General features: G+C 36.7%; 1 protein-coding gene and 1 pseudogene across 4 annotated transcripts; both read left to right on the top strand.

The window, feature by feature from the left end:
• Positions 1–45,150: 45,150 nt before the first annotated feature.
• On the top strand, positions 45,151–141,624 carry LOC103351928 (transmembrane protein 182). Of its 4 annotated transcripts, XM_070067072.2 has the most exons (8): positions 45,151–45,424; positions 53,594–53,714; positions 67,697–67,795; positions 72,595–72,732; positions 127,810–127,903; positions 128,541–128,606; positions 137,373–137,423; positions 137,701–141,624. In XM_070067072.2, the coding sequence occupies exons 1-8, from the start codon at positions 45,269–45,271 to the stop codon at positions 137,723–137,725; spliced, it is 750 nt and encodes a 249-aa protein (XP_069923173.1). In that variant the 5' UTR covers positions 45,151–45,268; the 3' UTR covers positions 137,726–141,624. The 4 variants fall into 4 exon arrangements, with proteins under 4 accessions (XP_069923173.1, XP_089180267.1, XP_089180266.1 ...); XM_089324141.1 differs by lacking the exons at positions 137,373–137,423; positions 137,701–141,624 and having other exon boundaries at positions 128,541–129,612; XM_089324140.1 differs by lacking the exons at positions 137,373–137,423; positions 137,701–141,624 and having other exon boundaries at positions 127,810–129,612.
• Positions 53,736–63,296, top strand: LOC138847683 (pyruvate dehydrogenase (acetyl-transferring) kinase isozyme 1, mitochondrial-like; annotated as a pseudogene).
• Positions 141,625–144,179: the final 2,555 nt, after the last annotated feature.

Genomic DNA, 144,179 nt, shown 5'->3' with positions numbered 1-144,179 from the left:
ATGCTTTTTAAGTCCAAGGTATGTACTTTACTTTCTTCTTTAAATTCATTGTTTTTCTGGTGTTCTTTATCACATATATATTCAAATGGTACCAGAAACTTAAGACACATTTAAGTATCCCCCCCACTTCCCTTGCTTACCAATCTCCATTTCTCTTACTAAGTAATCATTGTTTGTAACCGGGGCTACTGTATAGCGTATCCTTATATATTCTCTACATAATAGTGAGTGTGAACTTCTAAAAATGCCCAGCTATTAAAACTCTTCAATGGCTTCACTTTGTGTTTAGGATAAAGGCCAAAAGGCTTTTTTTAAAAAAAAACTTTTAAAATTTTTATTTAAATTTTTTATTTATATGTTGTGAACAAATGTAATGTATTTCATGCAAATAGATTTAAGAGCATAATGGCTCTTCCCACCTTACCCTCCCTCCTGCCCATGCTCCTACCCTCTCTCCTCTTTTTCTTTTAATTTTTGTGATGATGTAATTCCAATTTACTTTACTATCTTAACCCTCCACTAAATAAAGAATTCAACAAGTAGTGAGTAGAAAAGCCACTGTTCCTCAAGAGTATAGCAAAGAGCTGTAAAAAAATAATCAAATCTCAAAATTTCAAGCTTAGCATTGTTTGACCCCTAATAATCTTACTGTATATTCTATGTTCCTTCACTCTCTCATTTACTTGCTGAAGTCTAGCCACATTGACCCATTATATCTTTTTTTTTTGACAGGCAGAGTGGATAGTGAGAGAGAGAGACGGAGAGAAAGGTCTTCCTTTACTGTTGGTTCACCCTCCAATGGCTGCTTGGCTGGCGCGCTGTGGCCGGCGCACCGCGCTGATCGGATGGCAGGAGCCAGGTGCTTCTCCTGGTCTCCCATGGGGTGCACGGCCCAAGCACTTGGGCCATCCTCCACTGCACTCCCTGGCCACAGCAGAGAGCTGGCCTGGAAGAGGGGCAACCGGGACAGAATCTGGCGCCCCGACCGGGACTAGAACCCGGTGTGCCGGCGCCGCAAGGCGGAGGATTAGCCTAGTGAGCCGTGGTGCCGGCCATCTATATCTTATTTCAATCATTTCTTTCCATCCTGATATCAAATGAAATTATCTTCCTCAATGCAGCCTTTTCTTACTTCTTAGACTAAGTTAATTCCCTCTCTTATATGCTAAATTATCTTGTATTTCTCCTTACTGTATATATTAGTGTTATAATTAAATAATTATGTAAATATTTTATATGTGACTCTTAGAATTGTTTTTTAATTTTAATTTTCAAATTTGTATTAGACAGAGTAAGAGAGGAGAGACAAAAAGACAGAGAGATATATCTTGTACCCACTGGCTTACTCCCTAAATGGCTGCAATGGCCAGGGCTGGGCCAGGCTGAAGCCAGGAGCCAGGAACTCCATTTGGGTCTCTGACATGGGTGGCAGGGGCCCAAGTACTTGGGCCATCTGCTTCTCTTTCAGGTGCATTAGCAGGGAACTGGATTGGAAATAGAGCAAATGGGAATCAAGCTGACACTCATATGGGATGTCAGAGTTATAGGCTGTGGCTTAATCTGCTGCACCACAATGCTGGCCACTGACTTTTTTTTTTATAAGGTAATTGACTTTTTATTGACTTGAAAATTTCTTTTTTTAAGGTTTATTTATTTTACTTGAAAGTCAGAATTACACAAAGAGAGGAGAGGCAGAGAGAGAGAGAGACAGAGAGAGAGAGGTCTTCCATCTGCTGGTTCACTCCCCAATTCCTTGCAACAGCTAGAGCTGGACCAATCCGAAGCCAGGAGCCAGGAGCTTCTTCCAGGTCTCCTACATGGGTGCAGGGGCCCAAGGACCTGGGCCATCTTTTACTGCTTTCCCAGGCCATAGCAGAGCACTGCATCGGAAGTGGAGCAGCTGGGACTAGAACATGCACCCATATGGGATGCCGAAATGGCAGGCAGCGGCTTTACCTGCTACACCGCAACGCTGGCCCTGCCACTGACTCTTATAGTTGTAAGTAAAATGAAGGCAGACATTTTGTCTGTATCTGTCCAGTTCATCATCTGCATTATTTTATATAGTAGCTAACACATATTAGTTACCCTATGAATTAGTGAGTACAAAAGACAGCTAGTAGTTCAAGGACAAAGGCCATATCACAGGGAAGAAATCGGGAAGAAATCTGGAATGTATGAACCACACATAATTGCTCAACCTACTAACTATGATCTTGTTTTGTTGAGGTGAGAAGTAAATGATTTGCAATGTAAGTCATCTTGGCTGAAGAATTTCAAATATAAGACACTTTTCTACATCACCATACACATATCAGGTCCCAAATTCTTTCCTGCTTGTCCCTTTTATGTTCAGTTTCCATTTCAGTATTGCTTATAAACGTCATCACAGTATTCCAATTCACACACATTGTATCCGTCTTTATTGATTTTTTATTTCTGTCATAATAGACATAATCAATATTTACATACAAACCTGCAGAATGTGTTTTATTTATCACAAATATGCATACTTAAATAAGATTTCCATAATAGAGAAGAAGTAGGAAGAAAGTTTTCTCAGTTTCACCAAGTAAACACAACTACTTCTATTTTTAAATTTTTATCTATGTATTTATTTTATTTATTTGAAGGTCAGCTACACAATCTGGGTCTCCCGTGTGCACAGCAGGGACTTGAGTACTTGAGTCAACACCTGCAGCCTCCCAGGATGCATATTAACAGGGAGCTGGATTGGAAGCAAACCCCAGAACTTAAGCCAGAGACTTTGTCCTATGTTGCATCATAACCACTAAGCTGAACACCTGCCCCTAAAACAACTACTTTTAATAATTCTGTAGAGTTATTCTAAGTCATTTTTTCTTGCATAGAATTTTGTTTCAGCTGATTATAGTTATGTCAAAATAGGTAGTTTTATAATAAAATATGTAGGCAGACAACAATTTTAAGATACAGAAATGTTCTGAAACCTAAGCACTTCTATTTCCAAATAACTATTTAAATTCTAAGTTCTCACAGTATGATTCTAACCATAGCTTTATGCTTATGCCTTGATAACGTTACACACTGGCGATCCTCAATAATGATAAAGACAAACATGCATGTGCGTGCATGATGTCTATTTCTACTATAGTAACAGAATTTTTACTACCTTTAAGACACCAGATTTCTATTAGTGTGTGAACAGTCTCAGGCAACATTTCATTGGCTGAGAAATTATTACTGAACTAACATTTGTAGCCTTTTCTGAAAAGGAAGCACTAGCTGGATGTGGGAGAGGAAACAGGACATAATTGTCTAAACTAAGTGATCAGAAAGGAGAAGGGGAACTCTGTACTTAAGGAAGTGAGCATAAGGCACTAATTATTTTATCTCCTATTTTTAAATTCTTAAATTTTTCAAATTACATGAAAAGGTAGATTAAGGATATTGATATTTTGTTTTCATTCATCAGTTTTATAATAATAATAATGGACACACTTTATTCATTATTTTAATATTGACTTCTTTATACTTATTATTTTAGGTTCCTAAATTTCTCATATTTTAAGACTACTTATTTAAGACTACTTAATTATCTAAAATTCAGGCCAGCACTAAATTTCAGCCTTTTATGTTCCATGAAAACCACTTAACAGAAAGTCTCATGTCTAACTACATAATTATATGAATACATTTCTTTGCTATGTTATAACAACTGTTTTTTGTATTTTGTTACTCTAATTTTCTAATATAGATATTTTTCTGAAACATACTAGAAGTCTTTATCATTTCATTTTCATTACCTTCACTCTTTTATTTTTTTCTTTCTTTTTTTTTATTTAGTAAATATAAATTTCCAAAGTACAGTTAATGGATTACAATGGCTTCCCCCCCCCCATAATTTCCCTCCCACTCGCACCCCTCCCATCTCCCGCTCCCTTTCCCATTCCATTCACATCAAGATTCATTTTCAATTATCTTTATATACAGAAGATCGATTTAGTATATATTAGGTAAAGATTTCATCAGTTTGCACCCACAGAGAAACACAAAGTGTAAAATACTGTTTCAGTACTAGTTATAGCATTACTTCACATTGGACAACACACTAAGGACAGATCTCACAGGAGAGGTACGTACACAGTGACTCCTGTTGTTAACTTAACAATTTGACACTCTTGTTTATGGCGTCAGTTATCTCCCTAGGCTCTAGTCATGAATTGCCAAGGCTATGGAAGCCTTTTGAGTTCGACGACTTCGATCTTATTCCGACAGGGTCATAGCCAAGGTGGAAGTTCTCTCCTCCCTTCAGAGAAAGGTACCTCCTTCTTTGATGGCCCCATTCTTTCCACTGAGATCTCACTCGCAGAGATCTTTCATTTAGGTCTTCTTTTTTTTTTCCCCCCAGGGTGTCTTGGCTTTCCATGCCTAAAATACTCACATGGGCTCTTCAGCCATATCCAAATGCCTTAAGGGCTGATTCTGAGGCCAGAGTGCTATTTAGGACATCTGCCATTCCATGTGTCTGCTGTGTATCTCGCTTCCCATGTTGGATCATTCTCTCCCTTTTTGATTCTATCAGCTAGTATTAGCAGACACTAGACTTGTTTGTGTGATCCCTTAGACCTATCAGTGTGATCAATTGTGAACTGAAATTGATCACTTGGACTACTGAGATGGCATTGGTACATGCCACCTTGATGGGATTGTATTGGGATACCCTGGCATGATTCTAACTCCACCATTTGGGGGCAAGTCCGATTGAGCATGTCCCAAATTGTACATCTCCTCCCTCTCTTATTCCCACTCTTATATTTAACAGGGATTATTTTTCAGTTAAAATTTAAACACCTAAGAATAATTGTGTGTTAATTACAGAGTTCAACCTTTAATACTAGAACAAAACAAAACAAAAAAATACTAAAATGGATAAAGTATTACATTGTACATCAACAGTCAGGACAAGAGCTGATCAAGTCACTGTTTCTCATAGTGTCCATTTCACTCAATCCCATCAAGGTGGCATGTACCAATGCCATCTCACTAGTCCAAGTGATCAATTTCAGTTCACAATTGATCACACTGATAGGTCTAATGGTCAAAGGGATCACACAAACAAGACTAGTGTCTGCTAATGCTAACTGATAGAATCAAAAAGGGAGAGAATGATCCATCAAGGGAAGTGGGATACACAGCAGACACATAGAATGGCAGATGTCCTAAATAGCACTCTGGCCTCAGAATCAGCCCTTAAGGCATTCGGATATGGCTGAAGAGCCCATGAGAGTATTTTAGGCATGGAAAGCCAAGGCACCCTGGGGAAAAAAAAAAGAAGACCTAAATGAAAGATCTCTGTGAGTGAGATCTCAGTGGAAAGAATGGGGCCATCAAAGAAGGAGGTACCTTTCTCTGAAGGGAGGAGAGAACTTCCACCTTGGCTATGACCCTGTCGGAATAAGATCGAAGTCGTCGAACTCAAACGGCTTCCATAGCCTTGGCAATTCATGACTAGAGCCTAGGGAGATTACTGACGCCATAAACAAGAGTGTCAAATTGTTAAGTTAACAACAGGAGTCACCGTGTACTTACTTCTCATGGGGGATCTGTCCTTAGTGTTTTGTCCAATGTGAAGTAATGCTATAACTAGTACTGAAACAGTATTTTACACTTTGTGTTTCTCTGTGGGTGCAAACTGATGAAATCTTTACCTAATATATACTAAATCGATCTTCTGTATATAAAGATAATTGAAAATGAATCTTGATGTGAATGGAATGGGAAAGGGAGCGGGAGATGGGAGGGGTGCGAGTGGGAGGGAAATTATGGGGGGGGGAAGGCATTGTAATCCATTAACTGTAATTTGGAAATTTATATTTACTAAATAAAAAAAAAGCTGTAAAAAAGTAGCTGGTCAAGGTGAGAACAAGATACAGATTGTTGGCTCTTAGTAGAGCATGTATTATTATGTTGAATCTATATTCTACAGGGCATAGAACTACTATAGTTACATGTTACACTTGCTTTTGTGGATATTGTCAAATGCTACAAAGGATCTCTCTCTCTTTCTTTCTTTCACTTCTTTCTCTTTTCTTTTATTGTTTCCTCCCTCACTGCTTCCTTTCCACCTTCTTTCATTTCTTAATTTGACCATCCTCATTCCCTCCCTTTTTGTTCTTCCTGATAAAAACATTTTTTTAGGTAAATCATCAGATTTTTACTCTGAATTTAGTTATCACATGTGAAATTTATTCTTCACTGTTATACTGAGTTCTTTTATTGGATGTCAGAACTTCATGCTTACCTGTGTCAAACTTAGGTTTCAGTTAGTCTTGTGTAGGATGAGGACATTATTAGTTTCTGAATATCAAGTCAGAGTTATGGAGTCTCTCATAATCAATTTTTGAAAAGATTTATTTATTTGTTTGAAAGTCAGAACTACAGAGGGAGAGAGGAGAGGGGAGTAGGGAGGGGTGGAGGGAGAGAGAGAGAGAGAGAGAGAGAGGGAGCCAGCATCTCCCATCCACTGTTTCGCTCCCCAGATGGCTATAATGGTCAGGGCTGTGCCAGGCCAAAGCCAGGAGCCAGGATTCAGGAGCCAGGGGCTTCCTCCAAGTCTCTCATATGGGTGCAGGGGCACAAAGCACTTGGGCCGTCTTCCACTGCTTTTCCCAGGCCATTAGCAGGGAGCTGCATCACAGGTGGCCAGCTGGGACACAAACTTGCATCCATATCAGATTCTGAGACCACAGGCGGTGGTTTTTCCTGCTACTCCACACTGCTGGACCCTTCCCAATCTTCTAAAAACTAAAAATAATATAAAATTAAAAACTAAAGAGATGGGAATTTGGCCAAATTAATTATTGACACCTGCATTACCTGGACACCCAAGCTGGACAGGAAAATGCCAAGAAAAGAACATTACAAGACAATAGTACTGATGAACATATATGTAAAACACTCAAGAAATTACTAGCAAATAAATTCAGCAGCATATTCATTGCGTCATTTGAAGCACCTGCATTTTGGTGCAGTGGGTTAAGGTGCCGCCTGTGATGAGATGCTGGACTCCCATATGATCACCAGTTTGTGTCCCAGTTGGTTCACTTCCTACCCAGCTGGCTAGTAATGTGTCTGGGAAAACAGTGGAAGATGGTCCAAGTTCTTGGGCCCCTGCTACCCATGTGGGAGACATGGATGAAGCTCCTGGCTCCTGGCTTCAGATTGGTCCAGCTCTAACTGTTGCAAGGAATTGGGGAGTGAACCAGTAGATGGAAGACCTCTCTCTCTGCCTCTCCTCTCTCTGTGTAACTCTTTCAAGTAAAATAAATAAACCTTAAAAACCTGGTTATTTTTCTCTTGAATATAACCTTCCAAAAGTTGTGGTTGCTAAACAAAATAAGCTACAAAAAGTAAAATATTTAGAACTAAATATAACCAAGGGGGTAAATGATCCATATCCTGAAAATTATAAAACATTAATGAAATAAATTGTAGAAGATACAAATAAATGGAAAGATAGCCCATACTAACATAATATTGTTAAAAAGTCTACACTGCCCAAAGCAATCTTCAGATTCAATTCAATTTCTATAATATTAGGCATTTTTTCACAGAAATAAAAAATCCTGAAATTAATGTAGGTCTGTGCAAAAATCAGAAAGCTGGAGGTATTACAACCTCTGATTTAATATCTCCTACAGAGATATCAAACAGATAATATTCACATAAAAACAGACACACTGGCCAATGGAACTGAAAAACAATTTCACACATAAATCCATGCTTTATAGTCAATTAACTGATTTTTGACAGAGATGCCCACAACACTCCATGGGGAAGAAACATCTTCAAAAAAGGGTGTTATTAAAACTGAATATCCATTTGCAAAGGATTAAAATTATGCCCTCATCTCACAATGTATACAAATATACTCAAAATAATTTAAAGACTTAAATGTAAGGCCTGAAACTATAAAACTCCTGAGGAAAAAAAAGATATGGAATAAGATCCTTGATTTTGATCTTGGTGAGGATACTTTGTATATAATGCCAAAGTCATTGGCAACAAAACCAAAAAATTGACAAGTGGGAATATTTCAAACAAGAAAGCTTATGCAAAATGAAAGAAACTATCAACATAATGAAGAGACAACATACAGAATGTGAAAGAAATATGCGTAAGCCTTATATCTGATAATGGGCTAACAAAGTGTAAAACGTACTCAACTCATTTGTAAGAAAAGATAGAACCCAATTAAAAATGGGCAAATGGGATGGGTTTTTGGCACAGTGGTTAAGATCTGCCTTGGGAAACCTGTATCCTGTATCAGAGTGTCTGGCTGGAGTTCTGGATTCTCCACTTCAAATCTGACTTCATTAATTATACACCTTGGGAGGCAGCAGACAACGACTCAAGTAGTTGGGTCCCTGCCACCCACATGGGAAATCCAGATTGAGTTCCTGGTTCCTGAATGTGGCTTGGCCAAGTCCTGTTTGTTTTGGGCATTTATAAAGTCAATCAGAAATGTTTCTCTCTGTTTCTTTTTCTCAATCTCTCTCTCTCTTTGTCTCTCTCTCTCAATCTCTCTCTCTCTCTCTCTCTCTCTCTCTCTCCCTTCCACAAAAAGAGAAAATAATTGTTTATATACTCTAAAAAGGGGAAAGTACTTGAATAGACATTGTTCAAAAGAAGTTATAAAAATCCTAATGAATATGTGAAAAAATGCTTAACCTCATTAATGATCAGGACAAAGCAAATTCAAACCACAATAAGATGTCATCTCATACCTACTACAATGGCTATAATTAAAGAGGTTAAAATTAACAATGTTGATGAGAATGTGGATAAAAGGGAATCCTTGAACACTGTGGGTGGGAATATCAATTAGAAGAGCAATTGTGGAGTTTCCTCAAAAAATTTAAACTAGAACTATCATATAATCCAGCAATCCCACTACTGGGTATATATTCAAAGTAAATAAAATCAGTATGTTGATGAGATATCTTCAATTTCATGTTCATTGCAGCATTATTCAAATAGTCAAAATATGGGATAAATCTAAATGTCAGATAAGAAAATGTGATATATAATCTTGTCATCTGTGATAATATGGATGGAATTAGGGAACATTATGGTAAGTGAAATAAGCCAGGAACAGAAATGCAAGTATTCCATGAACTCATTCATATGTACAATGTAAAAAGGTGAAATTTATGAACACGGAGAGTAGAATGTTGGTTACCAGAAGCTGGTGGTTACAGATATTTGGGAGATGTTGGCTGAAGGACATGTAAATTTATTTAGACATAGGAAAATTTTAAGAGTTCTATTGTAGGTTATGATATCATTAATAGCAACACATTATATATTTGAAAATTACTGAGTAGATTTGATGTTTTCTCAAAAATATGATAACTATTTCAGGTAATGTATAGCAATTATGTTGATTCAGCCATTTTGCAACATATACATAAATGAAAAAATCATACACCATAAACATAAGGGAAATTCCAAAAGGTCTTGGAAAACAGATTAAAAGAAGTTTATTTGAATGCAAAAAATTGAAATTCATGCATAGTTTTTTGACTAAATCTGTTTTCTGTGAACTTTTTGAAGATCTCTCATATGCTTGGATTTCAAATTTTTTGCAATAAATTCACTTTAAAATTCCATGATCTTTTTGAATTCTCCTTGAATATCCTGGTTTTTTTTTTTTCAATTAAAACTTATACACTATTCATGGGCATGAAAATTAGTGTAACCACTGTGGACAATAGTATGGAATTTTCTTTAGAAATAGACTTGCCATTTGATCCAGCAATCCCACTATGGAATATATATATATATATATGCAAAAGACATGAATTCATTGTACCAAAAATACCTCATCTACCATGTTTACAGCAGCTGTTGACAATAGCCAAGATATGAAATCAACCATGGTGTCCATAATAAATACAGTGTGATATATGTTTTATATATCTACATATATATGTGCAGTGGAGTATAATTCAGCTATAAAAATAATTATATTCTAGTTTTGGAGCAAGACCATTGGAACTGGTAGTATTTATGTTGAATGAAATAAACTAGACACAGAAACACAAGCACTGCATGTTCACCCTTATATGTGAGAGCTAAAATTAAAAAAGAAACAGAGCAATGCCTGAGTATATCGGTTTTGCTGCAAATACAGTGTTTTGTCAAAGTTTGTTTTACATATTTGTCAAACAAATTGATAGGAATTATTTATTGCTATAGTTTTAATGATTTTGTAACTATAATGGCATTTAGTTTATATGGTAAAATTGAATATTTTTGCCTTTGCTTAAAGGATACAGCCCATATGTATTTTTCTGCTGGACTATGGTCTTTTTACTTCTTCTTTGCTGAACTCTTTATTTAGTGGAGTCAATAAGCCTTTGACTATAATATAATCAAAAATATGTTATCTCTAAAAGCAATACAATATTTCTTAAAAGAACAAAAAAAGGATAAAAATAAACATAACAAAAGTAATTATGAATAGATTGAAGAGCCTAGAAATGAACTCTTGCATATTTGACAAAATGATTTTTTAAAAGATTTGTTTGTTGGAAGGCAGAGTGAAAGAGAGAAAAAGTGAGAGATAAGGAGGGAAAGAGATCTTTCATCCACTGATTTGCTCCCCAAATTACTGCAAAGCCTGAGACAAGTCCAGACTGAAGCCAGGAGCCAGAAACACCCACATGAATGTCATGGGCCCAATTGCTTGGGGTATCTTTCAGTGCTTTCCCAGGCACAATAGCAGGAAGCTGGATTTGAAGCAATGTAGCCAGCACTATAACTGACACTCTGATATGGGATACTGCTGTCCCAAGCAGTGGCTTAATCTAATGTGCTGCAAGACAGGTCCCAGTGTGTCTACTATTAAACAAACAGAAAATGATGAATGTTGGTGAGGATGTGGAGAAATTGGAACCCTTGTGTACTGTTGGTGGGAATGTAAAATGTTGCAAACCACTATGAAAAACAGTTCTAGCTAAATGTATTAAAAATATAATTACCATTATTATCTAGCAATCTGAGTGTATCCAAAAGAATTGAAAACAGAATCTTGAAGAGATATTTACATATCCATGCTTGTTGCAATGTTGTCTGGCGACAACCAAAAGTAGAAGCAATGCAGTGTCGATCAACGTGTAAATGAATTAACAAATCACAACACACACAGACACACAATTGAATATTATTAACTCTTTAAAATGAAATTTTGATACATGCTACGATATGGATAGACCTTGGATATTATGCTAAGTCACAAAGAGACATATACTGTATGAAAAGTAGAATGGTGGTTTCCAAGGGCAGGGCTGGGGAGAAAATATGGAAATTGTTTAATTGCATAAAGTTTCAGTTTTACAAGATGAAAAAGTTCTGGAGATTAGTTGTACAATGATGTGGATATAGTTTAGTGACCTGTACATTAAAAATGATTAAAGAAGTAAATTTATTTTTGTGTATTATACCATAATTTTAAAAAAGAGTAGTTATGAATTAGTAAACAAAAGGTAGAAGGAGTGTACTAGAGATAGCAGATATTCATGTGACTTTGAGAAGTTTGGAGAATATTTCTGACATATAAATATTTTTCCAATTGTCCAATTGCTATAGTTGATTTTTTGGGAAAGCATTATCTAAGCAAAACTGCATCCAACACCTGGCACCCAGCTTCTAACAATGTTGGTAACTTGGGTAAATGGTTCTGAGAAATGTGTGATTTAGTAGATTGAGCATATATTAGTTGTTGAAGTAATCTAAGCACATGTTCATACAGTGGCCTGTGAAAGAAGTGCCTTCTAAACGGAATAAGTAGGTGCTGAGAATGTGCATACAATAAACCTCATGTGATATCACTGAGTAAAATAGTATTTCTGTGTCATATTATGAACATATAAATATGGTTGCATTAATCCAAAAGTGTATTTACAGATGAAACAGTGTATTTTATTAATCTATTTTAAATGAGTTTATGACACAATCTTTCTGCATTTTCTGAGACAAAAGAAGGGGACTTAAAATTCAGAATTTTTAACATTTTTTTCTGAGAAGAGTTAAACCCAATTAAATAAGAGCAACTCTTGACACACAGGAAGTTCTCAATTTCAAAAGCAGGACATAACTTCTCATTTTCTTATTTTTGATGACCTAATTATTGTGAATAAATATGATGGGGAAAAAGTAGAAAGACATAGAAATGTTAGTCCGATAATTTCGGTCATTACTGAGGATTAAAATGATGATGCTGTTGATATTTGACAGATTAAGAAAAGTAATTAGAATGCCAGAGCCAATAACCTATTGACATTTGTTTATGGAAATAGTCTGGAGAATGGCATTTTGAATTTATATTGAAATGGATTATACAGTGAGCTCCTCTTTCTTAATACTTTGTAGATGTGATGGTCCAGTCCATGAGATTTCTGGCATAAAGTCTTTAGTTGAACCCAAAGCATCTACATATATTTCTATCTATGAAGTAAGGGTACAGCACTTTTGTTTTAAAGTGGTTTATTTCATGTTAATATTTTAATGGTTGGGGCATCTGGCCTTTTATAGCCATAGATGATGGCAACCATCAGTTTGCCCCTAGAAACAAATATGTTCTAAGAAAGATCATTAATCCGCCTGTGGCGCCAGCACCCTGGATTCTAGTCCTGGTTGGGGTGCTGGGTTCTAGTTCCGGTTGCTCCTCTTCCAGTCTAGCTCTCTGCTGTGGCCCAGGAGGGCAGTGGAGGATGGCCCAAGTGCTTGGGCCCTTGCACCTGCATGGGAGACCAGGAGGAAGCACCTGGCTCCTGGCTTCGGATCGGCGCAGCGCCGGCCATGGTGGCCATTAGGGGAGTGAACTGAAGGAAGGAAGACCTTTCTCTGTCTCTCTCTCACTGTCTATAACTCTCTCTGTCTCTCACTGTCTAACTCTGCCTGTCAAAAAACAAAACAAAACAAAACAAAACAAAACAAAACAAAAAACAAAAAAGAAAGATCATTAAGTGTGAACCTGAATGAATCCTTCAGAAAAAGTACAGTAATGTGTGCATTGACATCTCTTGCTTGGTATTACGAGGATAACTAAATACAAGCAGCTTAGCCCAATTATTCTTCCCTAGATTGACTTGTTTTTCACTCCAGGTTTTGAGCTTCTTACATACTATACTTGTAAATTTGGGTCTACATGATTCAGAGACGTTTTAGAAAACACCAAACTTTTTGCAAAATTGTACTTGGAAGTCATAATCTTATGAATTGGAATTTAATTTTCTATTTTCTTGGCAATTCATAGATAGGAAATGAAAAGATGCCAGTGAAGCAAAAACTTGTTTTAATACATTATGAACAATATTAATAATTGTTAATAGTTTCTATTGAGTAAAATAAACCATTGTTTTCATTCTAGAAACATATCTATTCCTCATCACATGGTGATTCTGAAATAAAGACTATACGGTGCCAATCATTAACTGGTAAGTTGACAATATTCATGACTACACATATTGCTTCCTTTCGGTATTTTTACCATGACAACAATAACCACACATTTCTATCAATATTATGTGTGGCATGTTCAGGTGCACATTTCTACTTCCCTACCATCCCTTCAGTGATTGGGCATTTTGTTAAAAATATTTTTATAACCAAGAAGTTATTTGTTGAAAATCTTGCTACCAAGATTTTCTTTATAATTGAAAGCTTTTCTTTAACATATAAAAGTCTGTTTTTCATTTTAAAATATTTATTTATTTGAAAAGCAAAGTGACAGAGGAGAAGTGGGGTGTATGTGTGTGTGTGTGTGTGTGTATATATATATATATATATATATACATACATACATACACCATGCTGGCTCATGCCCTAAATGACCAAAGCATCAGGGACTAGGCCAGATGGAACCGGGAACCTGAAATTCCATCTAGGTCTCCCATATGGGTGTCAGGGGCCCAATTAATTGGGCTGTCATCCACTGCTTTCCTAGGTACATTAGCAGAGAGCTGGCTTGGAAGTGGAGCAGCCAGGACTTGAATTTGTGCTCGAATATGGGATGCCAGTGTCAAAAGTGATGGTTTAACCTACTGCACCAGAATGCTGGGCCATATAATTTAAGGTTTTAAGATGCATTATGTAAACATTAGGAGTCAATTTTCAATAATCTCTCTTGCCATCTGTGTAATTTATTTATACACATCACCATTATAACTATGTTGGAGGTAGTTGTTTTTGTTTATTATTGTGTGTTTTGGTAGCGTTACTAACACCTAGCAAAACTGACTCATGTTCATATTCATATAATGAAGTGGCTAATTGCATGGTGCTTTCCCCAAAAATGATTTTTCCAAAGCAACTAAATTCAATAGCTTACTATAGCTTTAATGATGATAATTGAACATTGGTTTTGCCAATAGTGATTTTAATCTGTGTTCTTTTATGCTTAACTTAATCTAAATTTTGTCCTAGTATGTGAGCCAATTCTAATTTGGCTGAGAAATATATGTGTGTTTAACTGATGTCTCCTTTTTGGGTTAGTGCAATCAATTGATTTAATGGAATTCATGATCAGTGGCTTAGTCTCATGCGGGTCTATTTTACTCTCTCTGTTAAAAAATATATCCACAACTGTGGCCACTGTCTTCTCATACTATAATGATTCTAACATAAAAGGTAAAATATGCAAAATTAGAAAATTTTCAATCCTACAACTATGAATATTGTTGTAAGCCACTGGTCACAAGGAGAATCATGTAAGAAATTATGAAAAAAAAAATTGCAAAGAGCACTATTGAGGATCGTCATTGGAGTGCCTGTGTGTAAAAGAAATGATGATATCTATATATTTTATGAACATAAGTGAAAGAAAACAAACTACTTTATCTACAGCATTAGTATACCCAAAGTAAATGTGCTGAAAGGAAATATAATTTTGGGGGCCAGTGTGGTTGCATAGAAGGTTAAGCCTCCACCAGCAATGCCAGCATCCAATTTGGGCACTGGTTTGAGTTCTGGCTACTCCACTTCTGATGCAGCTCCCTGATAATGTGTCTGGGAAAGCAACAGAAGATAACCCAAGTGTGTAGGCCCCTCCACCCCTATGGGAGACCCAGATGAAGCTCCTGGCTCCTGACTTTTTGCCTGGCCCAGCTGTAGCCATTGTGATCATTTCGGGTGTGAACCAGTGGATGGAAGACCTCTCTCAGTCTCTCCCTCTTTCTTGCTCTATAATTCTGCCTTTCAAATAAGTAAAATAAATCTTGAAAAAAAGAGAAGGACAATTTTGCCTGCATTATGAGCTATATTTTTATTACAGCCTGGACTTGTTGACTTTTCAAAGTGTGGTCAACATAGTTTACAAAATCTGATGGAACTAGAATAGTGGCTTAGGGACCAGTGTTGTGGTACAGCGGGTTAAACTGCTGCCTGTGATGCTGGTATCACATAGGAGCACTGGATCAAGTCCCAGCTGTTTCTGATATAGCTCCTTATGTGTCTGGGAATGTAGCAGAAGATGACCTAAATGCTTGGGCTCCTGTCACCCAGGTAGGAGTTCTGGGCTGCTGGCATTGGTCTGGCCCAGTCCTGGCCATGATGGCCATTTGGTGAGTGAACTAGCAGATGGAATCTCTTTCTCACTGTCTCTCCTGCTTTCTCTCTGTAATCCTGCCTTTCAAACCAATAACTAAATTTTTTAAAATAAAATAAATTAATGACTTAGGTGTCTTTTTGAACCTGGCCTTATTAATTGTAGGATTTGGTAATAAGCTTGACATTTCTTGCCCTCTGTGGCCTTGAAGATTGCCATTTACTTTATGTTTTGAGAGAAGTCTGAAACACAGAATGGATTTCTGTTCTCTCATACTGTGGTGGTTGTTGTACAATTAAATACCTTAGTTCCCTCTCCTGAACATATTTATACCTGTATACAGTATAACCTTGTGGGCCAAGGTTTTAACCCACTGCATCACAGAGCCAGCTCCTGCTTCTATCTTCTAAGAATTTTCTTTTACTATGTGGCTACTCAAACAGTGATAAATCTGTTAGAATTTAGAAGTATAAGACATATGGGTACATTTGAAAATAAATATTTTATAATAGTCACTGTTTTTCTTTTCAAAACCATACAATAAATAAGAGAGGACAAAAAGCAAATGATGATTAATTATCTTGTTCTCCTCACCCTCTATGTAAGGAGATTCAGGAAGTTTCACTTCTTTTTCAGCTGACTTTTGTTCACTCCCACTGCTTGGCACATTATATTAAGGGGATCCTCACATTATTATATTAAGATTAAAGAGGATCCCTACAATGCCAGAGATGCTGAGTAAGATCTTTTAATGTTTTTGTAAGAGCTCTTCCATTTCTAACATTTAAAGATAATTCTTGGCAGCTTTATGTATAGAATGACAAGATTTCCACTTTGACTTCTAAGCTGTAAGTAATTTACAGACCCTGGAGAAATAAGTGGAGATTTAACGGGTGTCAGATCAGGGATGTATTCCTTGTTTCCTTTATATCCTTAAAGAGGGGAGTAGTTATAACTCATTCAAGCAGTCAGGACCTCCTCTCGTTAACAGCTTACTATTGACATCACATTATGTTGTCTAAGAAACAATCAATGAGTATTTCTGGTATGGTAGATGATGGTTTTCTATTATGCAGCTCCATCAGCTGCCAGGAAATATCAACAAAGGAATTACAAATTCCTAAAGAATAATATATTTCACTTAAAGCACTGACATTCAAAAGCACAGATATACTGAAAACACTTTTTTTCTCATTTGTTAGTGTCTGGCTATTTAAATAACTTCTTTGAAAACTACTTGGAACTTCATTTCAGGTCAAATGTGCTTGTTCTCTTTCTAATTCAAATCATATTCTAAACATTTCCTCATTATCTTTCCCAGTACCATTCTAGAAAAGGGAAGAGGTGTAAGTGGCAGTTTAAGAAATGCACCTTTGAGAGAAAGAGAAAAAAATTTCTATTGTGATACAGGGTTGGTATGAACCAATCCTTGTGATTTGTTTCTTTGCATTTGTAGTTCGAATTTTTACCTAGATTTCTTTCCTTATTATTTATCTCCCTGACCCAATTCATGCTTATATGGAAAAAATGAAAATACAATAGATTTTTGAATAATCAAATATAATTCTATATCAAATATAACTTTTCATTTTTTTAAAGTTATCCTTTTACTGTGTATAATTCTGATAACCTTGACTATTCTTTGCGTTTCTCTACATTCCATCAGGTGATTCCTTAGCTCCTTCTGGGGTGAAATACAGTCGTTCCAAGTCTGAATGTTATATCCCTTCTCTGAAGGCTAGTGGTGTGGAATGGATGAATGAAGATGAAAGAGACAAAGATCAAATTTTATAAAAATCAAACTTGGAGACTTCTTGCTATCTCATGGAACTACCAATCATTGGATTAACTAATTATTTGTTCTATAAAAGTTTTCTCAGTCTGTTATGTACTGGGCATTCTCTTAGGTATTGTGTGTATAACAGTAATGCAATTGTAATAATCAGTGATGTTGGTTTGTAAGATGAGCTAAATGTGATAATTAGTAGGTTTAATTTTGCATATGGCTTTTATATTATTTTTATAAGTAAGAAACAAATTTAATTTTAATACCAAGTAGAATAATACCAAATATGGAGACATCTCACCTAGTAACCATAATAAAAATTTGTATTCTACTCACCATTTGTTGAGACTGTATTAAACTTTAAATCCATTTTTTAATCTTCAAAGTTAAAACATATGATTAAATAATGGAAACTCAAAAGAGAGAGTCAAAAGTTTGTAATATGATGCCCAGGAGAAAATGTTGACAGAAATGAGTGTATCTTAAAAAATTTTTCATGTGTGAGAACATTCCAGTAAGATATAGAAAAAATATTGAAGAAAATGTGATTTATGAACTCAGAGACATTTTAGAACTCCCAAAACAATCAGGGTAGTGAAAACTATTGACAATACAATCAGTACCTAATAGGAGATAGTCAAGTTAACTGTTCCTAGAGGAGGCTCGCTCAAAAAGCACTGAGTATAATTTTGGAATGTCACAGAGCAAATTTTCTCTCTGAAACTTGGTCATTTTATTCTTCTGTAAAATACTATCATAATTTTAATCATCTTTTTAAACATCAAATAGATTAAACATTAGTGTAATGATTATTAAAAAACAGTCATCAGAAATTTTATCTCTTGGCTGGCGCCGCGGCTCACTAGGCTAATCCTCCGCCTTGCGGCACCAGCACACCGGGTTCTAGTCCCGGTTGGGGCGCCGGATTCTGTCCCGGTTGCCCCTCTTCCAGGCTAGCTCTCTGCTGTGGCCAGGGAGTGCAGTGGAGGATGGCCCAAGTGCTTGGGCCCTGCACCCCATGGGAGACCAGGAAAAGCACCTGGCTCCTGCCTTCGGATCAGTGCGGTGCACCTGCCGCAGCGCACCGGCCGCGGCGGCCATTGGAGGGTGAACCAACGGCAAAAGGAAGACCTTTCTCTTTGTCTCTCTCTCACTGTCCACTCTGCCTGTCAAAAAATAAAAAATAAAAAAAGAAATTTTATCTCTTTTACTCCATTTCTTTATTCTGTTTTCATGAAGCACTTTATATTTTGCCAGGTCCATTTTGTCTATAGAAGGCAGAATACTGTCACTTTCTCTGTACTCATAGAAGCAAGATCAAGATATGCAACTTTAAAGGATGATTTGAGAAATTATATTTTAATTTTTCTGTAAATTGAAAATTATATACAGTGAAATATAAATTCATTACCTTTCATGTTATGGATAATAAAAAATCTTTCTTATTAGTATTAGGGAAGAAATGAAACTTCCATGTAAAATAATGTGCCAGCACACTTTAATTAACTTCATTTCATCTGTATCCCTGTCATTCTTCCCCCAGTGCTTTGTATTTACATTCTGATCCATAAGAAATTCCTGCATTCCATTTCATACAGTCCACATTTTGCCACTAAAGATGATGAAAGATTTGTAATGGGTTGTTACTTATTAACGTAAAATTTTCCTTGTATTTATATATAAGACTTCATTGTGTATAATGGAATAAAAACTCATAGACTAACCACATTACTTCGAACAGATACTCTGAGTTGTTTATCTTTAAATAAATATAAGTCCTGAATTAGAACTTATTAAAATCAATTTTTGTATAAGATAACACATCTTGCTGCTTTATGTGAAAAGTTGGAACCATCAAGTATGTACTTGTATTATTTGATTGCATATAATGCTACTATAATTCTCCAACATAAAACTTGTACTGATGCTCAAAGCTGCACGGTTATTTTTATTTCTTCTTTAGCTTATGTCTAAACCTCAGGTTTTTCAGTGAAAGAAAATTACCTTTATTATTCCAGGGTTTGAATGGCGTTATTGAGACAAGGAGTTTTAGTAAATTCTCACGGAAGTGCAAGGTAATAGAAATAATTCAAAAGCAGGTCGACTTATGAAGTCTAAGAATTTGGATATGACAGGCAGCATAAACTTTATGGCAGGTATTTTTTTCCTTTCTATATGCTTGGCTTCATAATACTGATCTTGAAGAATTATAATTTTTTTTATCTTTATGACATATCTATCTAGGTAAGTACTGTGTTTTCTAGATTGTGAGGAGTTTTCCCCCATTGTCATAAATTGTTTTCCATCTTATACAGTAGTAGTTCCACTTTAAAATATTCCTACATTTGAAAAGATATTTTGAAGAAAAAATATCTGTCTGATTGAGTACAAAGAAGTTAATGAACAGTCCAGTGAAAATAACATCTGGAGTCGTATAATTAACAATGGCATTCACAGGGAAATCATGGAAAATAATTGCAAAATCTAAGAACTTAATGTTATCATGCAGTGCACCTTAAACATAGTAAGCCATTTTGCTTGGCAAGAATATTTTTTGAGTTGTCATGGATGACTTTTATATATTACGAAGATATATGGTAAATGTTTTCTGTTCTGAAAAGATTTAAGGCAAAACAGAAGGATGTGCATCTAAGAAGAAAACATTTAAAATGATAATTTTAAATTTATCTTTGGAGAAAATAAGTCTAAGGCTTTAAAGAAAGCACTATTGAGCACATAATACATGCAAAAGTTATGCTTATTTCTGGAAGGAGTTATTTGAATTATTCATAAACCACCATGTAGCTCACAGTCCATTGGGAGATATAGGTATATGGAAATGACTTTGATATAATATAAAATATAAGTGCCAAAAAAGTGATGTGGACAAAATTTCAGGGATTTGTGAAATTATTTGTGTGTCTTTGGAAGAAAAATCTTGGTAGAAATTATGATTTCTAGTTTTACTTTAAGGAAATGGATATAAAGTAGCAGATATTAGATCATTTAATATTTTGGAAGGAGGGTGGGGGTAAACAAAGCTTATAGTTGGCGTTATGTTGTAATACCCAAATAAGCAGCTGCCAGTTCATGGTATCTGACACACTCTTTTCATATGAGTAGGTAATAATGACTTAAAAATAAATTATTGCATATTACGTTTTCTTAGGTTGAAGACACCAGCTTCCTGTTTCCTCATATTTATTAGATAAGCAGAGGAACAAGAGAAACAATACTTGACTGGATATCAAGAGAACTCAGTTGTAGTTAAAGCTTGACACTGTTTGTTCTCTGGCATTGGCTGAGTCACTTTATATTCCTCAGGCACAATTTTTGCCTGTTTATCTCTTAAGGATTTGAGTAGAAAATCAGATACTAAATGAACATATTTTACAAAGACTAAAAATGCATTTCTTTAATGTTAAACTTATGTTGTATTGTAAAGCTTATAAAAACCTTTCTAGCACTTAAATACTAAATTTTATCTTACTGAAATAAACACCATGGATCTGCTCAAATTACTTGATATACTCATGATTTTTTGAATATGGGCCAAAAAATGAGTCTTAATAAAGACTTATAATCTTTTCTTACATTCGTCTTTGGTATTATTTTTCCGTTTTAAAATATTTTCAATATGTTGGTAAATGAATCAAGTTTCTCTGCTCATTTTTATTTTTATATGTTGTATTGTTTCTTGTAAAAATGTCGCCTATACACACACACATACACAGCACACACACAGATTTATTGGGTAAATGACTCGGAATATCTCAAAGGCACTAGTGGACATAGTTTTCTAATGGTTATTTTTCTCTTGAATATAACCTTCCAAAAGTTGTGGTTGCTAAACAAAATAAGCAAACAAGATTTTTTAGAGAGTACTTCAGTGAAGCTAACAACTTCATGAAGTATTTTCTAGATGCTTTATGACACTAATACAATTCCAAATAACATTTCTGACTTTTATTTCCTCATTTTTTTTTCTAAAGCCCATTTTTGGTGGTCTTAGAATTCTATGGCTAAGTAAAAAATAGTTAAATACTTGGGCTTCAGTGTGGATAATGAATTTTTTGCAGAGTTTTAGTTCTTTAAAAATATTTAAAACATAGTTTCATGCTGTCATTGTTGACTGCATGGTTCCATGGAAATATGTTTTAATAGATTTATTATGGTAAGCATTTCTAAAAGATTACCCTAAAGTGACTTTTTCTCTTCTTTTCTTTCACTGATTCTTTCCCTATTTTTCTTCTCTTTTTTCTCTTTTTCTTATTTGTCTTTTTTTTCTCTCTTGACTTCTTTTTTTTTTCCTTTGCCTATTTAAACATCCTTCTATCAAAAGAAATCCAATCCTAGGAGTTTCAGTAGCAAATTGTAAATGCCTCAAAACTCATGGCAAGATTCTGAAATAGTTCCCACTACATGGACTTCAAAAGTTATTGCTTATGATAAGAGATACTGTAAAATGACAGGGAGACATTTTGCCCAGTATAATTTGATACTAGAATATTAATGTAGAGATGTACTAGGTAAATTGTTCTGAATGGAATGGTCATTGTTGCTACAAGTATGAATGTTTTCTGAAGAAACAAAACAGAAAGGGAATATTGAAAAGTCCTGGAAAAGAACCACTATACAAAAAAAAAAAAAAAAAAAAAAAAAACACTAATCCAGTGAAACCAGAGAAAGGTACAGGAATAGCAATCCATTTAAACCATACATTTCTTAGTTTGCACACGTGATACAACATAAAAGAGTTCCTGATCTCATGTAGCTCTGACTGTATTGATGGCATATTAAATAGGGCAATTGAGTTTATTTCACTGGCAAAATATAATTCTGCAAAAGTAGGAACTGGAGAAATATTTTTTCTAAATTCAACGTTTTAAATCTTCAAATGTGATAGTTCCCAGAGAAATAAAGCACATTCTACATTAACATGGCTGGTACAGCATTTTACTACACTGCCAAATCTTCAAAGAAGCTTATAAACAAATGTTCATTTTGTTGTATCGATTTTTTTGGCTTCCCAAACACCAATGTCTTTTTCTAAGCAGAGATTTGCAGCAAAGAAGAGCTATGTAAACAATTCTACCACTTGATTAGAAAAAGTAGTTTTGCCATAGTGATACAGGAGAGAAAGGAGAGAGGAGAGAGGAGAGAGGAGAGAAGGAGAGGAGAGGAGAGGAGAGAAGGATAGAAGGAGAGAGAGGAGAGAGAGAAGAACTTGTAAAAGCTTGAGTTATTTTACAAAGAGAATTGAGGGACAAAGGAATAAATCGCCTATTGTTGAAAACCATTCTTCAGGATTGGAATTATGGCATAGCATAAAGCGGTTGCTTATGACTCTGGCAACCCATATGGATACAGGTTTGAGTCCTAACTGCTCCACTTCTAATACAGCTCCCTGCTAATGCACCCGGGAAAGTGGAAGATGGCCCAAGTGCTTGGGCCCTGTATGCACATGGGAGACCCAGAAGAAACTGCTGACTCCTGGCTTCAGCCTGGCCCAGCCCTGGTCAATAAGGCCATTTGGGGAGAGAAATGGCAGAGGGAGGATTTCTCCCTCCCTTTCTCTCTCTCTCTCTTGCAAATAATTAAAATAAATCTAAAGAAATCCTTCATGTAAATTTTGCAAGTTCAGTCCAACTAATCATTTTGCTCCAGTGATCCCATTCTAATGCTGATGTAATCAAAAACATAGGGAGACACAGCTATTAGAAACTGCAATAGGCCAATGCCATGGCTCACTTGGCTAATCCTCCGCCTGCGGTGCCGGCACCCCAGGTTCTAGTCCCGGTTGCTCCTCTTCCAGTCCAGCTCTCTGCTGTGGCCCAGGAGGGCAGTGGAGGATGGCCCAACTGCTTGGGCCCTGCACCTGCATGGGAGACCAGGAGGAAGCACCTGGCTCCTGGCTTTGGATGGGCGCAGCGCCGGCTGTAGTGGCCATTAGGGGAGTGAACCAAAGAAAGGAAGACCTTTCACTCTGTTTTTCTCTCTCTCATTGTCTAACTCTGCCTCTCAAAAAAAAAAAAAAAAAAAGAAAAGAAACTGCAATAAAGATGAGTGCTAACAAAAAAAAATGTGAAAAACTAGATGAGAGAAAAACCTGAGCAGGAAAAATCTGGCCAAAGAATTTGAAATAAGAAATGTTATGCTGGAGAATTGGATTTAAATTTTTTCCTTTTAGTTCCAGGAAATAAACAGTTTTGAATGATTTTTCTGCTTTTTTTTATCTTCAGTGAGCTCATTGGGGGACTTATTTATTTATTTATTTTACAAAACCAACAACTCCTGGGATCCAAGGCTACATGAATCCCAGTAGGGGGATCCCAAGTCCTCCTGTAATTCTGGAAAATGAACAGCTGAGAAATAGTGTGAAATTTTCAACAGCTGTTGTAACATATTCCACATTTAAATTGCAGTAGATTCCCCAAGTTTGTATGTTACCATAGGAAAATATGCAGCACTTTGGAAAGGGTACTAGGTTAGGGGAATATTTAATGAATTGTTATTACTCTGCATGGAATGTTTTTCTAATGACTCATTTCAGTAAGAAGTTAACCACTGACAAGTTGGTTGAGAAATTCATCATGCTGTAATTGAATGGTCTATGTGCCTGTTTAAGAAAATAATCTCCAAAAATTTGTATAGAATTATCTTTAGATATAGATTGAATACTATGTTGCATTTTCTGCTTAACATAGACTGGGTTGCACATTGCTGTATTAATCAGAAGGTTGTCTGTTGGAGATTCATTCAACTCTCAACAATGACTCAATATCCTTTCCCTTTATAAAAATTAAAGTGCCTTGATGAGTTCACACTTTTAGTGGAATAGAAAGAAATTTTAACACAATTTAAAAAAGATACATGGTAAATGCAATTTTGAGAGCATAGAAGAGAGTATTCAGGTGTTCTTGGAGAACAATAGGAACAAAAAAATTGTGGTGGCACAGAACACAATGTAGCTAAGCAAAATTTCTAGGGAATACATGTAAACCATCTCTGAGCTTAAGTTTGAGGGGGAAAGAAAATGACCGTATATTTTTAATTTCTCTTAATTTATTAATTGACTTTTTGGTTGATCAGGAATATGAGTCAAGCCAAAATTAGGAGCCAGGCACTTCCTCCAGTTCTCACATGTGGTAGCAGAGGCCAAAGCATTTGGGCCATCTTCCGCTGCTCTTCTCAGGCCATTAGCAGGGAGTTGGATTGGAGGTGGAGCAGCTGGGATACCAATTGGTGCCCATACAGGATGACAGCATTGCTGGCTGCAGCTTTACCCATTACGCCATCACACTGGCCCCTGGGTGCTTTTTTCTTTTTTGTATTCCAATCATTCATTCTGTCTTTTTATTGGAGAATTTAATCCATGTTCAGTCAAGATAATTATTGATAGATAAGCACCACAAACTATTAATTATTTTGTGGTTTATTTATAATTTTATAATTTGTGTCTTTCTCTGTTTCTCTCTTCCTTTTTGGTTTGATGATTTCTTATTTTACTTATTTTAAAAATTTTATTTAAGATATACAAATTTCATGTATTTCATACACAGATTAAGGAACATAACAATACTTCTCATCTAACCCTCCTTCCCACCCATGCTACTACCCTTCTTCCTCCTCCCTCTCCTATTCCCACTCTTAATTTTTACAAAGATTTCCCATTTTAGTAGTTTTTGAATTTATTATATTTTTGTTTCATGTGTCTCCTATGCATTTTTGATTTTTGTTTACCATGAGATCTACATAGAACAGCATACCCCTATAATATAGTTTATTTCAAGCTAACAAGTTGATTTTCACTGCATGCAACTAACTGCTCCACATTTTTAGTCCCTTCAGTTTTTAGTATCTGAACATACATCATTTTGTAATATGTGTCCCTTGACAATTTATTTTAGATATAATTTTTTTCATAATTTTACCCTTTGTACTAGGGGTAAAATTATGCACAGCTATTATAGGCCAAAGCTTTAAGTTATTAATTAGAAACATTTTATTTCAATGTAAAGAATTCTCTGTAGCAATTTTTGTGGACCATCCTTAGTGGTGATGAGTTCATTTAGCTTCTGTTTTGGAAAGCTTATTCATAATTTGTTTACTAAAATAATATTTCTCTGTAAACTATTCTTGGTTGGTAGCGTTTTTCTTTCAGCTCTTTGAATATATTACCTTATGCTTTCCTTGCCTATAGGTCTTATGCTTAGAAATCCACTGATAATCACTTCAGGATGCCTTTTATGTGATGTATTTCTTATCTCTTGCTGCTTTCAGAATTTTTGTCTCCATTTTATAGAGTTTATTATGTGCAACGGAGAACTTCTCTTTGAATTGAGTTTCATCAGAGACCTTTGCACTTCCTATATGTTGGCCTTTCTTCTTTGATTATGGAAATTCTTATCGTTCTTATAAGAAATTCTTATCTTTCTTTTTTATTTTTTTAACTTTTATTTAATAAATATAAATTTCCAAAGTACAGCTTTTGAATTACAGCGGCTTTTCCCCCCATAACAACCCTCCCACCTGCAACCATCCCATCTCCCGCTCCCTCTCCCATCCCATTCTTCATCACGATTCATTTTCAATTATCTTTATATACAGAAGATCAACTTAGTATATACTAAGTAAAGATTTCAACAGATTGCATCCACAATGACACACAAAGTATAGAGTACTGTTTGGGTAGTAGTTTTACTGTTAATTCACATAGTACAACACATTAAGGACAGAGGTCCTACATGGGGAGCAGGTGCACAGTGACTCCTGTTGTTGATTTAACAATTGACACTCTTATTTATGAGGAACAATATCTTGTTGAAGTGAAATGGACACTATGAGAAACAATGTCTTTTTAAACTTTTATTTAATAAATATAAATTTCCAAAGTACAGTTTATGGATTACAATGGCTCCTCCCCCATAACTTCCCTCCCACCCGCAACCCTCACATCTCCCGCTCCCTCTCCCATTCCGTTCACATCAAGATTCATTGTCCTTACTGTCGAGGATCAAGCATTTCTTTAAATATCTTTCTTGCCACTTTTTCCTTTCCTTCTGAAATTTCTATTATGAATAGATTAGGAGTGTTTATCATGTCCCATTATCCTCATAAGCTTCTTTCCTTCTTTTGATTTTTGCTCCTCTGATCAGATAATTTCAAATGTTCTTTGTGCTTCCTTATTCGACTTGTTTGAATCAGTCATTGAAGTTTTTTCAGCATTTGTCAGTTTAGTTATTGTAATCTTCATTTCTAGGATATCTGTTTTTCTTGATTCTTTGCATTTTCTCACCAAAATTGTTTTATAATATATTGCTTTACAAATTTAATTTCAATTGTTTTCCTTATAACAAATATCCTTTTATACAAGCATTATTCTGAATTCTTTTTGTATCATTTAATATATCTCTTTTTATTTAGGGTTCACCATTGGAGTTTTATTAGTTTCTATTGGAGATGCCATTTCTTTTGTCTCTGTAATATTTTTGTCCTTTTGTTGCTGTTTATGCATTTTCAGATACAGCCACATTTTTCTGGCTTATTTAGGTGGTCTGTATCAGGGACGGAATTTTACTACTTAGTATAGTGCTTTTATTTTACTTTTTTTTTTTGTTTTTACTTTTCAGGCACTGTTACTGCATGGAAATGTTACTGTTTTTCGCGTGCTGATTTTTTTTCCCTGTAACTTTACAAAATTTGCTTATTAGTTCGAACAGTTTTTTCATTGAATCTTAATGTTGTCTATAAATAAGATCTCATTATGCACAAATAGATGCAATTTTAGATTTTTCACATTGTATTTATTTTCCTTTTGTAATATCTGTGTTTGGAATCTATGGTACTGGTGCTAGCCTGTGATACTGGCATCCCATATGGGTGTTGGTTTGAAACCTAGCTGCTCTACTTCAGATTCAGCTCCCTGCTAATGCACCTGGGAAAGAAGCAAAAGATGGCCTCAGTACTTGGTTCCCCTGGACCCGCGTGGGGGGTGAGAATGGGTCTATTTAGTGTTTTCCTGATCTTTGATAAAAAAAAAAATCTACATTTGTTCACCATGTTACATGATGTTATCAATAGGTTTGTCATATATCCTATGGCCTTTAATTTTGTTAAGACCTAATTTTTTCATTATTTATTGAAGGAATGTTAAATTCACATAATTTTTCTACATATATTTAAAACATATTAGGATTTTGTGCTTCATTTTGTTAATATGGTTTATCTAAGTTATTGATTTGCATACATTGAACCATCCATGAATCCTAGGAATAAACCTCAGTAGACCATGGTTTATTAACCTTTCACTTAAAAATTATTTAATGAAAGGCAGAGTAACAGAGTGAGACAGAAACAGAAGAGGAGGAGGAGAGAGCGAGAGCGAGCTCTTCCATCCACTAGGTCACTTCAGAAATGGCCAAAATGGCTGGGGATCGGCCACACAGAAGCCAGGATCCTGGATCTCCACCTGGGTTTCCCACGTGGGTGGCACTGGCCAAAGAACTTGGGCCAACTTCCATTGCCTTCCAGGGTGCCTCAAACTGGCACTCGGATATGGGAAGCCAGTGTTGCCAGTGACAACCCTGAATGATCTTTTAAACATACTGTTGAATTCAGTTTGCTGGTATTTTCTTGAGGATTCAGCAACTTAAGTATGCTATTTTACTGCCTTCTGTCCTGAAAGAGTTCTGCTGAGACATGGTTTATAATCTTATGGCAGGTCCTTTGTACATGATGAATATGTTCCCTGTTTCTGCTTCCAAGATTCTCTTCTGGTCATGAATTATCTTAAACTTTATATATTTATTTATGCTCATTATTTATTTGAAAAGCAGAACCAAGTGGAAGCAGGACTTGCACCCAGACACTTATATGGTATGCAGGTGCCCCAAGCAGCATCTTAACTGCTGTGTCAAAAGCCATCTCCAGCTTTTAACTTGAAAATTTTACCATAATGTTTCCATTGAGTTTATCCTATCTCTAACTTAGTTTCTTGTATGTATGTAACGATGTCTTTCCAAACATTGGGGAAGAAATCAGCTACCCTTTATTACAATAAGCTATTCACACTTTTCTTTCTTTTCCTTGTGTATTTAAATATGCATAAAATTTACCTTAGGTGTCCTATAATTTCCTAACACTTCGTTCACTTTTCTTTATTCTTATTGCCCTTCAACTTAAATAATCTCCAATGTCTTGTCTTCAAATTTACTAATTATATTTGTTGCTTAATTGATTCTCCTGTTCTGGATCTCCCACGTAGTTGGTAGGAACTTGAGCCATCACCTGCTGCTTTCCGGGTCATGCATTAGCAGGAAGCTGCATTGGAAGCAGAGCCAGGATTCTATGTCAGGAAATCCAATGCAGGAGGCAGGCATTCCAAGTGCTGACTTAGCCACTTTGTCAAAAGCCCATCCCTGTTAAACTCTTCCGGTGAAAATTTTTACTCAGTCATTGTACATTTAACTTTCTTATTTTCTGCTTGGTTTTTTAAAAAATAACTCATTTCACCTTACTTACATTTTATGTTGCTCTTACATAATTTTTCTGATTTCCTTCAGTTATCTGTGTTTCCCTTTAGTACATTGAGCATATTTGAAACGGCTATTTTTTTTATTTGACAGGTAGAGTTAGACAGTGAGAGAGAGAGAGAAAGAGACAGAGAGAAAGGTTTTCCTTCTGTTGGTTTACCCCCCAAATGGCCGCTATGGCCAGTGCGCTGCACTGATCCGAAGCCAGGAGCCAGGTGCTTCCTCCTGGTCTCCCATGCGGGTGCAGGGCCCAAGCACCTGGGGCATCCTCCACTGCCCTCCCAGGTACAGCAGAGAGCTGGACTGGAAGAGGAACCACCAGGACTAGAAACCAGCTCCCATATGGGATGCCACAGCGCCGGCCGAAACTGTTATTTTAAAGTAGGTCTTGTTTAACCTTTTTTTAAAAAAATGCCTTATTTATTTGAAAGCGGGGGGGGGGGGAGAGAAAGAGAAAGAGAAAGAAAGAGAGAGAATCTTCCACTCACTGGTTCATTCCCCATGTGGATGCAGTGGCCAGTGCTAGGCCAAGCTCAAGCCAGGAGTTTTATCCGAGTCTCCCATATGGGTGGCAGGAGTACTTGGGCCGTCTTCCACTGCTTTCCCCAGATCATTATAAGGGAGCTGAATCAGAAGTGAAGCAATTGGATCCGAATCGGCCCCCATATGATTTGCTGGCGTTTTAGGCAATGACTTACCTGCTACACCACAATGCTAGCTCCTATGTTTCACCTTCTTATGAAACACATGCACTTGCTTCTGTTTTTTTTTTTTAATTTTAATTAATTTTTTACAGATTAAATAGAATTCAGAGATACAAGTCTAAGAATATAATGATATCCCCTTATTCCTTCTTGCCCTTCCTCTCTCCCTCCCTCCCACCTTCCCTATTTCTCTGTTTTTTAGTTTTTGATAATGTGCTTTAAATGGAGGAATCTGGAAAACATCATGCTGAGTGAATTAAGCCCATCCCAAAGGGACAAATATCATATGTTCTCCCTGATCAGTGACAACTAACTGAGCAGCAAAAAGGAAACCTGTTAAAGTGAAATGAACACTATGAGAAACGGTGACTTGATCAGCTCTTGTCTCGACTGTTGATGTACAATTATCCCTTTTAGTATTTTTTTTTGTTCTACTTAATACTATTGTTTGAACTCTTCAATTAACACACAATTATTCTTAGGTGTTTAAATTTAACTGAAAAGTGATCCCCGTTAAATATAAGAGTGAGAATAAGAGAGGGAGGAGATGTACAATTTGGGACATGCTCAATCGGACTTGCCCCAAATGGTACAGTTAGAAATGTGCCAGGGGATTCCAATTCAATCCCATCAAGGTGGCATGTAGCAATGCCATCTCACTAGTCCAAGTGATCAGTTTAAGTTCACAACTGATCATAATGATAGGACTAAGAGTCAAAGGGATCACATAAACAAGACTAGTGTCTGCTAATACTAACTGATAGAATTCAAAAGGAGAGAACGATCCAACATGGGAAGCGGGATACACAGCAGACTCATGGAATGGCAGATGTCCTAAACAGCACTCTGGCCTCAGAATCAGCCCTTAAGGCATTCAAATCCAGCTAAAAAGCCAATGAGAGTATTTCAGGCATGGAAAGCGAAAACACTCTGGCAAAACAAACAAACAAACAAACAAAACAAACAAACAAAAAACCCTAAATGAAAGATCTCTGCAAGTGAGATCCCAGTGTAAAGAATGGGCCATCAAAGAAGGAGGTACATTTCTCTGAAGGGAGGAGAGAACTTCCACTTTGACTATGACCTTGTCTAAATAAGATCAAAATTGGCAAACTCAAAAGGCTTCCATAGCCTTGGCAACTCATGACAAGAGCCTAGGGTGATTACTGATGCCATAAACAAGAGTGTCAATTTGTTAAGTCAACAACAGGAGTCACTGTGCACTTATTGCCCATGTAGGATCTCTGTCCTTAATGTGTTGTACTATGTGAATTAACGGTATAACTAGTACTCAAACAGTACTTTACACTTAGTGTTTGTGTGTGGGTGCAAACTGTTGAAATCTTTACTTAGTATATAAGAAATTTATCTGTATATAAAGATAATTGAAAATGAATCTTGATGTGAATGGAATGGGAGAGGGAGTGGGAGATGGGAGGGTTATGGGTGGGAGGGAAGTTATGGGAGGGGGGAAACCACTGTAATCCAATAGCGGTATTTTGGAAATTTATATTTATTAAATAAAAGTTAAAAAATTTACATTACAGTATAAAGGCTTAATATTTCAGTGAATAAGAAGTTTAACAGTAGAAAGGCAAAAAGACCCTAGTTTATTGGGAATATAGGCAATGGTTATAAACAACAATTGAATAGGAAAATGACCATTGCACTCAGACACAGTAAATTTTACAATAATCACAGATCATTAAAACTCTAGTGGTACATACATCATTCTTAACCATTGATTTGAAGAAGGTATGAAACAAAGTTTTACAAAGCAATATTTGTAGCAATACTGATACACGGACATTTATTTTTTCTTTCTTCTTCTTTTATTTGCTTTTTAAAATATTAGGTCCCACATATAAGGGAGAACATGCGGTATTTATCTTTCTGTGTCTGGCTTATTTCAGTCAGCATGATGTCCTCCAGTTGTGTCTATTTTGCTGCAAATGGTAGAATTTCATTCCTTTTTATAGTTGAATATTATTCCATTGTGTATATATGCCATAGTTTCTTTAGCCATTCATCTAATGATGGACACCTTGGTTGTATTTACTTCTTTATACACTTTGTGATATTTATTGAAAACTGGAAATTTGAAGAAAAATCTATCTCATTAACTTTGTGTACTGGCTCTCTACCTGAAAAAGACTTTTTTTTCGGGCTAATGTGAAGCCTTAATATTTTCTATAGCTCTCCTTCAGAATGTACCTTCAGTTGGCTTGTGTGCATTTTTTCCTCAATTACTTCAAACACAGGGATGATTTTAAATTTCTCGATTTCCCTGATAGTCTTGCTTGTGCTGCTTCTCAAGGCATTGAATGTTCTGCGGTATTTCTGTGTCCCCAGTCTCTGCCTTAAGGCCCTCACCGGCCTAGAGTCCCCTGCAGTTCTCACATGCCACACTTTCTTCCATTGCTTGCAGTGACTTCCAGCTTCGTGTCCAGTTCCATCAGTGCTCCAAAGCAGGTGAGATGGAATTCAGCCCCTTAAAGCATTCCCCTAAAATGGCAAAGTTCGCCAACGAGTTCTGCTTTTCCTGTCCACCTGAAAAGGAACTAGAAATTGAATGGATTTTTCCTGATCTCACAAAGCTATAAAGGAAAGGGTAAGCAAAACTGCCATGGAATATCCTGCCGTGTTGTGTATGAGTTTTTCTTTGGGTGTTCACTTGGTTGCTGTAGAGCATTCAGAGAGTTATAGAGTTTCCATTAAAGTACTTTGAAAAGCTGTGTTTATTTGGTGCCTTCAAGGGGAGCGTGGGCCTGTAACTTCCTAGAGAACTATCTTCCTAACAAAACTCACCGCTATCTCCTTTTTTAAACACCGGAATTTACAGATATAAATGTCTTTTTTAGAACTGCCTTCAGTAACTCCCCTAAGTTTTGGTATGTTGTGTTTTTGTTTTTCTTCAATGATTTTCTAGTACCTCCTGTTTTATTCTGTTTTGATCGTTGATTATTTTTAAAGACCGTGTTGAGTATAGGAGCCAAGATGGTGGCTGAGTAAGAGACTCCAGTGACCATGTCCCCACAAAGATATCAATCTGAACACACCAAGTCACCTTTACAAGAGCTTTGGGAGCCAGGTGAAAGTTTACTGTGCCTTTTAGTATAGTAATAAGAAAAGTTTCATTAAAGAAAGCAGGATGGAATGGGTTGTCTATGTCAGCCCTTCCTTAGCCCCAAGGAGCCTGACTTGGAAAAAAATGCTTCCCACTTGAAAGACACATAGGGAATGGAATCTCAGTGCCAGGATGATTATGAACAAAATCAGAGTTGGACTGAGCTTCACGAACCCTACCACCAGACCAGTATTTGCAGACTAAATACTTGTAACCGCATTACCAGGCAGCGTCTGCTTCTCTCCCACCCCCAGCCAATGATAAAAGTTTGAACAAAATATGAGCCCTGCAAAGAAGCCAGGAGAGGGAGCTTAAGAGCTTGCCTTAGAGCTAAGATCTTGGCCCATAATGTTGAGACTAAGTACCTGATAATGCCCAAAGACCTCTACCCTACCACTGGCAGAACATGCATCCAGACTAACATGGAGCGAGGAAGAGACCTAAATTACAGTGGGATGAATTTGGTGTGTGGTACCACTGGCCTCAGGATGTCCTGAAAGACACCTCCAGGACATTGTGAAACCCAGTGACTGTGAGACCCACATATTCCCTGGTCTAGTGTCAGTCTGGAAAGCTATGGTACTGCCCTTGTCACCATCAACCAACCTTAAGCAGATATCAAGGAGTCACAAGACCCTAACTGGAAACTCAGTGCTGGGCTGGTAAAGTCCAACACTGGACAGTCCTAATAGTTTCCTCACATAGCCATGCATATATGGATGGAGTCTCATGACTTGCCTCAGTATCAGGGGAGACCTGAAACCTGGTAGCGTATACTTCTTTTGGCATGTATCAATACCAGCCTCATGTAGGCCTGGTGTACACCCCCAAGATTGCATAGGGCCTGGTGACTGTGAGACCCAGGTGTGAATCACAATGCTCCTGTTGGCATAGCTGAGGAACTGGTACTATAAGCATCCTCTGCATCTTCTACAACCTTTGGCAAGCAGGAAGAAAACAAAGGACTGTTTTCAGAATCAGTGCCAGACTTGTAAATCCCCCAGATTAGAAGACCCTAATTGTCCAAGACAGTGCCTACAGAAAGAGGTTCTGGATCTGCTGCAGTGCCAAAAAGAATTCTTCGGTCTCAGTTGATCAGTCTTATACCCCAACCGACATCACAAGTTGCTGATAGGTGTGGCAACAAGCAGTGAGCTCACCTCAGCAGCAGAGTCTGCATGTTTTGCTCGGATGCACAGGCTGCAAGTAGTTTAGGTGTTCTGTGGGCTCTGGGTATGATTTAGCACCTTAACATCAGTAGACCCAGAACAGGGAGCCAAAGACTACTACAGACAGACCCAGGAAGAGACTTGTAGGGATAGTTTGCCATTTAATAGGCACTTACCTAATTCATTATGAACAAGAGAGGAACTGCAGATTTAGAAGGAATTTGAGTTTGGGAAGTATTGTAGAAATGAATCAATAAATACTTGCCAGCATTAGACTTTGCCAAGCCAAGAAAAAAGCTGTTTAAAGGAAACTCAATGAACTTCAAGAGAACACAGAGAAACAATTGAATATTCTAATAGAGATATTTGATAGATAAAGTAATTAAACAGAATCAGGCAGGAACCCTCAACTGCCAAGTGCACTAGGTGAAATTAAAATCATTATATAAGGCATCAAGAGCAGAGCAGATCAAACAGAAGAAAGAATTAGTAAATTCAAAGACATATCATTTGAAAATGCACCATTTGAGGAAGAAAAAATAAAAAATGAAGAAAAGTTATGGGAAATTTTGGACAGCATGAAAGAAAGCAAGTCTCCAAGTTATTGGGCTCCAAGAAGTGTCTGAGAACTCCAAAGGGGTAGAAAGAATATAGAACAATGGGGCCTGTGCTGTGATACAGCGGGTTAAAGCCCCGGTCTGCAGCACTGGCATCCCATATGGGCACTGGTTCGAGTCCTGGCTGTTCCACTTCTGATCCAGCTGTGCTAATGTCCTGAGAAAGCAGTGGAAGATGGCCCAAGCGCTTGAGTCCCTGCATCCACATGGGTGACTCTGAAGAAGTCAAAAACTGTTCAAAACTGTTTATAGTATTCAAAGCTGTTTATAGTCAGTTAAATCAGTATCAAAATTCCAATGACTTTTTAGAGAATTAGAAGAAAACAGTACTGGAATTTGTATGGAACCACAAATGACCCTGAATAGCACAGGTGATCTTGAGTAAAATAAACAAAGCAGAAGACTTTATATTACCTAACTTAAAAATATCTGCAGTACTTGAATGAGCATAGTTTTGGCATAATAACAGTTCAGTTGATCAACAGAACAGAATGAAGACCAATAAATAATCCCATATGTCTACAGACATGCATCTTCTGATCTTTGACAAAAGTGCTAAAGCATGCACTGCGAAGAGCATACTCTTCAACCAATGGTGATGGGAAAATTGGATATCCATGTTCAGAAGAATGAAACAAGACCCCTATTTCTCACCATGCACAAAATTCAACTCAAAATGAATGGGTTAAATACCTAAATATAAGAACTAAACCTTTCAAACTACTGCAAGAAAATATAGGGAAAATATTTTGGGACATAGGAATAGAAAATTTTTCTGCAGCAGACCCCAAATGTACAAGAAACAAAAGCAAGTGGAGACAAATGGGATTTCATTAAACCAAAGTGCTTCTGTGCAGCATAGGAGGCAATCAACAGAAAGAAGTGACAGCCTACAGAGTGGGAGAAAATATTTGCAAACTGTACATTTGACTAGGAATTAATACCCAGAACATATAAGGAATGCATGAACTACCAGTGTCCCCCAAAAAGGAATGCAAGAACTCCCACCTACACACACACACACACACACACACACACACAAGATAAGCCAAGACTCAAACTGCCACTCTGATATAGAATGCTGGTGTCAGAGGCAGTGACTGAACCCACTCTACCACAGCATCAAGCCTTCTACCCCTCCTCCTCCTGGCTACTCATCTTCTGATCTAGGTTCCTGCTCATGTGTCTGGGAAGCAGCAGATGATGGCTCAAGTGCTTGAGTTCTGTCATCCTTATGGGAGACCCAGATGCACTTCCTGGCTCCTGGTTTCAGCCTGGTCCAAATTTGGCCATTGTGGCCAGTTGAAGAGTGAAGCAGAGAGTGGAAGATCTCTCTTTCTCTCTTCTCTTTCTCTTTTGCTTCCCCTGCCTTTCACATCAATAAACAAATAAGTAAATAAAGCTTTAAAAATGATCAAGTAAAACATTTCTCGAAGACACACAAATTACCAATAGGTACATGAAAAAAAAGGTTCAACAGCACTAATCACCAGGGAAATGAATTCAAAAACTATAATGAGCTTGCACCCCACTCCAGATAGATTGGTTATTATCAAAAAGACAAAATAAGGGCCAGCACTGTGGTGCAGCTGGTTAAAGACTTGGTCTGCAGCGCCATCATCCCATGTGGGCACCAGTTCGAATCCTGGCTGCTCCACTTCCTATCCAGCTCTCTGCTATGGCCTGGGAGAGCAGCAGAAGATGGCCCAAGTCCTTGGGCCCCTGCACCCACATGGGAGACTCAGAAGAAGCTCCTGGCTCCTGGCTTCGGATCAGCTCAGCTCTGGCCATTGCGGCTACTTGGGGAGTCAAACAGCATATGGAAGATCTCTCTTTGTCTCTACCACTCTCTGTAACTGTCTTTCAAATAGATAAAATAAAACTTAAAAAAAAGACAAAATATAACAAGTGTTTGCAAGGATGTGGAGAAAAGGGAATCTTTGCATTTTCTAGGTGAAATGTAAATTAGTATGGTGTTGCAGAACACAGTACGAAGTTCCCTTAAAACACTACCATATGATCCAGCAATCCCACTACTGGGTATATATCCTAGAGAAATTAAACCCATCTGCCATAAAGACATGAACTCCCATGCTTATTGTTATTCTATTTACAATAGTCATGTGATAGAAAAAGCTGAAGAGTTTACCCATTAATGAATTGATAAAGAAATTGTGATACGTATACACAGTGCAATACTACTCAGCTGTAAAAAAGGATGAAACCTTTTCATTTGCAACAACATGGATGGAACTTGTGGTCATCATGTTAACTGAAATAAACCTGGCACAGAAAGATAAGTGTCATGTGATGTCACTTATATGTGGAGTCTAAGAAAAAAAAGTGATGTCATAGAATTTAAAGATGGGGAAAGGTTAACAAGTACTAGGTTATAAATAGGAGTGAGAAAGAAGTTCTACAGTTTTATTACATAGTAGGGTGATATAGATCATGTTAATGTAGTATATATCTCTGTATGGAAAATAAATTGAAAGGTAGGATTTTAGATGTTTTGAAATAAAGAAATGTGAAATGTTTAAAAAATATATATATATTTGATGTTATGCAACATATATGTATCACCCCTTAAATAATTTTATATATTTATTAATTTAAAAATAAAACCATAAAATTTACAAAGGTAAATAAGCATTATGTTGTTTTGTGGGTGGGTGTTCTGTTCACTGATTAAGACACCAGTTAGGATGTCACATCCCATATTGAAGTACTTCAGGTCAAGTCCTGGATCTGCTGCTGATCCCAGTTTTGACTAATGTGCATCCTGGGAGGCAACAGTGCTACCCACGTAGAAGATCTGAAGTGAGTTCTGGCTCCCAGTCATTTGAGGAGTGAATAAGATGTTGGAAGTGCTCACTTGCTCTCTCTCTCTCAAAATAAATAAACAGACAAATAAATAAATAAATTTTTAAAAACATTGTATTGTTTAATTTCTGCATTTGCAAATTTCCCAGTTTCATTTCTGTTGAATATTTCCCACCATTTAGCTTGGCAAAGATACTTTGTATGATTTAGAGTATTTCAGGCATGGAAAGCCAAGACACTCTGGCAAAAAAAACCAAAAACCAAAAAACAAAAAACAAAAACCTAAATGAAAGATCTCTGTGAGTGAGATCCCAGTGGAAAGAACAGGTCTTCAAAGAAGGAGGTACCTTTCTCTGAAGGGAGGAGAGAACCTCCACTTTGACTATGACCTTGTCTAAACAAGATAAGAGTCGGAGAACTCAAAAGGCTTCCATAGCCTTGGAAACTCATGACTGGTGCATAGGGTGATTACTGATGCCATAAACAGGAGTGTCAATTTGTAAAGTCAACAACAGGAATCACTGTGCACTTACTCCTCATGTAGGATCTCTGTCCTTAATGTGCTGTGCATTGAGATTTAATGCTATCACGAGTACTCAAACAATATATTTCACTTTGTGTTTCTATGGGGGTGCAAACTGTTGAAATCTTTACTTAATGTATACTAAACTGATCTTCTGTAAAAAAAAAAAAAGAAGAAGAAGAAATTATCAATTCCCAACTTGACTCTCACTGGGATTAAACATGACAATAGGTCTGATCTGATTTCATCATCATTTAAAAAATCATCTATTATTTTTCACTTTATGTTTCTGTGTGGGAGCAAACTGTTGAAATCTTTACTTAATGTATGCTAAACTGATCTTCTGTATATAAAGAGAATCGAAAATGAATCTTGATGTGAATGGAAGGGGAGAGGGAGTGGGAAAGGGGAGGGTTGCGGGTGGGAGGGACGGTATGGGGGGGAAGCCATTGTAATCCATAAGCCGTACTTTGGAAATTTATATTCATTAAATAAAAGTTAAATAATGTATTGAGATATGTTTTACCTCCTACCATATGGTCAATATTAGAGAGCATTCTATGTATGTTTCAGATGAATGTGTATTTTGCTGTTGTTGGCTCACCTTTCATGAATTTTATGCTTGTGTCAAAAGATAAACAGTTGTAAATCATTTCATATGGTGCTTTAGCTGTGAGTACTTATTGAATAAATAATAATTGGCTATCATTATTGGGTATTCTTTACGATTTAAAATAAGACACTGCCTCTCATCACCAGGAGTGTATAATTAATTCAGCTTAAATGTGAGCCTGAATTTCTGTACTTTGGTATCATGTAGTCAAATCATATGCTAGTGTTTATCAGAAGCTTATTTAGAAAGATAATGCTTTATTTGGAACATTTTCAATGCCTGAATCTTAAAAAATTGTGAAGAATATAAAAAGCTCAAAATAAATTGGTGGCTGGGGAGATTTCTTTGTTTATATTTATAATGTTAAGGAAATGGGTCTGTTCATGCCAAAACATCACACTCAGCTGAAATGATTTATGATGCTTCAAAAGGACACAATGTCTATAAAAAATTGCTGTTCTGTAGCTGTGTATACGATTTGTTTGCTGTATTAAAATATTAATATTATCCTTTGAAGGTAAAAAATCATTATTATGTCTACAGTTACAGATTCTTGACTGTTGTTAATATAGTCTATGTGTGTGGAACACAGTGTGATTGTATGTGGAGCATGAGATTGTCAGTTTTATCTTGAGCTCATCGCATTAGTGCAGCTCATCCATAAACTCGCTTAGTTGGAAAGAAAGAACTGTTCTGAGCCTTGGCTTCATTGCTTTTCTAATTCATGTTTCCTGCTGGAGATTACTGTAGATAAACTTACTGGACTTAACCTGATTACTATTTTTGCTTTTAAATAATTTAATACATTTAAATCATGACACTTCTTATGATAAAAAGCAATATTATTCTTAAGTAATATAAATATAACGTGTCAACTAATACCTACCATTTTCCAAAATACTTTATCTTAATTTAATTTTGATAATTTTGTCTTAAGCTTGATTCCATAGCCCAGATCCCTTTGTCCATTTGGTTATAACCAGAAAATGAACTTTTATCACCTCTATAGCCATTTTTATTGCATTTTGGGAATCAGATTTCTAGCTGGCTAAAGAATTGACCTAGCAGCTTTTGGTAAATGATTTATGATTGCTGATAAGTTGCTTTTGAAGAGAAAACTAACTCAAGAAAAGGATTTTATTTTTAAAATACGCTTCTTGTCTCTACCTGCACTAATAAATAACATATCTATTTTCCATGAAGATAATGGAGAACGGAATTAGGTTTGTCTGTATATTAACCTTCTCTCTTTACATACAACACGGTTTGTCTGTATATTTTACAGTGGAGAAATAGGAAAATTAACAGCTCACAAGGAGTTGTATTATTAAAATATTACTCAACCTCATATGATCAAAAAAGATTTTTAATAAGAAGTGATAAACGGTTATTTGTAACATCATAAGATAAACTATAAGATAACATTTGGGAAAATATGAAATTTTAGTACTTAATGTTTTAGCAGAGGGCACTGTCAAAGACAGTAAGACAATGGGTCAGAAAGAAAATTTTGAGAGTACAGGTGTAATTCCATTTCTGATATAACATACTGGAAATCAGTTTCTGCATATGTAGACAAAGAAGTACAGCTGGTACTATGTAGTTGGAATTTTAGTATTTTATTCCCACATGTATCAGTGTGTTGGATAAATCTCCAACTGTTCAAAATCTGTATGACATATTGTAAAAACCAAGTATAGACTAAAATTATAAATATTGCATATAAAATATAAAAAACACTCTTAATCTTTTCTTTCTAAATATAGAAAAATATTTTAAATTCAAAACTTAAAGCAGTTTACAAAATGAATAGTTATGAATCAATTTAAGTAGCAATTACTTTTATCAAGGGTGAATTAAATATCAGAATTCAACTTTTTTTTTTTGACAGGCAGAGTTAGACAGTGAGAGAGAGAGAGACAAAGAGAAAGGTCTTCCTTTTTCTGTTGGTTCACCCCCCAAGTGGCCACTACAGCCGGCACATTGCGGCTGGCGCGCTGAACCCATCGAAGCCAGGAGCCAGGTGCCTCCTCCTGGTCTCCATGTGGGTGTAGGGCCCAAGGACCTGGGCCATCCTCCACTGCACTCCCGGGCCATAGCAGAGAGCTGGCCTGGAAGAGGAGCAACTGGGACAGAATCTGGCGCCCCAACCAGGACTAGAACCTGCGGTGCTGGCACTGCAGGTGGAGGATTACCCTAGTGAGCTGCGGCGCCGGCCTCTCCTTTTTAATTCTATCAATTATTATTAGCGGACACTGGTCTTATTTATGCGACCCCTTTGACACTTAATCCTGTCTTTATGATCAATTATGAACTTAAATTGATCACTTTAACTAGTAAGATGGCATTGGTACATGCCAACTTAATGGGTTTAGAGTCCCATGGCACGTTTCTAGCTCTACTGTTTAGGGGTAAGTCTGAATGGGTGTGTGCTGAACTATAACATCACCTCCCTCTCTTATTGCCATTCTTATTTTTTTTTTGACAGGTGGAGTTAATGAGAGAGAGAGAGAGACAGAGAGAGACAGACAGAGAGAAAGGTCTTCCTTCTGTTGGTTTACCCCACAAATGGCTGCTACGGCTGGTGTGCTGCAGTGATCTGAAGCCAGGAGCCAGGTGCTTCCTCTTGGTCTCCCATGCAGGTGCAGGGCCCAAGCACTTGGGCCATCCTCCACTGCCTTCCCAGGCCACAGCAGAGAGCTGTACTGGAAGAGGAACAACCAGGACAGAATCTGGTTCCCCAATTGGGACTAGAACCCGGGGTGCTGGCACCGCAGGCGGAGGTTTAGCCAATTGAGCTGTGACGCCGGCTGCCACTCTTATTTTTAACAGGGATCAATTTTCAGTTAAATTTAAACACCTAAGAATAATCGTGTGTTAATTAAAGAGTTCAACCAATGGTATTAAGGTAGAAAAAGAAAATACTAAAAAAAATAAAATAGAAAGCTATTCCTCAACAGTCAAGACAAGGGCTTATCAGGTCATTGTTTCTCATTGTGTCAGTTTCACTTCTACACATTTCCTTTTAGGTGCTCAGTTAGTTGTCACCGATCAGGGAGAACATATGTTATTTGTCCCTTTGGGACTGGCTTATTTCACCCAGCCTATTGTTTTCTGATGTTTTCCAGATTTCTCCATTTTGTTGCAAATGACTGGATTTCATTTTTTTTACTGCTGTATAGTATTCTATAGAGGACATATCCCATAATTTCTTTATGCAGTCTTCTGTTGATGGGCAGTTAGGTTGATTCCATGTCTTAGCTATTGTGAATTGAGCTGCAATAAACACTGAGGTTCAGATAGGTCTCTTATTTGCCAATTTAATTTCCCTTGGGTAAATTCCTAGGAGTGGGATGGCTGGGTTGTATAGTAAGGCTATATTCAGGTTTCTGGGGGAATCTCCAAACTGTATTCCAATCTTCATGTTATTGTAAAGGAAACAAGTCATTCAAATTTTTGAAACAGAATTCAGTTCATAAATATCCAGGTTGATAGTCCTATTATTTCTCACTTAGAAAACAGTGTCCATAACTGTCCATAAAATGATAATTTTTTATTTTTATTTTTTATTTAATAAATATAAATTTCCAAAGTACAGTTTGTGGGTTACAATGGCTTCCCCCCATAATTTCCCTCCCACTCGCACCCCTCCCATCTCCTGCTCCCTCTCCTATTGCATTCACATCAAGATTCATTTTCAAATATCTTTATATACAGAAGATCGATTTTGTATATATTAGGTAAAGATTTCATCAGTTTGCACCCACACAGAAATACAAAGTGTAAAATACTGTTTCAGTACTAGTTATAGCATTACTTCACATTGGACAACACATTAAGGACAGATCCCGCATGAGAAGTAAGTACACAGTGACTCCTGTTGTTGACTTAACAAATTGACACTCTTGTTTATGGCGTCAGTAATCTCCCTAGGCTCTAGTCATGAGTTGCCAAGTCTATGGAAGCCTTTTGAGATCGGCGACTTCGATCTTATTCCGACAGGGTCATAGTCAAAGTGGAAGTTCTCTCCTCCCTTCAGAGAAAGGTACCTCCTTCTTTGATGGCCCGTTCTTTCCACTGGGATCTCACTTGCAGAGATCTTTCATTTAGGTCTTTTTTTTTTTGCCAGAGTGTCTTGGCTTTCCATGCCTAAAATACTCTCATGGGCTCTTCAGCCATATTCGAATGCCTTAAGGGCTGATTCTGAGGCCGGAGTGCTATTTAGGACATCTGCCATTCTGTGAGTCTGCTGTGTATCCTGCTTCCCATGATGGATCATTCTCTCCCTTTAATACCTATATCTCCAATGATGTCAAAATGTTAACAAAGTTTAATATGATTCTTCAGTAAAAGTATACCACATATACTGATTAAACAGAAATAGTTAAAATGAGTTTATTATATAGTTGATTGGTAACACTACATTTTATATGTAGCTAATGAATAACAATACAGCAGCTAATTTTAAGACATCATTCACTTGCTATATATTGGTATGCAATTAACTAAGGTTTTGTCCTGTGTTTCTTTAAGGACTGAATGCATCTTCTCATGAAATGTTACTTATTTTGAAGACAATTGAAAGAGGTGATGGGTGGTACAATTGATTTTGATAAGAGGAAGCTATCACTCTGGTAGCAGTGTAAATTGAAAACAGAATGTTGAATCCATATTAACAGGTGCTTCTTTTTGAAATACTTAGTGGTCAGATAAATGTTATTGTTTTAACTTTAACAGTGACAACACTTTTTAGCTTCTAAAGCTTGAGAGACATCAGTTATCACTATATAATTCTTCACAAGCTTCCAGTTACCTATGCCTTGTTTTCTTATTTTAGTTATCAGCTCCTTGTCACTGATACAACTTCTTTTTATAAAAACCAATGGGTAACTTTCCTGTGACAGAACATGCTCACCTACAGAAAAGTCTAGTTCATGGTTGATTTATGGGCCTCTTTGCTGCTATATACATTAGCTTTATCCTGGGATACTTAAACTTAGAGCTTGAAGATACCCTTGGGAATAAAGATGATTGTAATCTTCTTTCAAGGAAAATGTTCATAGGATTCTTTTACTTTAATGCTTCCACTGATAACCTCCTTGAAAAACAAGGAGGGGAAATAAATCTCATACAAACTTGTTCTCCTGGCCTGGTACCAGCAGGCGCTTTGCCAAATGGAGGATATTTGGATTGTGTTCTTTGTGTGGCTTTTCCAGCTGCATTTCACTCAGTTAAAGAATAATGCATTCAGTCAGCCAGTCTGAAGGATTTGGGGAGGTGTCTGTACCCTTTATATGATACAAGGGATCCAGGCTTGGTAGAAAGCCCTCCAGGGCAGTCAAACAAAGTCTATCTTCCTGAGACAGGCACTTCAAGTCCCTCCACCTGTCATCCCTGTCTCTACCATCTGTCCAAACCCTTCATGGTCCTTGTTTCTACTGTAACATTCTTTGAACCATATATCACATTTCTCTCTCTCTCTCTCTCTCTCTCTCTCTCCTACTCTCTTACTCTATGTAAAATAGCCCCTATTAATATAAAGGATTATGTCTTATATAACATTATATTCTTCATAAAACATCGCATAATACTTAGTAACCAGTATGCAACAAACCTTACATTCTCTCAGCTAATAAATTTTTATGCTTGATTGTATAATCTATATTATTTTATTTGACCCAAATATGTACTTTTTTTCCTATTCAATAATAGTTTCCACAAGGACAGACTTCATATCCTATGCTTTTTTTTTTGTATCCAGAGGACTTACACAGAAATGTTTACAAAGAAGGTGCTCAAAAAAAGATGCATTGTTTCATATGATGTGCCAGGCATTATGTTTTGTGTTTTACCTTAACAACAAACTTAAAAGTTAGATATTGCTGTCATCACCACTTTAACGGTGTAAAAACTGAAATTTAGAGACTTGTTCAAAGTCATAAGCTAGTAAATAGAGTAAATGAGATTTAAATCCAAGCTGTAAAGATCACTCATTTAACATAACAATATACCACCACTCAGTTTTCCACTCTCATTTAAACAAGTCACCTCTGATCCAACAAACTGTCTATGAAGTCTCTTTTTCTAAATGTATTAAGCTGATTAAACAAATAATTTTTTGGTGTACATGTATTTTTGGATAATTTCCTAGGATAATTCTTGCACCAACCCTTAGTTTGATCATGACGTCTAAGACGCAAGAAATGGTAACCAGTCTCATTTAGGAATTGTGAAAAATTACAGTTTTACATCCTTTGTAAAAAAGAGTTCTTACAGCTTCTCTGCCAAGTCTTAAAGACTAGTCTGTAAGAGCTGTGCTTAACATTTTGTTAAACATTAACATTTTGTTTTGTGGAAGGTTTTACTGAATGAGATTTAATGTAAGTTATTGAATAATAATCACAATAATTTGTAATCCTGACTCCAAGTAGCCACTTACTCCCATTATAGATATCATTACAAAAGATACTATTATATTTTTCTCTTTTCTATTTTCTAGAGTTAGTTTGTGAAATTGAGGAGAGGGAAAGGAAGAGGGAAACTTTGGAGCATGTTTGTGGTGTATAGCCCAGTGGCTAAACTGAACCAGGTCATTTGCTTTTAATAGCTCTTCTCCCACAGTCCAGTGAAACCTAGACCAGTCACAAAAAGATGTTAATCCTAGTCTTAAAATAGTGCCTTCTCTTGGGACCCACAGACCGTGCTGTAGCAATTGGTCATTTAAGTGCTTCTTTTGCATGCAATTTTAGCAAAAAAAAAATAAAATCTGCCAGTTCTATCATGAAGACTGGAATTGCTGCTCTCACAGCAGGAATGATTGGTGCTATTGGCATTATTCTGTTTCTTGTAGCATTTGGAACAGAATATTGGTTACTTGCAACGGAGACCTGTGAAAGTTTTGATACTAACAATGGAACTTTGGACACTGAAGATGAGGTAAACAGAAATCTAATGCAGTTTTTAGAAAATATGGGATTTCAACAATTTCCCATAAAATAAATCTGCATTTTAGAAAATTGACATTCTGGAGTGTAAGATGATTTTTTTTTGGTTTTAATTTTAGTAAGTTTTATTTTTAAATTTAGTGACTATTTTTCAGAGTTGATTTGTAGCTTGGACATGTAGAACACAGGATAAATGTCTTAGGAAAGACTAGTATAAGAAGTGGGACTTGAACCTTATAAAGCTTGAATAAATATTGTTGCAGGTTTATTTGCCAGGCATGTTAGTTTCACATATTAAAACCTGGTAATCTGGATTATTATCCTGCAAAATGTTTTCCTTGATGTGATTTTGTTTTTAGTTATTTTAACATTTAAAGCTAAGGCTTGAAATATACGTGTAAATCTGTATCTATATCCATATCAATATCAATATCTATACCAACAAAAAAGGCTAATGTAGAGATGTAAGGCAAAATATTTTATCTATTAATGAACTTAAGCATTACATTTCTTTAGATGGCCTCTTATGAAGAAGCATTATATCTCTTTCAGAATGGCTCAAAGTTACTTTTGATTTTCTTTTGTTACAACTTTATTTCAGTAAGAATAGAAGTTTTATGGGAAAGTTCACTTCTGAACCAATGACTTTTCTCAAACTTCGATGTCAGGGAAGTGAAATATAAACATATTACAAAACTACACTCATCACTTAGTATTGACTAATCTTTGTAACATCTTCATGCAGAAAAAACAAGATTTACTCTTTGAAGCAATTCTCCACTACAGCAGAAAAGCTATTGCTTCCCTGAAGACAAAATCGATTTTTGAGAGTTAGATGGCGATGACAGCTCATGCTAAAATTCTCTGGACTATTCTGTGTGAGGAGTGTGGAAGTGCTGATTTAGGTTCTCAGAAAATTCAGAGGTTGGCTAAAGTTTTCTCTCCGCCATCATTTTTTGTTTCGTATGCCATTTTCCATTTCATGAAGGCTTCCATTGCTTCAGTTCTTAACTAATGTATGCTCTTTATATCCCACCCATTATTATTTTAAAAACTTCTACTGGTTAAAACTTTCATAAACGTGTAGATGATGGTTTAGTCTTAAGGTGGTACCACTCTCAGCAGTGTTTGCCTTCTAATGATCAAAGGGATACATTTCTCCTTTTGGGTATTTATTTATTTGGAAGTCAGAGCTATGCAGAGAGGGGAAGATACAGGGATAGAGAGAGATGTTTCATTTGCTGGTTCAGTCATCAGCTGACCACAACGGCCACTCCTGGGCCAAGCCAAAGCCAGAAGCCAGGAGCTTCATCTGGGTCTCTCATGTGGGTGCAGGTGCCCAAACACTTAGACCATCTTCCACTGCTTTTCTTGGGCCATTAGCGGAGAGATGGATTGGAACTGAAGAAGCCAGGCCCTGAACCAGAGCCTATATGCTGGTGTTGCAGGTGGCAGCATTACCTGCTATGCCACCACGCTGGCTCCAAAGGGATACATTTCTAGTGGCAGATTTTCTAATTGGGTACCATCCTGGCATCTATGATATTAATTACTTAGGCTGCTACCTATACAGTTTACATATATTATTACATATATATGACTTCTATGAATAGTACTGTGGGCAATAAATAGAATCCTAGAATGTTACAACTGAAAGTGATTACAGAAATCATATAGTCCAAGCTTTAATAAGCACCATTCACTTCACTCCCCATCCAGTGCCCTTTACATTACACAGTTGATACTAATACTTACAAATATGGTTGGCTTTTAGTGAAAATTTACTGAATTAATTTTACAGATCAGATAATTAATTGACATTTGAGAAAGTGGGGCTCTTAAAGTTCTCAAAACTTATGGATGGGACAGTACCTAAAACAGGATTTTCCCCTCTTTCAATCCAGTATTCTTTCCACTATTTTCTGATGATTTCATTTGTTTATGATATATATACCATATTTGCCACCCGTATGTAAGAAGCAAAGATCATATCCAGAGCTAATATCCTATGAATAGTAAATGATTATTAACAAATAAATTTATTAACAATTCTATTTTCCCTGTAATAATTCATTTGAGTAAAGGCAATTTTCAATCATTAAAAGTATTTGTAGGGGCCAGCGATGTGGCGTGGTGGGTAAAGCTGCCTCCTATAGTGCCGGCATCCTATATGGGTGCTGGTACGAGTCCCGGCTGCTCCACTTCTGATCCAGCTTTCTGCTATGGCCTGGGAAAGCAGTGGAAGATGGCCCAAGTCCTGAGGCCCATGCACCCACATAGGAAACCTGGAAGAAGCTACTGGCTCTGGCTTCTGATCGGTATAACTTCAGCCATTGCGGCCATCTGGCGAGTGAACAAGCGGATGGAAGACCTTTCTCTCTCTTTCTGCCTCTGCCTCTCTGTAACTTGTTTTTCAAATAAATAAATTAAATCTTTAAAAAAGCATATTTACTGTAAGAGAAAAATAAGCATATCTGTGGATTTCATAGACATAATTTGTAGAAATCAGATTCATGGAATATTTTTCAACAAATATTGATGTCAAGTTACCAAGAAGACACTAAATTATTGCTTAAGTTAGCAAATATCTAAATAACAATCTAAAATATAATTGATGATAATGGTAATTATTACTCTGGACCCTTTCTGTACTGTTTCTTTATTAAGAATACTATTAAGAATGATCCTTAGTAGAAATAAGAGATTAGTGAAAATGATGAATAAGAAAAACTTGATTAGAGTTTAGTGTAATTACTTCTGTTTTCTAGTATGGAATTACGTAGAATGAGAAGTTAGTGCTAGACTCACATGGAGAGAACAGAAAACAATATGAAGCCATGATGTTATACATCGCAACTTTTACTTGTGCCCAGAATAGATCATAGTTGTTTCATGCAAGAATAATTGAAGGGGCCAGCTCTGTGGCCAGCTCTGTGGCATAGCAGGTAAAGCTATTGCCTGAGGTATCAGCATCCCATAATGGTGCCAGTTCAAGTCCTTGCTGCTTCTCTTCTGATCCAGCTCTCTGCTGTGGCCTGGGAAAACAGTGGAAGACGGCCCAAGTCCTTGGGCCCCTGCACCCATGTGGGAGACCCGGAAAAACTTCTGGCTCCTGGCTCCTGGCTCCTGGCTCTTGGCTTCAGATAGGCTCAGCTCTGGCCATTGTGGTTATTTGGGGAGTGAACCAGTGGGTTGAAGACTTTTCTCTCTTTCTTTCCCTCTCTCTTTCTGTAACTCTACCTCTCAAATAAAAAAAAATATTAAAAAAAAAGAATAATTGAAGTGCAGAAATACAAAAAAAAAGTTGATCCAAAACTAATTCCTTATCTTGTGTTGGTTAGCTGTTGTCACCCATATTCTCTCATATTACACAGTTAATCACAGATGCTAGCAAATGGAACAATTGACAAGTTTCATGTGTAACTGCTTTCATGTGTGGTCATTGTTGAGCTCAAGAGTTCTCAATCTCCCACGTTCTGTATAATTACTTACAGAAGTTGTTTTTTTTTTTTTAATCATTTCTTGGCATTCACTACTAGGAGAGTTTAGTTAATAAAACTGGGTCTAGTATCCAACATTTCTACCATTCTTATATTTTTTAAAACTATTTTATTTATTTGAGAGGTAGAGTTACAGACAGAGAGGGAAAGACAGAGAGAAAGGTCTTTCATCCGCTGGTTCACTCTCCAAATAGTTGCAACGGCTGAAGCTGGGCCAATTCAAAACCGGGAACAAGGAGTTTCTTCTGGGTCTCCCACGTGGGTACAGAGGCCCAAGGGCTTTCCCAGGCCATAGCAGAGAGCTGGATCAGAAGTGGAGCAGCCAGGATACAAACTGGCGCCCTTATGGAATGCTGGCACTGCAGTCAGAGGCTTAGCCTACTATGCCACAGCACCACTCCCTACAGTTCTTAACGTATACATGGTCTTTACTATGTCACAAAAGTACATATATGGAAACTGAAGATGGGAGAATATACCCATTACATAGTCAGGAGATCAAAAGAAGTATTAAAAACTATCTCTACATTGACCAAATACATAAATCATAAACACATTAGTTTGGCTTCCACTACTATGAATAAGACAGAGCTATGCTGCAGTTTCCAGCATTTTAATCAAATAATTAGCATTTCATTTTGAAAGCAGAGAGATGCAGAGATACAGAGATTGCCCCACCCCCTGGTTCCCTCCACAAATAATTGCAACAACTGGGGCTGATGAACAATGAAATTGGGAGCTAGAAACTCAATCCAGATCTCCAGTGTGGGTGACAGGGACCCAGCTACTTGAGCCATTACCTGTTGCCTCTCAGGGAGTGCATTAGCTGAAATTGGAATCATGAGTGGAGCCGGGTCTTGCACACAGGCACTCTGATATAGGATAACCATTATGATAAATGCATTCCCCAGCATTATTTTAATACATAAAGTTCCTTAATAGCTATGCCAGCTTTTGTGACAATTTACAATATACAAGAGAAGCTACTTAGGAAGAAGGAAGGTTTATTTTGGCTTATGGTTTTGGAGGCTAACAGTACAAAATCACAGAGTCTCTTTGGTCTGAAGTATGATGAGGGTGGTGGATGGTGGACTGGTACGGGAACTGGGAATCATATGGTGAACCAGAAAGCAGAGAGAGAGAGAGAGAGAGAGAGAGAGAGAGAGAAAGTGAGAGAGCCAGCAAGGGAGTGAGAGAAGCTATGCCCACTAAGCACTTATAAGCAACCAACCTTTTGGTGAGAACCTAATTTCTGAGGGTTTCTCTCAATGAACTGAAGACCTCCCACTGAGCGCACATCTTAAATAACATATTAGATCAAGTTTCTAACTTTCATCAATTAACTATTAAATGTAATCCATTAATCATTAATTTGAGACTTTGAGAATTAACCAATACATGGAAATTTTTAGGACATCCAAACTATTATTGAAACTATAATACTACACACTGCAAATTAAAAGAATACACAGTATTCATAAATCATATTTAGATGATATAAGGGTAGAATCTATTGAATCCCCACAAAAATTTGGAAGCACCAATTAACATTAGAAAATATGCTATTAATTCAATTGAGCTTTCTAAGAACTTCTAGTAGATAATGCATTTTAAAAGTATAGTTTAGGGGCTGGTGCCGTGGCTCACTTGGTCAATCCTACGCCTGTGGCACCAGCATCCCATATGGATGCCAGGTTCTAGTCCTGGTTGCTCTTCTTCCAGTCCAGCTCTCTGCTGTGGCTGGGGAAGGCAGTGGAGGATGGCCCAAGTGCTTGGGCCCTGTACCCGCATGGGAGACCAAGAGGAAGCACCTGGCTCCTGGCTTCGGATTGGTGCAGCGCCGGCTGTAGCAGCCATTTGGGGTTGAACCAGTGGAAGGAAGACCTTTCTCTCTATCTCTCTCTGTCTAACTCTATCTGTCAAATAAAAATATTTCTTAAAAAAAGTATAGTTTAAATAACTATGTACTTGAAAATAATAAAAATGATCTTAAAATATGCCCTTTATGAAATCAGCCAAGATGTCCATCAACTTATGCATAAAGAAAATGTGGTATACATATGTAATAGAATATTATTCAGCCATGAATAATATTTAATCCCATCAAGGTGGCATGTACCAATGCCATCTCACCAGTCCAAGTGATCAATTTCAGTTCACAATTGATCATAATGAAAGGACTAAGAGTCAAAGGAAGCACATAAACAAGTCTAGTACCTGCTAATACTAACTGATAGAATAAATAAAAGGGAGAGTGATCCAACATGGGAAGTGAGATACTCAGCAGACTCATAGAATGGTGGATGTCCTAAACAGCACTCTGGCCTCAGAATCAGCCCTAAAGGCATTCCGATCTGGCTGAAAAGCCCATAAGAGTATTTCAGGCATGGAAAGCCAAGACACTCTGGCAAAAAAAAAAAAAAAAAAAAAAAAAAAAAAAAAAAAAACAAAACTAAATGAAAGATCTCTGTGAGTGAGATCCCAGTGGAAAGAACAGGCCTTCAAAGAAGGAGGTACCTTTCTCTGAAGGGAGGAGAGAAGCTCCACTTTGACTATGACCTTGTCTAAACAAGATAAGAGTCGGAGAACTCAAGGGGCTTCCATAGCCTTGGAAACTCATGACTGGTGCATAGGGTGATTACTGATGCCATAAACAGGAGTGTCAATTTGTAAAGTCAACAACAGGAGTCACTGTGCACTTACTCCTCATGTAGGATCTCTGTCCTTAATGTGCTGTACATTGAGACTTAATGCTATAATGAGTACTCAAACAGTATATTTCGCTTTGTGTTTCTATGGGGGTGCAAACTGTTGAAATCTTTACTTAATGGATGCTAAACTGATCTTCTGTATATAAAGAGAATTGAAAATGAATCCTCATGTGAATGGAAGGGGAGAGAGAGTGGGAAAGGGGAGGGATGCGGGTGGGAGAGACAATATGGGGGGGAAGCCATTGTAATCCATAAGCCGTACTTTGGAAATTTACATTCATTAAATAAAAGTTAAAAAAAAAGAAAAATGATATCCTGTTATTTGCAACAAAATGAATGCAACTTGAGGATATTATCAGAACTGATATAAGCCAGACATGGAGAGACAAATATCCATGTTCTCCCTCACATATGTAATCTAAAATATTGATATGAATTTATAATAGTGGTTATTAGATGTTGAGATGAGTGAGGGTGTAGGTTAAGGGAGTTTGTATGATGGGTACCAAATAATAGAAGGAATAATTTCCTAGTGTTACACAGCCAGTAGGTGTTTATAATAACTTCAGATTTCTTAGAAAATAGAGGGAGCTCCATAATCCAATCATAATGTAATGACAAGGAGAGATAAAAACATTAATTATCCACATTTGATCAGTACACATTGCATTCATATATTGAAATGTCATATTGCATCCCATAAATGTGAACAATTATCATTAATCAAAAATGTGAGTCTTAAAAAGTATAAAAATATTTGTAAAAATAAAAAAAAATCAGAGACTAAAATATATATCTTGGAGATTAGGCTTTCTGTTAGTCAATCTCATCTTATATAAGTTATTTGGAATAAACAAGCCTTGACTTTTCAAATCTGATTGTCTCAGTCACAGCAATTTGAAATATTTAAGGCAGTGGAGATGTCTTGGTTGGAATTTTTTTCTGTATAGATATTTGGTCAGGTCAAGCTTAGTCTAAATAAGCAGTAGAAATGATCCCACTTCTGGTCTCAATTGACTGACTGAATGGCAAAAGGCCTTGCTGTAATTTTTAACTCAAATTATGGTGCAGCGGTAGGTGCAGCAGCAGATTATTCTCAAAGGGGGGTATTATATAACACCTAAGAAGAACAAAAATTTATGTTGTATTTATATATACCTTCGGAGGGCACTTTGTTAAATGATATTATCCTTTATAAAGCACCAATACTTCAGTTATATTGCACAAAGTCATTGGGCTCTTTCTTGAGTCCTTCTGCAACTAGGAGTATTTGAAACTTATGTTTTCCATTTAAATTGATGATTAGGTAGCCAGTCATTTAAATATATATATGAGGATACTTCAAAAAGTTTGTGTGAACAATCGAATTATAAGGTAAGTTTTTTGTGGTACAATCATTTTAAAATATTTGCGTATTTTTTCATTATACCTATTTTCAATGAACTTTTAAGATATATATTGAGCCTACTGCACTTATTATTTACTTTAAATTCACTATTTAAAACTTTTTATTATGAAAATTCAAACATACAATAATAGAAGGAATATTATAATGATTCCCTACATATACACCATCAAACATTAAAACATATCAACATATTCTACTCTATTTTGGAGCAATATTGTTTTGCCACTTCAAATATAATCCACCAAACAGCAGAAATGGAATCACTTGAGAGCTTGTTAGAAATGAAGGATTTTGGTCTCCATCTGTGTATAACAAACCAGAATGTATGGTTCAGCAAGGCCTCTGGTTGTGTACATTAAAATTTAAGGAGTACTTATTTGAGGACTATTTATTACAAAATAAATGCCAGGCAGTGTATCCTATAAATGCATTTCCCACTCTGCAGATAAATAGTATCTCCTCAGTATGTTGTAGAATTCCATGCAAAACATGATTTCACTTGTGGAGCCAGAATTTCAAAAAACGAATATTTTATTTCATAGTATGATGAAGATTTGAGAAACTATGAGGAAATATCCGTTATATACCATCATGAAGGCTTCTTCTGGCGGTGTTGGTTTTTTGGAGACGATCCACCAACTTCAGTTTGGAGCTACTGGTTTAGTGAGTATGAGATGTTATTACATGATTGTTTTGAACGTATGTCCTCAGGTTAAGAAATATCTCTTACACAGGAATGGAAGCAAATCTATTATCAGCAATGTACACAGGATATTAATATCCCAAGAGTTGAGGGCAACACTTTCTCTTTTCATTTTCTGTTTTGCCTAGAAGTCATCTTACTATTTTAAATCCAGCCAAGTAAGATCATATTTGCCTGACAATCAGACTCAAAATCATCCATATTTTCTTCCAAATATATTTTCTTCCAAAATAATTTAGTTGCATTAGGAAGTACTCATGCTTTTCACTGTAAGTGCAAGTTGCTAAAGTAGAATTAAAGTCAAGAAAGCAACATCACACAACTTCAAAACTTCACATTTTTAGAGTTTTCATTTAATTTATTCTTAAGTATTTTAAGAATCACACACTTTTTAAGAACAGAAAATAGAAAACAAAAGCAACAACAGACTGACTTAGAAAGTGTCCAGCTAGTGGATCTAGACTTTAATTCAAAACATTTGTTGCAATTGAGTTACATATAAGCTATGTTTAAACAATTAAAGAGATGTATGACGTTGAGAATATTGATGATAGGGATGCTGTGTGGAACTCATTTGACTGGCTTGGCCCCAGGATTGTGTGCCACCTATCCTAGCTCCAGGTGCAGCCTCACCTCAGACTGTCTCTCTGGCCAGGTGTCTGAACATAGTATTCCAGGTTACATGGAATTCTGTGCACATTCCTCTTTCTGGATTTCATACAAGTTAATCCTCAGGAAATGACCTCATTCATGGTTCTGTGGCAAGACTTAGCTATTAAATGATCGGCAATTAAGTATAATGAAGAGTATAAGTTTTCTGATTTCAGATAATCTTCTCAAGATGCCATTAATTCAATTGGCACAAAGTTCTCATATCCAGAGTTGTCAGGAGCTTCTTAATTTCAAGGATAAAAATGTTAAAAGATGTTAAAGCTATTTATGACTTTAAGGATCCAATGATGGAGTCACCGTGTAATCAATGAAACAAAGTCCTTTCAACATGTAACTGAATGCAAGGAGAGCTTCAGAATGGAAACTGTCACCAGATAGAATGTCCAGAATCTTTTTTATCATTTCTATGTAAATTTCATTTTAGTTATAATGTTACTCATTCACTTAGAATACTACCTCTAAGAATATGTTCTTTTTTTTTCCCTTCTTTTTTTTTTAACTTTTATTTAATGAATATACGTTTCCAAAGTACGAATAGTGGATTACTATGGCTTCCCCCCCATACCGTCCCTCCCACCCACAACCCTCCCCTTTCCCACTCCCTCTCCCCTTCCATTCACATCAAGATTCATTTTCGATTATCTTAATATACAGAAGATCAGCTTAGTATACATTAAGTAAGGATTTCAACAGTTTGCTCCCACACAGAAACATAAAGTGAAAAATAATAGATGATTTTTTTTAATGATGATGAAATCAGATCAGACCTATTGTCATGTTTAATCCCAGTGAGAGTCAAGTTGGGAGTTGATAGTTTCTTTTCTTTTCTTTTCTTTTCTTTTTTTTTTTTTACAGAGGATCAGTTTAGTATGCATTAAGTAAAGATTTCAACAGTTTGCACCCCCATAGAAACACAAAGTGAAATATATTATTTGAGTACTCGTTATAGCATTAAATCTCAATGCATAGCACATTAAGGACAGAGATCCTACATGAGGAGTAAGTGCACAGTGACTCCTGTTGTTGACTTTACCAATTGACACTCCTGTCTATGGCATCAGTAATCTCCCTATGCTCCAGTCATGAGTTTCCAAGGCTATGGAAGCCCCTTGAGTTCTCCGACTCTTATCTTGTTTAGACAAGGTCATAGTCAAAGTGGAGGTTCTCTCCTCCCTTCAGAGAAAGGTACCTCCTTCTTTGAAGGCCTGTTCTTTCCACTGGGATCTCACTCACAGAGATCTTTTTCCAGAGTGTCTTGGCTTTCCATGCCTGAAATACTCTCATGGGCTTTTCAGCCAGATCGTAATGCCTTTAGGGCTGATTCTGAGGCCAGAGTGCTATTTAGGGCATCTGCCATTCTATGAGTCTGCTGAGTATCTCACTTCCCATGTTGGATCACTCTCCCCTTTATTTATTCTATCGGTTAGTGTTAGCAGGTACTAGACTTGCTTATGTGCTCCCTTTGACTCTTAGTCCTTTCATTATGATCAATTGCGAACTGAAATTGATCACTTGGACTGGTGAGATGGCATTGGTACATGCCACCTTGATGGGATTAAATTGGAGTCTTCTGGTATGTTTCTAACTCTACCATTTGGGGCAAGTCAGCTTGAGCATGTCCCAAATTATATATCTCTTCCCTCTCTTATTCCTACTCTTATGTTTAACAGGGATCACATTTCAGTTAAATTTCAACACTTAAGAATAACTGTGTATTAATTACAGAATTAAACCAGTCATATTAAGTAGAACAGACAAAAAAACTACTAAGAGGGATAATGTATTAAGTTGTTCATTAACATTCAGGGCTATGCTGATCAAGTCACCGTTTCCCATAGTGTCCCTTTCACTTCAACAGGTTTCCTTTTTGGTGTTCAGTCAGTTGTCACCGATCAGGGAGAACATATGGTATTTGTCCCTTTGGGACTGGCTTATTTCACTCAGCATGATGTGTTCCAGATTCCTCCATTTTGTTGCAAATGACTGGATTTCGTTGTTTCTTACTGCGGTATAGTATTCTAAAGAGTACATATCCCATAATTTCTTTATCCAGTCTACCGTTGATGGGCATTTATGTTCTTTATTGGGCAGAAAAGGAAAAGAAATTTAATTTCTTTGAAAATATAGTGCAAGCATAAATTTGAACTATAAGGTAGTAGAACTTATTTATGAGAGGTCTGGAAATGCTAGGTGTTTGTGTGATTTATATTGATTTATATTATAGCTTTCTTGAATTAGAGTTTGAAAAGCTAAATGCAAAATTATCAGAACAGCAACATAAATGAATTATGTACCCTCCCATATCTATTACTTGGTTTTTGAACTTTCCAAGTAGGCAATGAGAAAAACTATGGATTGACATGTTGACAATGGTGTTTATACCCTCCTACTTTGCTTTGGATATTAGTGGGATTATCCCCCAAGAATATGTGTAAAAGGCTTGGTATTCAGGGTGACATTTTTGGAATGTGATGGAATCTTTAAAAATTTGGGCCTAGAAGTGAGTCTTTTTTTCAGAGATTTATTTAATTGTTTGAGAGGCAGAGTTACAGACAGAGAGAAGCAAATACAGAGTGAGGTCTTCCATCCTCTGGTTCACTCTCCAAATGGTTGCTACTGCTGGAGCTGGGCCTATCCAAAGCCAGGAGCCAGGAACTTCTGGGTCTCAATCATGGGTGCAGAGACAAAAGCACCTGAACCATATTCCACTGCTTTTCCAGGCCATTAGTAGGGAGCTGGATCAGAAGTGCAGCAGCTGGGAATTGAACTCATGCCCATATGGGATGTCTGTGCCACAGGTGAAGGTTTAACCTACTATGCCACAGTGCCAGTCCCATAGAGGGAGGGTCTTTATGTCATTGGTGATGTATCTTTGAAAAATTGTTGTTGTATTATTTCATCAATTCTTTTGAGAGGGTTGTTAAAACAGCTTGAGTTGGGCTGTGCTGCTTTCTCTGCTTCCTGGCTTACCACGTGATCTTTTATTGCATGTACCCCAAAATTGTTTTTTCCTGCCTTCACCAAATACCAAACCAATAGGGTTGTTTGATTTTATTGTTGACTGCACAAACTGTGACCTAAACACATCTCTTACTTTTTTTTAAAAAAATTACTTGCCTGTGTATAAAAAAGCTATTGATTTTTGTGTGGTAATGTTATATCCTGCCACTTTAGCAAATTCTTTTTCTAGATTCTTGAGTTATTTTCAGCTTCATTCCATTGTGGTCAGAAAAGATGCCTGGTGTTGACTTTTTTGTATTTGCTAAGACTTGCTTTATGGCCTAGAATATGATCCGCCCTAGAGAAACTTCCATGCACTGATAAGAATGTGAAGTCTGCAAATGTGGATGAAAAGTTCTGGAGATATAAGTTAGGTCCATTTGTTCCATAGTGTCAATTAGCCCTCTTGTTTCTTTGTTGATTTTCCATCTAGTTGACCTGTCTATTAATGAAAATGAGGTGTAGAACTCCCCTGTTACTATTGTATTAGAGTTTATCACCCTTTCCATCCATTAACATTCCTGTTAAATACCCAGGTGCCCTGTAATTGGATGCATATACGTTTATTATTATAGCCACATCTTCCTGTTGAATTGATCCCTTAGTCATTAGATAGTGCTCTTTTTTGTCTCTTTTAACAGTGTTTGTGTTAAAGTCTATTTTGTCTAAAATTAGGATGGCTATACATGCTCTCTTTTGCTTTCCATTAACATGGAATATCTTTTTCCATCCTTTTATTCCAGTCTGTGTGTATCTTTGTTGGTGAGGTGTGTTTCTTGTAAGCATCAAATAGATGGTTTTGTTTTTCAGTCCATTCAGCCAGTCTGTATCTTTTAACTGGAGAGTTGAGACCATTTACATTCAAGGCGATTATTGATAAGTAACAACTTGGATCTACCATTTTCCAATAAATATTCCTATTGCTTAATTTAGATTTCTTTTGTACTTTTACTGCACGATTTTTTTGCCTTCAAGTTCTTTCATAGTGATGACAACGTTTCTGTTTTTCTGTGTGTAGCACATCCTTAAACATCTTTTGTAAGGCTGGAAGAGTGGTGACAAATTCTTCCAATTTCTCTTTGTTATTCAAAGTTTGTATTTCACCTTAATTCATAAATGGGAGCTTTGAAGTGTACAGTATTCTAGGTTAAGTTTTTTCTCTTCAAACTTGAACTATGTCACTCCATTCTTTTCTATCCTTTAGAGTTTCTAGTAAGTAGTCTGCTGTGAGTCTAATTGGAGATCCTATGAAAGTAATTTAGCATTTCTCTCATGCATATTGTAGAATCCTTATGGTTTACTGTTGAAAGTTAGACTAGAATATGTCATGGTGAAGCTCTTTTCTGGTCATGTCTATTAGGAGTCTAATACTTGTGCTTGTCGTCCCTTTCTTTCTCCAAATTAGGGAAGTTTTCTGTAATTATTTCACTAAATAGGCTATCTAATCAGTTCTCTCTTTCCACACCTTCAGTAACTCCTAAGACCCATATGTTTGGTCATTTGATAGTATACCATAAATAAGTAAATGTTTTTAAGTTTTCTAATGCTTTCTTTTTTGTCTGTAAAATTTCCAAAGGTTTGTCTTCTTGCTCAGGTATACTTTCTTTTGCCTCACCATGTCTGTTTTTAAGGATATCCACATATTCCACATTTTATTTGATTTATTCAAGTCTTCATTTCTTTTTTTTTTTTGGACAGGCATGCCTGAGTTAGACAGTGAGAGAGAGAGAGAGAGAGAGAGAGAGAGAGAGAGAGACAAAGGTCCTCCTTCCATTGGTTCACCCCCCGAATGGCCGCTACGGCCAGCACACTACAGCCAGCATGCTGTGCCAATGCAAAGCCAGCAGCCAGGTGCTTCCTCCTGGTCTCCCATGCAGGCGCAGGGCCCAAGCATTTGGGCCATCCTCCACTGCCTTCCTGGGCCACAGCAGAGAGCTGGAATGGAAGAGGAGCAACCGGGACAGAATCCAGCGCCCCAACCGGGACTAGAACCCAGGATGTCAGCGCTGCAGGCAGAGGATTAGCCAAGTGAGCCATGGTGCAGGCCTCAAGTCTTCATTTCTAATATTTCAGTTTTATTTCTCTTTAAAATCTCAGTTTTATAGGAAAATTTTTCATTCATGTCATGTATAAATTTCTTTAATTCATAGATTTATTTCTCACTGCTTCTGAGTAATCCTATGACTGACATTTTGAATTCCATTTCCGACATTTCTTCAATCGCTTCATCTTCTCATTCTCATATTGAAGTGTTATTATGAGCTTTTGTGTGTGTGTGTGTGTGTGTGGAGGACGTCATGTTGTCTTCCATAATCTTGTTCCTTGAATTTCTGTGTTTGTTTTTAGGCATTTTTGGAGATATTTGTGTGTTTTTTGCTCTGATGGCATTTATCTTTAAACTATGCCTTTTAGTTGGTGGAATATCTGCTCTTTCGGTGAATACTGAAAGTTTGTGCTGGGTGTGTCTAAGGAGCTCTGGTCAGTGCTCCAGGGTTGGGTGAGTATCCAGGGTGACATCCAAGTTGTGCATGGTAGATCTTCTCTTATTAATAGAAGGGGGGAATGGTCACTTCTGTTGGTGCAATCTCACCCTCACCTCCTCCCTTCCAAGGTGATCAATGCCAAGGTGTTAACCCTCAGTGGGTGCAACACTCATCTGTGCTTCTGCATGAAATGCACAAATGATCTGTGCAGGCCTCAGCATGAGCATGGATCCCATTATAATGACCTAACCCAGGTAATCAGCGAGCTAGGAGCCTGTGGAGCCACTCACAGTGTTTGCCCAGAGAGCCAGTCACACCCTGTGTCCTGTCATGCAGTTACAGAATTTTTTCAGTCCCAGCAACTAGGGCTCCCAGAGTCATGGAGTACAGAGGATCCACTCCATCCCACTAGCCTGTCTCATCCACAGAGAGGTTGAGGTGTTCCCACAGTCAGATGCCTGTGGGTGCTCTACCTAGGCGATTTGAGCCCTGAAGCAACAGATCCTGTGATATTTTGAGAGGCTGGGGGCACCTCACAATCATATGTGAGTGCCCAACCCCCCTGTCAATCCTTCCAGCCAAACTCAAAGTCAGTGGGGAACACAGATTTTCCCCTCTGGTAAAATCTCTGGATCACATGTGTGTACAGTACCCACTGGCTGCAGCCCTACTCATTTCACAATCATGCTGGGCCCATACAAGAATCTCTGCAGCTGGTACTAATGTCAGAATGGCTCCTTCTCCCCACCCTTTTCTGGGTTAATGCAACTGGAACTTTTGTATTTGCCTCTGCTGACAAGATGGCAACTGTCATCGCCAGTTGCTCGATGCACATACAACACCTGCAGCAGCTGCTACCTACTTATTTCCCACCCTCTCTCATCTAGTTGTGGGGTGGTGGGGATATATAGATGTGCCCTTTCATTTTCCTCTGGGTGAGAGAACACCCTGTTTTTCCCAGGGCTCTGGGCCATACTCAAATTCAATATAGTCTGCTAAGCTCACTCTCCTGCTATTTCAACAATGGTATGGGCTGCTGCAATCTGATATCACCTTGCTCTCCAAGGCTGGAATTCTCTCTGGCTCCGGGCTGCTGGGGTCATTCGTTATGTCTGTGCCCATTGCTGCTCATCGGGACCCTCCACACAGATCCATGGCATCTCTGCGTCTTCTACAGAATCTCCACTGCAGTTTTCCCTCTGACTTTCCCCTGAGAATGCACTTCCACATTTTTTTCTCACTATTTTCACCTAGCCTGGAGCAGACCATCCTATCATTAATGTGCCACCTGAGAAGGAGATTCTATGATCAATCCCATTGACAATACCTAGAAAGAAAAAAATTAAATACCTTGGAATACATTTAATCAAGGATGACAAAGATCTCTATGATGAAAATTACAAAACATTAAAGAAACAAATAGAAGAAGACACAAAAAAAGAAAAATATTTCACATTCATGGATTTGAAGAATCAATATCATCAAAATGTCCATACTACCAAAAGCAATTCATAGACTCACTGTGATCCCAATTAAATACCAACAACATTCTTAGATCTGGAAAAGTCAATGCTAAAATTTATATGGAAACATAAGAGACCCTGAATAGCTCAAGCAATCTTATACAACAGAAACAAAGCCAGAGGCATCACGATACTAGATTTTAAGATATACTAGAGGGCAATTATAATCAAAACAGACTGCTACTGGCAGAGAAACATACATGTAGACATTTGAGCAAAGAAACATTCAGCAAAGTGAAGAGACACTGGCATAATGGGAGAAAATATTAGCAAACTATGCAACTGGAAAATGTTTAATATCCAGAATCTATAAAGAGCTCAAGAAATTCAACAACAACAAAACAAATAACCCAGTTTAGAAATAGGCAAAGGACTTGAACAGACATTTTTCAAAAGAGGAAATTCAAATGGCCAACAGATCATGTAATAATGCTCAGAATCATAAGCCATCAGGGTAATGAAAATAAAAACCTCAATGAGGTTTCACCTCACCCCAGTTAGAATGGCTCTCATACAGAAATCAACAAACAATAAATGCTGGCAAGGATGTGGAGGAAAAAGGTACCCTAATCCACTCTTTGTGGGAATGTAAACTGGTGCAGCCACTGTATAAGACAGTATGGAAGTATTAGAAAGCTAAAAATAAGCATACTATATGACCCAGAAATCATACTCCTGAGAGTTTACCCTAGTGAAAAGAATTCAGCATATGAAGAGTGATCTGAACCCCCATGTTTATTGCAGCTCAAAACACAATAGCTAAGGTATGGAATCAACCCAGATATCCATCAAATGAAGACTGGATAAAGAAATTATTATATGTATGCACTATAGAATACTGCACAGTGGTAAAAAATGAAATCCTGTCATTTGCAACAAAATAGGTGTAAATGGAAACAATTCCACTTAGTGAAGTAAGCCAATTCCCAAAAAACACATACCATATATTCTCCCTGGTTTGTGGTAACTAATAGAATACCTAACAGGTAATCCGTGGAGTGAAATTGACACCTTGAGATGCGATGATTTTTAACAGTGCTTGTCTTGACTTGAAGAAGAGTGTTTTTTTTTTTTAATTTTCACATTATTTGTTGAACACTTTACTTAGTGTGTGGTTAATTTTGTGAGTATAAAGTTAGCTGAAAATAGATTTTTGTATAGAATGGAACAGGGAATAGGAGAGGGGAGAGGAAGAAGTTTGGGAGTATGGGTGGGAGTGAGAGTGGTATGGAAAGTATCACTATGTTCCTGGATCTCTATATATGAAATATGTGAAATTTGTATAACTTAAATAAAATGTAAAAAAGTAAACAAAGCAACAAAAATTAAAAGAAAGTTGGTTGCCTTACACATTTCATTTTAGTAATGAAAAGCTAACTGTTACACCTTCTAGTCAAACTCCTATTACACTGGCTAACAAACCATTATACTCAGATTATACAAAGATTTATAGTGAAGATGAGTGACCAAGGAAGTGGTGTCCCTTAGAGAAAAAAGGAAAGGCTCTTCAACTACAGATATTCAACTGCACCCTATACTGGTATTCAGACTTCCCAAGCAGTGCCCTGGCTGGTGTTGATTATGAATTGCCCATATCATATCTTTATGCACAGTACTTCCAAGGAGATGTAAATCTATTTTTCTTACAGGGCTATGGGACGGATTCTGTTATGTACATTAAAGTTTTGTCAACAGAATCAATAGAAAGACTTTTAGTGTATAACAAAGCTGCCTGGAAAAATATAACACCAACCATGGGGATGATGACTGTTGTGTCCCAAACAGAGAACCAGAAGACATGACACTTGGGAAATCCAAATGTGGGTTTTGTATTAAATTTGAAATAGGTGGTGTTCAGAAGTAAATTATATAAAATAATCCTTGGCCCATGAACCCATGTGTGAGACCCAAAAGAAGCTCCTGGCTCCTGGCTTCCGCCTGGCCAAGCTGACTGTGGTGGCCATTTGGAGTGTGAATCAGCAAATGGAAGCACTCTCTCTCTCTCTCTCTCTCTCTCTCTCTCTCTCTCTCTTACTCTCTCTCCCTCCCTCCCTCTATCCCTCCCAGATGCTTCAGCCCCTGCCGCCAATGCAAGAGACCAAGATGGGATTCCTGGCTCTTGGCTCCAGCCTGGCTTAGGTTGGTTGTTACAGCCATGTGGGGAGTGAACAACTTGATGGAAGATATCCTCTTCCCTTCCCTCCCCTTCCCTCCCCTTTCCTCCCCTCCCCTCCCTTCCCTTCTCTTCCCTCCTCTCCCCTTCCCTCCCTTCCCTCCTCTCCCCTTCCCTCCGTTCCCTTTCTTTCCCTTCCATCTCTTTTCCTTTTTTGTTATTTTATCTTTTAAATTAAATAAATCTTGGGGCCGGCACCGTGGCTCACTTGGTTAATCCTCCGCCTGTGGCACCAGCATCCCATATGGGCGCCGGGTTCTAGTCCCGGTTGCTCCTCTTCCAGTCCTGCTCTCTGCTGTGGCTCGGGAAGGCAGTGGAGGGTGGCCCAAGTGCTTGGGCTCCTGCACCCACATGGGAGACCAGAAGGAGGCACCTGGCTCCTGGCTTCGGATAGGCGCAGCACCAGCAGTAGTGGCCATTTGGGGAGTGAACCAACAGAAGGAAGACCTTTCTCTCTGTCTCTCTCACTGTCTAACTCTGCCTGTCAAATAAAAAAAGTAAATTAAATAAAACTTTTAAAAACTCAGTTTAAAAAGAGTATTGACCCAATTAAAATTTATAAACTATCTGAGCAGACATTTCTCTAAGCAAGATGTACGAATGCTCCAAAAAGGGTATGATAAATTCCTAAACACTGGAGCTCACATTGTTGCAGTGAGCTAAGCTGCCACCTGCAACACCTAATTAGGGAAATGAAAATTGAAATCACAATACGATGCTACTTCACACCAACTCAGATGAATATAAACAAAAAGACAGAAACAATTGCTGAGAAGGATGTGGAGAAACTGGAACCTCATACAATACTGGTGACAATGTAAAGTCACATTGGGAAAGTGATAATTCCTCAATAAGTTAAACATACAGTTATTGCTTCTCACAGCAATTCTACTACTAAGTTCATATCTAGGAGAAATGAAAACACAAGGCACACAAAAATTTGCACATTAACATATGGAGCTGCATTATTCATAATTAGCAAAAAGTAGAACAATACAGTGGCTGCTCCACTTTGAATCCAGCTCCCTGCAAATGGCCTGGGAAAGCAGTGGAAGATGGCCCAAGTGCTTGGGCACCTGCACCCACGTGGGAGACTTGGAAGAAACTTCTGGCTCCTGGTTTCAGATCAGCGCAGCTCCAGCCATTCTGGCCATTTGGGGAGTGAACCATGGAATGGAAGACCTTTCTCTCTGCCTCTCTCTCTCTCTCTCTCTCTCTCTCTCTCTCTGTAACTCTGCCTCTCAAACAAATAAATAAAAAAGAATAGCAAACCTCTAGTATTTTGGGGTACAATTTTTCTGTTTACCATTATTTCATATCCAGATCTTAATTCATGATTATTTATAATCTTGTCATTTTTAAACTAACAGTTCAACTTTCCTTCATATTTATATGTGGATCTTTGATTTTCATTCAATGTCAGCCATTTGAATGCTGTTTTTCACCAACACACACTTATTAAAGCTTATAAACCTGTTTGTACATAAAACTAATTGTTCCCCACTGATTTTTCTCTTGGATATTTGTTTGCCACAATTGACTATAGTTCATCAATGTTTGTGAGCTTTATAGATTTGACACATAAATGAGATTCACAGCCTTGACATGTCAGGCCTATGTATTAAAACTGGTGTGGTGCTGAAGTAGACATGTGAAGGGATAAATACTGAAGTTTCTTGTCATTAATAACCCACATTTTTAGAGCATAGGCAAATCTTTCTTTTCTTTGACATTAATCAGAAGACACATTTTGTAGCAAATTAATTTGATATTCATGCTGCAGTAACAATCAGTTCAATTGGTATTCTTTAGTAATTTAAGCGGAGACAAATGTCCACTTATTATGAAGTATTACTGCTGGCTAGAAAACACTTTAAAATAAGTGGTCACTCTATTAATGCATCTAATATTCTCAGTATATCATTAATCATGACAAGATACTGATATTAATAATAGTATGATGGCACTTCCATTGTAATGACATGTTTTTTCATAGACTATAGAATCAGAGAACATTACTATTAGAGGAAACCTTAGAGATTACTGAGTCCAACTCCCTATCTGCTTGATGAATGAATTTCTTCTATAATGTGTTGACAAGTAACCATCAAGACTATTTTTAAGCAACTCCATTGAAGGAGGCTTAGCATCTTTCACCCTACTGTAATATCTGACAGTTATAATTGTTACATGTTTCTTCATTTTGTTGAACGAAAATCAGCATTTTGGAAATTTCTGACTTTGAGCTGTCATTCTGTTCTCTGGATCCACAGAGGACAAGTTGGTCACTTCTGTCTATGTTAGCTCCTCAAATGTCTAATGAACATCGTTATTCATTCCTTCTCACTCTCACCCCTGCCATGAGCATCTATGCTTAAGTATTCTAATTTCATCCCACTTTTTTTCTGACAAGATGATTCCTATCCTGTCACCAGTTTAGTCACTATATTTCAAGTGAGTTACTATATTTCAAGCATGTACTCTAGTTTCTTCATGGCCCTCTTGAAATGTGACAGCCAGCAGTGCAACATTACACCAGACATTACGCCAGATGTAAATCATCACTTGTCTTTTTTTGTGTACCCTACCTCTATTCATACAGCCCAAAATGCATGACTTTTTTTGTTAAATCTAATAAACAATTACTTTTATTTAATATATAGCCAATCTCATAAAATATGCATTTTATTTCTTTGCATTATTTTCTGCTTATCACATTACTTTTCAAATGACTTTTTAAATTTAAGTGTGATGCTTTAAAATTATCCATGCTAAATTTCACTATGACAAGTTCAACTCATTCTTGAAATCTTTTAGAATCCTGATTCTGTCATCCAATATATTGACCACCATAGCTTCAGCCAAGCAATTAGCTTATTTCCATGCAACTTAGTCTGTATCATACTGTGTAACATAATTTGTAGGCTAGTATCTCACACTACTGTTAATTTGGCTTGTTTCTTAGTTTAGAATAAATTTAGAATAGTACTTCTAGGGCGGGTGCTGTGGTGCAGTGGGTTAAAGCCCTGGCCTGAAGCCCCAGCATCCCATATGGGCGTTGGTTGGAGACCTGGCCACTCCACTTCTGATCCAGCTCTCTGCTATGGCCTGGGAAAGCAGTAGAAGACGGGCCAAGTCCTTGGGACCCTGAACCCATTTGGGAGACCTGGAAGAAGCTCCTGGCTCCTGGCTTCGGATCGGTGCAGCTCCGGCCATTTCAGCCATCTGGGGAGTGAACCATCAGATAGAAGACCTCTCCTCTTTCTCTCTCTGTCTCTCCTTCTCTCTGTGTAACTCTGACTTTCAAATAAAATAAGTAAATCTTTAAAAAAAAGAATAGTACTTCTGTGCTATATTGGCAAACATGTAGCTACTGTTTGTCTCTTGGTGCAGTTTTTTAGAAAGTAGAAATCTCTTACTTTTCTTTAATTATTGAAATGTCACTTTTTTCCCCTAAATTTATCTGTTACTTTTCCATATTGCTGCCTCTGCTCATGTCTTACTCTGATGAATTTCCTTTTTCCCTCTTTCACTTGATAAACCCATACTCATCTTTCTAGATCAAAGTCAAATTCCATAACTTTTATGAAACATTTTTAGACCCTTTGATTGGAATTCATCTCTCGCTCTTCTTTGACATCTAGGGTAATATTCTGCATTCATTTTATGTATCTTGGAACAGACTACTGTTAACTGTAGCTTATTGGACGTGTGTGTCTATTTCCACCATTGGATTATAATTTCTTTAAAACTGGAGACTAAATATTCTCTGTAGCACCTACCTTAGTTCTTTTTAGAACATGATAGATACTGATTAGATGTGCATTAAATATCTAAGAAGACGAGGTTTTAAGGAGACATTCAATCAGAGTAATGACACTTGCATTCTGTTTTCTACTTTTTTGCATGCGACTTAAGGCAAGTCATTTCCTTTGTCTGTATACTACCAGTACTATCTGCAAGATGAGAAATTTGTATCCCATTATATATTAAGTAGCCGATTATAATGTTTTGTTGACTTTACAGATGTGTAAATGGTCATTGTTTGATATCAAAGATCTTAGAAGTAAGTTAAACCTTTTCTTTTGCAGTGAACCAGCCTCATCCCAAGCGCTGCATTCCTGGGTATCTCTTTCCTATGCCGATTGCTGTTGGGCCTTTTCCACATCCTTCCTTTGATGCAACTACAGGTGAGATAGAAAACATATCCTCGGAATTATTGGTGTATATAACCAAGATATGTGCTTAACAAAAGCTTCCATGTTACTGATTTGCTCCTATTTTGTGATAGCTTTTGGTTTAACTTGTTTATCTCTGCTTGTGTTCCCTAGCCACAAAATAGATTTCATCTGGCCACTTTGTCAGTGAGTGACATTGGATGCAGGCAAAGGGAAAAAAGAAAGGAATCAATAATCACATCTGCTAGGTACTGAGCTAGGTAAAATTATGAAAGTTGCTATTCACATGAACATCTGTATTAAAGGTTATTGGAATTACTTTTTAGATGAAGAAACCAATGCTCAGAGAGATTGAAAGTAGTAGTATCCAAATTCAAATCAAGAATTATTTTTTATCCTAAAACCTTCAAAAAGATTTATTTTATTTATTTGGAAGGAAGAGTTACAAAGAGAGCAAGGGGGAAACAGACAGAGACATAGAGATCTTCCAACTGCTTGTTTACTTCCCAAATGATCACAATGGCCAGGGCCTGGGCAGGCCAAAGCCAGGAGTCAGGAGTTTCATCCAGGTATCCCACATTGGTGCAGGGGCCCAAGCACTTGGGCCAATCTCCATGGCTTTCCCAGGCTCATTAACAGGGAACTGGATCGGAATTGGAGCAGCTGGGCCTCAAACCAGAGCTGATATGAGATGCCAGCTTTGCAGGCTGTGGCTCAACTGGTATTCTCATTTATTATATCCATCAATTGGAGATAGAGATGTGCAAATAAATTCAAACACTTCTGTACAGTATTCAGAAATGTATTCCACTTACATTTCTTAGCTTTGGAGGCTAAAGTGTCATAATCTTCTTATCTGGACTGTTCTACATTGTTGTTTTTAAACTACTAATTTGGAAATATTTGAACATACACATAAATAAAGAGATTAATAGCATTATCAATTCATATACAACCAGTACCCAGATTTTGAAAAAAATTGCCAGCAAATTGCCATCTTGTTACATTTATTCCTCTGTACTGTTTTGGGAGGAGTCTTTAAAAATATATTCATTTTCATTTTATTTGAAAGGCAGACAGACAAGGAGAGACAGAGGGAGAGAGGTCCCCAATTGCCCACAACAGCCAAGGCTGGACCAGGCTGAAGGCAGGAATCTTTGTTCCAATATGGGTCTTCCACATGGATGACAAGGACCTGAGTACTTGGGCAACCATCTGCTGTCTCCAAGAGTGTGCACCAGATTGGTGACAGAGACCCAAGTACTTGACCCATCATCTTCTGTCTCCCAGGTTATGCATTGGCATGTAACTGGATTGGATGTAGAGTGGCTGAGACTTAAACCAGGCACTCCAATATAGGATGTGTGCATTCCAATCTGTGATTTAACTGCTGGGCCAAATACCCACTTGAGGGGATGGGGTATTTTAAATAAAAATCAACATGCACAGATCATGTTGTCCACAATATCTGTAATCCCATTCACTTGCAAACAAAACAAGCTAAAGAGCAGTCAGGGAGTAGGTAAGATATCTGTTCCAGCATAATAATCTTACAAGGTACATACACATCCGTTATCCCATTTTATCATCACAATAGACATCAGTGATATACCATATTAGTATGGACATTTTGGAGTATCTGTTTATGTATTGCTTTGACATAGGGCATTATTGCATGGTTTTAAATACAAACAACACAGTAACCTAAAATTTTCCTGTGTGATGTTTAAAACATACATCTTTACTCTTTGAATATCACCCCACTCCTTTGTCTTGCTCCATCACTGTGTTCTGATTCTATAGTCCTATCCAAGAATTGTGAAATAATGCTGGGGTGAGGCTATAGAAGTGTTATTCCACACATTGCTTTACAACAAAAAGTAATTTAACATTTTGATATGAGCACTTTTATGACTGCAAACAGAAATGTCTATATTCAAAGTAAGAATGCAACCCCCACTTAAGGATGATGATAGTAGTTAATCAGCTAACACTTATTAGATACTTAATGTGGACCAGGCTTTGTGTTTAAATGACACATTTATAAATGCATTTAATCCTCATGCTGAAAAAAAAAAAGACCAGAAAAACTGCCAAAATTGTGGTGTAGAATGAACACAACTGACTTTTACATTTTGCCAGAGGGTTAAAAATGAAGTCCAGAGGTATGAAGAGATTTTTTTCAGGGCCAGGGTGTAGCATAGAGTCAGCATGAGCATGGAGGTCTACTGATCCCCAGCAAAGTACTATACCATTTCCTTAACAGTATAAGTTAAAGAAAAAAAGGAGCAATTCAATTTTATTGTGCTTTTATTGAACCTTTATTGTTACAAGCCCCAAAGGAAATGCCATAAAATAGTGTGACTGAAATAATTTCAATGTGATTGAAATACTAATGATAATAATAACACTGATCAGCTTTCATTTATTAAGTGCTGTGTGTTTTTACCTAAAACTTATTCTATCATCACCATTATTCTGAATTTTTATTGTCCCCATTTTACTTCAGGGAGAAGCAAGGCTCATAAAAGCTAAGTAACTTACCAAAGACAATCTCTACTTCTGGAGAAAATTGCACTTTCAAATGCACACCATAAAATCCACAAAAGGCATCCTGGCCACCAATGAAACAAACATGTCAATAATTTCTTGCAACTTACATTCTCATATGTAAGAATTTTTCCGTGTTCGCTGTTCTTCAATGTTCCCTTATTGGAATTGATATTTGAATTAATTGAATGCTTGCTTCATATTAATTACTGAATTTCAATTTTCTTTCATTCTGGGAATATTAAAGAGGTGAATAAACAAACAAGTTGACTTTTTCATTAGGCTTTAACACTGCATTCTCATGAAAAATTGGTAAAAGAAATACCAATTTCCTAGTGAAAGCATTTCAAAGATGGTTACCTCAATCCCCATTCCCTCTCTCCTCCCCTTTCTGTTGTTGATGATATTACTGTCACAGAGACAGTTGCACACTTTAAAAGAAAGAGGATTTTATGACTCACAGTTTAAGAAATTGCTGAGTGTAGTTTTTAATATGGACATTGATTCATAATATCAGGTACTTCAAAGTACTACTTCCAAAACGAAGGGAGACTGGACTGTGTAATTTCCTTGGAAGAGTCAATGTTTCTGAATAGGTGCAAGGTAGAGTCATTCTGTCATTCTTACATGCCAGTCCTACTCTCTGTTCTGCCCCGACAGTAGTGCTTCCGGGTTAGACGCTTCTGTTTTCAAACGAATTTCCAATCTTCCAGTTACTAGCATTTGTAAGAAAAAGAGAATATTTGAAACAGATTTCAATTCTAGGGGGAAAATGAGTAATGATTTTGGAGAATATATTTTTAAATTATAGCTGAAATATAAATAAAACATTGAGCAACTTTCTGGAGAATTTAGGATTCACGTTTTACTTTTTTTTCTTAATGAAAGATATAGACCTTTCAAAGAAAAATTTGAGTGGATTCATTTTACAGTTCAGATAATTGCTTTTAATGTTCCACCTCACTTTGTACCATGCAACCTTTTTTTCTCTCAGTTGGACCATAAGGACCAGCTTAGCAAGGGTAAGAAAAATACAAAGTTAAGCTCTGTAGTCCTTTGCTTTGGGGTTTCAGTAAAGTAAGAGAGAGAACTCATTTTGTACTTTCAGAATGCATTTAGTTACGTAGAATACATCTGAGAGAAATGCAGTGTGCTCTCATATTTCTCCTGCAGAGAAGTTTTGCCATTTAGAAAGTCTAGAGAAAGGAAAATTGCAATTGCATGTCAGTCAATGGGTGGATTGTTAGGAAAGACAGCACAGGTTTAAAGTAAACAGACACGTAGGCTTCTGGCAGCTGCTGGAAAGCTTTTTTTTTTAAGTTTATTTATTTATTTATGAGAGAGAAAGAGAGAGAAGGAGGAGGAGGGAGAGAGAGAGAGAGAGAGAGAGAGAGAAGCCAAAGTCAGGAGCCAGGGATTCCATCATGGGTGACAATGAACCAAGGATTTGTACCATCTTCTTCTGCCTTCTTAAGCACTTTAGCAGTAAGTTGGATTGGAGGTGGAGTAGATAGGACTTGAACTGGTACTTTTATATGGCATGACAGCATCACAGGTAGTGGCTGTTCCTACTGTACCACAACACCAGAGCTGAGAGCTGTAAGTTTTGTGTAGAAAGGAAGGGAGGTAAAAGGCATTGCTGAAGATCAGAAGTCAGTATTTTTGCTTATTATCGCTCAATTGGGAGTCTTGGTTTATGGTTTTTTCACATTTGGGAAAGAAAACTCATGAATCATATAGAATAGGCACAGAGAACTTAAAGCCAGAAAGCCTGCAAAATTCCTTCTCTTATTCTTCCCGGACTGAAACTGAGTGGCTGTATATGATCCAATGTAACAAATCTCTCTTGAGGTCTACTCAGAGCCAAGGATTTATAGAAATTAGTAATTTTTTTTTTTTTGCCATCAAGGGGCTCTCAGTTTATTCAAGGGTAAAGAAAAAAACAGATAATTACAGTCTAGTATAATAGATTTTTTATAAATGCAAGTTAAGGATGCTATGGTAGCACACTGGAGTAGCATCTAACACATTCTTTCAGTAAGAGAAGATTTCTAGTACCAGAGTTCATTTGAGTTAGATATTGAAAGATACAAGGGACAGAAGCGAGTAAGTAGGGAATGATGATTCACTTATCAAATAGCTTTAAAGCTGGAAATCCAAATAAAGTTAATGCCCATCATTAATGATAGATTAGCTTCTGTATTTGTTCCCAATGTTACAGACAACACTCTAATATACATATTTTTATTCTCATTATCTAGTGTACAGAGGCTTCTGGACAATCTTTATTATATTAGGTGTTGGTTCTGGTCTGGCTGGGGGATTTCTGCTGGTGTGTGGTGTGCCGTTTGCCAATGCTGGATGTTATAAAGTTGGAGGTGGCTTTCTGATGATATCAGGTAAGTTGTCAATTCATCTTTTGGGATAAATTAGTAACTAGAAAGCATTGTTTATTTCAACAGAAGTTGTACTGGTGAATTCAGTTGTGACTTTAATATGAACTTTAAAATTAAAGCTGTGTTCTTATACTACTTATGTGAATTTTTACTTTTAGTTGGGTTGTAGGAAAAGAATATTTAACAATTTATGTAAAATCTTAGTCGATAATTTTTCCTTCTAAACAATTAGCTCTTTAGCGGAAGTTTGACACAGCCATTAAGACAAACACACCACTTGGGATGCCTGCATCCCATATGAGACCTGAGATTCAGTTTTGGCTCTGCTTTCTGGTAACATGAACCTTGGGAGGCAATAGCTGATGGTTCAAGTAACTGGGTTCCTGCCATCCACCTGAGAGGTCTGGATTGAGTTTCTGGCTCCTGACTTCAGCCTGGCCCTCCACTGGATGTTGCATCCATTTGTGGAGTGAACCAGCAAATGGGAGCTCTTTTGTTCTCCCTGTCTGTTACTCTTTCTTTTTCAGTGCCTTTCACTTAAATAAAGAATGCATTAATACAAATTCAGAAATCATAATAAATCTGAGGAAGAGGAAATGAAAGGATGATTGAGAACACAGAAGTGGTAGTATGTTGCAGTAGGGACTACTTTAGACATTGTAGTTCAGGAAAGCATTTATTACAGGGTGACATTTACATTTTGACCTGAATGTTTAGCAACAGCCAGGCAGGAACAAAATGTGTGTATGTGAATGTAGGAGTGTGTGTGCGTGTGTGTGTGTATGTGTTTGAGGGAGGAATCACAACACAGTAATTGGTATGTGAAGATAACTCAGATATGCAGTATGGCCAGAGCATAGGTATATGCGAGAAGATTAGAATAAAATAAGTTTCACAAAATCAACAAAAACTAGGTGAAGAGGGCTATTTAAAGCACTATGTTCAGGATTTTGTACTTATTTCTAGTGCACTGGAAAACCAAGGAGGAGGTACATAACTTGATTTACATTGTAAATCAAACCTGTTGCTGTGAAATGATAGAGAAAGAAAAAGCGGGCTAATTTTAGTGTGGTCTACAGGAAAGCCTATGGTGGCTTTGACTGGATAGTTGCAATGGAGAAGTAAATACTTTAAAGATATATTCAAATTATATGTCAACATTCTGTTCATTCATAAATACTCATATAGTAGAACCAACAGGATTTGTGAAATCTGAAAAAGGTGAGGGTTGGGGCCATAGTAGGCTAAACCTCTGCCTGCGGTGCCAGCATCCCATCTGAGTGCAGGTTTGTGTCCTGGCTGCTCCACTTCTGATCCAGCTCCCTGCTGTGGCCTGGAAAAGTAATGGAAGATCGCCCAAGTCCTTGGGCCCTTGCGCTCATGTTGGGGACCCAGAGGAGGCTCCTGGATCTTGTCTTCAGATAGGCCCAGCTCTGGCCGTTGCAGCAGTTTGGGGAGTGAACCAGCAGATGAAAGACCTTTCTCTCTGCCTCTTCCTCTCTCTGTAAATCTACATTTCAAAAAAAATAAATAAAATCTTTATAAAAAGAAACAAAAGGTGAGAGTTGAGGGATTATTATGAACTCTATACTTTTTTGCATTTTGTTAATTACTTTATTTTACATAATTTCTAGTAGAAAATGTACATGTTAAAGCTCTTGCTGCATTTTGACCATGGCCTTGTCTAAATATGATCAGAGTCAGTGAACTCAGGGGGCTTCCATAGCCTTGGCAGCTCATGACAAGAGCCTAGGGTGATTACTGAGGCCATAAACAAGAGTGTCAATTTGTTAAGTCAACAACAGGAGTCACTGTGCACTTACTCCTCATGTAGGATCTTTGTCCTTAGTGTGCTGTACATTGAGATTTAATGCTATAACTAGTACTCAAACAGTATTTTTCACTTTATGTTTCTGTGTGGGAGCAAACTGTTGAAATCTTTACTTAATGTATGCTAAACTGATCTTCTGTATATAAAGAGAACCGAAAATGAATCTTGATGTGAATGGAAGGGGGGAGGGAGCAGGAAAGGGGAGGGTTGTGGGTGGGAGGGACGTTGTGGGGGGGGAAGCCAATGTAATCCATAAGCTGTACTTTGGAAATTTATATTCATTAAATAAAAGTTAAAATAAAAGCTCTTGCTGCATATTGCTGAATTGTCTCATCAAATATATGATGTCACATCAAAAGTTCATGGAAAATGGAATTAAAAGATGCATTTATTTGGGTACAAAAACTTCAAAATTCATCACATGAAGAGTTTTCAAAAAGTCATGGTGAATATTAAGAATTCCAAACATTTTTTGCATCTAAATAATTTATATTTTAACTTCACTTCTTTAAAAATACTCTCATGTGTCGCTCCCCATCTTCGTGGAGGAACGACACAGGACCCTGCGCTGTTCTTTCGTCTGCTCGGCCCTCCCCGGGTTTGCTGCTGGTTCTTCCAGGGTTGGCTACTGTCCCTTCCACCTCCGTGGAAGGGCGGTTCCCCCTGCCACATTCCCCACTTCCGCAGGGAAGCGGCACACCGCCGGCCGGCTCTCTCGGGGGCTGCACAGGTGTTCCTTCAGATGTTCCCCTTAGATGTTCCTGGTGCATGCCGTCTCTCTCCTCCTTTATAGTCCTCCTCCGCCAATCCCAACTCTGCTACCCACACGCCAAGTACACTGCTCTCCTCCAATCAGGAGCAGGTCCCACAGTTTATTGGCTGAACTGGAGGCAGCTGTGTAGAAGCTGTTTCCCTTCTCAGCGCCATATTGTGGGAAAGCAGATGCATAGAATAAGTCTTAATTCCAGTAACTTAGTCTAGTCCGAGTTGCTCCCAGTTGCTCCCCACATCATGTGTATCAATTCATTTTCCTACAAGATGTGTAAGATATTTTCTAAAATTCTGGCTTTTAAAACATTATTTTATGGCTTTCTTAAATTACCTAAATAATAGTAGTTTGTATGTGTATATGTGAATAATAGTAATAATAGTAATTTGTATATATATATATGTGAATCCCTCTTTTCTTTGCATTAACAAAATATTATTTATTTCAGAGTAAATTTTACCTCCTTTCATGGAGTTTTCTCTCCATATTAAGATTTTAAGTTCCTTTAGGGTAGAGCCTAGTGTTATGTGTATATATTTGCTAAAGCATGTAATACAATGCTGAGTTTAAATGATGCTTATTAATTGCTTAATTATTGTTTTACTGACATTTCACTTCTCAGAATTTACATCATGGTTATATTATTATATATCTTAGATACAATATTATACATTATATATCTAATACAATATCTAATAATTATAATTATATATCACATATATTACATAATTAATGATATTGATTAATGAATGTTATTAATTAATTAATGATATATAATTACATAATTAATATTATTATACTATATTATATCTATAATGTATTGTGCATATATTATAATATATTATATTATATTACATTATATTATATTATAACATAATGTTGGTCCTAAGAAGAGATGAAAAAATTATTTAGTGCCTGTCCTTAGAGGCATGGACACAGAGAATATCTCTGTTTAACAACTATATTTTTTAGAATGTGGCATATATTATAAATGATATAAAGTATAAAACAAATGATGAGTATAAATGGAAATTCCATCAGATATTAGTGAAGAGAGTGATCAGTATGATTCAGCATGGGCAGGAAAGGTGGAGGTTAGCCACGGATAGATTCAGAGATACGGCAAAGTAAGATAGTATTATAGACAGGGAGATTAACAGAGCCTTATTGGGAATGTAGAAACATTATGGAAAAAAAATACTTGATTGATTCTTTTTAGCAACTGTCATAACCCAAGAGAATAATGTAGAAATTTAAATAATGGAAAATAGGATAGCTTTGGGGTAGAAAGACAAACATAATTGAAGATGAAAGGTAAGAAGGATGTTAGTTTGCACTACGGACCCCTAGAAATATCTGTGTGTGAAATTGAGGAATTTGAGAGATGCGGGGGAAGACAGACTTTGACAAAAAATTCCCTTTCCACATTTGACAAAATAATGAGAATGACAACTAACATATGTGCCAGGAACTTTTCTATGTGTTTTACAATTATGTTTCACATATAAACTTAACAACATAAAGGTACCTTCATTTTGTAGATAAAGAAACTGAGACACAGAGAGAACATATAACATGTCAAAGGTCAGACAGAAGTTATATGATAGAGCTAATTTTCACAACCAAACAGTCTGTACAAAATGAAGTTTTGAAGTATATTTATGTTGTGGAGTGGTTAAATCTAACTAGGTAACGTGTGTATTACTACAGTTATTATTTTTGTGGCAAGAAAACTTCCTTTCCATTCACTTAACATTTTAAAGGAATATATATTATTATGTTGTATAAAATAATAAGTATAATTTTATCTGTAAATTAAAAATAAAACTCAGAAAAATCATTAAAATAATCCAAATCAATCTGATTCCAAAGTCTGCATCACAAGCCCCACCCCTTAGTCCTCCTATGATGCTGAGGGGTGAAGGTACATGAAAGACTACTAATGGAAGCAAAGGAGAGATTTAAAAGGAGCAAACAAATAAAAGGAGTATAAATTTGTAGAAAATACTTATTACAAGCCAGTTTGTGGCAGTTATATGTGTGTGTATGTGTTCAATATGCGGCCTATTATGATCATCTTAGAGGAAAGCAAATACTTACTGCCTTTAAAAATCTTCATGTTAGTACATATTAGTAAGGAATCAAAAAGGCACTTGATAGAGTAAATGTAAGTGAAGGCCAGAGGGGAAATTTCAGAGTTAAAAGTTGGATATGCAGGCAGGCATTTTGTGTGATTAATACCTTGCTTGTGATGCCTGCATACCTCAGAGAGCCTAGGTTTAAGTTGTGGCTCTGCTTCTGATTCTGGCTTCCTTTTAATGTGCACCCTGGGAGGCAGCAGATGATGGCTCAAGTACTTTGGTTCGTGCCAGATACCTGGGCAATCCAGCCTGAGTTCCAGGATCCTGGCCCAGTCTCACCTATTATGGGCATTTGAACCAGCAGATTGATGACATCTGTCTCTGTCTTTCTGCCTTTCAAAAATAAAAAAAATCTCTTGCCTTAAAGATTTTGAATATGGAGCCATCAGATGTAATGTCAATACTCTAATTTGTATCTGTGCATTTAGGTGACTAAATTGGAGTGTTGACAGTCACTGGAATTAATGGTGACTTTGAGATGACAGTGACTAAAGAGAAACTTGAATAAAAAAAACCTGACTTCTTTTTCTCCTACAAATAAACTAAGTGGATTCTGCTGTATTTATTTATATGACACCTACTTTGATCCCACCAAAATACCTATTTTTATGCCTAGGTTAGCAGTTTTGCTTTGCTAAGAAACCATAATTTAAAAAAAATGTAATTTTCTGCATTTCCATTGCTGTTGTCCTCCATCCTGTGCCATGCCAGTACATTTATGGCTTACTCTAAGCAAAATACTAGTTCAAAATCATGGGGAAAGTACAGATACATAATAGGTGTCTTATGGAAGGCAAGTCTGAGATTTCAACTCTGTCACATTAACTTGCAATGATTTCGTTTTCTTTTGCTGCCATGATTTGGCTTTAACTTCACCCACTGAAAGTCTGCAGGACTCTTTTTAAGGTCTAGGCAGTACAACAACTAATGACTCCATACAAGAAGTCTTCTTTCTTTAAGGAATACTAGTATATTCCCTTCCTTCCTTCCTTCCTTCCTTCCTTCCTTCCTTCCTTCCTTCCTTCCTTCCTTCCTTCCTTCCTCCCTCCCTCCCTCTCTCCCTCCCCTTCTCTCTTCCTTTTCTTTCCTTCTTTCTTTTCTTTCCTTCTTTCTTTCTTTCCTCCTTTCTTTCTTTCTTTCTCTTTCTCTCTTTCTCTTTCTCTTTCTCTTTCTCTTTCTCTTTCTCTTTCTCTTTCTCTCTCTCTCTCTCTTTCTGTCTCTCTTTCTCTCTGTCTCTCTCTCTTTCTTAACAGATAGAATTACAGGCAGTGAGAGAGAGAGACAGAGAGAAAGGTCTTCCTTCCATTGATTCACTTCCCAAATGGTCGCAACAGACGGAGCTGCGCAGATCTGAAGCCAGGAGCCAGGTGCTTCTTCCTGGTCTCCCACATGGGTGCAAGGTCCCAACCACTTGGGTCATCCTCCACTGCTTTCCCAGGCCACAGCAGAGAGCTGGACTGGAAGAGGAGCAACTGGGACTAGAACTGGAATCCATATGGGATGCTGGCACTGTAGGCGGAGGATTAACCTAGTGAGCCATGGCGCTGGCCCCACTACTATATTTTCAAGCACTTAAGAGTTGCAATGAAAAGAAGATAGTCTACCATGTCATTTCTGTTCCAATACTTTGAAGAAGCATCTGATAGTGATTTAAAAATTTTCTTTGGCATTTTGTATAAAACACTACGGTATTGTTGAGACTGAGATTTCTATTTCTCTATTATTATATTTTGCACATGTTATGCACTTAGAATCAACATGCAGGGTTAATAGTGTTTTCCAATAGAAATATTTTTGATTATTTTTATTCCTGTGATATCACTTTCAAAAATGCTAAAACTATAAGTTCTGAAGGTAAACTCAGAGCCAAAATCCAAATATGCTGTCAATTTACAAGGGGAATAGGGCTGGATTAATATTACATTATTCTTATAAATCGGAATTATGGTGGGCAATATTTCCAAAAAATCAGATACTTTCACTCAAATGGTCAAAACTATAGCTGAGATTAATAACTGGAGGAGTCATATATGGAAACATGATGAAAATCAGTGTTATACTTTCATACTCTTAATATCTATAATAGGCAACAAGTTTCAAGGGAGAATGTGTATCTAGTAGTCCATCATCTGTATTATTATCATTGGCAAATTTTGTGAAATGAATTTATTTCCAAGGAGAGTTTCAATTCTGTTCTTATACAATTATGCTCTTCTACTCTCTTCCAAAGGTAAGGTACTATATTAGTCAAGGCTATGTTGAATTTATACTAAAACCTCATTAATTTAAACTATTTTGGGAGATATGAAGGTCTGAATGGCGGAATGTTTTTTTTTTAAAGTCGTTTTGTACACAATACATTAATGGGGAGAGAGCATTGCCAAGGAGTGAAGTTGCTTTAATGAATAAGCATGTAATTGGAATGCCAACTATTTGTCAGAAAATATGAGCTTAAAAAACTTTGTTATCTTGAGAAGGTTATAGATGTCTTATTATCTCCTGAGGTATACTTAATAAAGCCTATTTTCATATATACAACAAAAGAAAACAACAGTCCTTATATTGATCTTTTCCTTGCCTAAACAATGTTCCTGATCCTTTCTTTGGAAGTCACTTCTTACACTTTGCTTTTCATTTTGTATCTGATATGAGCAATAGTACCTTGCATTCTGAGGCTGCTTTCAATTAGATTGCTAACGTCAGACCCTTTTGTGTTATGCTCACAATCTCCAGGTAGCCACTGATGTGGTTAATTCTTTTTCCTGCAGTTACCACCCAGGCAGAGCCTCTATAAACAAATTATGTACCTGTGTTACTCAAACATGTGATTGTTTTAATTACAAACTCTAAATTTATGAAGTCTAAAAACTACTTGCAAATAAAACATGGTCATATATCTGGGGAGAAGCTCCCTGGATTAAAAAAATGTGCAAAGTGCTTGCCTTCATCAGTTTACTAATATTTACCTAAGAGAGATTCATTTTTTAGCATATGATATTGTAACATACTAAAGGTAACAACCTACTAGGAAAATAATATTTTAAAAATCATTTACATATATCATATATATTCCATAATACATATACTCATATAATTAAAAAACTTGTAGATCATATTTTGATAAGGATACCATTTATGCATTTATGCATGAGTAGTACTTATCATCTGATTGTTGACCCCTTGAAATGTAATAGAGAAAATGCAGCATATTCCTCATGCCATGTAATGCTTTCTTCTCTTCGACTAGATTTCTAGATGTTAGCATCCTCCAGTATTCATCCTTAAACCTATCCTCTAGGTACACTCACTCTCTTTATGATCTCATCCTGTCTCATTGATTTAAAATAATCGTTATGCTGAGGATTCTCAAATAAATTTATCTAGATAGGACCATCCCCCTGAACTCCACTCAGATATCCAAATGCCTATTTGGCTTTTCTACATAGTAACCTATTTAAATGTAGCCAAATCACATCAATCCTGTGCTTAAAATGCTGAAATGTATTCCAATTTGACCTAGAGGAAAATCTATTTTCCTTAGCATGAGCTAAGGACCCTCATATCACTCCTCCTATACTATCTTAACTTTATTTTAAATGATTTATTCATTTATTTGAAGTCAGAGTTACAGACACTGAAGGAGAGAGAGAGAGAGAGAGAGAGAGAGAGGGAATCTTCCATTCACTGGTTCACTCCTCAGATGGCCACAACTACTGGGGCTGAGCCAGGCTGAAAACGGGTCCAGGAGCTTCACTCAGGATTCCCACATGGATGTTGGGACCCAAGCACTTGGGCAATCTTCTCCTGCTTTTCCCAGGCCATTAGCAGGGAGCTAGATCGGAAGTGGAACACCTGGGGCTTGAACCGGTGGCCATGTAGGTGCCTGGCATTGTAGGCAAAGACTTGACCAGCTACATCACAACAGGAGTCTCTTAACCTTACTTTTGATCACTACTCCTAGATCACTCAGTTTTAACCTTATTGGTCTCCTTGCTATTCCTTGAATGCAGTAAGCATGCTTCTATTAAGGGCTTTGTGCTGGCTGTACATGGCCTGAATAGTTGCCCCAATACTCTTGGTGGCTAAATATTTCACTTTCTTTTTTTTTTTAATCTAATGGAGCTTCCTCTTCTGATCTACTTATTTAAAATCACGATGTCCCCCTTCTCATCACCACCTAGTACTCACAATATTTTATATTCTTCTCTACTTTTTTTGACATAGCATTTTCACCTTCTGGTATATCACGGACAGATTTTATTTATTATTTATTTTGTGTCTCATGTTGCTAGAATATAGGCCACATGAAGGCAAGAATAGCAGTTTATTGTGTTCATTGATATAGCTCAAAGACCCAGGTAAGACATATAATATGTTCTCAATAAGCATGCTGGATGAATAATAGTTTTGACAAAATTAACTGATCATTGGGCCTTAAAGATATATTTTTCCCCAAAATCATACTAATGAACAGAAGTACAAAAATATGATTATTTACAAAATAATTCACTTTTCAAGGCATTAAACAGCAATTGTGGTTATCATTTGTAAAATATTTTTTATTTTATTTGAATGACAGAGTTACAGAGAGGGAGAGAGAGAGAGAGAGCAGGAGAGATAGAGATGTAGATGATGTAGAGATGTAGATGGGAATCGAACACCAGATCATATGGGATGCCAGTGCTGCAAGTGGCAGCTTAACCAGCTTTGTCACAGAGCAGACCCCATGGGTATCTATTTTTTTTTTAAGAGGAAGGGAGGTAAATTGGAGTGCATGAAGAGAGGATTAGTGAAATGGCAAATTTGCCACAAAACTATGTGACTGGAATATCAAATCTATATATACTGTAATAAAGGGGAAGAGAAACCTAGGTAAAATATTAAATGCCTTGCCAAGGTCATAGTCTTCATTTTAAAGCCCTCTTATGAACTATTTAATGGATTCCATGCATTTGTTGAGTAGTTTCTCTGAAAGTGTGTTATGAGAAACTGCAGTTCCAAAATGCAGCAATATATATTCTGGAGTAAAAGGATACCAGGACCTTTGAGGCTGTGGCCTTACCTCTGATAATCCCTTCACAAATCAGATTGTACAGTTTGTATATAAAACCTACTTCTTGAGGAAATTTTTGGCTTAATTTTTTAATATTTTATAGTAATATAAATTATTTTATATATGTAATATAGAGCATTAAAATGATCAAAAAGTAGAAGCACTTGGAAATGGATACCATTTTCAATTAAGTTTTGGAAAATCAACATTAAAGTTAAATGAATATTCTTATCAATTGGATTTTAAGGCTTTCATATACAGATGATTTTGAATCACCAGAGTTGGGAGTAAATACTTACCATATTCTGAATACATCTGTCTGCAAAAATTTCTTTTCTTTTTTATACCCAGAGTATCTTATGTATTTACTGCTCTGTAGAGTACATTTTAGATGTAGAAGTTACATATGAAGTTGTGAGGAGGCTGATTTCACACAAATTAAGTAAAAATGTTTTATTAAGGCTCTTCAGTCATCAACTTTTCTTTTTTGAGATACTAAACTCCCTCGCAATGGATTATTCAAACAAATTAAATGATCACTAGTTAGATACACTGTAGAGGGAGTGCTCCTATATTGAAAAGGTGACTGGGTACTCAGAGGTACTTTTCAGCTGTGAATTTCTATTGTTATATAATTTATAAGACTTGATGAGATTGCCACTAAGATCTTTATTGCTATATCTAAGAAGAACAGCAGGCATCTTATTAACTGTAGTAAGAATTAAATTTAGTCATTTTGGTTGACTGCTCCAGGGTGGATACATTTAGTCTTTTTATGAGAGTATTTTAGGCATGGAAAACCAAGAAACCCTGGGAAAAAATAAATAAATAATAAAAAAACCCTAAATGAAAGATCACTGCAAGTGAGATCCCAGTGGAAAGAACAGGCCATCAAAGTAGGAGGTACCTTTCTCTGAAGGGAGGAGAGAACTTCCACTTTGACTACGACCTTGTCTAAATATGATCAGAGTCGGTGAACTCAAAAGGCTTCCATAGCCTTGGCAACTCATGACAAGAGCTTAGCGTGATTACTGACGCCATAAACAAGACTGTCAATTGTTAAGTCAACAACAGAAGTCACTGTGCACTTTCTCCTCATGTAGGATCTCTGTCCTTAATGTGTTGTTCAATGTGAATTAATGCTATAACTAATACTCACACAATGTTTTACACTTTGTTTTTCTGTGTGGGTGAAATCTTTACTTAATATATACTAAGTTGATCTTCTGTATATAAAGATAATTGAAAATGAATCTTGATGTGAGTGGAATGGGAGAGGGAGTGAGAGATGGGAGTGTTGCGGGTGGGAGGGAAGTTATGGGGGGGAAAAAGCCACTGTAATCCAAAAGCTGTACTTTGGAAATTTATATTTATTAAATAAAAGTTAAAGTAAAAAATTTCTTTTTATATTTGAAAGGCAGAGAGAGAGAGGGAGGGAAGAAGTGAGAGAGAGAGAGAGAGTAAGAGCAAGACCAAGGAAGAGAGAGAGAGAGAGTGGATTGATTGATTCTATTCACCGGTTCACTTCCCAACAGTCCCAACCCAGGAGCCGAGAATTCCACTGGAGTCTCATGTGAATGACAGGGATGCTCAAGTGCCTTGGCCATCCTCTGCTGCTTTCCTGGTGCATGAGCAGGGAGCTGGATTGGAAGCAGAATAGGCAGGATGCAAACCAGTGCTCTGATACGAGATGCTGGCGTTGCGGATGGCAGCTTAACCTGTGTCAGATGGCAGCCCCCTAATTTCTTATAATAATAAAAAAATAAACGGACCTAAGGAAGAAAAGTGGATAGTTCTCTTTTTAAAATATAAGGTGGACATATTTCTTATCAAGCAATATTAATTTTCTCATTAAAGTATACATTAAGGGAACAGTAGAATAAATAATTTCTCTGGAAGTACTGAATCTCTAACTTGAGGTAGATACCACTAGCATAAATGTCTGAATTCTGATCTTTTTTCTTTAAAATGAATCTAAATTTTCATTGTAATCTATATTAAATGAAAAATTCTTCAAATGAAGGACATTTGTGATATTTAAGGCACAGTATTGGAAATCTCTCAAGTAGTGCTGCAAACATTTGGTTTCTTTTTTGAACAGGCATTGTTTTGCCCATTGCATAATGCACAACACTTTTGCTTTCAGCAAGCTTAATGTCTTACCTGTTATGGATACTAAAGAAAAGTTTTGTGTTATGGTCAGGAATTTAAAATGGATCAGCTTTGAAAAACATTCAGATTCTCAGAATATGTACCAATCTATTGAATCAATATTTCAGCAGAATATGATCTGGAGATCTCAATGTTAAAAAAGCTTCCCAGGTAATTTTCATGTATGTACAGGTTTTAGAAGCACTATATTATGTAACTATAAACTTCCTTTCAATTCTATCATACTATAATATTACAAAGCTTTTCAGTATCAAGATTTGAAACAGATAACTAATCCGAATTCCTAATCCCTCCGGATTCTGATTAATTGAAGTTTAAATATAATAAAGGTTTTCCTGAAATCATTTTATAATTTTAAAGGCTTTTAAACTTTAATAACAGATTGCAAGTATGACAGAAGCAATCTGAAAATGACATTTAAAGGCAAATTGAATTTTCTTCTATCAGCCGATATAGATCTCATGTGTATGACTACAGGACATTGTTTACCATCACTTGTCACCAGATATGAAATAAAAATATGATTCAGGAAATTGTTTAATATAGCTGACTTAAAACTCTAATCAATTTGATTTTTTAAAACTATTTACTCACTTTCTATCGTACCTATCACAAATGTTACTTGTTAATAACATTTCAAAGTATACAAGAACTTTCTAAACCCCTTATTTATGGCTTTGCTTGTGTTCTTTAAAATGTTTAGAATTCTAGAATAGATTATTTTCTCAGTGGACATCTCTATAGACATTAGGGTATTAAAGAGAACCAGAAATGAACAGTATTAAAATCAGTAAAAACAGATTTATTGTACAAACTATTGCAAAAGGTTGAAAAGATACCTCAGCACAGGAATAAGCTCAATTCTTAATTTAAAAAAGGGGAAAGTGGGGATTTATAGCCACGAAACAGGCTCAGGTGGGGAGACAGCGCTGTGGTTTAAGGTAAAGCCGCTGCCTGCAGTGCTGGCATCCCATATGGGTGCCGGTTCTAGTCCCGGCTGCTCCTCTTCCAATTCAGCTCTCTGCTATGGCCTGGGAAAGCAGTAGAAGACGGCCCAAGTCCTTGGGCCCCTGCACCCAGGTGAGAGACCTGGAGGAAGCTCCTGGACCCTGGATTAGGATCAGCACATCTACTGCTGTTGTAGCCAACTGGGGAGTGAACCAGCAGATGGAAGACCTCTCTCTCTCTGCCTCTCTGCCTCTCCTTCTCTCTCTATGTAACTCTGACTTTTAAATAAATATTTTAAAAAAAGAAACAGACTGGGGGCAGAAGAAGGAATTTTACTAAGAGGAAACATCACTGATGGTGGGGGTGGAGTGAGGACAGGACTGGGATGGTAGAGAATTCTGGATAAACCAGACCTAATGGGATTCTTCTTGAAGGCAGGAAAGAATGATCAAATGTTAAAGGGTGGAGGTAAGGCAGTAAAGAAATTCACCAGCTACTGAGCATGATCAAATATCAAGGGTTAGGAGTCTCTCTAAATTGACTTAGCAAAATGCTTGATAAAATTGGATAACACGGACTTAATGGGATGGACACCAGGGTCAAGTTCTAGAGGGTTTAGAAAAATCTCATTGAAATTTATTTATTCAAGGGGATTGTCTTTGTTAAAGGAAAACAGTGTTGTGGGTAGAATTGACTTTTTGAGGTCTGGGTATACAATTTTGAATGTGACTACAAAATGGCTGCAAAATTGGTCATTTTTCTTTTGAATTGCTCATCATCTATAAAAATTGCATTTGCGTGTGTGGATATTTCTTGGCCTAATACCAAATACCAGCGAATCACAATTATCGTTTTGACTTTTTATCTTTAGGCTAAAAAATACTTAAGATATTAAGCAAGATTTGATATTTTTCACTTTTTTCTCTGCAAACCAATTAATTTCATTCAGTTTAGGAGATCCTGCTGGGGATCTATAGGCTGCTCTGAGTGTCTCATAGCTGCCTTGGTGCAATGACTTGAAAGTAGGTTCAGGGTGATTCAGATATAACCTGACATTAGCAGGAGGGCAAAGCTGCACATCCATGCTGTGTTTGTGTTCCAAATCTTACCATTAGATATTTTAAAATTCTTTCTTTTTTTTTTCTTTTTTAGACATTTATTCATTTATTTGAAAGGCAGAGTTACAGAGAGGCAGAGGCAGAAAGAGAGTGAGGTCTTCCATCCCCTGGTTCAATCGCCAGGTGGCTGCAAAGGCTAGAGCTGCGCCGATCCAAAGCCAGGAGCCAGGAGCTTCTTCCAGGTCTCCCATGCAGGTGCAGGGGCACAAGGACTTGGGCCATCTTCTGCTGCTTTCCCAGGCTATAACAGAGAGCTGGACTGGAAGTGGAGCAGCCAGGACTCGAACCGGCGCCCATATGGGATGCTAGCACTGCAGGCGGCGGCTTTAGCAGCTACTCCACAGCACTGGCCCCCATTACAATTATTTCGTGACATCCAAATCAAACTCTTGTGGACAAAGATCATACCCCAGAACAGTACATAGAAAGTGCTCAATAAAACCTTGATTGTTTCAATTCCTGAGATTGACAGAAATGTAAATTAAGGACCATTTTGGACTTACTGTATTTTCCCCACCATTATGCTTCCTGCATTTCTTTCAACACATCAATTAAGCAGGTTTTTTTTTTTATTTGCTAATACTGTTTCCCGTTGCTAGTGTAGCCATTTATTTTGTACATTTTCTTGTTTCTTGAGTCTCATCTTTCCAGGGCACTTCCCAGGAACTGTTCTTCCACAAATTTCCTATTTCTCTCCTTTTATATATTTTTCTAAAATAGTTCTTCTTGCCAACTTGAATATACATTTTTTTAAAGTTTTTAAGTTTTGACTAAACTGTAGCCAATTAAGTACAGGACTCATTTTCTGTATCATCTCTGTATGTGACACAATTCTGAGCATAACATAGGCCTTCAGGAAGGATGCTGTATTTTAAAAATGTAACAAAGTTTATAAAATAACTTTTAGTTCACAGAAAAGTTGGGAAGAAAGTAGAGAAGCCCTTTATGCTCTTTATTTTTTCATGTGTACAGCCTCCCCCACTATTAACTTCTGCTGCCACAGTGGTACATTTGTTAAAATTAATTAACTTGTATGGAAACACCATATTACCCAAAGTTTATAGTTTACATTAGGGTTCACTATTGGTGTTGTATATTATCTGGGATTTGACAAGTATAGAAAAGTGTATATCCATCATTTTGGAATTACACACAAAATAATTTCTCTGACCTAAAAGTCCTCTGTGCTTGATATATTCATTCTTTACTCCCTGGAAATCACTGATCTTTTTACTCTATTATTTCTCTTTTCTAGAATATCACACAGTTGAAATCATACTGAATGGAGCTTTGTCATATTGTCTCTTTTCATATAGTTATATTCATTTTAGATACTTCTGTGATAATTGTGACATATTGGCTCATTTCTTGTTAACACTGAATAATGAGCTATTATCAAGATGTATCAGAGATGTCGATTCACCTATTGATTGACACCTTGATGGCCTAAACATTTTGACAATTGTGATTAAAGATGCTATAAATTTCTGTGTACAAGTTTTATGTGGACATGAGTTACAATTCATTTTAAAAATAATATGGAGTATGATTGATGAAATATGGTAAGATTATGGTTAATTTTGTAAGAAACTGCCAAACAAACAAAGTGGCTATATATATTTAGTGATCATACATGGTAGCTCCTGCTGGTGCACATCCTCACCTGCATTTAATGCTGTCAGTGTTTTGGATTTTGGTTATTCCAATATATGTAGTAATATCCAATTGTTGTTTTAATTTGCAATTCTCTAACAGTGTTTCATTGAACAGCTTTTCATATGCTTACTGATATTCTATACATCTTCTTTGGTGAGTTGCCTTTTCATAACTTTTGTCCAACTTTTAATTTGTTTGTTAATTTTCTTGTTGATATTTAAGAAGTTTCTGTATATTTTGGAGAAGAATTATTCATCAGACATATTTTTGCAAATATTGAATTTCAGTCTATGTCTTGTCTTTTCAATATCTTTACATTGTTTTACACAGAAAAGATACTTTTACTTATAATTAAGTACAAACTCTCAAATGTTTCTTTCATGGATAAAGTCTTTGATGTTGATTTTAAAAAGAAGTGATCACCAGGCTGGCGCCGCGGCTCATTTGGCTAATCCTCCACCTGCAGCACCGGCACCCTGGGTTCTAGTCCCGGTTGGGGTGCCGGTTCTAGTCCCGGTTGCTCCTCTTCCAGTCCAGCTCTCTGCTGTGGCCCGGGAAGGCAGTGGAGGATGGCCCAAGTGCTTGGGCCCTGCACCCGCATGGGAGACCAGGAGGAAGCACCTGGCTCCTGGCTTGGGATCGGCGCAACGCACCGGCCATAGCAACTATTTGGGGGGGTGAACCAATGGAAGTAAGACCTTTCTCTGTCTCTATCTCTCTCACTGTCTAACTCCGCCTGTCCAAAAAAAAAAAAAAAAAAAGAAGTGATCACCATATTCATGGTCATCTGTATTTTCTTCTGTGATACACAAAAAAGTTTTATAGATTTGCATTTTACATTTAAATTTGCATTTTACAATTTCAGTTAATTTTTGGGATGGTGTAAGCGTGGCATACATATGTGCAGTTTTTTCATGTGTATGTTCAGTTATTCCTGGACTATTCGTTGAAATATTGTCTTCATTCCATCATATTTTTTGTTCTTTATTCAAAGATCAGTTGACAGTAGTTATATGGAGCTACTTCTGGATGCTGTATTCTGTTCCATCAAAATATTTATTTCTAGCCGGCGCCGTGGCTCAATAGGCTAATCCTCCACCTTGCGGCGCCGGCACACCGGGTTCTAGTCCCGGTTGGGGCGCCGGATTCTGTCCCGGTTGCCCCTCTTCCAGGCCAGCTCTCTGCTATGGCCAGGGAGTGCAGTGGAGGATGGCCCAGGTGCTTGGGCCCTGCACCCCATGGGAGACCAGGAAAAGCACCTGGCTCCTGGCTCCTGCCAGGATCAGCGCGGTGCGCCGGCTGCAGCGGCGGCCATTGGAGGGTGAACCAACGGCAAAGGAAGACCTTTCTCTCTGTCTCTCTCTCACTGTCCACTCTGCCTGTCAAAAAAAAAAAAAAAAAAAAATTTATTTCTGCAAATACAGTTTATTATTACCTGATTATTTTTTCATTTTTCTCATTTTAAATTTACGTAAAAATATTATATATATATATATGTATATATATATGTGTGTGTGTGTGTGTGTATATATATATATATATATATACACACAGATTTAGGGCCATAGTGATACTTCCCAACAAACCTTCCCTGCCACCTATGCTCACAACCTTCCTCTTCCTTTCTTTCTTATTTTTTCTTTAGATTTTTACAAAGACATACTTTCAGTTTATTTATTAATCATAAGCTTAAACCCCCTTTGCCCACATCCTCATCAACATTTACCTTTTTTTTTTATTTCTGTATGATAACTACTCTAACAGGGGTGAGATGAAACCTCATTGTGGATTTTGTTTGCATTTCCCTGATGGCTAGTGATCCTGAACATTTTTTCATGTGTCTGTTGGTCATTTTTTCATATGTCTGTTGGCCATTTGCATTTCACATTTACAAATGTCTGCTCATTTCTTAAATGGATTGTTTGTTTTGTTGTTGCTGAGTTCTTGAACCTATAGATTCTGGGTATTAATCCTTTATCAGTTGTACAGTTTGCAAATATTTTCTCCTATCCTGTCGATTGCCTCTTTGTTGAGTGTTTCTTTGCAGTGCAGAAGTTTGTGGTTTTTTTTTTTTAGCTTGATATAATCCCATTTGTCTATTTTTGCTTTCATTGCTTAAGTTTCTGTGTTCTTTTTCAAGAAGCTTTTGCCTATGCCAATGTCTTGCAATTTCTCCAATGTTCTCCTCTGGAAATTTGATGGCATAAGCCATAGATTTAGATCTATTTTTGAGTTGATTTTTGTATAAGGTGTAAGGTGTGGGTATTGTTTCATACTTGTGCTGATGGAAATCCAGTTTTCCCAGCACCATTTATTGAAGTGATTGTCCTTTCTTCAGGGATTGATTTTTAGCTCCTTTGTCAAATACCAGTTGATTATAAATGTATGGAATTTCTTCAAGGTTTTTATTCTGTTCCATTGCTCTACACATAGATTTTTGTGCCAGTAACAGGGTCTTTTGATTATAACTGCCCTGTAGCATGTTTCAAAATCTGGTTTTGTGAAGCCTCTGGCTTTATTTTTGTTAAGATTGCTTTTGCTACTTGGGATCTCTTGTGTTTCCATATGAATTTCAGCATCTTTTTTTCTACATCTGTGAAGAATGTCATTGGTATTTTAATTGTGGTAACATTGGATTTATAAATTGCTTTCTGTAGGATAGACATTTTGATGATATTAATTCTTACAATACATGAACATGGAAGAGTTTTCCATTTGTTGTGTCTTCTATTTGTTTCTTTAATGTTCTATAATTTACATTGTTGCAATCTTTCACATCCTTGGTTACATTTATTCCAAGGTATTTAGTTATTTTTTATGCTATTTTGAATGGGACTGATCTTGCAAGTTCTTTCTCAGCCATGGCATTGTCTGTATATACAAAGGGTATTGATTTTTTGTTTTGATTTTATTTCCTACAATTTCACCAAGCTCTCTTGTGAGTTCCAGTAATCTCTTAATAGAATCTTTTGGTTTCCCTATATATAGAAACATATCATCTGCAAACAGGGATAATTTGACTCCCTCCTATTCAATTTGTACGTCTTTGGTTTCTTTTTCTTTCCTAATGACTCTGGGTAAAACTTCCAGAATGATACTGAATAGCAATGCTGAAAGTGGATATTCTTTTCTGGTTCTAGATCTTAATGGGAATGCTTCCAAATTTTCTCCATTCAATATGATACTGACCGTGAGCTTGTCATAAATTGCCTTGATTGTGTTGAAGAATGTTCTTTCTATAGCCAATTTGCTTAAGTTTTTTTTAAATCATGAAAGTGTGTATTTTACCAAATGTTTTTCTGCATCTATTGAGATAAGCATGTAGTTTTTATTCTTTACTTTGTTAATGTGATGTATCACATTTATTGATTTGTGTATGTTGAACCATCATTGCATGCTATGGATAAATCCCACATGATCTGGTGAATGATCTTTGTGATATATTGTTGGATTTAATTAGGTAGTATTTTGTTGACGATTTTTGCATCAATGTTCATAAGGGAAATTAGTCTATAGTTCTCTTTCTTTGTTACTTCTGTTTATAGTTTTAGAATTAAGGTGATGCTGGTCTCATAGAAGGTGTCTGGAAGGATTCTCTTTCTAGTGTTTTAAACAGTTTGAGAAAAATTGGAGTTAGTTCTACATTAAAAATCTGGTAGAATTCAGCAGTGAAGTCATCTGGTCTGGGGATTTTATTTGTTGGGAAGGTCTTTATTATTGATTCAATCTCCATCTTTGTTATTGTTCTATTTAGTTTTTTTATGTCTTCATGACTCAGTTTTGGCATATTGTCTATGTCCAAGAATCTATCAATTTCTTCTAGATTCTCCAATTTGTTGGCATATAGCTGTTTGAAGTGATTTGTGATGATTATTTTTATTTCTGTGTTGTCTGTTAAAACATCTCCTTTTTCATCTTTGATTTTTTTAGATTTGGGTCTTCTCCCTTTTTTGATTAGTTTGGACAATGGTGTATCAATTTTGTTTATTTAAAAATATTTCACTGATTTCTTATATTTTGGGGGTCAATTTTGTTTATTTCTCCTATAATTTCTTCTTTCCTCCTATTAATTTAAGGTTTGATTTGTTCTTGTTGTTCTAGGTCTTTAAGATGCATTGTTAGATCATTTATTTGATACCTTTCCAGTTTCCTGATATAGGCATAAAAGCTATGAATTTCCCTGTTAACACTGCTTTTGTTGTATCCTGTACATTTTGATATGTTGTATTGCTATCTTCATTCGTTTGCAGAAATTTTTTGATTTCTCTTTTGATTTCTTCTCTTCTGATTTCAGGAGCATGCTGTTCAGTCGCCATGTGCTTGTATATATTCTACCCTCCCTCCCACCCACATCCCCATCCTTCCTCCTCGTCCCTTTCCTATTCCCATTCTTATTTTTTTACAAAAATCTGCTTTAAGTTAACTTCATACTCAAAAGATTAACCTTATACTAAGTAAAGAATTCAACAATTACTGTGAGAAAAATAAAGCACTGTTCCTCAACAGTTGAGACAAGCGCTGTTCAATATATTTTGTAACCCTTTTTCTCAGGCATTGTCCTAGAGTATATAGTATAATTTACAACTAATCTAAGCCTACTTTCAAATAGCATAATATTTTGTGAGTAGTGAAAAAATATATATATCAAAATCTTCCTTCTGCTTCTCTCCTATGCCTTATTACTGTCACTTATATTGCATTTCACGTATATATAAGTATTTGGATATAATGAGATACATTATTGTTATTGTGAACAAACTTTGATCTCTCAGATTAATGAATAAGTAAAAGAAAAGCTTTGTTTATATCTTCAGTTATTCATTCTGTAATGATCTTCATTTACTTATGCTGACCTTAGCTTCAACCCATATTATTTATCTTCTCTCTGTATAACTCCTTTTAACATTTCTGGCAATGCATGACGTTGGGAATCAAATGACCTCAATCTTTATCTGAAAAACACTTTTTTCTACTAAATATTTTGTATTGGTACAGGGACACATAACATGCAATCCAGCACCTTAACAGACCTTTGAGTGTATAAGACACTACAAGTATTGTTAACAATGGGCAAAATGTTATACAGCATATCTTTGTAAGTTATCAATCATATATAACTGAAAATTATGTCCATTGAACATAGCTAGCTCTGGCTAGAACATCCAGAACTATGTTGAATAGCAGTGGTGTGAGTGGGCATCCCTGTCTGGTACCAGATCTCAGTGGAAATGCTTCCAACTTTTCCCCATTCAATAGGATGCTGGCCGTGGGTTTTTCATAAATTGCTTTGATTGTATTGAGGAATGTTCCTTCCATACCCAGTTTGCTTAGAGTTTTCATGGTGAAAGGGTGTTGTATTTTATCAAATGCTTTCTCGGCGTCTATTGAGATAATCATATGGTTTTTCTTCTGCAGTCTGTTAATGTGGTGTATCACATTGATAGTCTTGCTCACATTAAACCATCCCTGCATACCAGGGATAAATCCCACTTGGTCTGCGTGGATGATCTTTCTGATGTGTTGTTGCATTCTATTGACCAGAATTTTATTGAGGATTTTTGCATCTATGTTCATCAGGGATATTGGTCTGTAATTCTCTTTCAACTCTGCATCTTTTTCCGGCTTAGGAATTAAGGTGATGCTGGCTTCATAGAAAGAATTTGGGAGGACTCCCTCTTTTTCGATTGTTCTGAATAGTTTGAGAAGAATTGGAGTCAGTTCTTCTTTAAATGTCTGGTAGAATTCAGCAGTGAATCCATCTGGGCCTGGGCTTTTCTTTGTTGGGAGGGCTTTTATTACTGTTTCAATTTGTGTCTCAGTTATGGGTCTGTTTAGGTTTTCGATGTCTTCCTGGTTCAATTTAGGTAGGTTGCATGAGTCCAGGAATCTACCCATTTCTGATAGGTTTCCCTGTTTGCTGGCATACAGGTCCTTGTAGTAATTTCTGATGATTCTTTTTATTTCTGTGGTGTCTGTTGTTACATTTCCTTTTTCATCTCTGATTTTATTGATTTGGGTCTTTTCTTTTTTTAGTTAGTTGGGCCAATGGGGTGTCAATTTTGTTTATTTTTTCAAAAAACCATTTCTTCGTTTGGCTGATTTTTTGTAATGTTTTTTTTTTTTTTGGATTCAATCCTGTTGATTTCTTCTCTGATTTTAATTATTTCTCTTCTCCTACTAGATTTGGGTCTGGTTTGCTGCAGGTTTTCTAGATCCATGAGATGCATTGAAAGCTCATCTATTTGGTGCCTTTCCAATTTCTTGATGTAGGCACCTATTGATATAAACTTTCCTCTTAACACTGCTTTTGCTGTATCCCATAAGTTTTGGTATGTTGTGCTGTTATCCTCATTTACTTCCAGAAAATTTTTGATTTCTCTTTTAATTTCTTCTATGACCCATTGTTCATTCAGGAGCATGTTGTTCAATCTCCATGTGTTTGCATATGCTCTAGGGATTCCTGAGTTGCTAATTTCCAACTTCATTCCTTTATGGTCTGAGAAGCTGCATGGTATGATTCTAATTCTTTTGAATTTGCTGAGACTTGCTTTATGGCCTAGTATGTGGTCAATCCTAGAGAAGGTTCCATGTACTGCTGAGAAGAATGTAAAATCTTTAGCTGTAGGATTGAAAGTTCTGTATATATCTGTTAGACCCATTTGGGGTATAGTGTCGTTTAAATCTACTGTATCCTTGTTGATCTTCTGTCCTATTGATCTGTCTATTTCTGAGAGTGGAGTATTGAAGTCCCCCAGTACTATTGTATTGGGGTCTAAGTCTCCCTTTAAGTCCGTTAACAAATCTTTTAGATAAACTGGTGCCCTGTAGTTAGGTGCATATACATTGATAATTGTTATATCTTCTTGTTGTATTAATCCCTTAATCATTATATAGTGCCCCTCTTTGTCTCTCTTAACAGTTTTTGTGGTAAAGTTTATGTTGTCCGATATTAAGATGGCTATGCCCGCTCTTTTTTCATTTCTGTTGGCATGGTATATCTTTTTCCAGCCTTTCACTTTCAGTCTGTATGCATCTTTGCTAGAAAGATGTATTTCTTGTAAGCAGCAAATAGATGGGTTTTGTTCCTTAACCCAGTCAGCCAATCTGTGTCTTTTAACTGGACAGTTCAGGCCATTAACATTCAATGTGACTACTGGTAAGTAGTAACTTTGCCCTGCCATTTACCAAAGATATTTTCTGATATATGTTTTGAACTTACTGTGATCTTTTGCTGTGAGGTTTCCTTCATTTACCTTCTTTCATATTGATGACTGTGTTTCTGTGTTTCTGTGTGCAACACATCTTTAAGCATCTTTTGCAGGGCTGGACAAGTGGCGACAAATTCCTTCAATTTCTGTTTGATGTGAAAGGTCTTTATTTCACCTTCATTCCCGAATGAGAGCTTTGCAGGGTATAATATTCTGGGCTGGCAGTTTTTCTCTCTTAGTACCTGGGCTATATCTCACCATTCCCTCCTAGTTTGTAGTGTTTCTGATGAGAAGTCAGCTGTGAGTCTGATTGGAGATCCTCTGAGAGTAATCTGACATTTCTCTCTTGCACATTTTAGGATCTTTTCTTTATGTTTCTCTGTGGAGAGTTTAATTACAACGTGACGTGGTGAGGATCTCTTTTGGTCATGTTTATTAGTGATTCTATGAGCTTTCTGTACTAGGATGTCTCTGTCCTTCTCCAAACCTGGGAAATTTTCTGCTAGAATCTCACTAAAAAGGCCTTCTAATCCTTTCTCCCTCTCCATGCCTTCAGGAACTCCTAGAACCCGAATGTTGTTTTTTTAAATAATATCCTGAAGATTCACAACAATATTTTTTAGATTTCTAATTTTCTCTTCTTTTCTTTGGTTTGATTGTATCCTTTCCTGTTCTCTGTCTTCTAATTCTGATATTCTCTCTTCTGCTTCACTCATTCTGTTTTTAAGGCTCTCTAATGTGTTTGTCATTTGATCAATTGAATTCTTCATTTTATTATGATTTCTCATCACTATCACAGTTTCATGTTCTACTAGTTGTTTCATTTCATTTTGATTCCTCCTTAATATTTCATTTTCACGAGAGAGATTTTCTATCTTCTCCATTAAGGATTTCTGTAGTTCAAGAATTTGTTTTTGAGAACTTCTTAATGTTCTTATCAATTTTTTGAGATCTGCTTCTTGCATTTCTTCTATCTCATCATCTTCATAATCTTGAATTGGGGTGTCTATTTCATTTGGGGGCGTCATAGTGTCTTCCTTGTTCTTGTTACCTTGGTTTTTGCGTTTGTTGTTTGTCATATTGGAGATATTCTTTGGTTTCTTCTCGTTATACTGTGACTCTAGATTAAGTGGACTGTCTGCTTTTGATGGATCCTTAGAGGCTGTGATGGGTGTGGCCAGAGAGCTCTGTTTGGTTTTTCAGGGTTAAGGGTGTGCCAAAGGTGACTCATCCAGATTGTTCTCCCGCTTGCTCGCTCTCTCTCTCTCTCTCCCTCTCTCTCTCTTTTTTTCTGACTCAGTTGGGAAGTAATTCCACACAGCTGAGTGGAATTGAGGGTAGCTGATGTATGAAATCTGGCCCCTGTGGGTATTTGTCTGTTTACCCCTGGGACCACACAAAGATACTAGCAGCCCTCAGTGTGGTCTCAAATTTCTCAACAGTCTCTCACCAGTTTGCCCAAGTTACCGAGTTTGTGTACTTGGTGAGTTCTCTCACCCTCCCCTCAGATTTTCACAGTCTCAGTTCGTTAGCTCCTCACTTTCACTAACTAAGTCTTAACCTCCTGTTATTTCTCCCCACCAGAGTCAGGTTTTTCTGCTTGGCTAATGGCCGGCGCCTCTTTACATACGTAAAATGGCGCCTGCTCTTTGTCTTGCTCGGCTTTGTAAGGTGAGTGGAGAGAGAGGCTAATGTCCGTGCCGGTTCCCCTTATTTGTTCATTTTTTCTCTCCTCCAGTCCACCTGGTGAACTTTCCCCAGTGGGGCTTTCGTTCCCTCTAGGCTCTTTCTGCCTTTCCCCGCCAATGTCTTGGGTTACCGAGGTTTTTATCTCACCTCCCCTTCCAGCACTGGCACACAGACTCTGCGGCGCGGCTTCTGTGTGCAATAAGTTTTCAGCAGAAAACTTCTTTTCTTTGGAGAAAGAAAGGGATGTTCAAGTATAGGAAGCACTTAGAACTCTGTATAGACAAGATCGGGAAAGATCTTCAACACGACACATTGTAGTCAACTTCAACGGTAAGTCATAAAGGAAATATTCTAAAATGTGCATGAGAGAAATGCCAGAATGCCTTTCAAGGAACCCTAATTAGGCCAACAGCTGGTTTCTCATCAGAAACGCTTGAGGCCTGGAGAGAATAAAGAGACTTAGCCCAAGTATTGAAAGAAAGAAATTCGACTCAGAATACTGTATCCAGCAAAGCTCTCATTTAAAAATGAATGTGAAATAAAGTCCTCCCAAAACAAATAGGAATTGACAGAATTTGTCACCATTTGTCCAGCCTTAAAAATGACTATTAACGATGTGGTACACACACATACAAAAAAAACCAATGATAGTCATTATGAAAAAATATGAAGCTAGAAAATAAAAAAAAATAAATATTAGTGAGGATGTGAAGAAAAAAAAGCACCCTAACACACTGTTGGTGGGACTGTAAACTATTAAGAACTATTATTGAAGATAATATGGAGATATGACTTAAGGCATATATCCAAAGGAAATTCAATTATCTTAGAGATACTAGCAATCCCAGTTTTGTTGCAGCCCTATTCAGATTTGTCAAGAAACAAAATTAACCTAGGTATCCATCAATGGTTGAATGGACTAGGAAAATATGGTATATATGCATACCACTCCACAATATATGTATATGTTGTGTTGTACATATTAAATCCATACAATGTTACTTGTCTAATTAAAAGTCAAATGTGCCATCTTTCTCTCTCCAGTAATCCATTCAAATGTGTTCCTTGAACTCACTTATGTTCTGTGTTTGTCACTATAGTTCTCTCCGTTTTGCTTTGGTCTGATTTTTGTTTTCTTGGACTTGACCATTCAGAATCTGATAACTGAGACTATACTTGCTCAAATGTGTACTTTTCTGGGCAGTATCTTTTATAGTTCTACATAGATGGTCCTAGCACATTGAATCATTTGTCTGCAAAGACTTGTTATAATAAGTCCCCTTCTGATAGTCATTTTTCAATTTTCTAGTTTCTAGAAATGACATTTCTCCCATTTTCCATATTCACTTACAGGAAACCTGCATATTCTGTGTGCAGGTACTGTACTCCAGTTCGCAGTTAATTTCCTGTCTCCTCTACTGCATCACTTGGCAAATTCTAAGATTCACTAATATTTGATTTTTCTTGGCCGGTTTACAAGTGTGTCAGATACTACCAAATGTTATCCATGAGTCTAGCAGTGAATGCCTGGGCTTATTCACTTATTTCATAGCTTAAAAACACCCTCCTGTGGTAGGCATTCAAACTGGAACAGAGTTAATAGAGGTGAAAATTCATAAGTACCCCTCATAGCTCTAAATTTAACCCTAAGAAAAATTTTATGGTTAATCCACTTGCAGGAGTATTTCTTTGTTTTCTAGCAGATGCTCTTACACATGTTACAGTAATCTACAGATTTTAAGCTAATGAGGTGGGGAAAACATAAGGAATCTTGATTTTGAGTTACTTGTGGGGAGATAAAGAAGTGGTATCTATTTGAAGAATATCCAGTCTGTCTACCAACACTAACCCATGTATTTTGCAGTTTCTTCTGGTTTTAATATGCATGAATGCAACTTACACATGTGAAGACATAGTTTTCCATGATAAGAATTGTAGATAATTTTAGGAAGATATAAAGTTGGAATTGTAGGGCAGCTGGCTTTATGGCACAGTGCGTTAAGCCACTGTTTGAGACATAAACATCCCATAACAGAGTGCCAGTTTTGAGTCTTAGCTGCTCTACTTTGAATGCAGAGGTGTGGTCATTTGCTTGGGAAGGCAGTGGAAGATGGCCCAAGTGCTTTGTCCCCTGCCACCCATATGGGAGACCAGGGTAGAATTCCTAGCTCCCGACTTCAGCCTAATCTAGCCCTACTGGCCCTTGTGGTCATTGGGGAGTGAACCAAGTGGATAGAAGATCTGTGTGTATCTTTGTCTCTGTCTCTGTCTCTCCCTCTCTCTATGTCTGCCTTTCAAAGAAAGAAAGAAATACATCTTTAAAATAAAATAAATTAAAAAATAATAAAATGTTGTCAAAGTATAAGGGTCCTGCAGATCATTTAGAGTTTTATATTTTATTTTATGAAACAAGGGAGATTGAACGATTTTATGTCTGTTAGTTATATTATTACAGTAACTTTTTACAGTTACTTTTAAAAGCATTCTACTATTTTGAAAGAATTTGTTGGTGGATATCAGTCATTGAAGTTGAAATATCAATTTGGGGGATTTATACAGTCATTTAGGCTCCAGATGATGTTGGTCTATATTGAGTAAATAGAAGTAATAAAGAAACGACATGGATGAGGGGGATGGAGAGAGATGGAGAGGGGGAAGGGGAAGGAGACGGAGATAGAGAGGGAGAGGGAGGGAGTTAAAAGTATTGACTCTGGAGCTAGACTCCCTATATTTGAATCCTGGATTCTACATTTGATAGCTTTGCAATATTAAAATAATTATGCATTTTCTTTGTGTCTAGTTTTCTGCATCTGCAAAATAGAATAATAAAGTGATTTATATCTAATAGGATGTTTATGAGGATAAAAGTATTTAATACATACAAATACCATAGAAAACTGATGATATATAGCAAAAGTTCAACAAAGCAGTTTGCATGTGGAGGATACATGAGGGCAAGTTAAAGATAACTCCTAAATTTCTACTGTTAAGTGGTTGTGTAGATGATATGGTTGGTCACTAACTTGAGAAAAGAAGTATAGTTATGAAATAGCCAGATATGGATGCCTATGATGGAGTTATAAATAAGAAACTGAACTTCAGGAGAAATTTCAGAGACACAGTTTTGGAAATTATTGGGCTGTTGGTGATACCTAAAACTCATGGAAATGGATGAGACCCTTAAGAGATGTTAGATTTGATATCTGACAAGAACATGAATTTAATCCACTTTAAAAATTTAATTCCTCTCTTTGTTCTTTTTCCTTAAATCCTCATTGCTTATTTAGGAACTATTGTGGTTCCATATACATTTTAGGACTTTTTTTTCTGGTTTTATGAAAATTCCATTTGCACTTTGATGAATATTGTATTGAATCTGCAAGTTGCTTTAAGTAGTTTGGACATTTCAACAATTTTATTTATTCTAAGCTATGAAGATGCAAAGACTTTTTGTCTTTCTCAACTTCTTTCATCAATGTGTTATACTTCTCACTGTAAAGCACTTTCTAATCATTGGTTAAACAGATTTCGGTGTACTTTTTGGAAATTTTGTGAGTGGGACTACTTTATTATTTCATTTTCAATGAGTTCTTTATTGGCATATAAATGTCCCATTGATTTTTAATGATAACTTTTAAATGTTTATTTTATTTGAAATGTACACTGACAGAGTGAGAAAGAAAGAGAGATTGATTGACTGATTGATTTTCTATCCCTTGTTCATTCCCCAAATGCCCATAATAGCTGGGGCCATGATGAAGGCTGGAGGTAGGAACTCCATCTGGGTCTCCCAAATGGGTGGCAGAAACTCAAGTACTTGGTCCATAATATGGTGTATCCCAGGCTCATTAGCAGAAGGCTGGATAAGAAGCACCAAGAGGGACTGGCGCTGTGACGCAGTGGGTTAAAGCCCCAGCCTGCAGCACTGGCATCCCATATGGGCACCAGTTCAAGTCCTGGCTGCTCCACGTCCAATCCAGCTCTCTGCTATGGCCTGGGAGAGCAGTAGAAGATGGCCCAAGTGCTTGGGCCCCTGCACTCACTTGGAGACCTGGAAGATGCTCCTGGCTTTGGATCAGCTTAGCTCTGGCCGTTGCAGTCATTTGGGGAGTGAACCAGTGGATGGAAGACGTCTCTCTTTCTGGCTCTACCTCTCTCTGTAACTATGCCTTTCAAATAAAACAAACAAATAAATAAATAATAAAAAAAGAAGTGCCAACACTGCAGGAGAAATACTATTGCTGGGAGTAGGTTGGGCACACACATAGTCCTCTGTGCTACCAGAGGGCAGACTGGGCCAAGGTCTTAGGATTCCTGGCTGAGAGTCCTGGTTGACATGGGTCCCAGTGAAGGCAAGTGATGCCTCAGGAAGTGAGATTAGGTGATAGAGTAGAGAATATGGGCCACAATTCTGAAGAAGTGCTGCTGCTTCTAGGATCCAACAGACAGAATATTCCAAATGTTCTGTATGGCCTGTCTCTCACAGTGCAGAGAACTTCATGGGCTAGAGTGTTAAGGTCACTGTTGCTTTGTTTTGTCTAGTTGGATTTGTGATGCTGCAGTCTTTTTTTTATAAGATGTATTTATTGGGGCCGGCGCCATAGCTCACTTGGTTAATCCTCCGCCTGAGGCGCCTGTATCCCATATGGACGCCGGGTTCTAGTCCCAGTTGCTCCTCTTCTAGTCCTGCTCTCTGCTGTGGCCCAGGAGGGCAATGGAGGATGGCCCAAGTGCTTGGGCTCTTGCACCCACATGGGAGACCAGGAGGAAGCAACTGGCTTCTGGCTTTGGATTGGCGTAGCTCCGGCCATAGTGGCCATTCGGGGGGGTGAACCAAAGGAAGGAAGACTTCTCTCTCTCTCTCTCTCTCTCTCTCTCTCTCTCACTGTCTAACTCTATCTGTCAAATAAAAATGTATTTATTTATTTGAAAGGCAATATTACAGAGAGAGTGGGGAGAGAGAGAGAGAGAGAAAGAAAGAGAGAGAGAATCTTCCATCAGCTGGTTCACTCCAAAAATGGCTGCAACAACTGGGTGCTGGGGCCAGGCTGAAGCCAGGATCTTGGAATGCCATCCAGGTCTCCCATGTGGGTGGCAAGGTCCCAAGCACTTGGGCCATCTCCACCTCCTTCCTAGGCACATTAGCAGCAAGGTGGATTGGAAGTTGAAAAGATGGGACATGAACTGACACCCATATGGAATGCCAGAATTGCGGGAGGTGGCTTAACCAATTGGACTACAATGCTGTTCCCTGCAATCTTTTTTTTGCTAGTAAGTTGTGGAGTGTGTTTTGGACTCCAGGGGTGTGAAAGTGAAGGGACTTTTGTCTCCTAGAGCAGTATGGATTACAAAAATGACATATTTCTCATAGTGGCACCACACTATCACAGTCTACTGTGGGAGTTAGAGGGAAATACAATGCCAGTTCCTTCTGAATTGAACCATCTATGAGTTCTCCAGTTAGCTCTCCTTACTAGGCTCCTAGACCATGCAGTCTTCCTGTATCTGGGATTGCTCACATAAGACTTTCTTGCAGAAGAACTCCCCTGAAGTTCTCCTGTTTTCTTTCTCTCCTGCCACAGGAATTCACCCCGATTGTGGGGCAAGGGATTTTGTTGCTGTGATTTTGTTCTTTCTATGCTGTCATTGTAGTTTTCTGTACCTACTGTATTCATATTATTCTCTTATCGAGACCCGGTGTTCTTCCTCAGGCATTCACCTTGAAATATAGCTATTTTTCTCTTTGGTTCTTCCCTACACTGGGCACTTTTATTTGGTCACTTGGGAAAAACCAAGGCAATCATTCTTTAAAATCTTCTTGAAGCATTACTTGATTCCTGCTGCTGCATGACTCGTCTCTGGTCTCATGAAATGTCATATTGGTGTTGTAATAGTTGCCTATTATGTAACAAATTCCTACAGGTTTAGTTTCTTAAATGACACACATTTATTATCTCACAATTGCCTAGTCTGGTAGTAGCTGGAGCTTATGCTCAGGTTATCACAGTTTGTAATCTAGATGCCCATTTTCTTTCTTGTTATTGTTCAGGGACCAGTCTGTTCTTCAGTTGTACCTGGTTCCTTGTTATGTGATTTTCCTACATATGTGGCTCAAAACATGACTTTTTCCTCCTTCAAGTCCCTTTAAAGGCTCCTGTGGCTAGGTTAGAGCCATGGGGGCTAATTACCCTTTTGATTAATCAAATCAAATGACTGGACACCTTAATTTATCTGAAAAATCCCTTCACTTTTTCTATATAAAGTACTCTAGAAATACATTTAAGGTTGTTGTTAGTTTTGTGTTACATAACAAAATGCGGTAAACTTAACTGCTTACACCAACGCACATTAATTGTGTTTTCATGGATCAAGAATCTGAGCAAGGCTTAACAGGATTCTCTGATCAGGGTCTCACAAAGATTTAGTCAAGATGTCGGCCATCTGTGTTCCTTGTGGAGCTCAAGGGAAGGTGATTATACAAAGTATGCTATGCTATGAGGTGGGGATCTTAGGGATCAATTTAAAATTATGTTTATTACACATTGGAGTAGTTGTTTGATAGTTCTTTTCCAGAGGTTGCAAAAGATTGATAAACACCATTCTATGTCTCATAACAAGCACTTCCCTTCCTTCTCACCCCTGTTCACCAGAAATAGGTATTCTCAGCATCATTTAGGCCCTCCCATTGACAGCATCAACCCTTTGGAAAATCAAAATAGCTCTCAACAACAACAAAAAATGATTCTGTAAAAGGAGACTGCTGTCTATTAATGAATTAGTGTCCATTCTTCTCATTTTTGTTAAACTAATTAGTGATTTCATTGACAAGCCTGGATTTCATTTGATTCTCTCCCATTGAAATTTAGTCAGTATCTACTTCCAGTATATTTTTAACAAAGAATAATGGAAAGAATGGAATTTTTCTTTAAAATAGTGCCTAAACATTAAAGAAATACATATTATGGCATTGGTTCCAGAGTTTCAAAATTATTTAAAATGGTATATTTGTCCTATGCCCCTAAGAATCACTACTACATTGAGATATATTTAGGTAGCTATTGTATGTTAATGAAATATAAATTGATTGTAAGAAGAATACTTAATGAGGTTCACTTGCTATCCAATTAATTTAATTTTAAATTACATGAGCAATAAAGGATTAATTACATTCTTATCAATATATTGTATTTTGTAAAGAATGTGTGGCTATTAATTTATGAATATAGCAATTTACTTATAGCAGATTAATTGGCATTTTAAGGATAAAACTGTATATTAAATGTAAATTACTTACTTGTGACCCTTAATTTAAAGTAACAGCCCATACTATAATGAACATATGTGTTTTAGGGAAGATAAAAATTAACACATTGGTTGCTGGCTCTCATATGCATTTTTTTGATAATGAAATAAATAATAAAACAGTAGCATTCTTGTTAGAGACTTCCATTGGGAAAGTAAAACTAATATAAAACAATCACCAAGAAAGTTTCTTGAAGCTGGATACAGTTTTAATGATCTGTAAAAATATTTGTATGCTTAATGCAATCAGATGATTTTTGTAGGAATTCAATTTATTAAACATCAGAATCATTATATATATCTTATCTATTCTCAGTGCTATTTTCATGACAATAAAACAATTCTATATAGTGTGTACTTTAACACTCCAAAATATATAGGATTGTCATTGTATTCATGATTGTGTTTTGATGGGTTTGAATATTGCAGAAACACTAACACTTGCCATTATAAGCAAATTATTTGTATCTTAATGTATTATTATAATGTTATGTGTATTTCAATTATATTAATTTACTAAATAAAACATTTATTATAAGGCAGATGCAATTCCATTTTAAGCTCTGAAATAATGACAGATGACAAAGTTGGGAAATAAACCTACTAAGTACACAAAATGCCATAGCCACATGATTCAACTTCTATGCATAACAGACATAATTTTATGTACATTCTATGCTTGGAAGTATGCTGCTTAATAATATGTGTTTTGGTGCCTGATAATCAAGTTCAAATTCTAGCTGTGTTTCTTTCTGGTCATGATAATTGGGTGAATTAATCCATTTTACTTTCATACAAAGAGAAGATCATAGCTGTAGTTACATTTTTTTAACTTTTATTTAATAAATTTTGAAAGTACAACTTTCGGATTATATCAGCTTTCCCCCCATAACCTCCCTCTCACCCGCAACCATCCCATCTCCTACTCCCTCTCCCATCCCATTCTTCATCAAGATTCTTAAGGTGGCATGTACCAATGCCATCTTACTAGTCAAAGTGATCAGTTTAAGTTCATAATTGATCATAATGATAGGATTAAGTGTCAAAGGGATCACATAAACAAGACTAGTGTCTGCTAATAATAACTGATAGAATTAAAAAGCAGTAGCTACTTTTAAATATGGTAAAAGAACTTAGAAATTATTTGATGTATAAAAAACACCCAGTAAGTCAGGCATTTTTACTTTTTCTGTGTATTATATGGTTGTCATGAACACTACTTCATTTTTCTGCTTCCACAGAATATGAAAACATGGCGTGAAAAATTTTGTAGATGAGAAAAGTTAGTTTTTGAGGAATAATGTGAATTATGACTTCTCTGGTCATCCAACTAGCTTCATCTCTAGTTTAAATTACTACAATATTCTTCTTACTGGTTTTCCATCTTTTGAACTGGCCCCTCCACCACATAAGCAAATTGTATCATCACTATGCTCTAAATTTACAAAGACTCATCATCTAATTTGGAGAGAAAGCTTAAGTTCTATGTGGTCAGAGCCAGAGTTGTGTCAAAGCAGGTTAAGCCACTGGCATCCTATATGGGCATCAGTTTGAGACCAGGTTGCTCCACTTCTGATCCAGCTCCCTGCTATGTGCCTGGGAAAGATGACCTAAGTGCTTGGGCATCGGCACCCATGTAGGAGACCAGGAAGAAGCTCTTGGCTTTGGCCTGGCCCAGTCTTGCAGCCCCTGACCATTTTGGCCATTTGAGGAGTGAACAGCAAATGGAAGATCTCTCTCTCTCTCTCTCTCTCTCTCTCTTTCTCTCTTTCTTTCCCTCCCTCCCTCCCTCCCTCCTTTACTCCCTCCCCACTCTTTGTGACTCTGGTTTTCAAATAAAAATTTTAAAAAATAAAATATTTTTAAAAATTCTAAGTTAAATAAAAGTTAAAAAAATTCTAAGTTGTCTATTTATTCCTCTATTATCTCCTTGTTCTCATCTTATTCTCTTTGACTTCAGAGTATCCACATTTTTCTACCTTGCCATTCCTTGAACTTGCCAGATATATTCCTTCCTTATGATTTTTTCTCTGTGGTTTATATTTGGATGTTGTGGGGAGCAACTGGGAGCAACTCAGACTAGACTAAGTTACTGGAATTAAGACTTATTCTATGCATCTGCTCTCCCACAATATGGCGCTGAGAAGGGAGTAACAACTTCTATGCAGCTGCCTCTCGCCAATTTGATTGACTGAGCTGCAGGAGCTGATCTTGCTCCTGATTGGAGGAGAGCAGCGTACTCGGCGTGTGGGCAGCAGAGTTGGGATTGGTGGAAGTGGACTATAAAGGAGGAGACAAAATGCACCAGGAACATCTAAGGGGAACATCTTTCTGAAGGAACACCTGTGCAGCCCCCGAGAGAGCCGCTGGTGGTGTGCCGCTCCCCCGCGGAAGTGGGGAATGTGGCAGGGGGAACCGCCCTTCCACGGAGGTGGAAGGGACGGTAGCCAACCCGGGAAGAACCAGCAGCAAACCCGGGGAGGGCCGAGCAGACGAAAGAACAGCGCAGGGTCCTGTGTCGTTCCTCCACGAAGACGGGAAGCGACAGATGTGATTCCATTATGTGATTCTTATGATTCGTTACTGTGGTTTATATTGGATTGTGATCCTAGGATCAATAGTACAAGAAAAAGGGAGTGAAATATGAAATAAGAGGAAGCCAATGGAAGGATGTTTTCTTCAGACTGACCATCTGGTAGTCATTCCATAAAGACATGATGGATTCTCTAAAATTGTGATAAAACACACAAAATAATAGTAACCATCTTAAACATTTTTTAGCAAGCAGTTAAGTAGTGTTATGTTACATTAAAACTCTAATGCAACCAATATCTGGAGCTCTTTATATTGCAAAACTGAGATTTTATATCCATTTAACAGTAATTTCTAATTCCTTCCTATCCCTAGCTCCTTGTAATAACATTCTACTTTCTCCCTTTATGAATTTGATTATTACGGATTCTACATAGAAATGGAATAGTAAAACATTTGTCCAATTTTTCTGGCTTATTTCACTTGGTATAATGCCTTCAAGATTCATTCTTTTGTAGTACATGTCAGAAATTCCTTCTTTCTAAGGCTTCTGAATAGTATTTCATTGTATATATATATATATATATATATATATATATCATATTTTGCTTAACCATTAGATATGAGCATTTTCTACTCCTGAGTCATTATGAATAAGCTGTTAAGAATTTGAGTATGGAAATATCACTTCAAGTTTCTGCTTTCATGTCTTTTGGGTATATTCCCATAAGGGTGATTCCTGCATCATATTGTAATTATATGTTTAATTTTCTGGGAAACCATCATACCATTTTCCACAATGGATGAAACATTTAACATTTCCATAAGCAAAACAAGGGTTTAGATGTCTACACATTCTTTCTAATACTTGTTATTTTCTGTATTTAAAAATAACAGCCATACTAATTAGTATGACATATCATCTTGTGGGATTTTTGATATTCATTTTATTTATGATTATTATGCTTAATCTTTTTGATATTTTATCGATCATTTGTATATCTCCTTTGGAGAAATGATTCATCAAATATTTTGTCCATTTTTAATTGGATCTTTAATTGCTGAGGTGTGTTATTTTAATATATATGGAATATATTCTACATATGAACACTTTTTTGGATAAATGACTTGTGATTACTTTCTACCATTCCATGGGCTGCCTTTTTATTCTGTTGATTGTGTTCTTTTGAGAACAAAAGTTTTAAATATTGACATAACCTAATTAGTCTATTTTTTGTGTTGTATGTGCTTTTGGTGTCAAGTAAAAAAAAAAAAAAATCGTTGCCAGAGTTGGGCATCCTCATGTAATAGTTAAGCCACCTCTTGGGATGCATGCATCCCATATTGGCATGCCTGGGTTCATTTTCTGTTTCTGCTTCCAGTCTAGCTTCCTGCTAATGTGTACCCTGGGAGAGAGCAGGTGGTGGCTCAAGTGCTTGCATTCCTGGAACTTATGTAGAAGATCTGGTTGGAGCTCCTGTCTCCTGGCTTTGGTCTATCACAGTCCCATCTGTTGCAAGCATTTGAGGAGTGAACCCGCAGATAAATCTGTCTCTCTGTGTCTTTCAGATAAAAATAAAAAAACATTAAAAAAAGAAATAATTGTCAAATACAGCATTGTGAAGATTTTCTTCTATGGTTTCTTTTAAGATTTTTGCACTTTTTAATCTTATGTTTAGATCTTTGATCCATTTTCAAGTAGTTTTGTATCTAATGTGAGATAGAGGTACAACTTCATTCTTTTGTATGTAGATATCCATTTGTTAAAAAAAACTGGTCTTCATTCAATTACAGTCTTGCAATTCTTGTTGAAAATCATTTGAATATATATATATAATGCACATATATATTTATTCACATATATGTTTATTTCAGTTATCTATTCTACTTCATTGAACTATATTTCAGTCTTCTGTCTATGCCATTATTCCATTGCTTTCATTACTAAAATTGTATTGTTTTGAAACCAAGAAATATGAGTCCCAATTTTAAAATCTAAAGTTTTATAATTTCTAGACTTGAAATTTTATGATAGTACCACTTCTATACTTGAAATTTTATGATGATTAATATCCATTAAAGTTTCCATACTTGTGTTTTGAATTCGTAATTAAAACTAGAATATATTATTTGTCTGTGTCTCAAAAGTATAATGCAACATTTCTTGATTGGAAGGTGGTAGCAAAAAAGGGGGTAGAGAAATTTATGTTGTTTAAATGTGTATTAAAGTTTTAGAGATTTTAAAAAAATTGTAGCCCAGTATTGTGCTAATGCTTCATTTATGCCCATAATTCTCTGGACCTTTTGAGATTTCCTTTCTAGTTGTGTTCAGAGTTTCTATTTCCCCATAATTTTCACCTTATAGTCTGTATATTTCTTAGAGTAGAACAATTCCGTCTAGCATACCCAACTGTTTGTTGCACAGTTGTTTGCCATACACTCTTATAATTCTTTCAGTTCTGTAAAATTTGTAGTAACATTTCCTATTTATTTATATTTTAATTTTTGAGTTATCTTTTCTTTTTCTTTTTCTCCTTCTTGCTATAGTTTTGTCAAATTTGATTTCTTTAAATAACCAACTCTTTTCATATTTGTTTTCTAATCTCTTTTACTTATCTGCGCTCTAATATTATTTCCTCCTTTCTAATTGCTTTAGGTTAACTTTGTTCTTTTACTATTTATTTTAGGTTTAATGTTAGATTGCTGCTTTGAATTTTTCTTCTGTGTCAAAGAGTTTACCTTTCATAGTTTCCCTGTTAGCATGGCTTTCATTGTACCAATTACATTTTGGTATTTTTCTTCTCATTTTTTACTTGTCAAAAATATTTTCTAATTTCTCTTGTGCTTTCTTCCTTGAAAATTGATTGCTTAGTACATTTTAACTACAATATTTTTGTGGATTTTCCTGTTTTCTTCCTGCTATTGATTTCAATTTTCCTTCAATTGTGATGTTAAGATACTTTGTATGATCTCAAGCTTTTGAAATTCACTAAGTACTGTTCTGTGGTCCAAATTTTGGTCTATTCTGCAGAGAGTTGCATGTGCAGTGGGGAAAGTATGCATTCATATTTGGGATAGAATTTTCTTTTATTAATGTTAGCCATTTTTTAAAGATTTGTTTATTTATTTGAAAGGCAGAGTTACAGAGAGAGAGAGGAAGAGATAGAGAGATCTTCCATCTGCTGGTTCGCTCCCCAAATAGCCACAATGGCTGGGGCTGGTCCAGGCTGAAGCCAGGAGCCAAGAGCTTCTTCTGGGTCTCCCATGTGGGTATAGGAGCCCAAGCGCTTGGGCCATCTTCCACTGCACTCCCAGACACATTAGCAAGGAACTGGATTGGAAGTGGAGCAACTGGACACGAACCAGTGCCCATAAGGGATGTCCAGCACCACAGAAGGTGGCTTTCCCTGCTATGTCACAGCTCAGGCCCCATTTGGGTGGAGTTATCTAAATTTGTCTATCAGGGTGGGCATTTGACACAGTGATTGAGAGATTGCTTGGGATGCCTACATCCAGCATTAGAGTTCTGGGTTTGAGTCTCAGCTCTGCTTCTGATTCCAATTTCCTACTAACTCACACTCTGGACTGCTGTGGATGATGGCTCAAGTACTGGGTTCCTGCACAATATGTGGGAGACTGAGATTAAGTTCTCAGCTCCTGGTATCATCTTGACACAGCCTCTGCTGTTTCAGGCATTTAGGGAGTGAATCACTGGATCTCTGTTTCTGTCTTTTTTTTTAAGTGAATAACAAATAAGAAGAACTGACTTTAAAAATTAAAAAAAAGTTTCAGAAATTATTGACCTATACTATTATTGTTTAATTTTTATTTATTTTAATTGATACATACAAATTATACATGCTTATGGGGTACTAGGTGATGTTTCAATACATGTGTGTGTTGTGTAGTATTCAATTCAGGGAAGCATATTTACCTCCTCAAGAATTTATTATTTCTTATGGAGAAAATAATAAAACAGTTTCTTCTAGCATTTTTTAAGATAAATATAGAGTATATTATCATTTGATATTGTCACCTTACTATGCAATAGAATACCAGAACTTTTTTGTCCTATCTAAGGACATTAATCAACTTTTCTCCATTCTCCCCTCCCTCAACTCTCAGTAGCCTCGGAGAGCCACCATTATACTCACAAGTTCTGTGACATCAACTTTTTAAGATTCTGCATGTGAGTGAGATCAGGTGGTACTTTTCTTTCTATGCCTGGATTATTTCACTTAACATAGTGATCTCAAGTTCTACCCATGTTCTTGCAAATGACAAGATTTCATCCTTTTTTAATGGATGAGTATTGTTTCATTTTATTTGTAGACCAAATTTTCTTTATCCATTCATCAATTGATGGACTCAGATTATTTCAATTTTTTGTGGCTATTGTGAGTATGAAGCAGTAAATATGGGAATGCAGATCTCTCTTTGACAGAATGATTTAATTTCCCTTGGATTTTTTTACTCATCAGTGGGATTGATGGATTATATGGTAGTTCTATTTTTATCTTTTCACAAACCTGCATAGTGCTTTCCATAATGATTGCATTAATTTATATTCCCATTAACAGTGCACAAGATGTGCATTCCTCCACATCCTTGCCTGTACCTGTTACTTTTTGTGTTTTTTTTTTTTAAAGATTTATTTTATTTATTTGAAAGATAGAGTTACAGAGAGAAGTAGAGACAGAGAAAGAGGTCTTCCATCTGCTGGTTCACTCCCCAGATGGCTGCAATGGCTGGAGCTGCGCCAATCTGACACCAGGAGTCAGGGGCCTCCTCCGGGTCTCCCACGTGGGTGCAGGGGCCCAAGGACTTGGGCCGTCTTCTACTGCTTTCCCAGGCTGTAGCAGAGAGCTGGATTGGGATGCCGGTGCTTCAGGCCAGGTTGTTAACCCACTGTGCCACAGTGCCGGCCCCTGTGTTTTTGTTAATAGCCAATCTAACATGGGTGAGATGATATCTCATTGTGGTTTTGATTTGCATTTCGCTCATGCTTTTTGATATTGAGTAATTTTTTTCCCACACGTGTTGGCCATTTTGCATGTTTCCTTTGGAAAATATCTGTTTAGATGTATTATATACTCTGGTTCTTCTATCTTTATTAGATTTGCAGCATTAAAATCAAATATTATTGTAGGTCCAATCAATTTTATTGTCAATTCTTTAAACACTTGCTTCATATACTTAAGAGTTTTGATACATCGTGAATATGTATTTATAAGTGTTGTTTTTTTTAGTGAATTGTCAATTTTGTCATTTTATAACATCCTTTGTATCTTGTTAGAGTTTTTGACTTAAAGGCTATTTTGTCTTATATTATTATAATCACCTGTTTGTTACTATTTATATGAAATATCCTTTTCATCCTTTTAACTTTGAATAATGTATGTTCTTAGATTAAAAGTGTTTATTTAGAAAACATACTTGGAACTTGTTTTCTAATTCATTCAGTAATCAATATATTTTGATTGTAGACTTTTACACATTTATATTTGAAATAATTATTGGTGGAAATAGACTTACTATAGTTCTGTTTTCTCTATATTATGTAATTTTTTTATTCCTCATGTCATGCCTTATTGCCTACCTTTGTATTTGTTTATTTTAAGGAATTTACTAATACATTCAATTCTTAGGATCATAGCAAATGCATGGTGATTAAAACAACACAGTTTTTATCTATTCTTATGTTAATGTGATATTAATACAAAGAGAACAGATTCAGTGTGTTTCACAGAGACAACTCTTTTTCTTAATGATTTGTTTATTTATTTGAAAGCAGAGTTATGGAGAGATGGAGAGATCTTCCATCTGCTGGTTCCTGAAATAGCTACAACAGCTGGGCTGGGCCGGGCCAGGCTGAAGCCCGGAGCCAGGAACTCCATCTGGAACCTTCTATTGCTTTCACAGGAACATTAGCCAGGAGCTGGGTCAAAAGCAGAGCAGTTGGGACTCAAGCCCATGTTCTGATATGGGATGCCAGCATCAGAGGCAGTGACTTAACCGCCTGCGCCACAATGCCAGCCAACACCCTCCCTTTTTTCAAAAATATTCATTTTATTTATTTAAAAGGCAAAGTTACTGAGAGAGAGGGAGAAAGAGAGATCTTCCATCAGCTAGTTCACTCCTCAAATTGTCACAATGGCTGGGGTTGTGCCAGATCGAAGCCAGGAGCTAGATCGGAAGTGGAATAACCAGGACTTGAACTGTTGCTCATGAGGGATGTAGACATGGCAGCTTAACCTGCTGTGCCACAATGCCGACCCTGACTGATCATTTTGAGTCTTACCAGTATTTCTTAAAAGAGATGTATCTATTTTTTTCGAAAAGCAGAGTTACAGAGAGGGGGACACAGAGAGAGGAAGATAGGAGAGAAAGACAGAGACAGATACCTTCCATGTGCTGATTAACCCTCCAAATGGATACAAGGGATGGGCCTGGCAGAAACTAGGAGCCTGGAACTCCATGCAGGTCTCCCACATGAGTCGCAGTGGCAGAAGCACTTGGGCCAACTTCCACTGCTTTCCCAGGCACATTAGCAGGGAGCTGGATTGAAGTGGAGGAGTTGGGACCATATGGAATGCTGGTGTTGCAAGCTGTGGCATAATCCACTACAACGCAACGCTGGCCTTGAGTCTTGCTTGGTAAGCATTTGTGGGGCCAGGCATTTAGCACAATAATCAAGATGGGCATGGCTCATATCAGAGCACCTGAATTTGATTGCCATCTCTGGCTTGTGACTCCAGCTTCATGCTGGGGCATAACATGGGAGGCAGCAGTGATGGCTCCAGTAATTAGATGTCTGTCACACGTGTGGGAGACCTGGATTGAGTCCCCAACTCCTAGTCTTGGCCTGGCCCAGTACTGACTATTGTGAGCTTTAGAGGAGTGATACAGCGAATAGGATCTCTCTCTCTTTCTGTCTCTCTGAGATTTAATTTAAAAACATGTATGTCGTACCAGAGCCATATTTAGTTCGGTTTTAATTATTTTCTATTTCAGTGACAAATTGTCCTGAAATACCTTAGCTCATGTCTCAAGGACAGTGAATCTTTCCACTCTGGCTGCTAGAGATGGATACTACTGCTGCTTACTCTGCTTCAATGCTAGGGACTGTTACTTTTTTTTAAAGATAGAGTTACAGAGAGAAGTAGAGAGAGAGAGAGAGAGAGAGAGAGAGGTCTTCCATCCACTGGTTCACTCCCCAGATGGCCACAACAGCCAGAGCTGCGTCGATCTGAAGCCAGGAGCCAGGAGCTTCCACCTGGTCTCCCATGTGGGTGCAGGGGCCCAAGGACTTGGGCCATCTTCTACTGCTTTCCCAGGCCACAGCAGAGAACTGGATAAGAAGAGGAGCAGCCAGGACTAGAATCGGCGCCCATATGGGATGCCGGTGCTTCAGGCCAGGGCTTTAATCCACTGCGCCACAGAGCCAGCCCTGGTACTGTTACTTTTAATACTTTCAGATAATACGTCCCAGCCCCAGTTTGTTGCCACTCATGTGTTCTTCAGAACTCTGCTGTATACTCAAGATGGGCCCTCTGAAGATCTTCATTTGGTTTATTGTGCAGTTATGTCCTCTCCAGTACACCATTACAAAAATGATCATAAGTTTACTCTCACCTCACTTTCAGTTGTCTTATTTATTTATTTATTTATTTATTTATTTACAGGCAGAGTGGACAGTGAGAGAGAGAGACAGAGAGAAAGGTCTTCTTTTGCCATTGGTTCACCCTCCAATGGCCTCCGCGGCCGGCACGCTGCGGCCGGCGCACCGTGCTGATCCAATGGCAGGAGCCAGGTACTTCTGGTCTCCCATGGGGTGCAGGGCCCAAGCACTTGGGCCATCCTCCACTGCACTCCCTGGCCACAGCAGAGAGCTGGCCTGGAAGAGGGGCAACCGGGACAGAATCCGGCGCCCTGACCAGGATTAGAACCCGGTGTGCTGGCGCCGCAAGGCGGAGGATTAGCCTAGTGAGCCGCGGCGCCGGCCCAATTGTCTTTTTAACTCAGAGTGTCCACCAGGCTCTTCTTCAGTTCTCTGTCCTGCGTCACAGCCTGAAAGTTCACTCATGGCAGTGATCTGAGACAGTGTGAGGTTTACTTTGTTTGGTTCCTATCAACTTAGAGCACTGTTCTTTGTTGCCTACTGACAGATCTCTTGAGAAGCATTAATCCATATATTTTTGTCGTTTGTTTGTTTCTAGTAGAAAGGTATATAGAGTGCTTAGTACTGAATCTTTACCTTAAACAAAGTTCTCATTTAGTTTTAATTTAAACTTAGAAAGCCCATTTTGAGTTTTAACTTTATTGGGGCAGGTGTTGTGATACAGTGGGCTACAGCCTGGGACTTTGGTATCACATATCAGAGTGCCATCTAAGCCCCAACACCTCTGCTTCCAATCCAGCTTCCTGTTAATGTATCCTAAGAGGCAACACATGATGGCTTGAGTAATTGGGCTCCTGTCACCCTTGTGGGAGACCTGAATGGATGTCTGGGCTGCTAGCTTTGGACTGGTTCAGAACCAGCTATTGAAAGTGTTTGGGAGTCAATGATATTTCTCTCTCTCTCAGAGATAAAAATAAACATTTGGAAAATTATCTCTTTAGAAAGACATTAATGAGATCAGCCATGATGTATGCTGAGAACTTACAAGTGCCATACGTATGCCAGATTTATTTTAAGTTGGGTGGTGGAAAGATAACAGATGTGTTGTAAACTACATGGTTTTGATGAACTCCCAATATATTAGGAGAAAATTGATAAAAATACTAAACTGTAAAAACACATTTACATTGGGTTATAAATGGAGAGCGTGGATTCTAAATGCTATACAAATTGAAAAGTGGGGTATATCAGTGGGGGCTACTGTGATCATTGGAGATTCTTGAAGTTAGATCTTGATTAAAATCTAGGCATCAAGTTTTTTGTAATTTTGGGCATAATATTAAGCTTCTTTGTGGTTCAGTTTATTAATTGTTAATATGGATTAATACTGAACACTCTCTCAAGTTTGTTATGATTATTAAATGAGATGACTTTTATAATAAATGACCTTACATGTAGGCCACATTTATTAAGCTTATTTTTTCTTTGCAGAATATTATATTAATCCCATTAGTCCATGGTTCATTTGCAGAGAGGGTATGATTTAGAATTTTCTCATAAAATTTCAATTGATTCTAGTAAAACCTTGATCTTCTCAAATTATGGTCTCTCTAGTCAGCTTGGTGAAAAGTGCTTGATGAGTGAGTGAAAACTTTGTTACTTAACTTCCTTCATAAAAATACACTGAGGTTTATAAATATTTAGTTCAGTGAAGTGGTATGGATGATCGTTTTACAATTTTAATTGACTTCATTTTATTTTATTTTTTTTTTTTTTTAATTTTTTATTTATTTTTTATTTTTTTTTTAACTTTTATATAATGAATATAAATTTCCAAAGTACGATTTATGGATTACAATGGCTTCCCCCCCATACCGTCCCTCCCACCCACAACCCTCCCCTTTCCCACTCCCTCTCCCCTTCCATTCACATCAAGATTCATTTTCGATTATCTTAATATACAGAAGATCAGCTTAGTATACATTAAGTAAGGCTTTCAACAGTTTGCTCCCACACAGAAACATAAAGTGAAAAATAATAGATGATTTTTTTTAATGATGATGAAATCAGATCAGACCTATTGTCATGTTTAATCCCAGTGAGAGTCAAGTTGGGAGTTGATAGTTTCTTTTCTTTTCTTTTCTTTTCTTTTTTTTTTTTTTTTTTTTTTTTTTTTTTAACAGAGGATCAGTTTAGTATGCATTAAGTAAAGATTTCAACAGTTTGCACCCCCATAGAAACACAAAGTGAAATATATTATTTGAGTACTCATTATAGCATTAAATCTCAATGCACAGCACATTAAGGACAGAGATCCTACATGAGGAGTAAGTGCACAGTGACTCCTGTTGTTGACTTTACCAATTGACACTCCTGTCTATGGCATCAGTAATCTCCCTATGCTCCAGTCATGAGTTTCCAAGGCTATGGAAGCCCCTTGAGTTCTCCGACTCTTATCTTGTTTAGACAAGGTCATAGTCAAAGTGGAGGTTCTCTCCTCCCTTCAGAGAAAGGTACCTCCTTCTTTGAAGACCTGTTCTTTCCACTGAGATCTCACTCACAGAGATCTTTTGCCAGAGTGTCTTGGCTTTCCATGCCTGAAATACTCTCATGGGCTTTTCAGCCAGATCCGAGTGCCTTTAGGGCTGATTCTGAGGCCAGCGTGCTATTTAGGGCATCTGCCATTCTATGAGTCTGCTGAGTATCTCACTTCCCATGTTGGATCACTCTCCCCTTTATTTATTCTATCGGATAGTGTTAGCAGGTACTAGACTTGCTTATGTGCTCCCTTTGACTCTTAGTCCTTTCATTATGATCAATTGCGAACTGAAATTGATCACTTGGACTAGTGAGATGGCATTGGTACATGCCACCTTGATGGGATTAAATTGGAATCCCCTGGTATGTTTCTAACTCTACCATTTGGGGCAAGTCAGCTTGAGCATGTCCCAAATTATATATCTCTTCCCTCTCTTATTCCCACTCTTATGTTTAACAGGGATCACAATTCAGTTAAATTTCAACACTTAAGAATAACTGTGTATTAATTACAGAATTAAATCAGTCATATTAAGTAGAACAGACAAAAAAACTACTAAGAGGGATAATGTATTAAGTTGTTCATTAACAGTCAGGGCTATGCTGATCAAGTCACCGTTTCCCATAGTGTCCCTTTCACTTCAACAAGTTTCCTTTTTGGTGTTCAGTCAGTTGTCACCGATCAGGGAGAACATATGGTATTTGTCCCTTTGGGACTGGCTTATTTCACTTGGGCAAATCATCTCTTCAGTGAATGGACATTTGGAAATTTCTGTCAGAAAGTGAGTGATTTCATCATGCACTGATTGATTTAACAGAGATATCAAATGAAAAGAACAGAGAGCTGAATTTGGTTCAAGTATTTGGGGAAAGATGAAACTGGTAGTATAAGAGTTGGATTTACATGAATAGGAACGAAAGAATATCCTAACACTAGAGGGGCATCATAACACACAGGTGTTTCTTTCACTAAGAAAAACACTTTAAATACAACATTAGAAATAAAGAGTATAAAAGAGCTGTTGGGAAAGTGGGGAATGTTTTTGTTATGTTCTTGCAGTAATACTGCATAATGTTGCCCATGAACTAGCGGTGAAGGCAATATTGATGAACTAAATGAAGATCATGATGAATCCAGATTTAAAATGAAGTCAATTAAAAAATCAATCATAATTGACTTCATTTTAAATCTGGATTCATCATGATCTTCATTTAGTTCATCAATATTGCCTTCACCGCTAGTTCATGGGCAACATTATGCAGTATTACTGCAAGAACATAACAAAAACATTCCCCACTTTCCCAACAGCTCTTTTATACTCTTTATTTCTAATGTTGTATTTAAAGTGTTTTTCTTAGTGAAAGAAACACCTGTGTGTTATGATGCCCCTCTAGTGTTAGGATATTCTTTCGTTCCTATTCATGTAAATCCAACTCTTATACTACCAGTTTCATCTTTCCCCAAATACTTGAACCAAATTCAGCTCTCTGTTCTTTTCATTTGATATCTCTGTTAAATCAATCAGTGCATGATGAAATCACTCACTTTCTGACAGAAATTTCCAAATGTCCATTCACTGAAGAGATGATTTGCCCAAGTGGGTTTAATAAACTTACTTTCTCCCTGATCGGTGACAACTGACTGAACACCAAAAAGGAAACCTGTTGAAGTGAAATGGACACTATGAGAAACGGTGACTTGATCAGCATAGCCCTGACCGTTAATGAACAACTTAATACATTATCCCTCTTTGTAGTTTTTTTTGTCTGTTCTACTTAATATGACTGGTTTAATTCTGAAATTAATACACAGTTATTCTTAAGTGTTGAAATTTAACTGAAATGTGATCCCTGTTAAACATAAGAGTGGGAATAAGAGAGGGAAGAGATGTACAATTTGGGACATGCTCAAGCTGACTTGCCCCAAATGGTAGAGTTAGAAACATACCAGGGGACTCCAATTTAATCCCATCAAGGTGGCCATGTACCAATGCCATCTCACCAGTCCAAGTGATCAATTTCAGTTCACAATTGATCATAATGAAAGGACTAAGAGTCAAAGGGAATACATAAACAAGTCTAGTACCTGCTAATACTAACCGATAGAATAAATAAAGGGGAGAGTGATCCAACATGGGAAGCGAGATACTCAGCAGACTCATAGAATGGTGGATGTCCTAAACAGCACTCTGGCCTCAGAATCAGCCCTAAAGGCATTCCAATCTGGCTGAAAAGCCCTTGAGAGTATTTCAGGCATGGAAAGCCAAGACACTCTGGCAAAAAAAAAAAAAAAAAAAAAAAACCCTAAATGAAAGATCACTGTGAGTGAGATCCCAGTGGAAAGAACAGGTCTTCAAAGAAGGAGGTACCTTTCTCTGAAGGGAGGAGAGAACCTCCACTTTGACTATGACCTTGTCTAAACAAGATAAGAGTCGGTGAACTCAAAAGGCTTCCATAGCCTTGGAAACTCATGACTGGTGCATAGGGAGATTACTGATGCCATAAACAGGAGTGTCAATTTGTAAAGTCAACAACAGGAGTCACTGTGCACTTACTCCTCATGTAGGATCTCTGTCCTTAATGTGTTGTACATTGAGACTTAATGCTATAATGAGTACTCAAACAGTATATTTCGCTTTGTGTTTCTATGGGGGTGCAAACTGTTGAAATCTTTACTTAATGTATACTAAACTGATCTTCTGTAAAAAAAAAAAAAAGAAGAAATTATCAATTCCCAACTTGACTCTCACTGGGATTAAACATGACAATAGGTCTGATCTGATTTCATCATCATTTAAAAAATCATCTATTATTTTTCACTTTATGTTTGTGTGGGAGCAAACTGTTGAAATCTTTACTTAATGTATGCTAAACTGATCTTCTGTATATAAAGAGAATCGAAAATGAAAAAAAAATAAACTTACTTCTTTATATTTTTAAAATGTATTTTTATTACTTAAGAGATGTGGAAAACTCATAATGGTTTAACTGGTAAAAGGCCTGTTGGCCACTAAAATGCCAGAATTGTGAGGCCTTCATTCGTTCTGCATCTTTATCTCCATTTTCTATGCCTTTAACTGAAACATAAAAACAAAGACTACTGAAATTCTTTTGAAACAATCTCATCTGATATTAGCTGTTATAATGTGGCAAAGAGTTAAAAAGGAAGATTTTTTTGTAAAATGAATAAATTTAGCAAATTAGCTCTTGTTGAGTACATTTCTTTTAAATAACTTTATAGCTAATTGGCTTGCTGCTGTCAATGAGGTTACTTTTTTCAGATATGTGCTGAAGCATCAAGAGAACTAATTTTCTCTTAGCATAAAGAACTTATTAGTTGATAAATAACCCTCTTACTTGTGTAGTGCAAATAAATACTTCTTAAAATAACTCTGGGGCAACTAAGGCTGTGCACAGTGAAGTAATTTGCCCAAGGCAGTTCAGTAAATGAGTAATAGAGCTAGAACTCACCTCTGAGCTCTTTGACTCCAAGACCCGTGGTTTTCCAACTCCTGCAAAAGTTCCTCAAATCACTATGATTATAGCAAGTGACTGTTTTTTGTTATCAGGATGATGTTGCTACCAGTAATTCCTGAACAGCTATAGAGCTATTTCCCTGACATAGATATTGTGAATTTGAAATTTGGAGATAAACAACAAAGTATACATTTTAATATTTAGACTGTTTTTGTTTCCTTTACCACTCATACTGTCCAATACTGAGAAAAAGAGGTATTTATTAGTGTATTCATCCTAAACATGAATAAATTGAGACAAAAACAAAAACAAAAAAAGTCTTATCTGTTGGAAAGGCAGAATTACAGAGAGGTAGAGGCAGACAGAAAGAGAGAGAATCTTTCATCCACTGATTCACTCACCAAATGTCCGCAATGGCTACAGCTGGGCCAATCCAAAGCCAGGAGCCAGCAGTTTCATCCGTCTCTTCCACACGGGTCCAGGGGCCCAAGGACTTAGACCATCCTTCGCTGTTTTCCTAGGACCATTAGCAGGGAGCTGGATCAGAAGTGGAGCAACTGGGACTTGAACCAGCACCTATATGGGATGCCTGCACTGAAGGCGGCAGCATTACCCACTGTGCCATAGTGTCGACTCCAAGAAGAAAAATTTTGAGAGATGTGAATAGCATGGAGATACAGTATTCACGCTGAAAAAAAAATCCACCTTCTCACTATTAATCTTTAGTGATATTTTATGTCTGTCTTTTTCCTATAAATTTATTTTCACGTTCTTTACATTCCTAAAATGACTTTTATAGAAAGTAAAAAAGAAGAAACATATTGCTGAGATTCTTGTGGTGTGATGGTGACAATGGCATAGAGGCTACAACTATCATCAGCAGAAGCATAACTCTCACTTTAATCAGCACTTTCCAAGCCCTCAATATGTCACAAGCACTAAACTAAGTATTTTAGATGCATTAGCTCACTGAAATCTTACAACAGCCTTACCAGGTAAATGTTCTTGTGGCCCTTGCTTTTGAGTAGCCATTTTTAAGGATCCTGGTGAGTCTGAAAGACAACCTCAAAACTAGAAAAATACCTTTAGGGCAAAACCCATTTTTAAGGAAAAATAACAAAAGATTGTTTTCTAAGCTGACGCTCCTGACAACGGATCCTTTTCTTACACCCCTTAAGAGAAAGTGTGATTAAAAACATTGGTTAAAAAGAGGTATTATATAATTCTTTGCTATTTGTCTACATGGAATATGTAGAAGGAAATTAACATTGTGAGAGGTTACATCATTTGCCAAAGGTCACAGACTATCAGGATGTAAACCTGTAAGATTCATAAACTGTTGATGCTGTAATTAGCATTCAAGGACTTTCAGTTCAAATCCTCTGTGTCCTTTACTAAATTTAGTCAACTGTGGTATATAACATGCAAGTGGCAGTACATTCTATTATAAAGCGATTTTTCCATATTGATGCAAGACTATCTGATACTAGGTAATGTAAACAAGAAAATAAAGGTGTTAACTACTGCTTATCCAAATTGAAATTTGTCTGTACCAAATCTTGGCTAAGTATTTATCAGACATAAATTTTGCCTCCTTTCTGAATTACTTGATTGTTGACAAAGTATATACTTTTTAAGGTCTTTAAAATATAGTCAATTAACCATATCACTTTCTGTTTCAATTTCTCATGTATTAAATTGTGAGAATAAAGGCACCTCTCACAGTTATTTTAAGAAGTAAGTGCATGATTATGCAAAAAGCACTTAATGCAAGACTGAATAGTAAAGGTTGAATAAGTGGTACTATTATTGGCTTCCTCCTTCTTATTATTAATTTATTACAGGTTGAGTTCCTAAATGTACTATGTTTTAATCCAAGGGACATGGTTGTGATAATTTATTTCCATTAGTTTTGTTGTGTTGCAAATCTACTTATATGAGAGTTATTTTAATCTAAATTCATCCAAGTGAGATGATTGGATGGAATGTTCCTTACTCATTATCCCATATTCGTCAAACAAAAAATCACCTAGAAAATGTGGCTTCATTTTGTTGGGTCCTTTCTTTACGGCAGGATTTCTTTGTCTTGTATTAAGGGTAACCTAAGTTGCTTGTTAAAATATTGATTTCAAGAATCCACTCCTGACTTAGTGAATCAGAGCCTTCTTGGGACCATCCTAGCATCCTAGCAATATATATAAAAAGTACCATTGGTGACTCTTATGGGCAGGCAAATCTAGGAAATATCGCTCCAAGGAATTGTAAGAGTGTGTGGTCCTTACTTTTGAGTAGCTATTTTTAAGGATCCTGGTGAGTATGAAAGACAATTTACAAACTAGGAAAATACCTTTAGGGGAAAGCCTATTTTTAAGGAAAAAAAATTAAAGATTGTTTTTTACGCTGACACTCCTTCTGACAACTGATCCTTTTCTTACATCCCTTAAGAGAAACTAATTAAAAACATCAGTTACAAAGAGGTATTATATAATTATTTGCTATTTGTCTGCATGGAATATGTTTAGCATTTTAAATAATTAGGTATTTCTCTGCGGGATTGTAGAAAGATACAATATATATGAGATGTTTTCTTGCTGTGGAAAATGTTCCATCACACACTATACACTGTGATAGTGTTTAGTAAAAAGTAGAATTTTCTGAAACCAATCTGATGTGATCTCTGGAGACGAGTTAGAAGATACAAATGGAAAATTTCCACAAGGAAATTTCACTAGAAGACTTAAGGGCAGAGTGCAAATGAGCTTCCCAATGTGTGAATCTCCATCACGTGCTTAAAGCCTTGATGGCTGAAGAACTGTCTGATACTGCTTTCAAAATTCAACAGACTTAAAAATAGAAAAGCAGATGTATCTGTACTGTTAATGAATTGAATTATTTCTAGTAAAAGAAACATTTATTAAGCTCCCTGTCTCCAGTGGTTTGTTAGACACTATAAAAATACATCTTAGAGTGAGAAAACAAATCCTCATGAAGCTGAGCCATAGTATGGATAGTAATTTCTGTGAAATGGAAAAATCAAATTACAGCGGTCTAATGATATACTTTGTGTTACTTTTCACATTCAAATGTAATTAAAACCCTTTTAGATTAGGGATAAATGGGAAAAATACTCATATCTAATTGAAAACTGCTAGGTTCAAATTTAAGAAAACATTTGGCCCTTTGTTGTACTATCGTTGAACTCTGTCTCCAATGAAGTATGACTGATGAGTTGTGGCATAGTGAATAGAATCACATACCAAATCCCCTCAACCTACATTAAGTCTATAGTGTTTGGAAAGGCAAGAGAATTGGTCAAACTGTGGAAATTTCTAGAAAATTCTTCTAGTATTTTTTTAGATTGTGTGAGAATTCTAACAAATGATTCTTCCAAATGGCGTCATTGAGTTTCACATTAGTCACTTGATGAATTGTCTATTTACATCATGTGCTATAATATGGAAATTTAATCATGATAATGATGACAACCATTTATTGAACAACTAGTACATGTCCTCAATTTAAACATATCTAATATCTTCTTACATTTTATTTAATTGTATCCAGGCTTTCTAAAATCTTATAATCTTATATATTATTGCATTCTATTATTTTTATATTTTCCTTTTTAAACTTTTATTTAATAAATATAAATTTCCAAAGTAGAACATTTGGATTATAGTGGCTTTTTCCCCCCATAACTACCCTCCCACCCACAACCATCCCATCTCCTACTGTCTCTCCCATCCCATTCTTCATCAAGATTCATTTTCAATTATCTTTATATACAGAAGATCAATTTAGTATATACTAAGTAAAGATTTCAACAGTTTGCACCCACACAGAAACACGAAGTGTAAAATACTGTTTGAGTACTAATTATACCGTTAATTCACATAGTACAACACATTAAGGACAGAGATCCTACATGAGGAGTAAGTGCACAGTGACTCCTGTTGTTGATTTAACAATTGACCCTCTTATTTGTGACGTCAGTAATCACCCGACACTCTTTTCATGAGCTGCCAAGGCTATGGGAGCCTCTGGAGTTTGCCAGCTCCCATCTTATTTAGACAAGGCCATAGTCAAAGTGGAAGTTCTCTCCTCCCTTCAGAGAAAGGTACCTCCTTCTTTGATGGCCCGTTCTTTCTGCCAGGATCTCACTCGCAGAGATCTTTCATTTAGGGTCATTTTTTTTTGCCAGAGTGTCTTGGCTTTCCATGTCTGAAATACTCTCATGGGCTTTTTAGCCGGATCCGCATGCCTTAAGGGCTGATTCTGAGGCCAGAGTGCTGTTTAGGACATCTGCCATTCTGTGTATCCTGCTTCCCATGTTAGATCATTCTCTCCTTTTTAATTCTATCAGTATTATCAGACACTAGTCTTGTTTATGTGATCCCTTTGACTCTTAATCCTATCATAATGATCAATTATGAACTGAAACTGATCACTTTGACTAGTGAGATGACATTGGTACATGCCACCTTGATGGGATTGAATTGGAATCCCCTGGCATGTTTCTAACTCTACCATTAGGATAAGTACTATTGAGCATGTGCATCTCCTCCCTCTCTTATTCTCACTCTTATATTTAACAGGGATCACTTTTAAGTTAAATTTAAACACCTAAGAATAATTGTGTGTTAATTAAAGAGTTCAACCAATGGTATTAAGTAGAACAAAAAAAATATTAAAAGGAATAAAGTAGAAAGTTGTCCCTTGACAGTCAGGACAAGGGCATCTTACATATTACTAAATATTTTAAATGCTTCTTCATATACTAAATTATTCTTTTTAAAAAGATTTATTTATTTATTTGAAAGGCAGAGTTGCAGAGAGGCAGAAGCAGAGATAGAGAGGTCTTCCATCTGATGGTTCACTCCCTAATTGGCCTCAACGGCCGGAGCTGCACTGATCGGAAGCCGGAAGCCAGAAGCCAGAAGCTTCCTCTGGGTCTCCCATGCAGGTGCAGGGGCCCAAGGACTTGGACCATCCTCTACTGCTATCCCAGGCCATTACAGAGAGCTGGATTGGAAGTGGAGCAGCCGGGACTAGAACCGGCACCCATATGGGATGCTGGCACTTCAGGGCAGGGCATTAACCAGCTGCACCACAGCGCCGGCCCCAAGTCATTCTTTTTTTAAAAAAATATTTTATTTATTTATTTGAGAGGTAGATTTACAGACAGTGAGAGTTTGAGACAGAGGGAAAGGTTATCCATCCACTGGTTCACCGTCCAAATGGCTGAAACAGCAAGAGCTGAGCTGATCTGAAGCCAGGAGCCAGGAGCTTCTTCCAGGTCTCCCAAGTGGGTACAGGGGCCCAAGCACTTGGGTCATCTCCTACTGCTATCCCAGGCTGTAGCAGAGAGCTGGATTGGAAGAGGAGCTGTTGGAGCTCTAACAGGTGCCCATATGGGATGCGGGCTCTACAGGCAGAGAATTAACCTACTGCACAATGGCGCTTGCCCCCCAAAATGTTTTTGTCACTAACAGTAACTTTATTAAATTTTCTTTTAATTTATAAATAATAATTGTATGTATTGATGGGATACAGTGATATTATAGTATGTGACAATATGGAATAATTAGGCCTAATTAATTTGTACTATTCATCCGAGAGTACAGAAGTTTTCAATGGTTTAGTGGATGTGGCTCATCAATAAACTTTTAGAAAACTTTGTCCTAGAGCCAATCTCTCAGTATAATTTGGGAAGAATTTCTATCTGGTATTATCTTGTATTATAAAGTGCTCTCCATATATCTGGGTTTAAACTATTAAAGATGCAAACTTCTGGTTTATAATATGAATCTCAAGAATATCCATTTTAAATTTAAATTAAAATCATCAAGAGGAATACCTACCTATCTAACAGCAGTAGAAAGATTGGATATGTGGATCAATGGGGATTGATGCCCTCAATGGTTGTAATATTTATGAAAATGATATATTACTGCATTAATAAAACATTTAAAGTCAATAAAAACTCATTCTAATATTCCGACTTTCATTTGAATTGAATATTTTAAAGTACCTATATTGTGTAGGATGCCATTAAATCGTGCTATAGCTCTAGGCTATCTTATTTGGACTTGAGTCACAGAAGCAATATATAGCAGTGAGCCAAGGTATATGGCAGCTATAGCTATAGAAACATTTATGGTGAATCAATTTCTCTTGAAGAATTGAGGAAAGTGTTAGCAAATTTTACTGATGAGTTATTTTTAATTATATTTAAATGCATGTACATATATTATGGGATGAACATTTGGTAAATGTAAACATTAAGTGAATTATGGACATTTGAGCAGTTGGAAAACAAAGAGGGTACAAAAAGCATGGATTACTTGTTTCACTGTTTTAGTGGTTCTGACTTTGGTAGAGCCTATGTTTAGTTCAGTATGGCATGGTAATTGTCATTTAACAACTAGCATAGGAGTGAGTGTTAGGGATAGCAGTTGACATGTTGTTTGGGACTCTGCATCCTCAGTTGGTATGTCTGGTTTTGACTTCCAGCTCTGCTCTCTGACTCCAGCTTCCTGCTAATGCATTTGGAGGCAGCAGATCATGGCTCAAGTATGTGGGCCCTTGCCACCTGAGAGGGAGACTGGATTGAGCTCCCAGCTCCTGGCTGTGGTTTGTCCCAGCTCCACCTGTCTAGCTGTTACAGGCATCTGGAGAGTGAAACTGTAGATAAAATCTCTCTCTCTCCCTCTCTCTCTCTCTCATATCTCTTTGCCTTTCAAATACATTTTGAAGCACATTGGTGTGTAGGGATAAAGAAAAACTCCTTAGCCTACCTTTTCTATTTCAACGAATAGTTGACCATGTTCATGAAGATTTGATGTGTAATGCTATTTAAATTTGAAGAAATCAGAGGAGTTTGCAGTAAGTGTTTTCTATATTTATGAGAGAAATAATCACGTTAAAATTCTTTCAAAGCTGTTTTCTGCATTTGGGAAAATGAATTTACTTTAAGATTCTATCTTTATATGGGAAATAAATGTCTTTTTGACTTTCTTCCACAGGGGCCCTGTTTAGCCTGATCCTCAGCCTGTTTGTGCTATGGAAGGAATATGCAGTTGATTTTCCAAAATATATATCTATAGAAAGGAGCAACAGGTGTGTCCCAGAGAACGTCGTCATTGATGTGAAATATGGATGGTCATTCATGTTTGCTGCTTTTGGAACTCCCTTTGTATGCATGTCTGGGATTATGTTTCATTTCATTGGCTGGGAGCTTGAGGAGTTTCAGAAGTAAACAAACTAAAATTCCCAAAGGCCACAGTGAAATCTTCTGGGCAGATTCTTCATGGATGCTTCAATGAAGGTGAAGCATATTTCAGGTTTGGGCTTTTGCCAAGTACTAGTAACATTACTTACCATCAGTATAAATTGTTAACATGCCATTTCCCAATGAATGAAATTTACTTTAGTAGTGGTGATTTTACTAAAGTAAAACATGCCTTAGGATAAGTAATTTCAAAAAGGACCTGGAATGAGTTTTAATTTGGTCTCAGGTTGCAGACGTAAAAAGACTGGCTCTGTTTTCTTAACAAATTTATAAACACATTTACAATAGGATAATGTTCCCAAATTGTGGTGCCATGATTTCATTTTTAGGCTTTCCAAAGTTGACCTAAGTTGGAATGCAGTGTTTCTCTTTTATGATAAGTTGAGCTTGACTTTTATCAAATAATCAATTAACCATAATTAACATCCCAGACCAGCAACCATTATTTCTCAATTTAAATTTCAGGGATGTGCCAGGAGACACACCGATGTTTTTCTTGCCTCATTCCCCTCAGCAGACAAACTTTAAAAAGTAAGCACTGAATTAAAGCATGCACATTTTAATGGGATGAAGAAAAAAACAGTTGCATCTGAAGGGTAAACTGTTTCATATTTTCATGTCCTAGTTTGCGTGGCCTTCCAGCACAAGGAGATTTACACTTGAGCAAGGGTTTACAAAAATATTAAAATTTAGAATACTTCACCTGAACAAATACAACTGAAGGTCATAGTTTCACAGTGAAAAAGGCTTGTGTTAGCAAAGGGACAAGGTACATCCAGAGAGTTCTAATTCTGGACTGAGGGTTGAGAAAGTTTACATCAATTGATATAATCTTTGCCCATCTTTGCTACCAAGTCAACCATATTAAATGTTAGTAATGTGGAGGAAGAACAGCTACCATACTCATTAAGTGGGTCCTGTTTTCACCTTTATTATATCTAAATACTTCAACATTTGTATCACATCCTCCTATTTTCTTAACATTTCTGTGTTTCATTTTAAGAACTCTTTAGAAAAATGAAAAATCTGAAGATAATGTAGAAGTACATTGATAGAAGGCAGCAATCTTCTTGATTATTTGTACCAGAATTTTAAAAAGTAAAAGTTTTCATATTAAAATCATTCATGAATTAAAGTTTGTATATAGGCACTTTTGAAGATTCTTATTGTCTGTGATGAATATGTGAGGCCCATAAGGGGAACTAGTACTCTCCATTAATAAATGAGAATGTATTGCTGGTATCTTTAGATTTCCTAAGACTTTTTAAGTGTGTTTGTAGTGAATCAAATTCAGTCTATATTTTCCAGACTAGTAATACATTTACTGATTAAAAGCTTCAGATAATTGTGCTTCTTCTGTGCTGTGGCTATAAGTACCTATTCAATCATTATTACACCAAATTTATGTAAATATGTTTCTTGGAATATTATAAATTTAAGTTTAGAAATGTTTTATGACTGTGTCAAATGCTATCCTTTTTTATTTCTAAGTTGTAGGTTTAAAATGTGACTAATAAAATGCATGATAAATTATGAACATTTGTTTGTTGTATCAGTTGATATTCCTGTTGCACATATATGATCTCTTTCACTTGTAAAGAAAAAATCCTGAAGGGAAATTCAAAAACCCAACATCACATGCTTGAAGTGAAGAGATCTTGGAGAGCACATAGTCATGTCCTCTTAATATTTCAGAGGGAAAAAAACCCGAGACACTGAGAATTTAACTGTCTTACAGAGACATATATGGTTATCTCAACTGTAAACTCCAATTGGACTCCTTGTTGAAACTCAGAATGTTAGTAGGTTTCCATGTAAATGAAGTTTCTGGGTACCCAAATTATGCCTAGAACAACAGGTCTATATTTTAAAGTTCACTTTGTGACAATTTGAGGGGAATTTTTCATTTTTCTTGGTTTCTGATGATTTTTTTTAACAACAGTCATTGTATGGTGGGAGAATGAGAATGCCTATCACTTGAGATAGGCCACTCCCCATAAGTGGGGCAACTACATTTCAGAATAACTCAGAAGAGAGAGGAGCAATTCTGTTTATCGGGTTTTTTAAGGCAGAGAGTTAACACTATTCATAAGTCACAGCTTCATTTCTCAAACTTTACAGTATCTGATGCGGTCATTGCCTCAGCCTTAGAAATGTTTCACTGTGGTCCTTTAAATTCATATTCTTTCTATTATAAATACATAGTCTATGTCAAAGTTCTAGTGTTAACTTATGATTATTTTATTTCAGTCAACTTGTTGCTGGTTAGGTAAAGGGGAAACCTCAGATACTAGGGCTTTGCAGTAAGATCAGATATCAGTCTTTGAAAATCTCTAAAACTGCAAAGATTAATGCCTTGGTGGTATACTACAGATATTATATTATACTAAAGGAATGTCTGTATTTTTCTCTGACCCAAGATATCTCCTTCCAATATCTCTGTAATATATCAGACTCCAGGAACAAATAGGGAAGTTTCTTCCATCCACAGTTGTACTAAGTCACTATTTTTAAATGAGTGTTTGCAATAAGACCCTTGGAGTTTCTTTAGGGCTATGCTAGCCCCACCCCCTCTCACTCTTTAATTTATGGAAGGTTTAAGAATGGGCATCTAAGAAAATTCTCCTGCTTCTCCAAAGAGGCACCTTCTATTTCTCTTGATGGTCATTGCCTTGCATTGGTGTTGTACTTATATGGATCTTTTAAACATTGAATTGAAGATCTGTGGTCTCAGATTTTGATAACGGACATTAAGTATAAAACCAAGAGGTAACTCATTTGTGTGTGTGTGTGTGTGTGTGTGTAGACCAGTTAGTTCTGCCTATTCTGGACAAGGAGAATCTTTGATTTTACTTGTAGGTTGACTTTTCTGGGGCAAGTAAATCTGCATAAGTTTTGGAGCCAAGAAGGATTTAGTAATGGACACTTTATATTTTTTGACATTTTACCAATTAATATTTAATGTTCAGAGGTTTAGAAAATGTGTCTGTGGCCACAAAAATTAATAGGATAAGATTCAATATTCTATGCTTAGCTATTTTTTCAAAATTAATAGCCACATTTTTATTTCACTATTAAAATTGCAAGGTGATTTTGAATCTTGGCTTTCAATTATCAATTAACTAATGCAGTGGGCTAGGAAATATACATGGGTGAATGCGCAAGAGAAAACAAGTGAGTAAGGTAAGTGCTGCTGTATGTAGAATGTGTGAAATAGATGGACATGTAGATTACTTGCTTTTAGTGAAGATCATTTGTGCATTGACAATTTTTAGGAGATGGCAACTCAGTGATTGTTGAACTGAAACACTCATTTTATTTTTCTATTCTATTCTTGATAATGGATTTTAAAATGACAGGCACTGATGTTCATTTATCCTCTTACAGAAGTCCTAAGTGCACTTTAAATTTACCAGTTTTACTTAGTTCAGGGCCCACTAAGCTTATACACAGAACAATAGACCCTTGTCTCAAAAAGCACTGAAAAACAAGTTATGTGACATTTTGAAATACACTCATATTTAAAGGTTTTATCTAAGTCCAGTCTTAAGTGTCTTTTAATGACATCTCTTAGGGTTATGCTTATGCTCCACTGGCATTTTGAGTGGTAATTCTTTCCCATAAATTGGCTCTTTATATAAATTTCTTTGTCACTTAATGAAATATTCAATGTAGAGATTAACACTTACAACTAAATACACTAATAGTATATTATATGGCAGTAGAAAAGGTCAAGATTTTTACTCACTTGCCTCTCTTTCCTCACATAAAACGACTTGAGCATGTAGAAAGGTAGTTACTGAAGGAAAACAGGTACCTCAAACTACAGAAAACAGCTTGAAATCTGTCAGAATTTCTGAGATCCGAAACTACTGGTGGCTAGTGTCTTAGTTTTGACTATGGAAGTGTATTTTCTCTTTAATAGTGCATTTAGACATATCTTCTTCATCATTTATCCTTGAAAAAACTTATTCTAACATCATCAAAGCATTTATGAAATGCTTAAGTTAAGCATACATACCACAGAGAAAAGCCATCTTTAGAGGATTTACTCATTCTTTACCTGTTTTAGGACTAACAGGAATTTAAAACTCATTTTCTTTTTTAAGAAAATTAAGCATTTGAAATAAATATTTATTAATATATATATATATATAGAAAGATGTCTTATTGCTCAGTTGATTTCAGTTTGGCCCAAATATAGCAATCTTACAATGTGCTTATTTCTCTGGGATCATGTAGTATGTACTTTCAAAAAAAATGTGAGATAAACTATTCCTCTATCAGACCCAAATTTCTACAGCAGAAGACCTGTCATGTGAATATATCTAGAAGAATATAAAGTTCTCAATATGTTTTTGTCAGGACTATTGCTGTACTTCAAGAGTTTTGGAGGATGATTGGGAATGTTGTTGAAAAGTTAACTAGAACCTAGACAAACCAAACCTTCACTTACTATAGATTTGAGCTGTATCTGTTTCCAGTATGTAACTGATTTTATAAACAAAACCAGATATGAGTGATTTAGTCAGCAATACATCTTTCTGGATTCAGAATAAAATCAATTTGATCACCTAATAATCTCAATCTTCATATACCAACCTCATGTTGAGAGCAATGACCCTGGTTCCTTGTGAATGATTTCATTACCAGAAGGAAAAATGGATTCTATATTGAAGTTACTGAGGCAGAGAAGTGAATTGAGCTTAGAACAAAATAAGATTCAAATGTAAAGATGCTGCCATTTGACTCTCACATAATAACTAGCACATAATTTCCATTTCATTTCTTTATCTTTTTAGATATCTACTATTTGGCTTTGACTTATCTGTTTGCAGGAAAGACTGATCAGAAGCAGTCAAGTTTATGTCTATATTTTAAAGACACCAATTTATAAATGAGTAGAAATTTTATAATTATTTCATGGACTGGGCTAGAAGGAAATATCTCAAAACATAGTGAAGAAACAATCACAATAATCCAATAGCCGTTGTGGGTTCAAATTCAAGATAAATATAGAAATGCCTATTTTGGGGCATCTCAACAAATGCAAATGGCTAGGTCCTTCCATCTTTGTTTCTTTCTCTACCTCTTTCCAAAGACATATTAAACTACTTATACAATTTTGTCTAATTCCGTAGATTGCAAGTTAAGAACAAGAAATTGAAGGGAAAACAAAGATTTTGAAGCTTGTAAATATCCTTGTAGGGAAAAGATGATTTAGGTATGTGAATTGTGTCATATAAGTGGCCTTTATATATTGTCTATGACTGATGGAACAAGTGATTGCCTACTATGTTATGATAGTCATACTTCATCCTATAAGTAAAGTCCCAAAGTGTTGACTTTCTTCTCCATCCTACCATTCTTATTTTAAAAAAGATGTATGTATTTATTTATTTGAAAGACTTAGTAAGTGGGAGAGAGGGGTGGGGAGAAGAGAGAGAGAGAGAGAGATCTGCCATATGATGGTTCACTCCCCAAATGGCTACAACTGCCAGGACTAGTCCAGGCATTCCATCCAAGTCTCCTATATAGGTTTCAGGGATCCAAGCACTTGAGCCATCATCTGTTGCTTCTTAGGCACATTAGAAGGAAGCTATATTGGAAGGGAAGCAGTCAGGACTCAAATGGATACTCCAATATGGGATGTAGGTGTACATGGGTTAACTTGTTGTCCCATAGCACTGGCCCCCACCCTGCAATTCTTGGATTCTTGCATTGAAATTATGCTCTTGGAATATATTAATTTCCTAAATTTTCTAAATCATGTTCATTTTGCTTTAGGTAACTTGAAGGTGTTACAATAGGAGGCTGGGTAAGGTTGTAGGTGGAGACCCAGACCTCCATCCATGTCTCCCTTGGGAGTGGCAGGGAAACAAGTACTTGGGATATCAGCCTGCTTTTCCAGATGCATTAGAAGGGACTTGGATTGAATGTGGAGTAGCCTGGAACTGATCTTTCTCTCTGAAATGTGATGCCATGTCCATCTTTGGGAGCAGAGGCTTAACCTACTGTACCACAACTCTCCTGGCCCTGTGGTCCCATTTTAATAAACATTTCTGATTTCAGTAGCTTAACACAATATATACGCAATTTTCATGTTGAATACTCATGTGAGTCAGTTGTTTGGAAGAGATGTTTGCCAGGCACATTCATTCAAGATCTGTTGTCCCTCCAACTTGTGACTCTCCTCTTCTCTAGAGTCCAAGGATAGTCTCCATTCACCTGATGCATGAGGATAAAGAGCAGAGGTATTATTTGAGATTTTTATTAGTGAGATATGAAAGTGCCATGCATGAATTCCGTCCACACTGTGTTGCCAAGGTACATGATTGTACCTAACTCCAAGAGAAACTGGAGAATGTAGTCCAGTTTTGTGTCCAAGTACTGAAAGGAAGCATCTGATAAACTATGAGTTAAGTTCCACTTCACTCACTTTCTCAGGAGAAGTATATTTTTAATATTTTTGTGACATTGAGTACCACATCTTGTTACACAGAGTTATGCGTTTTTCTTTTGTACTTTCATATAAATAAGATAATCTTATAATTTATTGTTCAAACTACTACAATTTTGTTTAAGAGGGTACAATTAATTACAATTAATTAGTTACATTGAGAGAAACAAATACTATCCTGGGTAAACTTGGACACACATTGATTATACACGTAAGATTATAATTCCTTTAAAGTGGAGACAATGGGTATTTATATATCTGCATGATATCTTGAAAAATTGAAGTGATAAATGAATACCTGGATATTTGAAATCAAATGTAATAAAATCTGTACATAAAATTATGTTTTTTTTGAGAATGAGTGTCTATCATTTTTTTTTTTGACTTACGCGGTTACCTGAAAAAACATGGTTGCTTCAATAGCAATTGTGATTGAGTCATTTGATATCATTTAGAGTCTGTTTGTTTTGATATCTTGAGTACATTTAGTGGCTACTTAAAATTAATAAGTTGTATGAAACACTATGAAAAACACCCATGGGCAATAAAGAGTGCTAATAACAATTCATATGTATTCATAAAGCTATATTTTTTTGAATTAGTACTATCATGACAAAGGTGAGGTATAAACTGACATCTATATATGTTGTGACTAGAGTGACAAATATAAGTATATTCATCAAAGGGTTATCAAGATAAAGTAAATATTTAAAACTTTATGATATCAAAACTTTGTTGGAAAAACTAGGAGTAATTGAAGTGGAAAAGATAAATTGAAGCGTTATCAGAATAACTATAATCAAAAGTGTGAAGGAGAGAAAGGACTAGGTTTTCCTGTAACCACTGAGAGGAAGATAAAGACAAAGATTTCTGGCTATATATTAAAAAAGGAAGAGGCACACCTGACAAGAGATTGAGCTGTTTCAGGAGTGATGGAATTTATTTGTAGGTTGAGCAACTAATTGGTGAAGATGCTATAGCAGTGATTCAAGTATATTACCAGGGCTAGTTGATATAGAAGATATTCATTATTCATTCCAAATTTACATGAGATTAATTGATTCTCTTTGATTTTAAAGATAAGGGGACAGTTCAAATGCCACATCTAGTTTTCTCTCGCTTTCATTAAGGGCATGGAAACTCCTACAGGTAATTTCTTAGTTGAACAAGACACTGATATTACATTACAAGCTTCCAAAAGCCCCCAAGGTCTGTTTGCTTTACTCGGACTACTTTTTCATACAAATTGTCATGTTACATATATGATCTATACTCTCTTCTATAATATGGATAACTGAGATAGCTTGCTTATTCTTTCACTCCACAAACCAAAACGTACAATGATACACAAATATAAATTGACTAACATAAAAATAAAACCATTGCTTGGAAGCTAGTACTTCTATTTATGAAAAGGTAGAAAATTTATTAAATTTTGAAAATAAAAATTGAATTAGAGGCATTACTCACTGAAGTGGGTACCATCATGCAATGACTCAGATAAAGAAGATAAGGATTTATTAAGTTAAAGATTTTTCCTATTACATTAAATGCATGCCTCTCACACACAGATCACCATTTATTGAAGCAAAGAATAGTTATCTATTAAGTATTAAGAATAATGAATTTTTCTTAATTCCAGTGCTTAGACTTCCTACTCCAGGGCTTTATTGGCAGACTTATGCTGTAAACTCAACTCGATACACATTTTTAGCAACTAGAATTTATATCTATTTGTATGTTAGACACCCCCATTGCAAGAGCCTTGTTCAAAAATCCTACCATGTCAACAAGGAATTCAAGATGGGCATTAGCAAGGCATATATGCCTGTGTCTTTTCATAAATCTTTGCTGGGCTGTCCTGTTATCAACTGTGTTTTAAAGGAAACACCAGCTCTTGGCAAAGTTACGATGCTAGGCAAACTGACTTCAGTATATCTCTCATTTATCTTCTTAGTTGCAATTTTCCTCAGAGACTTTATTCTTTCACTTTGCTTATTGAATCCAAAGCAATGCACCATTCTCAGGACATTTTTCAAGTTAGGTGTGATTCAAAATACTAATTGCTCCAGAAACAGGACATGTCTTTTTTCCATTTCCTTTATTTTCGCTATTAAAATGTTTCCCTTATGTGTCACATTACGAGACCTTTAGTTTCTGCTGGAGGAAAAGAAAAAAAATTAGAAATTGTCCTGATTATTAATGCAATATGTATTATTCTTGACAAATTATTATTCCTTTTTTAATGCAGTAACCTAACTTCTAAATTAAATAGATGATTTTTGATAATGAAATGCTCTTTAAGCCATTGGCAGGCCCATGGTGGTGACTGAAGTGATGGATGGGGTCTGTGCAAGGTACTTCTAGAGAGGGGCCAGGTTGGTACACTGAGTAAATATTCTGGTTTAGTAAGACTTAGATAAGACCCAGGAATCCAAATTTTCCCTACGTATCCAGGTTACTTTCGAAAGAAGTCGGCTTTGAGAAGCATGGCTTTATATTCATGGTCTCTGAACATTAATCTGCATATAAATTATCAGAGACTTCTTAAATGTAGATTCTTATACAAGAATTCTAGGATAGAATTCTGCATTTCCAATAAATTTTCAGGTGATGCTGATACTGTTAGTCCTGGGACTACATTTTCAGTAGCAAGGATATAAAACATTAACATTTAAAAATATCAATATCATATTGATCAATATTAATATAACACATATCTTAAGAAACCAAGAGTTCTGAGCATTGAGTATTTTAGTTACCCAGGTGTTATAAATGTAAATCTATGGCTAAGCATCGTGGCTTTATATAGTTATTGCTTCTTTCCCCATTTGCAGGGGCAGACATTGCTATGAAATATCAGTGAATGGTGCCCGAACATTTCTGAGGTAAGGCAGGACAAAATTGTATAGGATAACAATTAAGAGCATGGGCTCCAAAATTCTGTTTAACTGGGTTTGGGTACTGTTTCCAATCCTAATTCTATAACAGCATAAATTATTTCATGTTAATCAGAATCAATGCCCTTAACTGTAAAATGAATAATAAGAATGATGTTCGAAGGCATGGAAAAAATGAAGTAGTGCATAAAAGCGTAGTAAGCCATTAATAAAGGAGAGTTATTACTTTTAACTATTTATTGTTTCTTAATTTTTTCCATTGAAGGTCTACAAGTGCCAGAAGAAAGTGAATGCATATTTTTCGGTGAGTGGGAGGAGCGGTCCTTTGGAAAAGTTACAGTTCTTTGAAATATCATTTAACTTAAAAAACTCATACCAATTGTGAATCATACTCCATAGTGTATTTGTATATTTATCATTTATCTGTTGGCTTTCAGAGTCTGCATGCAGTTTGCATTTCCCGTCACACTGTTGCTAAAGCTTTCTTTCCCTTAGTTGATCTCCTGGAAATGTCTTTCTTCCTTCAGTGTTCTGAAACTTCTCTCTGGCTGAGTTGGATGCAGGTCTTTTCTACACAGGCATTATGAAATTCTCTCACAGTATGATTTTTTTTTGTACTGTTACTGAGACTTCCAAGAATATAATACGTATATTTATTTAAATTTAAAACATTATTTCATTTATTTGTTAGATACATATAGACTTCCCCCCAAATACCGATTAATTACCCAAATGCCTGCATTGGCTAGAGGAAAGGACCGAAATGGAGGCAGGAACCAAGAACACACTCCCACTTGGTTGGCAAGAATCAAATTACTAAGTGATTACTGTTGCTTTCCAGAGTATACACTAGTGAGAAGCTGGAGTCAGGAGTAGAAGAAAGGAAGTGAACCCAAGATCTCAGACATGGGATTCAGTCATTATAATCACTAGGCTAATTGTTCACTTCTCCAGAATATATTAATGTGTGAGGTAGAATGGATCAAGGTTCATAGGAGTGATTATTTTGTCATATTTTTGTTTATGAGGTGGAAAATATAAATTTTCTTTCATTTTATTATCATGCTGCAAAATATAGAAAATCTATATAATTTAAGAGTTAATTTAAAATTACTCAACTGCATAACTTCCATGTTGATTTAGAAATGAAATGTTAAGACCCCTGAGAACTTCCTTCTTTCCTGACTCCTTCCTTCCTCATTGAGGTCATTACTATTCTGAATTCTGTGAATCATATTCCCTTATCATTTTTAACACTTTCATAATTTATACATATATATCTAATATATAATTTAGTTATTATTTACCTAACAGTGGAATTAAAATATTTGCAATCTTTCTTCTGTATGGCTTGTTTCACTCAATACTGTTTTTGAGAGGCAGCAAACATTTTTCTTTGTACTTGTATTTCATTTTTTTTTTGGACAGGCAGAGTTAGTGAGAGAGAGAGACAGAGAGAAAGGTCTTCCTTTCCCTTGGTTCACCCACCAAATGGCTGCTATGGCCAGCGCTGCACAGATCCGAAGCTAGGAACCAGGTGCTTCTTCCTGGTCTCCCACGTGGATGCAGAGGCCCAAGCAGTTAGGCCATCCTCCACTGCCCTCCTGGGCCACAGCAGAGAGCTGGACTGGAAGAGGAGCAACCAGGACAGAATCCGGCGCCCCAACCGGGACTAGAACCTGGGGTGCCAGCGCCGCAGGCGGAGGATTAGGCAAGTGAGTCGCGGCGCCGGCCTGTACTTGTATTTCAATCTGTTCACTGATTCAGAATATTTAGTAATTTAAACACACCATAAATCTATTATACCATCATATTTTGAGCAGTGTTTGACCTTCTTTCCCCCTTTTAAAGAGATTGATTTATTTATTTAAAAGGCAGAGTTGAGAGAGAGAGAGAGAGAGAGAGAGAGAAAGAGGAAGAGGAAGAGGAAGACAAAGAAAGACCTACTATTCTACAATCCACTGGTTCACTCCCCAAATGACTACAATGGCTGCAGCTGGACTGATCCAAAACCAGGAGCCAGGAGCTTCTTTCGGGTGTCCCACACGGATACAGGGGCCCAAGGACTTGGGCCATCTTCTGCTGCTTTCCCAGGCCATAGCAGAGAGTTGATTTGAAAATGGAGCAGCTGGGACTTGAACCAGTGCCCACATGGTATGCTAGTGTCACAGGGGAGCCTTTACCCGCTATGCCATAGCACCATCCCTGCTTCCTCTTCTTTGACTATTACTTATTTTAAAATATTTACTGATCACATCATATATGGTATACTTTTTCTAGGAACAATAGATGCTTCATGAATGAACCATATAATGTTTCTATCATGATAGGACTTGAGTTATGTTATGAACACGGATAACACATTGTTTATCAATGGATTCTGGCACAAGTAAGTAATAATATTTCTGGAGTGTGCCGTGGAATTAAAGGGCTTTGAGGTTTGAACATATTTAATTTAGAAGGTGATATTAAACTCTTTTGCAAGATAAGACTAGCAGCGAATTAAAGATGTTTATCAAGACCGACCATATTAGTTGGTATTTCCACATACTATAAAGATCCCTTGTCTATATGACAAAGAAAGTGGTGGGAATCTGGGAAGAATAAAAGTTGGTAATCTGGAACTCTACAATACAGAAGGATGCAACATTTGTGTTTAAAATCACAACTGTATTATATCTATTTCTTGATTATATAGGGGATTTAAATAGTTATAGGGAAGCAAGATGCACATTTAAAATGTTATTTTTTTTTTCTGAGAATTGCCTTAGCAGTGGATCATTTTAGTTCTAGTACTTTTTTTTTGTTTCCATATTGAAGAAATGAAATAAATGTGGGATGCCCCCAAAAACAAGATTGTAGACATCTATTTGTACCAGTGAGGACTAAAATGATATTTAGTTGAAGGCTAGTTTGGAGATATCAGGAAATTTTGTAATTACAGTTTTGCCTATGGGGAAATTACCTTAGAACATATTTTCCCCTTGGCTTCTTAGGAACCATTCTTCTATCATCTTAGGTTCTTTGCCATTTCTATTCAAATTGAATACATTAGATGGAGACAGTTTCGTGGATTGCAACAAACTTCATAATTAATTAGTGAAATATCTGTCCCAGAGAATACAACTGGAAAGCAGTCATCAGCAGGGAAAGTGCCTGAGTTTTATTGCTCCCAGTGTTTATGAGAGTGTGACGACCTCTTGTGACAGCTTTTTTTGTTGTTGACATCATTGAACATATTTCAACATTATTTGAAACTATTGGAAACTCCTTCTTCTAGTTGGAAGACTGATAAGTGTAGGTAAATATGCTACTTATTGGTATTTGTAGAGTCACAGAGCCCAGCTGGCAAGACCAAGGAAAATGCTACTGTGCACTATTCTTTATAATAAATAAGCTGTGTGAAAAGACCGTGGTAGACAGCTACCAGCCTGAATGCTATTCTCTACTCGTTTGTACGAAAAATAGTTTTCAAGGACACATGCAGTTTCACAATACGACCAAGTCATAAATCTAAATAGCCATGAATTGTTGTTCATATTATGAGAAAGATTTCGGTAGGGATCGCAATTAGGCAAAATAAAGGCCAATATGCGATATAATAAGTTTTGTACAAACAAAATAGCATTTTAAAAATAAAATAATAGCTAAGACATTTATGAGAAGACAGATTCTATCAGTTTTTGAAATCATAAAAGGTACATTTTAGCAAGCCACATTAATATGAAATTTAAGGGTAATTTTGTGAGAATCTTTCGATTTTTCTTTCTGGTTTGATTTCATGAATAAGTGTGACTGTTCAGCCACCAGGGGGAGAACTTCTCTATAAATTTCTGGGTAGGGACTGCGAAGCATGCTCTCATAATTTTTCCAGCTTCATTCCTTTGTTTAATACTTAAGAACTTTTTAGCTACAAACAGTTGAGATTTACTTAATTGAAACTTTCTTTTCAAAAATAAGCTTCACAGGGCAGTGAGTCTCCAATTCTTTTCTTGTTTACTGTTTTAAGAACAGAAGACAGGATATATCAAATAGAAACAGACAATACAAAAAAGTAAATTAGGAAAATTTACAAGCCATTTTATTGAACTTAGCTACACAGTGAACAGGATTGGCTAGCAAAGGTTCATTTTGTGCTGAATTTTTTCAGCAGGCTCAAACTGCAAAAATAAATTAATTCTGAAAATATTATCACCTGTCTGCTTTTCTCTTTATTTGTTAACTATGGATTGGTTAGCTGAGTCGCCCTTGTCCAACAATGTCAATCAATTCCTCATTTGTGGATTTGAAAACCTAATTTTAATCGCCAAGGAATGCTAATTACTATTTTCCACCATTCCCAAGCTTGGGGATATTACAAATGAGGGAAAAGTAGGAAAATGTGGACACTTACATCAAAAGGTTCTGTAAACTTAGAATAAGATAAACTACAATATAGAAAACTTTTCAAGAGAGTTTATAACAAAATACAGCTCATTGGATTGGTTTTTATTACATTTGATTTATAACAGCAGTATTTTTAAGCACAATATTTGTTATTCAATGACATATTTTTAAATTAATATCTCTAAAGCAAAACAGAGGCACTTCGGGAGGTAATCTTCATGGAAACTTATTTTTATTTGTATGTGAAAATTTGTTGGTCTAGTGAAATTCCTAAGGTTGAGGACAAAGTTATGAAGAACTGAAGTGAGTTTACCTCAAATCACATTATTGGCCAATTTTCTTACCTGGAGTTGCATGAAACTAGTATTGGAAGAGTAAAAAAAAAAATAAAATAAAGGAAATGTGTGCCTGGAGATATTGCTACACTGAAGACAGAAGGGGATATTTGCAATAATGAGGGTGGCCAAAGTAGCAACAGTAAAAAATTAAAGGAGTCAAGGCATGTGGTTTGAAGTGATTGCTAACACTAGTGACGGCATCAAGGAAAATTTCAGAACCATGTTTTGTGACTTAAACAACAGCAAAAAATATCAGATATGTAGAGGAACTACGCCTATAATTTTGACCGATGAGCCACAAACTGAATAATTATATATATTTATTTGCTTTTTTATGGGCAACAGAGAAACTCTCATTACATGTTTGGAAGCTCAATGCAAGATTCAGATATGGTTAAGGTTTGCAAGGCAGGTATGTTCTATTTTATACTTTAGAAGTTTATAAAATATTTAAGAGGACAAACTTGCTATGCCTGCAGGACTTTTCATGGGAATTGTTCAATGGAATGCAGATGAACTAAGCTAATCAAGGATTTTCATCTAACAGCAAAAGGAAAGCTGTGGAAATTACTTTGATAATGAAGCTATAAAGCAAACTCCTAGTTATATCCACTATTAAGGGATACTGATATAAAGGTAGATACAGATGATAAAGAATAGACTTGCACATTTTAAAAGATTGGTTTAATTGAAAGGGTGGGGGGAGAGAGAGAAATCTTCTATCTGCTGGTTCACTCCCTAAGTGGTAGCAATGGCTGAGGCTGGTCTGGGTAGAAGGCTAGGAGCCTGAAACTGCATGTGGGTGGCCCATGTGGGTCACAGTGACCCAAGTACTCAGGTCTTCTTCCACTGCTTTCCCAGGCACATTAGTGGGGAGTTAGATCAGAAACGGAGCAGCTAGGATTCAAAATGGGCCTCCATTATAGGATAGCAGTGTTGGAGGAAGTGGTTTAACACTTTGAGCCCCAATACCAGCTCTGGACTTGTACTTTTTTATGTGGAGTGATTACTCAATCTAAGAAAAATAAGCTGGACACTTTTTATATGTGAGACATTCCAGCTACTGCAGGTACGACAATAAATGAGATACAATATTTGCTCTAAAGAATCTGCCTCCTTTGGAAAATATGGGGTAAGCATATTGTTGTAATAACTATAATAACTGATATAATTGTTGTATCCACAGAGTGTGATTTAAAGGAAGAATTAGGAAAACCATTCCCAGAAGTATGACGATAAAATAGACAATAGCAATTACCTCTGAAGACTTAGGGAAGCAGACTAAAGACTGGGTTTGATAACCAAAGACATTTAACATTATCTATCATCATCATTTACACATGGAGTATATTTACTTATTAGGTGTTGCAAAGTTGCTTTTCAAAATAATGGATTTGAGGGGGCAAGGTAGCAAAATTGTGGGAATGGAAATTCCAGACTCTTGTTCCTTCTTAGGGACAGATGCATATATAACAGAAATTTATGGATTAAATTGTCCCTTTGGAAAATCTAGATACCGGGTAAGAGGTTGTAGCAGCCTAGGCAAGAACAAAAAGAAAAAGACCAGCATTGACATAAACATTAACATTTTATTGCATGTTTCATACTCTATCCTTTCCCCTTCTTTGGCATAGTTCAGTGTGATTGAGAGAAAAATTGAATTCCTCACTTCTATCTTAGGAAAATAAAATAGGGGAACATGCAGTCAACATTATGTATTTTGGGGGCTGCCTGAGTGTCTGGTTTCTATTTTGTGTGGCTCAGAACAGTAATAGAACAGAAATATATTATATATACTAATGTGGGGTTTATTCAGAGCAAAGGCATGCTTTATGACTGGTTATAGCAGCTGATAGACTACAAAAGCAGAAGACACCATGGGGAGGAAGAAATTATGGGCTCCTAATAAAACAAGGACAGACTTCTTTACTTGGGAAAATTGAAGATAATCCCAGAGAAGAGGAATCCCTAGAAAGGGATTGAGAAGTTCCCAGAATAACTAACTAAGCAGATTGGTGAG

This window comes from Oryctolagus cuniculus, chromosome X (genome assembly GCF_051225735.1).
Source record: "Oryctolagus cuniculus isolate XC-2025 breed Fujian yellow rabbit chromosome X, ASM5122573v1, whole genome shotgun sequence".
NCBI lineage: Eukaryota > Metazoa > Chordata > Mammalia > Lagomorpha > Leporidae > Oryctolagus > Oryctolagus cuniculus.
This window is presented reverse-complemented; position numbering and strand designations above follow the sequence as displayed.

Excerpts from the sequence above, each read along its gene's own strand:
- LOC103351928 (XM_070067072.2), top strand. The coding sequence starts at position 45,269 with ATGAAGACTGGAATTGCTGCTCTCACAGCAGGAATGATTGGTGCTATT. Across the intron at positions 45,425-53,593 it reads CTTTGGACACTGAAGATGAG|TATGATGAAGATTTGAGAAA; the intron begins GTAAACAGAAAT and ends TTTATTTCATAG. Across the intron at positions 67,796-72,594 it reads TTCCTTTGATGCAACTACAG|TGTACAGAGGCTTCTGGACA; the intron begins GTGAGATAGAAA and ends CTCATTATCTAG.